Below are 144,179 nucleotides of genomic sequence, written 5' to 3' on the forward strand. Positions count from 1 at the left end.
TGTCCAGACAGTTAACCCAGTTTCAACATATATATACATGGTTTGCCACAATGGCTATGCAGTAGAGTAATTCTAGGCAGTTTCGGGAGTAGGTTACATGGTCGGCACAACATTGTGGGCTGAAGGGCCTGTAATGTGCTGTAGATTTCTATGTTTTATGGTCTATGTTAATATATTGTCCGTGTATTTTCATCAGTTGAAAAAACATATTCCACAATGGACGACTTTCTCATAATTCTGGTGATCTAGAAAGGGTAACAAGTAAAGGACAATTTAAAACCTGGTTGATGCATATATATCCAAACCAACAACCCTCTTCTAGCTAGCTTTGCTGGAAATTACATTGCTTAGAAGTGAATCTTTGGTCACCAGTGCCATGCACACTATATATTTCTTCCTTCAAATTGATTCCATTGACTACGTAGCACATTTAGTGTGAACAGCTGGGGATGAATTTCTTAGTACATTTCTCCACTGCTACTCCGGATTTGAATTTTATGCAAACTGTGCATTTTTTAACGTGTATGGGATCTGGGTGTTAACATACAGTACAAGGTTAACATTTCACGCTGATTCTTAGTTGCCATTGAACAGAATAGTTTTTTAGGCGATTTATGTGGATAGAAGGGTCAACCACATTGTTGTGAGTCGCATATCATCCCAGTGAGCAAGGATGGCAGATTTCTCTGCTCTTCATTGAAATTATGCCATGGGACTTTTATGTGCATCTGGAAGGAGAGATACTGCTTCGGTTTAACACCTTGCACAAGGATATCATTTAAACGATGCAATTTTCTTGACTGCTCAAATCATTATCTTTTGCTTTCGATGTAAAGTTTCTCTCACTGTGTCAAAGATTTAACCATTTATGTCAAAAACTGGTAGTTAAGGTAGCCTACCACTTGGGGAAAACCCTCAAACAAATTAATGCATTCATACTTTTAGTTCTTCAGAGTCAACCATTTGTAAATGTAATGAGATAGACCCCTTTTGTTAAACAAATTAAAAAGGCTGAATATGTATAAAGAATTGAGTATAAAATCTCTTAGCCCTTTTCCTGCATCTTTTGTTCAGGATTTAAAAATTAGACATTGCTTGAAGAGAAAATGTCTCCATAATTATCAGCCTTTTTCATTTGCTGGAACACTCGATTATAATTTCCTCTTTGGGGATGCAGTCCTTAATTATGTAGTTGTCTATTCATTTTGAATAACTGGTAGATGATGCTGGATGTAACAGTGAGGGAAGCAGTAGTACAATTGCTATTGCAGCTTGCTAATCACTTCAAATGGTTGCTTGGCCCAGATAGGAATAAAAATTAACCTGACTGCATAGGAAAGAAAACAGAATAAATTTTCCGATAGCAAAACAAATAGGCTGAAAGCGGCAAAGAGAAAGGCACAATCAGAGGCCTGTTTAGTCCCTGAAGGGAAACAGCAATGGGTTTTGTCATGTTGTTTTGAATATATTGAAGGAGGCAATATCAAATGCCATAATGTGCTCAAAGCAATTTGTTAGTAAAGTTCTTTGATGCATTGCCGCTGGTCAGGCCGAGTCCCATGCTGACATCACAAGGGCAGCTGTGTTAGGTTTCTAGAATTCAATGTTCTTGTAAAGAACAATATCTCAGCAGGTCGCCACTGTCAGAGGGACAGAATCAACTCATCAATTTTGGACTTCGAACCTGCAATGACTTCTAATCTAGCCCTAGTCTCCAATTTAGAGATTGAGGCCTATGGCTGTAGTCTCAAGGATAGATCAATGTCGATTTTAATAAAAAGTCAAGATAAAAAAAAAATAGACTGCTGGGGGGCAGTAAATATTCTGCCCCAGCTTCTCTGGTCCATGTGTCTCCATTTCATAAATTTTTCAAGCTACAAATTAAATTTTACTATATCAATCATAATCCTTTCATTAAATGATAGCTGAAAGCAAGACAATCTCTGGCCTGATCACGTTTGCTTTTTAGTAGATTTGACCTGAAGTGGTTGAAGTGAAGACCAACAGATTTCTGTTCTTGTTTACAGAAGGTTGCTGTGTCTCACCAAATGTAAAACTGGATTCGTTCGGGTAGCAGCCGCCCTTTTATCAGTGGTTTATGTATGACCATCGGGTTCTGACAATAGGGAGATTGACCTTTATTTTACTTTAATTCCAAACTCAGAATAACAAGTTTGCAACAAATTTTACAGGCTAAATTTTTTATATGCTATGTTTGTTTTGAAAGTGCCAGTGGCATTAAAATTAAATTCAACATCTATAGTATTGATTAAAATCATATGTTAGTGTAAGGACTCACAGTCTGTAGGCCTAGGTTTAAATGGATTGTTCTCCATAAAAGGAGAGAGGATGAAGGAGAAATTCTGCACCAGCATTCGAAATCATAAAAGATCGGAATAAAGTAAATAAGGTGAAACATATTCCATGGGCAGAATACACAAATTTAAAATAGTATGCAAAAGAACCAGATGTAGTATGCTTATAATTTTTTTCAGTGCTGTTCTTGCAGTGATTTGGAATGGACTGACTAAATGTGTGATGGAAATAAATTGATTAACAATTCTTGAAAGGGGTTTGGGTAAATTCTTGAAGGAATTAAATGTGCATGGCTATGGGGATCAGACTGTGAAATGAAACTAATTGAAGTACAGCCCAGACGTGGTGATTACAGCCAGATCCAGTAATGTATAACCGGTGCACCAATCGTGAGTTGGAGAGCTACGACAGAGGAGGTGGCGCACAAGTCCGGGAGCAAAGTTTAAAAGGGGAGAGCTTCATGGGAACTTGGCTACAACTGGCACGCCATTCGTGAGCTGTAGAGCAGGGAAGGTTCTAGCGGAGCTGTCATCATTGGAGTGGTAGGGCTTATTCGGGCTTTGGTGAGGTAAGTGGGTAAGTGGACTTTGTTTTTCCTTGCATTTTTTGAGGACTAGAGAGCATGTCTGTAGGGTTAGTACTTTGCTCTGGGTGTCAGATGTGAGATTCCTGGGAATCTTCCAGTCTCCCAGATGTACCAGGTGTACCGAGATGCAGCTCCTGAGAGACCGTGTTAGGGATCTGGAACTGAGGCTTGATGACCTATTAGGGAAAGTGAGCAGGAGATAGATAGGAGATACAGGGAGTTAGTCATCCCGAGACTGCCGGAGTTAGACAAGTGGGTGACTGTCAAGGAAGGGATGGGAAGAGATCAGATAGTAGAGAGCATCCCTGTGGCCATCTCCCTCAGTAATCGTTAGCTTGTTTTGGATGCTGTTGAGGAGGGTGACCTGACAGAGGACAACCATGGCGTTTGGATCTCTGGCACTGAGCCTGGTTCCGTGGTGCAGAAGGGAAGGAGGAAGATGAGGAATGCGGTAGTCTTAGGGGATTCCATAGTGAAGGGAACAGAAAGGAGCTGGTGACTAATATCAAAGAAGATACTAAAAGATTTTTTTAAGTATATAAAGCGAAAAAGAGAGTTGAGGGTAGATAGAGGGCCAATAGAAAATGATGCTGGAGATATTGTAATGAGAGACGCAGAGATGGCAGGGGAACTGAATGTGTATTTTGATATTAGTCACCAGCACCTTTCATAGTTCATTATTTCCTGCCTCATAACCTTCTTAGTTACCTTCTGCAAGTTTTTAAAAGATTCCCAATCCTCTATCTTCCCACTAGCTTTGGCTTCCTTGTGGAAGACCTGCCAAAGGTTCAAAGATTCAAAGGTCCAATTTAATGTCAGGGAAATGTATACAATATACATCCTGAAATGCTTTTTCTTCACAAACATCCACAAAAACAGAGAAGTGCCCCAAAGAATGAATGACAGATAAACGTAAGAACCCTAAATTCCAGCCCTCTAGCTCCCCTCCCTCCCACGTGTAAGCAGCAGCGAGCAACAATCCCCCCTCCCCCCACCAGCAAAAAAAAAGCAAGAATCAGTACCACCACCGAGCACTCAGCGTGAGCAAAGCAATAACAAAGACACAGACTTGTAGTTACCCCAAAGACTTTGCGTTTCATCCTGTATTCGACATACCACAGATTCTCTCTCTCCTTAATAAGGGAGAAAAAGGTGTCTCCATTTTTCACCAGCAAGTGGGGAGGCATAACAAGCAACTCGCTGGTTTACGATGTTAAAAGTCCGTTACATCGCTTTTTCCGAGCTCTGTGCCTGAAGATCGCAAAGATCTCAGGTCTTCAGCCCCACAGCAGATGTCCTGCATCTGCAGTATACCGCATATTTAAGAGTGTCAGGGAAGTCTGTGCAGTGAAAATTACAACTGAGAAGGTGCTCAGGAAGCTTAATGGTCTGAGGGTGGATAAATCTACTGGATCTGATGGAATATACCCTTAGGTTCTGAAGGAAGTAGTTGGAGAGATTGCGGTGGCATTAACAATGATCTTTCAAGAATCAATAGATTCTGACTGTACCAGATGACTGGAAAACTATAAATGTTACTCTGCTATTAGTCTAACATCAGTGGTTGGGAAGTTATTGAAATTGATTGTTAGGAATGAGATTACGGAGCACCTAGAGGCACATGACAAGATAGGTCAAAGCCAGCATGGACTTTATGATGTATGTCAATGATTTGGACTATGGGATTAATGGATTTGTGGCTAAATTTGCCGCTGATATAAAGATAGGAGGAGGAATGGGTAGTATTGAGGAAACAGAGAGCCTGCAGAGAGACTTAGATAGTTTAGGGCAAGTGGCAAATGAAATACAATGTTGGAAAGTGTATGGACATGAACTTTGGTGGAAGAAATAAATAGCTGACTATTATTTAGATGGGGAGAGAATACAAAATGCAGAGATGCAAAGCAACTTGGGAGCACTTGTGCAGGATACCTCAAGGGTTAACCTCCAGGTTGAGTCAGTGGTGAGGAAGGCGAATACAATGTTAGCATTCATTTCTAGAGTATAAAATATATGAGCAGGGATGTGATGTTGAGACTCTATAAGGCACTCGTGAGACCACACTTGGAGTATTGTGTGCTGTTTTGGGCTCCTTATTTTAGAAAGGATATACTGATATTAGAGAGGGTTCAGAGAAGATTCACGAGAATGATTCCAGGAATGAAAGGGTTACTGTATGAGGAATGTCTGGCTGCTCTTGGGCTGTGTTCCCTGGAGTTCAGGAGAATGAGGGGGGATCTCATAGAAACATTCCGAATGTTAAAAGGCCTGAACAGATTAGATATGGCAAGTTTATTTCTCATGGTAAGGGAGTCTAGGACAAGAGGGCATGACTTTAGGATTGAAGGACATCCATTTGACCAGAGATGCGGAGAGATTACTTTAGTCAGAGGGTGGTAAGTCTGTGGAATTTGTTGCCACAAGTGGCTGTCATTGGGTGCATCTGAGGCAGAGATAGACAGGTTCTCGATTAGCCAGGGCATCAAAGAGTATGGGGAGAAGTCAGGGGAGTGGGGATGACTGGAAGAATTGGATCAGCCCATGATTGAATAGTGGAGCGGACTCCATGGGCTGAATGACCTACTTCTGCTCCTATGTCCTATGATCTTATTGTCTTATAGACTGATTGGACAATTCTTTGCTGTGATGTTCTGGGAGGAATGGTGGGGGGAAGCATTGCTAAATTGAGTGACATTGGAACATGGGAAAGTGGAAAGCTGATAAACATCCATCTGATCCTGAATAACAATCATCTGGTCAACCTAGTCTTAGCTGCCTAAAAAGAACTTGTGTCACAAGGGGGTGTTGGAAGTGGACCCGAATGCAGGACACAGACACGGAGGTAATGATAACAGAAGTGTATTTTATTAATAGTTGCCAGGAAGGCCAGAGAGCAAGGATCAGACGCTTACATGGACTTAAACATTGGACAAGAAACAGGAGGAACCTAGACTTGGACTTGGCCATGGAGCCTGGACTCAGACACGGAACCTGGACTTGGACTTGGACTCGGATGCTGAGCCTGGACTCAGACTTGACTTGGATATGGAGCCTGGACTCGGACTTGACTTGAACACGGAGCTTGGACTTGGACTCGGACATGGGACGACAAAACTAAACAAAGGCAGACAATTCATATCTTGGCTTGGAGCAGCAGCAAACAGCCAGCAATCCTCAGCTGGACACGAGACGACAAAGCCCAACAAAAACAGACAATTCTTATCTTGACATGGGGTAGCACATGAAGCGGCAAACAACTGGCAATCACTTAGCTGAACACGAAGAGGCAACCATAGGCACCGAAACCACTTAGAATCCACCATTATCGGCAGCCCAGGATATGCATTGCCTCACTGGCCGAGGAGTCCATTCTTGGCGGCCCTGGAACACGCATCGCTGCACGGGCTGTGTGTGACAGTCCAGAACTGAGTAGATGTAAGCCGGGGTTTTTATGCTGCTGGTTTGGATGAGGATCAGGTGCCCTAATCAAGGAGCCCGGTAGAACACGGGGAAAAGGAAATTAATTGAAATGAGTAGTCAACAGACTGGACCGTGACAACTTGTGCAACCTGCTCGTGTTTATCATTTCCGCATCTAGGCACTGTTAACTTCTGAAAAGGGAAGGTACATTGTAGCTAAAGCAATAAAATACCTTTCCGATCATAAGAGAGAATGAACTGAAAGGACTGACTTGCAGTCTTGGTGGATAGGTGGAGGAGATATATGATGTCCTCTCTAATAAGGGGTCAGAAACAAATCTCTCCCACATTTACCAGCAAAGTCTGTACTCTGTAGAGATGTGTGCACATTATGGCATTCCAGGAATCCAAATATTAGAGTAAAAAGTTCAGATGTCTAGGTTTAACAGGTGGATCACTAGCCTTATCTTCCACACAGTGCACTGCAGCCAGTTCACTTGTGGCCATCAAGGTCTCTCAATTCAGATCAACAAACAGCCTGCAGAAGGAGATCAGCAGGTGGGGAAGAAGAGACAAAAACATTAATGGTCTAAATCGGAAGTTCCCAATCTTTTTTTTATGCCATGGACCAATAGAAATATGCAAGGGGTCTGTGGATCCAAGGTTGGGAACCCCTGGTCGAAAGCAAGAACGTTCCAGCTCGGAAAGATGGCAGTAGCTATTCATGATTGACTGCTACTGGCAAAGTTGTTCTGCCATGCTTTTTGTGGTTGTGATTGACGTGGGTGAAATGTTTCTGCTAGGACCTCCTAACTGAAGCAAAGTAACCCCATCTACTAAAGATATAGAGCTAGGGTCATTTACTTCCTCCTCTTCCATGGACCCATGAACACTACATCACTATTTTGCTGTCTTTGCAATATTCATTTATTCTTATATTCCTTATCATAACTTATTGTAATTTTTTTTGTACTACACTGTATGGCTGCTACTAAACAGCAAATTTCATGACATATTCCAGTGATAGTAAACAAGATTCTGATTTCAGACGACTTGTCCTGGGTCTAGCATGTAAGTGCAATTGCCAAGCATGTTGCCCATGCAGCTGGTTCCCCCTCTCCACGTCACTGATGTAGTCCAAGGGAAGGGCAAGCACTGATACAGCTTGGCACCAGTGTCATTGCAGAGGTTGCCAGAGTGAAGTTGTAAACAACGTCAAACTGCCTTAGGGACGCTGGCTCCAGATTTCTTCCTCGGGGTTTACTCCTGAAGCCTTTCCCATGGGTGGGTATGGCCTCAAGGCAGCGAAGGTTTGAAATCAGAGTTTTCCTTCTCCTGGACGGGCTGCCATCCAAGGTGGCCCACCTGCCCAAAATTTGCTGAGTATGCCCACAAGAAAATAAATCTTGGGGTTGTATATGGTGACCTATATGTACATTGACAATAAAATTTACTTTGAACTTTGACTCCCTTTTCTATATTGGCTGCCTGCTCAGTGATCTCTTTTGTTCCCTGGCATACTGCCCATCAAATAGATTGGCAACTAATTTACTCAAGGAAGGGAACAATGGGATCTCATTGTGACCCTTAAATAAAGATGACTTTTGGTTACCATTCCTCACATGCTTCAGAAACTGTAACACTGTCTGGTAACATCAGTACTCCAACCAATACGCTGATATTTAATGACCAAATTAACCAGTGCAGTAGTGCTGTCCTTTCTGCAGCAGAAACCTGTATCTTCTGTCTGTGAGAAGTTCACGACTGCATGCCTCAGATCTACTTTGGCAGTAGTATTAAGAATATAAGAATATGTCAAGGTCTGCCTACTCTTCATGTTCTTTGCTTATGAAAGTAACTCATGTGTTAGCACCCTTCCCCATATGGGGCTGGCCCAACTTGCACATTGCATCTCAAACTGCACATGATTCGTCACCCGATGCGTCTAAATAACTGGTGCTACACAGGTGGAAATGTGGCTTATGATTCTAGCAATCCACGTTCCAGGAATTCCTGGTGCAAAATTTATTTGGCACACTAGAACTGTATTGACAGTAAATCCATTGCCTCTCTTTTCCCATGATTTGTTGAAGATCTCAATGTACTAGTTTAAAGAAGAGTAAGGAAGTTATCCAGTTACCTATACCTGAACTTTTACCTTTGAATGAGCCTTCCATGATCAGGTTGCTGCTTGTGAGAGCTTGCTGTGATTAAATTAGTTGTTTGGTTTCTTAGCACACTTACATAATAAGTGGCAGCAGAGCAATAGAACTATCAAGCTGCCTGCTACCAGGTACAGAGACCCAGGGTCAATCCTGACCTCAAGTGTTGCCTGTGTGGAGTTTGCATGTTCTTCCCTTGACTGCCTGAACTTCCCCCAGTGTTTCAATTTCCTCCTACAAACCCGAAGCTTTTCTGGTACATCAATTGGCAAGATTCAATTACCCCTTGGTGAAGAAGTCAAAGGAATCAAAGGGGCGCTGATAGGCAGAGATAACAAATTGCTGGAGAAGAGAGTGTTCGGGTGTATTCTGGAGCTATGGTATGGAGTAAATATTAATTTCAAAAACAAACCGTCTTCAGATCTGAATGTGGACTGTTGATGGAATGTAAAATGCAGCTCTGAACAATGGTCTTCCTGGAGCTGCAGATTGGGGTTCATTGCAAACCAGGAAATACTCACTCACTTGAGATGTCTGCATATGCATGAATGCAGCTCAGGACACAATGGTAATTAAAATTCAATTTAGAGTATCTAGAGTGTTGGAGGGAAGATATAGGTGTTTGAAAATTAGATGTAACTTAAGAGCATTGCAACCCAAAGTATTGAAATGAAAGATGTCATTGTAACCATTGAAAATGTATTGAGCTGCCATTGGTCTTAAGGGTATAAAATTGTTATGTACTCTGAGTTAGGGGGCTTCTTCTTCCAAGAGTGTCTCGAGTCTGATGTTTGCTTGTGTGCTGAATAAAGACTTGGATATCACCAGCCTCAGTGTCTCCTGGTGACTTTGTTCAGAGTCACGACAGAAGGAAACAAAGATAAAGAGATTGAGACTGATGGGATTGCTCTGCTGGGAGCTGATATGGATTCCAAGGACCAAATGGCCTCTGTGCAGTTGAAAACATGTATAAGTATTTTGGGATACATTAATGCTGGAAAAGATGACTTATAAATGCAATCTTTCCTTTGCCTGTATCAGGAATTTTTAAGGAGTATCACTTCTCACATCAGGGTGCTCATGTTTACAACATTCATTGTTGTATGTCTGACAACATTGATCATCCACCAACCCTCTTTTAATGGGCAATAACATTGTCAGCTCCTGTCCCAGATTCTGCCTCTAGTAATCCAGTTAGCAGAATTTCTCCAACACCAAGATTACACGACATTGTTATCAAGAAATCTATTAAAACTCCAGCATAAAGCATTTTAAAATCGGAAACTGCACACTTGCAAACAAAACATTGGCCTATGTACCAGGATTTAATACATTCAGATGGTTCAGGTGAGCTCTGCTAACGGCCCAGATCTTGCCACTAAAAGTAGGTGACTGCAATGTGCTTGTCGCTGCTAACTGGAAAGATGCCAGAGTGGAACAATGCCTTGTGGATTGTGAATCTCTGCAGGTCTGCTACACCACCATCAGCCTCACAGAAATGGCAGCTTGCCCTTAATCTCCCTGCACACAACATGGAATTACTGCATTTGTGCAATCATGGCCCATTAAACTCACCATAGAAAGTTACGGAGGTACTTAACAGCATAAATGCCCTTTTAATGAGGAGATTTATGCTCTTCTGATGCCCATTTAATCCATGGAGTCGTACTCCTGTAGCTCTTTAAAGTAAATGTTTTATTTTTTTGAATTTTACTTTCTACCTAGTTTATCTCTTTTAATTTGATTTTTGTCGTCACTCTCTTGATGTCCCTTTTTGATTTGACTAATTCCCATCTACCTCTCCACACTGCATCTCAGCTCAGTTTCTCTCCCAATAGTGGGAAAAAAACAATAAAGTCTAAGGTAAACAAGAGAAAATCTGCAGATACTGGAAACCCAAGCAACACACACAAAGTGCTGGAGGAACTCAGCAGGCCAGGCAGTACCTATGGAAACACAAAATAATCTGCAGATGCTGGGGTCAAAGCAACATTCACAATGCGCTGGAGGAAATCAGCAGGTCAGGCAGCATCCGTGGAAAAGATCAGTTGACGTTTCGGGCCGGAACCCTTCGTCAGGACTGTAGAGGGAAGGGGCAGAGGCCCTGTAAAGAAGGTGGGGGGAAGGTGGGAAGGAGAAGGCTGGTAAGTTCCAGGTGAAAAACCAGTCAGGGGAAAAATAAAGGGGTGGGGGAGTGGAAGCAGGGAGGGGATAGGCAGGAAAGGTGAAGAAGGAATAGGGGAAAACACGATGGGTAGTAGAAGGAGGCGGAACCATGAGGGAGGTGATAGGCAGTTGGCGGAGGGGGCAGAGTGACATAGGGATAGAGGAAGGGAGGGGGAGGGAATTACCGGAAGTTGGAGAATTCTATGTTCATACCAAGGAGCTGGAGACTACCTAGACGGTATATGAGGTGCTGCTCCTCCAACCTGAGTTTAGCCTCATCATGGCAGTAGAGGAGGCCATGTATGGACATATCTTCTACTGCCATGATGAGGCTAAACTCAGGTTGGAGGAGCAACACCTCATATACCGTCTAGGTAGTCTCCAGCCCCTTGGTATGAACATCGAATTCTCCAACTTCTGGTACAATAATTCCCTCCCCCTCCCTTCCTCTATCCCTATGTCACTTTGCTCCCTCCCCCAGCTGCCTATCACTTCCCTCATGGTTCCGTCTCCTTCTAATACCCATTGTGTTTTCCCCTATTCCTTCTTCACCTTTCCTGCCTATCCCCTACCTGCTTCCCCTCCCCCACCCTTTTATTTTTCCCCTGACTGGTTTTTCACCTGGAACCTACCAGCCTTCTCCTTCCCACCCTCCCCCCACCTTCCTTATAGGGCCTCTGCCCCTTCCCTCTACAGTCCTGACGAAGGGTTCTGGACCGAAACGTCGACTGATCTTTTCCACGGATGCTGGCCGACCTGCTGAGTTCCTCCAGCGCGTTGTGAGTACCTATGGAAAAAAGTACAGCTGATATTTGAGGACCCTTCAGATCTCGGCCCGAAATGTCAGCTGAACTCTTTTCCATGGATCCTGCAAGATCTAAGGTATTTCAGGTAGTGCCTCATCTTTCATACTCAAGCAGTACCTTCCAGATTTGATTAGGTATCAGTTGGTCATGGCTTCAAGTCTTGCTGGAGGCAATAGTACTGACATTCTTACTGTCCTGTGAGAGTGGCTAACGTGAAGATGAGGCTTTAAACCAAGATTTGCTTCCATTTTCAGATGGTAATAAAAACATATGGCACTACTTCAGCAATGAGCAGGACACCCTGGCCAAACATTAGTGAAACATGTAGTCTGGTCTATATCATAGTCATTTATGGGACCGTGACTACATTGCCTATTCCAGTTCCTTTAATCTTCATGGCTTGGCTAAGGTAAGATATCAGAAGGTGTCACATGCAGATACCATCTTGAATGCTGTTAAAGCTAAGTTTAAGGCTTAATTAAATAGAACTGGATTTCTACACCTCTGATTGAGTGTAATAATGGAGCATCCCTTGACAAATTGCTATATAGATCATCGTTCTGACTCCAACTAAAACATTCAATGCTATTTTATTTTTCACCTTTTGACAAATATAATACAAAATTACATTTTTATGTAACATGAATGCTGTTGTTAATTGTTGGATTTTTAACGGAAAAACAATAAGTCATGTAGAATTTCCAAAGGCATTTTTTGAGGGGAAATGCTGGTCACATAATAAAACACCTTAAGTTCAACCCAGGATTAAGTGTTCCTCCACTCTCTAGCTTCTTCATTTTAATGTTGTAGAGTCATATGGTATCCCATATGGGTGGAAGACAGATCCCGATGATCCTCTCAACAGTCCTCACAACATTTTGAAGGATCTACAGTCAGATGCCTTGCCATTGCTGTACCAATCACTGGTGCTACTGGTCAGGACACTCTCAGTGGGGCTTTTGCAAAAATCGGTTAGAATGAGGGCAGGGGAGCCTTGTGCACTTCCATCTTCTCAGAGTCCATCAAGTCCATCCCCTTGGTTCACCAAGCCCATATTGGACACAAGCACACAATAATCACATTTTATTCATTCAATCAACAGCCCAATTATAACGGCCAAGTTATTTACCAGTCTCCAATTCTTTGGGATATGGGAGGAACCCAGAGCTGCTAGAGGAATATCACAGGGAGAACATAGAATCTCCACACAGACAATAGCAGAGGTCAGGATTTAACCCAGGTTATTGGCGCTATGAGAATACAGCTCCACATGTTGTGCAATCAGGATACCTGAGTCTCTTTAACATGTCAAAAGCAACAGAAGAAAGGGAATGATGTACCTTATTGGTGTAAAGTCTCTTTATCATGCTAGATTCCAACATTACAGTCACCTGGTATTAACCTGTAACCACAGCAGGCACATGAGAAGCAGCATCATGCCACGCCAGAAGATGCTGTCATATTGTGATCTGATCCTGCCTTAAACCCATCTGGAAGCTGTTGTCAGCTTAACTGCACGTTTATATGAAACGTGGTAATCTCACAGAGCTATTTGTGGGTGTTTAATTTGAAGCAGTCTTGACTGTGCTGATCTGCAAACCAGTTGGATAAATACAGCAGAGGCTCAAAGATCATATGGAACCATCACAAGCTAAAAAGTCCATTGGGCTTGCAGTGCATGAGACCCATGTAAGCTGCAGAACAGGATATACATGCCCATTGGGTCTTGCCTTTGTGCATGCTGTATTGTGGAGCATGCAGAGGATTACAGCAAGATCATGGCCTGGGTCAGAGTCAAAGCGAAGCTCTCAAGTATGAGAAGTCCACTGGAGATTGGGGTTGCAAGTGGAAGTGATTGGACCACGAGGGTTGGTTGGATTGTTGCAGGAGACCTCTGGGGTAAACTGAGGTTGTCTAGAAGTCACTGGGAAGGATTCAGCCCAGTAAGACTGATTGGGGGTGTGTTGGGTGGAAGTCTGGTTGGGGGAGGGTGGGTGTCAGTAGCATCAGACTGGGGATCATTGCATGGTGCAGTGGGGGGAAGGTGAGGATGTCAACATTGGGAGAGGAGAGGGAGAGCCACCACCTAACAGATAAAATAAACGATTTACACCCAGTCCCCAAAACCAGTCTGGGAACTGTTTGGTGATGCCCGTGATGTTCTCTATGAACCTCTTCCCATTCAGTTACCCAAAACTCTGGCAAACTGTGATGTTACTCCTTTGATTAAAATATGTTAAGGGATCCCTACAGGGACTTTTCAAAGTAATGACGGGTGCTTGCATTCATGGAAAAAATAGTATGCAGTGGAAATGTAAGATAATTGACAGATGGGACAACAGAGGGAATATATTTTATGTAGTAAGCTGTTATGATCTGTGAGGCAATTGTTATGAGGGTAGTGGAACCACTTTCATCTATCCACCTTCAATTGGAACTGGATAAGCCTAAAAGCAGATACTTACAAGGCCATGGAGATGGTGGAGAAGAATGGTTTAATTGTATAGCACTTTAAAGTGTCGGTGAACTAATCTTCTCTGATGCCTCGTATTTTTAGAGTTTCACGAGGTTTCTTTACAAAGTCTCTTTCCTGAGATGAAAAGTTTCCTTACCTTTGGTCTGGTTGTAGTACAGACAGAAAAATAGAAAGATAAAGTACATAAACACTCTCCATCAACTCATCTCGTGTGTGCTGATTGTGATACCTATCAACGCTAATTCCATTTGGCCACATTTGGACCACATCTGCCTCTTCCTCTCCTGTGTAAGGTTCAAAGGTTCAAAGGCACATTTATTATCAAAGTATGCATCCAAATACAACTCTGAGATTCGCCTTCTTCAGATAGCCACAAAACAAAGAAAGAACATGAGAATTGTTCGGAGAGAAACATCAAACCCACCATCCGCACAAAAAGAATGGCAAACCAATCAATCCCAAACCCTCTCCTCCTGCACAAACAGCAACAAGAACATCACCCCCAAACCCCCATCCCTAGCACAAAACACAACAAGAACATCAGCCACCCCAAACCCCCTTCTTGTACACAAAACAGGACAACATCGACAACCTTCCCAAAAGCTTCTTAAAAGTTGTATATATAGAATCATGGAACATTGTACACAGAAACAACCACTTTGGCCCATCTAGTCCCTGCCAAACTGTTAACTTGCCTAGTTTCATCAACCTGCACCCAGACAACAAATTTCCATACAACCCACATCCATGTGCCTATGCAAATTCCTCTTCAGTATTGAAATCAAATCTGCACCCGACACTTCCGCCGGCAGGTCGTCCCACACTCTCACTGCTTTTTGAGTGAAGAAATTGCCCCTCATGTTCCTCTTAAACATTTCATCTTTCACTCCTAAACCATGACCTCTAGTTCTAGTCTCAGACAACCTCAGCAGAAAAGGACTGCTTGCACTTACCCTATCCCTACCCTTTGTATACCTCTATCAAATATCCCCATTCTCCTCTGTGCTGTAGAGAATAAAGCCCTAGCATATTGAACCTTTCCTTATAACTCAGGTCCTCAAGTCCTGGCAACATCCTTGTAAATTTTCTCTGCATTCTTTCAATCTTATTGATTTCTTTCCTGTAGGTAGGTGATCAAAACTGCACACAATACTCCAAATTAGGGCTCATCATCATCTTATACAGCTTCAACATAACATTCAACGCCTACACTCAACACATTGATTTATGAAGGCCAATGTGACAAAAGCTTTCTTTATGACCCTATCCCCCTGTGACGCCACTTTCAAAGAATTATGGATCTGTATTCCCAGATCCCTCTGTTCCACCACACTCCTCAGCACCCGACCGCTCTCTGTGTAAGTCCTACCCTAATTTATCCTCCCAAAGTACTATGTCACACTTGGCATTAAATTTCACCTGCCATTTTGCAGCAGATTTTTCAGCTGGTCTAGATTATGGTGCAAGCTTTGATAGTACTCCTTGCTGTCCACTACATCTATATACAGTCTGAAAACTCTATGAAATGGCTAACAGGAAATACCTCCCCAATCAAAACAGGAACAGAGAAGGCTGGGAATACTCATCAGCTGAGATGACATGTTTGTGGAGAGAAAGAGAGTTGATGTTTCAAGTCTGAGTACTCAAGAACTGGAATACAGTCTGTCCCCAGGTTATGGATGACTGACTTACAGATGCCTATGACTGAGCTCCTATATCATTATTAAATTCAAAAGTCTAACATAAGTAAATACATTAATTCCAGTGAATGGCAAAACTAATTTCCTCTCTCTTTCTTTCCAGTTTTAGTAATTGTTCTTTCTTATCAGCCTTATCTGCTTTTGATGCCATTCATTACAATACTGTGGAGATGTGGTTACCATATTGAGTGATTTTAGTGTATTTTCTGCCTAATAGACAAAATGATCATAAAGACATCTGTAAAACTAAACCAAGGCATTATCCGGAGAAAGCCTGTAGTGAGAAAGTGCGTTTATAAGTTGTTAAAAAGGAAAAGGACTGGAGCAAACAAAAGTCTCTGACAGGGTGTAAACTTAAATTACCACAGATATCCCCACTGATCTCTCCCTCCTCTTCTTTGCAATTTTAAACACACATTTTTCATTTATTCGGTTCTAATGATGGGACCTTGACCTCAAACATTGGCTCTATTTCTCTCCCTGCTTGATTTGTTGTTTTGCAGTTTTATGCAATGTGCTTTTAGGCTTAACGAGAATGTAGTTGAATTAAATAAACCAAGAAACCCACAACTCCTCCCTCCCCCAAGTCTGATCTCCTGCCGTTGCAGAGTAAATTGCTGTGGTGGTGTAGTTGGCCTCAACCACATTAGAAATGGGGGGATGAAACTGGCTGGTGTTCCAGTGATGTGAGGGTGCTTGGAAAGCATGTGTATGGATGGGATAAGGTAAGGCTATAGTGATAAAGAATTGTCGGTATTTATTCTCAAGTTTACACCTGAACAACAGACAAATGAAAATACAACAAATGCATCAGGAGCAGTTCATGTCAACAAGAAACTCAACCTTTAAAAATAGCTAGAGAAAAATTAGTAATTTAGGAGGCGCAAAAGGAAGTAAAGACTGAATGATTATTTTTTGTGTACTGATGCATGTGGCAAAAGGAACGAATGCTGGTCCATCAAAGTCTGACTGTCCCATGGGGTGAGCTGACCCAGATCATGCTTGCAAGGAGCGTCAAGATTAGTCCAATAGAAACTTGAACTAAGCGTTGTCATAAGGTGGTGGCTAGGAACGGACCCAAGTGCAAGACACAGACACTGAAGTACTAGGGACAGGACTAGGATACAGGGTGAGGGCTAGGACATGGACACAAAAACCGGGAACCCGGAACAGGACTGGACAAGAGAGCTAGGAGCCCAGGCTTGGTCTCTGAGCCAGAGACTGGACAAGGACCTAGTACCTGGGTCTTGCCTCTGGCTCGGACCACAGAACTAGGCAAGGACGAGGCTTGGCTGGCAGGCAGAACGAGGCTGGACTCTTCAGGCTTGAGGTTAGAGACTTGAGGCAAGGCTTGACAGGAGGCAGGAGGCCGGAGTCTTCAGGCTTGAGGCTAGAGACTAGAGGCGAGACTTGGCAGGAAGCAGGAGGCTGGAGTCTTTAGGCTTGAGGCTAGAGACTAGAGGCGAGACTTGGCAGGAGGCTGGAGGCAGGTGACTTGACTGGAGGCCGGAGGCTAGAGGCTCCTCCTGGGCAGGGCGCTGATCACCACCCGACAGAGGCAAGGGACAGGAAGGGACAGGAAGGGACAGGACCAACCGTAGGTAACGGCAAGACAGCTTGGCTTACCCGACGGAGGCAAGGGACAGAACCAACCGCAGGTAACAGCAAGACGGCCTGGCTTACCTGATGGAGGCAAGGGACAGGAAGGGACAGAACCAACCGCAGGTAATGGCAAGACTGCCTGGCTTACCTGGGTGGAGGCAAGGGACAGGAAGGGAGCTAGGTACAGGGTGGCTCCAGGACAAGACTGCAGGCGAGATGAGGTGAGAGTTACCAGCAAGACAAGGCAAGGCTTCAGGCAATGCAAGGCGAGACGAGAACTTCAGACGAGGTGAGAGTTACTGGCAAGACAAGACAGGGCTTCAGGCGAGGAAACAGAAGGCAGAGGAAGGGATACAAGGAGTAAGGACAAGAACAATCCAGCAGCCACGCCCTGGTCTCTGGAGGTATTTATGCAGCCAGCCCCAACGAGCATCAGCTGCCTCAATAAGAGCTCAACAAGAACAGAAACAGGGTAGACAGGAAAACAAGGAGCAAGGATCGATGGACCGGACCGTGAACCAGAATACGGACTTCATGGACGGGACCATGACAACCGTCTTCATTAGGCATCAATGCAAATTTATTTTGGAACTAAAGTAAGCCGTGGGGATCAGGGCAAGTATAATGTGACAAGATGGTGTTGCTGTAGTTCACTGCTTTTTACACCTTCCTACTCTCCACTGTAAAGAAGAATATGTATCTATGGTCATAGAGTAACAGTGTGAGATTATTGCCTGCTAATATGATTGGCTGATACTGAGGCTTGGGTTTTTCCCGGCTGCTCTGGGGTTCAGCCCTAAGGACTCATTTTGGTTTGGAATGTTGTCGCTCGCTTCTAGTGTTTGCATGATTTGGGCTTTTCCTCCCTTTCTCTGCGCATTGGGTGTTGGTCTTTATTTCATTTTTTTCAATTGGGTTATGTCAGGTTTCTTGCTTATGGCTGCCTGCACACAAACAAATCTCAAAGTTGTATAACATGCATTCTTTGATAAAAAAGGCACTTCAAAATATTGAATTATTTGTTTTTCATAGTATTTGCCCCTCTAAAGAATATGAGGCATTCTGGATACAACATACCTTTTACAATATGCTGTTAAAATGGGACTTACAATATCTATTTAGTTCCGTATCCACGATCAATCTGAAAATGTGTTTTTTTCCCTTTCTCTTAAAATGCAGAGTAGAAAAAGCAGGAAAGAAAAAAAAAATCAGGGAATCTGTCATCTATCTGTATTAGAAATACAGCTGGCAGTAAAATTAGGATCACATAATTTTTGCCAGGCCACTAAACAACTTGCATTAGTCTAGATAAAGAAGGCTTGTATTTCTACAGCAGCTTTTATCAGTGCAGTACACTCCTAAGTGAAGTAATTAACTGTAGCCAATGAAGTAACTTTTTAATGTTGCTCTAATGTCCAAACTTGGGCTGATAATTTCAGCACAGTCAACTTCCACAAACAGGTTTAAGCATTTTATCTATGTTGATAATGTTAGCTGAGCTATAAATATCGGTTAGGAGAATGGTTGCCATGTAATATCAATTTGCTACCTAGATTACTTTTATAAAGCACAAAAAAGATATTTACAAGCAATATAAAACTGACAAAAAGGCATGGCATTTTAATTGCTACATTCAATAAATAAAGAACATGTCACGATAAGGACTGTTACTTCTCCATAAACCCCTTTCTTTCTGTCAGCTGACCCATTACATTGTGGGCAAACATTGTAAATGTGTGAAAGATCCACTTATTAAGTCATCTGCCATACGTTGTAACTTTCAGAAGAGAATGGAAGATGTAAGGTTCATTGATGAAACTAATGTTTGACTTGTTTGAAGAACGTTCAAAGCCAGCCACACTTCCAAGGTTTGGAAGATGGAATTAACAGCTTAGACATCCTGACAGCTTGGTCCTCTTAAGTGCATTGCTCTGCAGATCATTTCTTTAAAAATATATGTACTCCACTGAACCCTAAATGACCCTTTCAGAAAGTGTGATTTGGCATTTAATTCTTACCCACTTTCATCTAGATGAAAAGAGAACAAGAATAAAATAATGTGGTCTGAGTTTCTTGATAACTCACTATATACTTCCACTCATTGCTCCTTTGTAAGGCTGGTTGATACATTCTCACTGCTGTAATAACACTGTAGCAACAGTATTATAATGACAGATGGATCCATCAGCTAACTGGTGACCATGTTCAAACTGTATCATCATGTTAAGTACGTATTAAATAGCTGACATTTTAATGGTATACACTAGTAGGTTCTCAGGAAAGACTGTCTTTGTGAACTATATTATCATCACACATAGTTAAGAATTGTAAACAATGTTAATTTCCATTAATGACTGAAAAAGAAATAGAATCTGTTGGAGATAAAGAAAAAGGAATGATAAAGGGGAAGATGCATCTAATTCTACTGGAGACAATAATTGGTAATATGAAAATGATAGATTTGTGAAGCAGGTATGTTATGTAATAGAGAGAGGACTAAGTAAAATCAGAAAATGCTGGGCATCTGTAGAGAGTGATATAGAACTAATATTTCAGTACAATGATTTTTCATCAGACTCGAGAAAGTTAGAAATGGAGCAGATATTAAGCAAGTACATAAATGGGAAAGACCAGGATAGGCTAGAACAAAGGGAAGGTCTATGATAGAAAGTTACAAAGTGGGCAATGGTGCAAAGCCTAAGCTATTGACACAGATAAGAGAACAAGTGATTAGTCCTTAGGTGGAATAGGATGTAATAGCAGAGAATCAATGGCTGCACCCTGAAAAAAAGGAGTGAATGGGGTTTGATTCAACATTTTTGAACATAATGGTCATCCCAGAAGACTGGAGATGATGCAATATTCCTCGTGCTTCTATTCAAGCTCCTAGGAGTAATACATAAAGGTTGGAGTAGGTAAGGGAGAGGGAATAGTGACTGGTGACAGAGAGATGAGAGCTCCTCCCGCCACCGCGTACCCTCAGGGGCTGAACCAAGGCAGTCTGCTGACATAATGAGGGCACTTAATCTCCCCAGTGAACCGGAGACACCACTTCGTGAACAATGACTTCACTGTAATAAACGGAGGAAGTCAGTCCACTTCTGGAAGGAGTGTTCAGGGATCCAGGAGAAAGGAAGCAAGAGGATTAACTATCTTTTGAAAGGTTTTGGAACTCAATCATTACGTTAGTGTCTTGCCCCACAGCCACTCCTGATCTGCTGAGTTTCCAACTTTCTCATTTTGATTTCCTTAACCCAGCACATTTCACTTATATCTACAGGTAAAATACTAATTTTTGTCTCTATTGTTCGTGCAACCAGGTGCAGGAGGAGGAATCAGAATCAGGTTTATTATCACCGACATGAGTCTTGAGGTTTGCTCTCTTAGCAGCAGCAGTTCAATGCAAGACATAATATAGAAGAAGAATAAATAAATCAATCAATTACAGTATATGTATAATGAATAGATTAAAAATCATGCAAAAGCAGAAATAATATATATTTAAAAAGTGAGATAATGTTCAGAAGATCAATGTCCATTTCGGAATCGGATGGCAGAAGGGAAAGGACATTGAATGTGGAAGTCATGGAACCCTATAGCATTGGAAGCAGGCCTTTGTCCATCCCTGACTTCAGTACCTGTCTATCCTATTCCACTTACCAGCACTTCATTTGTAGCCTTCTATGACTTGGCAATTAAAGTGTTCCTCCAGGTCCTTTTTCAATGTTGTGAGAATACTCACTCCCACCCACTTCCCAGATAGCAAATTTCAGATTGTAACCACCCTCTGAATGAAACAAGGCAAACTTTCTTAATGTCTGCTCTGCCTTTGTCCCTCATAATTTTGCATTTTTGGTTTCAGGTAGATCTGTTCTTGTAATGAGCTGGGTTGGTGAGACCCAAACCAATGTGAGAGTTCAGAAAATATGGTAATAAGCTTACAAGTACAACAAAGCCTAATGTATTACCATAAAACAGAAAACACAAATAAACCACACCAAATACTATGTATTAATTTACAAAGATTTTCACAAAGATTCCACAAACGATTCCTAGTCTCGACTTGATTGTTGCTATTGTCAGGGGAACTCCGAATTCCGACTCGTGAAATCACCCTGGGTCAGTCCTAGGCACCGATCGATCGCAATTCCTCAGTCCAGGTGAAGTCCCAAGAACTGAGCAAAAGGTACCTCAGTAAATAGCGGTTCAATCCACAAGCATCAGGAGACAAGCAGAGACAGATAAATTCTTTGGTCTTCTGTTCTCATGCCACTAGTGCCTGAGGCCAAGAAAGAATCCAGTCACCATTAGCAAACATAGAACAAACCTGAGGAAATCTGCAGATGCTGGAAATTCAAGCCACACACATCAAAGTTGCTGGTGAACACAGCAGGTCAGGCAGCATCTCTAGGAGGAGGTGCAGTCGACGTTTCGGACCGTGACCCTTCGTCAGGATGGTCTCGGCCCGAAACGTCGACTGTACCTCTTCCTAGAGATGCTGCCTGGCCTGCTGCATTCACCAGCAACTTTGATGTGTGTGGATAGAACAAATCTGCAGTGTTTAACTTGTACAGACACCTTACATGCTGTGAGCTCACAAAGACTTAAAGTGTCACCACGAATTGTTCAGACTGTCATATAACATTTTTACAAAATTTAATATCCCACAACACAGTTCGTCAATTCTCCTTGGGACTCTCCCATTCTAGGTATACAATATGACATATCCATATTTGACCACCCAAAATGTATTAGCTCACAGTTATTAGCATTAAATTTACCAGCTGATCAATTTCATTTTGTAACCTAGAGCAATTCTCATTATCGACGCTATCAATCTTCGTGTCAGTTGTAAACTGTTTAATCATACCTCCTGTATTCATACTAATCCTGTTTACTCACATTATTTATATAGCCCTCTGTGTCTTGGTGATTCAAGTGCTCATCTAGACATCTTTTAAGTCAAAGTTCAAAGTAAATTTACTATCAAAGTACATAAGCTGTATATCACCATATACAACCCTAAGGTTGTTTTTCTAATGGATATTCACAGTAAATACAAGACACATGAAAGAATCAATGAAAGACCATGCCCAGCAGGACAGACTACCAATGTGCTAGAGACAACAAACTGTGCAAATACTGAAAAAAGATAATAGTAAATAAATAAGCAATAAATATCAAGAACATGAGGTGAAAAGTCATTAACAGTGAGTCTGTAGGTTGTTGGAACAGTTTGGTGATGGGGCAAGTGAAGTTAAGTAAAGTTATCCTCTCTGGTTCAAGAGCCTGATGCTTGAGGGATAATAACTATTCCTGAACCTGGCAGTGTGAGTCCTGAGGCCTATTTACCTTCTTCCTGATGGCAACAGTGAGAAGGGGGCATGGCCTGGATGGTGGGGGTCCTTGATGATAGATGCTGCTTTCCTGCTTTAGTGCTCCATGTAGATGTGCTCACTGGAGAGGAGGACTTTACCCATAATGGACTGGGTCATATCGTTACTTTTTGTAGGTTTTTGTGTTCAAGGTTTTCAAAGAATTGGTGTTTCCACATCAGGCTATGATGTAACCAGTCAACATACATCTATATCATATATCACCGCACATCTATAAAAGGCTGTCAAAGTTTTAGATTACATGTCCAATCTTCGCAAGCTTCTAGGAAAGTAGAGGTGTTGCCGTGCTTTCTTCGTAATGGCTCTTGCATGCTGGACCCAGGACAGATCCTTTGAAATAATAACACTGAGGAATTTAAACTTGTTGACCCTCTCAGCCTCTGGTCCTTTGACGAAGACTGGCTCATAGGCCTTCAGTTTCCTCCTCCTGAAGTCAATAATCAGTTCCTTGGCCTTGCTGACATTGAGTGAGTGGTCGTTGGTATGGCACCCCTCAGCAAGAGTTTTCAAAGTATTATGAGAGCATCTGCTTCCACCATCTCCTCAGGCAATACATTCCAGATTGCAGCTACACGTTGTGAAGAAACAGATCACCCTCAGCAGGTAGCATTTCCTCAAACCTGCTAACCCAGTCATTTTAAGTGATTGAGGTGGCTGATTTGTAGTAGTGGACTTAAGCCAATTCATCAGAGGCACATCCCTTCCCATAAGACCATAAGACATTGGAGCAGAATTAGGCTATTTGGCCCATCGAAGCTGCTTTGTCATTCCATCATGGCTGATCCTGAATCCCACTCAACCCCATACACCTGCCTTTTCACCATATCCTTTGATACCCTGATTGATCAGGAAACGATCGACTTCCGTCTTAAATATACCCACAGACCTGGCCCCCATAGTAGTCTGTGGTCCAGCATTCCACACAGATTCACTACTCTCTGGCTAAAATAATTCCTCCTTTCCTCTGTTGTAAAAGATCACCTCTCAGTTCTGAGGCTGTGCCCTATAGATCTGGATTCCACCCTCCTGCCCCCCCCCCCCCCCCCACCACCATAAGAATCATCCTCTCCACATTCACCCTATCTAGTCCTTTCAATATTTGGTAGATTTCAAAGAGATCCCCACACATTCTTCAAAATTCCAGTGAGTACAGGTCCAAAGCTGCCAAACACTCCTCATATGTTAATCCCTTCATTACCGGAATCATCCTTGTGAACCTCCTCTGGACTCTTTCCCGACAACACATCCTTTATGAGATTTGGGGCCCAAAACTGTTGACAATACTCCAAGTGTGGCCTGACTAGTGTCTTATAAAGCCCCAGCATTATTTCTTTGCTTTTATATCCTATTCCCCTTGAAATAAATGCCAACATTGCATTTGGCTTCCTTATCGCAGACTCAATCTGTAAATCTGCACCTCTGTATTTTCTACGTCAACTCAGGAAGTACAACCTGCCTCAGGAGCTGCTGATTCAATTCTATTCAGGAATAATCCAGTCTGCTTTCTGTTCGTCCATCACTGTCTGGTTTGGATCAGCTACCAAACAAGGCAAGAATAGACTCCAAAGAACCATCAGGGCTGCGGAAAGGATTATTGGTGTGAAGCTGCCCTCGATCCAGGACTTATATGCATCTAGAGTCAGGAAGCGAGCAAGCAGCATCATTGTAGACCCATCACACCCTGGACATCACCTGTTCCAACTCCTTCCTTCTGGTCGGTGCTTTAGATCGGTGTATGCCAGGACAAATAGGTACAAGAACAGTTTCTTTCCGTATGCCATCAGTCTTATGAACACTTGAATTTTAGTCTATTATAAACCAAGTCTACCTGTACGTACACAGGTTTACCTCATTGTATATAGTCCACGATTATTTGCTCTATTGTTTTGTTTGCTTTTTGATTCTGTACAGCGAGCGCTCAGGGAAACCGGCATCAAATTCCCTGTATGTGTCCACATACTTGGCGATAATAAAGGATTCTGATTCTGATGTTTGAACCTTCTCCCCATTTAGGTAATAATCCGCACGATTGTTCCTTTTACCAAAATGCATCATCATACATTTCCCAACACTGTACTCCATCTGCCACTTGTTTGCTCATTCTTCCAATTCGTCTATGTTCTGCTGCATTGGTAGCATCTAACAGGAGGTGCTGCCTCAGGAAGGCAACCTCTATCATCAAAGGTCCCCACCATCTGCTCCATGCCATCTGCTCACAGCTACCATCAGCCTGGAGATGCAGATACTAGGAGTCCCGCACCACTAGCTTCGACAGCACAGCACCATGGCAGTGTAGTGGTTAGCACAGTGCTATTACAGCTTGGGGTGTTCTGGAGTTTTGAGCTCAATTCTGGTGTCATTTTGTAAGGAGTCTCTGTCCATCCTCCCTGCGGAATGCGGGGGGTGGCGGGGGGGTTTCTCCGGTTTCCTCCCACAGTCCAAAGACGCACTGGGTGAGTTAATTGGTCATTGTAAATTGTCCGGTGATTAAATTAGGGTTAATTGGGATTGTCGGGGCTGCTGGGCCAGTAGGGCCTACTCCACATGGTATCACTTACAAAAATAAATTGCTATTTTCTTTCAGTCATTCAGTTCTTGAACCAACCTGCACAACTCTTATCACTACTTCAGTACAGCAACACTAGACTAATAATCTCACACTATCATTTTGTACTACAATGAACTTAGATTTTTTTCTTGTTTCATATTCTTCCTTGTAATAAAATTGTATAATTTATGACAATTTATATTTTCTTCGGAATGCTGCTTACTTGATACGACATGTCTGTGAAGCTGTAATGAGTAGGTTTTCCATTGCACCCCTACTTGTACATAAGATAGTAATGTTAACTCTGACTTTACTTGGTCTGGTGGTAGAGAAAGTAATGTTTAAGATGGACTTCCCATGATGAACAAGTGGACTGGCATTTATAAATGTTCCACTCCTAATGTCATTTATAATTAATTACTTTTGAATTGAATTGTTTTTAAGATTCAAGATTTAAGATTGTTTACTGTCATTTTCAGTACACTGGAGTAAAGGAGATTGAAATAATTGTTACTCTGGATCTGCCGCAGCACAAAAAAACCACAGAAGATAAAGACAGTAATAATAATTTAAAAACACACATTTAATATAGATACAGAAGATAGCTTACATGCATAAGGCAACAGAGTGGTGAATACTGCCATGATTTACATGTAAACGCTGGCAGTCTTCATATTTAGTGCAGGCCCTTTAATCATCGATCACTTTAGTAGGTTTCCCACAACAACCACTTTGAACAAACTGGAAATATCTGTGTAATACTTATCCCGGTGGAGTCAGTTAGTCAGTAGTTGCCCATGGTACTCTTTAATTGTCTTCTAGGATATACATTGTTGCATTCCATTTTCCCACTGAAATCCCTCGATATGCGAAGGAAATTGGCAAGCTAAATTAAGGAGATGAGCAAATAGTCTCGGAATTACATGAAAAGCAAATGCATTGTTTCCATGATGGAACAAATTGAGAAGAGACAGAGCAATTTATCTTTTCCTGAGTTAAACCCAGGGGCATTGTGAACCCAACTGCAGCCTCTGGCTGATGGCTTCTGTTAATCTTTCGCCCAGGCTGCAGCTTTCATCCAGTCACAGAAGGAGAGATACTGCATCCATTTTAAGTGGCAGTCAGCAAACAGCTCTTTGTTTTCAAATAAAGCAAGGCAAGAGTTTTGGCAGAAGTGCAAACAGAGTGGTGTTGTGCTAAATCTAAAAGCCATGTTGTGGTTAGGTTTAAAACGATATACTGCTGGGAAACGTCAGCTAAAAAAAGAGGACTGTGCATCGGTGGCAGGTTGCACTTAAAAGGAATGGTTGTTTGAATTTCATTTTCAGAACTGGTGGCAGGAAAACTTGATGATAGATTGAAGCAACCTGGGAGCCATTAGACTGAATGAACCCAGAGTTGGGCCTGACAACTCATCTAAATGTAGTGTGACAGTCTTGGATGCATTTCAGAATATTTTTCCAAGAGGGCTCAGAGGAATAATATAATTTTACTTTAAATATACTGGAGATACAAAAGTGTATATTGAGACTGGAGGGAGTTATTCCTTTAAATGTAGATACTAAGATGTATTTTGGAGCTAGGGGATTCATTGCTCACCGTTTTGAACATTTATTCTCATAGACTCATTAGAGTAGTCATTATACTGAAAATTGCAATTATGATGTATAGCCTCAAACTGGTTAACCTTCCATAGCATTGCATTGGGTCAACATTTGAAATGAGAACCAGACTTAATGTAATATGAATCAGCCCATTGTTATCATAGAATTATACATTTCAGAATAAAGCCATTTGACCCATTGTATCTGCTCTGACTTTTAATGAGTGATCCAATTAGTTCTATTGTACTGCTCCTTCATTAAAAGCCCTAAAAATGCTTAGTGTAATTATTCAATCCAATGTTACTATTGAACTTATTTCTAAAACCCTTTTACTCTGTGTTTTCTGGACTACTTTATATGTTATAGTCCAGAAAACTCTTCCCTCTGTTTTTCCTAGTCATCTTTAACCTTTGTCCCTTGGTTCCAAAACTATTTAGAAAGGATTCTCCCCTGTTAGCTCATAAGTGCCCTTCATAAATTTGAACTCATCTTTGATGCTCCCTTTAAAAGAACTCTGCTCTAGGAGAAAAAACATCCCAGACTTTCTAAGCTCTTCTGGTAACAGAAGCCTCTTATTTCTGGTGAATACCAAAATGTTTCTTTGGAGGAGCAAAGTTAAAGGTTATGGGATAATTAGTCTAAAATGTACAGTTTTCATTTCAAAGTTAAGCATTTCTTCCTGTTGAACACTCAAAGTTCACAGCTGCTTTCTACCTGCCCAAGGGAAAGAAGCTTTTCAGAGTGCTTCTGATGAGAGATTGTCTCGTTGTTTCTTCAGTCCCGACATACTGGTTCATGTGCCTGAGTGGACTTCAGAGGAGGACCAATATAACCAGGAGCAGCAACTCAAGCAACAGCTCTTGTGCAGTACAACAGAGAGGGCAAGAGCAAGACAAGGCTTCAAAGAAGGCGAAAGAGAGAGAGTGTGGAAGGCACCCATCTCTGATGCTTCCATTTGAATTCAAATGAGGAGGCTAATCAATAAAGCTCAAGGGCGTTTCAATGAATGTCATATTTCACCTATTGTGTAAAGCACAGAACTGCTGAAGTGTTTGGACCAGTGGAGAAATAATTTCAGCTAGAATGATCATAGTGAACTGTACTGTGCAGAGCTGCTGAGGATGGAGGACTGAAGAGAAACAGGGAGATTAGCTTAGGTCTGAGTGACTTCAGGAAGAAAGATGAAAAGAATGAAGGTGAAGTGAGGGAGATGGTAAAACCCATACAGTGGCCTGTATAATATACCGAGGATGTCCCAATTAGTGGAAGCTTTACTTACGTTTCAACAACAGCTGCCAAAGTAAATAATGGCCAGTGTTCCTGCTCTAGCAATGTAGTGTCACCAAAGGAAAGCAGCTCTCCAAGACACCCGATATTTCTCCCACTGGCCACTGTTAATTAATTTCTTTCAGTTGTTCTTACAACTTAGAAGGAGGCAACCCAGCCCACCAGACTCTGTTCTAACTTATTACATTTGCAGACTATGCCACTCTACTGAGCCATATCTCAAACAACAATGAGTTGGAGTAGAGGAAGGAGATAGATAGACATGGAGTCATGACAGTTAATGTCAGCAAATCAAAGGCCATTGACTTCAGGAAGAGGGGAGGTGCACATGTGCCCGTTAGCATCAGTAGTGCTGCGGTCGAGCGGGTTTCGAGCTTCCGTTTCCCAGGACTGAACACCACCAATAGCCTGCTCTAGAGCAACCGTGTTGATGCTACGGCCAGGGAAGGTCGACAGTTCTTCCACTTCCTCAAGAGATTAAACAAATTTGTCACGTTCCATTTGACCCTCACCAACTTTTACTGATGCACCACAGAAACCATCCTGCCTGGATGCATCATAGCTTGGTATGACAACTGCTCTGTCCATAACGGCAAGAGATGGTAGAGTTCTGTAAACAGCTCAGTAATCATGGAAAGCAGTCTCCTGTCCAAGGACTAGGTGTATAACCCTTCGCTGCCCTCAGTAAAGCATCAGCATAATCAAAGTCCCCACCCACCCCAGACATTCGGCCCCCCCCTCCCCAATCTCCTCAGGCAGAAAATACAAAAGCCTGACATACCACCAGATTCAAGACTAGCTCCTATACTGCTGTTATAAGACTATTAGACCATTCTCCAGAGCAATAAGTCAGACTCTTGAACTCACAATCTACCTTGTCATGACTTTGTACCTTATTGTATTTTCTCTGCAATTGTAACAGCTCATTCTGCCTTCTGTTATTGTTTTACTTTGTACTATCTTGATGCACTGTTGATCTATATACATAATATACAAGACAGGCTTTTCACTGTACCTTGGTACGTGAGACAAGAATAAACCAATTTACGGGTACGTGCTAGCTCTCAGTGCAATCCTATTGATCCCATTCACCATGATTATCATTTCCTTGTAATCTATCCTGTTTTAAATTTATCGTCAACCTACTAAGAAGATGATTTGGCACATGGCACTCAAGGAGACGCAAGAGGGGAGAGTGGAACAAAAGAAACATAAAGAACCAGATAAAAGAACAGAACTTTAACAGATCATATTTTAGTTTATGCTAAATACGTTGTCTTTCCTGTTCCACCCTCCTGCAAATGTATAACTGGGAGATGATCAGATCTCTGCTCAGATGCCCTTGCCTGAGAATCTTTCACTATAGATCCTTTGGGGATCCCATCAAAAACTGATCCAGCTGCACGAGAGTCAGGAAATGAGGCAGGACACAGGACATTGCCTCAATTATCCACTTGAGAAGGCAAGCGCTTTGAGAGGAACAACTTTCTTCATAGAATATGGAATATCACGCCACAATACAGGCCTTTGCTAGCAAAGTTGCACCAGCTTTTTAACCTACTCTAACATCAGTCTAACCTTTCTCTCTGACATAACCCTCCATTTTTCTATCATCCATGTGCTATCTGAGTTTCTCAAATGCCTCTAATACATCAACCTTTACCAACACCTTGGCAGGGCGCTCCATGCACTCACCACTCTTTGTAAACAATCTACCTCTGATATTCTCCCTATACAGTACCTCATGTAGTGATTCATAGGCCAATACACTTCACCATTACCAATCTGACGGAAAGCAGCTTTGCACTGGTTTGTAACATGTGGAATATCCAACTGCATGATTTCAAAGAATGCTAGAGATATCCCTGATGTTTAGTCAACATCACTGAAAAAAGAAAATTATGTGGTTGATATCTCATTTGTGTAATTGTGAAATTGCTGCTATCAAGCAGACATGTTCACAACAGTGAACATACAATTAAATATGAAATTCCCTCCACCTTCCATATCTATCTAGGAGAGATTTCATTTCTTGTCCTTGACTTAAGAATAGACCACATATTGCATCCCTTCCAGTACAAGACCTCACCTGTCAGAAGATTGGGGATAGACTCCCTATGGCTTTCTATCTTTTTCCAATCTGCCTACTCAGAGGACAAGAATAGACACCACACTGACATATCAATCTAACTTATTTCAAATTCTTAGGTGAGCTGAGGCCATAAACTTGTGATTGAGAGGTGAGAGATCCATTGGTATGTCAAGCTGCCATATTGTCCTGTTGGGCAATCCACACCAGGGGTGTGTGAAAAGAGCTACTTTTTGGTCAGAGAGGCGATCGAGATTTTGAAGGCAGAGTTTTGCAGCAGTTTTTTCTGATTTGAGGAGCAACCAATCAGCAAGCGGCAGTGCATGAAAAGAGCTACTTTTCAGTCAGGTCCCTGGTCGGGATTTAAAAAACAGACGTTCGAGCCACTTTTCTCTGAGGTGGACAATCCATACCAGGGGTACGTGAAAAGAGTTACTTTTTGATCAGAGTGGTGATCAAGATTTTGAAGGCAGTTTTTCCTGATTTGAGGAATGACCAATCAGCAAGAGGGATTCATTGTGAAGAGCCAATAAGAATAATTTACTGCAAGTGGAGTGGCCATTCTTTGAGCAGTAATTCTTGTGAGTTGGCGAGTTTTTAGAGTGGCTTTGGCTCAGCAGGCTTATGTGAGGTGGATTGTCTTGTAAGTTATTCTCTCTATGTTCTTATTTATTCATTCCTCATCCATTAGTGCATAGTATAGTAAAAAATGACTCTAGGGCAGTGTTTTGTACTGTGTGTGGGATGTGGGAATCCTGGGAGACGTCCAATCGCCCGGATTAACGCTCTGCACCAGGTTTACCGAGCTGCAGCTCCAGAGATAACGTATTAAGAAATTGGAGCTGCAGCTCGATGACCTTCAACTCATACAGGAGAATGAGGAGGTAAGAGACAGGAGCTATAGGGCGGTAGTTACCCCAGCTTGCAGGAGACAGGTAACTGGGTGACTGTAAGGGGTAAGAGGGGAAATGCACAGCCAGTGCAGAGTACAGCTGTGGGCATCCCCCTCAATAATAAATATATAACGATAGATACTATTGAGGAGAATAACCTACTGTAGGGGAGCCACAGTGACCCGGTCTCTCGCACTGAGTTTGATGCTGTGACTCAGAAGAACAGAGAGGTGAAGAGGACTGCAGTGTTGATAGGAGACTCCTTAGTCAGAGGAACAAATATGAAGTTCTGTTCGTGCAACAGAGACACACGGATGGTATGTTGCCTCCCTGGTGCTAGGATCAGGAATGTCTGGGATCGTGCCCATGGCATTCTCAAGGGCAAGCATGAGCAATCAAAAGTCTTGGTGCATATTGGCACCAATGACTTAGGTAGACAAAGTGAGGAGGTCCTGAAGAGAGATTTTAGGGAGCTAGGTAGAAAGGTGGGAAACAGGACTTCCAGGGTTGTAATCTCCAGATTGCTGCCTGTGCCATGTGCCAATGTTGGTAAGAATAGGATGAATTGGTGGATGAATGTGTGGCTGAGGAACTGGTGCAGGGGGCAGGGGTACAGATTTATAGATCAGTGGGATCTGTTCCGGGGAAGGTATGACCATTACCAAAGGGATGGGTTACACCTGAACCTGTGGGGGTCCAAAATCCTTGCGGGCAGTTTGCCTAGAATTGTTCGGGTGGATTTAAACTAATTTGGCAGGGGAATGGGAACTGGAGTGATAATGCTGAAGATGAGATAGTTGGTTTACAAACAGAGGCAATGTGCAGTGAGACTCCTAGCAAGGAGAGGTTGTTGATAGGGCAAAATTGCAATCAACAGGATGAGTTGCAATGTAAAAGGCAGACAAAATCGAAAAAGGTGAATACAGGTCTAAAGATGTGTGCAGTATTCGGAATAAGGTCGATAAACTTGTAGCACAGTTACAGATTGGCAAGTATGATGTTGTAGGTAGCACTGAATCCTGGCTGAAAGAGGATTACAGCTGGGAACAATGTCCAAGGATACACATTGTATCGGATGGATAGGCAGGAAGGTGGGGGGTGGTGTGGCTCTGTTGGTAAAAAATGAAATCAAATCATTAGAAAGAGGTGACATAGGGTTGGAAGGCATTAAATCATTGTGTATAGACCTAAGGAATTGCAAGGGTAAAAAGATCCTGATGGGAGTTATATACAGACCCCAAAACAATAGTAAGGATGTGGTCCACAAGTTACAAAGGGAGATGGAAAATGCATGTCAAAAGGGCAATGTTACAATAGTCATGGGGGATTTCAATATGCAGATAGATTGGGAAAATCAGGTTGCTGTGGGAATCCTTGGGTGTTATGGAATGATCTATCATTGATTAGAGAGCTTAAGGTATAAGAATCCTAAGGGAAAAGTAATCGTAATATCATTGAATTCACCTTAAATTTTGAGAAGGAGAAGCTAAAGTCAGATGTATCAGTATTTCAGTGGAGTAAAGGAAATTACAAAAGGCATGAGAGAGGAGTTGGCCAGAATCGTTTGGAAAAGACACTGGCAGGGATGACGGCAGAGCAGCAATGGCTGGAATTTCTGGAAGCAATCAGAAGGCACAAGATATATACATCCTAAAGAGGAAGAAGTATTCCAAAGGTGAGATGACACGACCATTGCCAACAAGGGAAATCAAACCTAATATAAAAGCCAAAGAGAGTGCACATAATAGAGCAAAAATTAATGGGAAGTTAGGGGATTGGGAAGCTTTTAAATACCAACAGAAGGCAACTAAAAAATCATTACGAAGGTAAAGATGGAATATAAAAGTAAGTTAGCCAATAATATTAAAGCAGATACCAAAAGTTTCTTCAGATACATAAAGAGTGAAAGAGAGACAAGAGTGGATATTGGACCGCTAGAGGATGATGTTCTGGAGAGGTAGTGATGGGGGACAAGGAAATTACAGATGAACTAAATAAATATTTTCCATCATTCTTCACTGTGAAAGACACTAGCAGTATGAAAGAAGTTCCAGATGTCAGGGATCATGAAGTGTGTGAAGTTGCCATTTCGAGACAGAAGGTTCTTGGGAAACTGAAAGGTCTCAAGGTAGATAAATCACCTGGACCGAATTGTGTACATCCAGGGTTCTGAAAGAGGTGGCTGAAGAGATTGTGGAGGCATTAGTAATGATCATTCAGGAAACTCTAGATTCTGGAAGGTTCTGGAAGATTGGAAAATTGCCAATGTCGCTGCACTCTTCAAGAGGGGAGAGAGGCAGAGGAAAGGAAATTATAGGCCAGTTAGTCTGATATCAATGGTTGGGAATATTTTGGAATCGATTGTTAAGGAAGTGGTTTTGATTGTTAAGGATGTAGTCAACACAGATTCCTCAAGGGAAAATCGTGACTGACAAATCTGTTGGAATTATTTGAAGAAATAACAATCAGGATAGACAAAGGAGAATTGGTTGATGTGTACTTGGAACTTCAGAAGGCCTTTGACAAGGTGCCACACATGAGGCTGCTTAACAAGTTACGAGGCCATGGTATTACAGGAAAGATTCTAGCACTGATAAAGCAGTGGCTGATTGGCAGGAGACAAAGAGTGGGAATAAAGGGAACCTTTTCTGGTTGGTTGCCAGTGACTAATGGTGTTCCACAGGGGTCTGTGTTGGGGCTGAATCTTTTTAAATTATGTGTCAGTGACTTGGATGATGGAATTGATAGTTTTCTTCTAAATTTTGCAGATGATACAAAGATAGGTGGAGGGGCAGGTAGTTTTGAAGAAATAGGGACACTAGAGAAGGACTTAAAACAGATTAGGAGAATGGGCAGACTGGCAGATGGAAGAAAGTGTCAGGAAGTGTATAGTCATTCACTTTGGTAGAAGAAATGAAAGAGTTGTTTATTTTCTAAATGGAGAAAAATATCAAAATCTGAGGTGCAAAGGGATTTAGGAGTCCTTGTGCAGAATTCCCTGAAGGTTAATTTGCAGGTTGAGTCTATAATGAGGCAGGCAACTGTGATGTTAGCATTCATTTTAAGAGGACCAGATATAAAAGCGAGGACGTAATGTTGACACTTTATAAAGCACTGGTGAGGCCACTCTTGGAATATTGTGTGCAGTTTTGGGCCCCTTATCTTAGAAAGGATGTGTTGAAACTGGAGACAGTTGAAAGGAGGTTCACGAAAGTGATTCCAGGATTAAAGAGCTTGTCAGATGAAGAGTGTTTGATGGCTTTGGTCCTGTATTCACTGGAATTTAGAAGAATGAGGGATGACCTAATTGAAACCTATCTAATGGTGAAAGGCCTTAATAGAGTGGATGTGGAGAGGATGGCTCCTATGGTGAGAGTGTCTAAGACCAGAGGACACAGCCTCAAAATAGAGGGCGTTCTTTTATAACGGAGATGAGGTGGAATTTCTTTAGCTGGAGAGTGGTGAATCTGTGGAATTCAGTGCCACAGGCAGCTGTGGAGACTAAGTCTTTATGTATATTTAAGGCAGAGGTTGATAGATTCTTGATACAGGGGATGGTAGGATATTGGGGCTGAGAGGAAAAATGGGTCAGTCAAGATGAAAAGGTGGAGCAGACTCAATGCGCCAAATGGCCTAATTCTGGTACTATATCTTATGGTACTATGGACTTATTTCATAGGAGAAGGTTTGACACATTATACCAAAGATACAGTGCTGTTGAGGGAGGCTTCATTACTGAAAGATATTCAGGCCAAGCATTCTTGCAAGCAATGATACCGTGAGAGGTCCAATAAACAGATGTTGCTATCACTTGTCATTAGTGATTGTAATTGATAGAAACAAGGCCACTTGGCAATGAAGACATTTGCTGAGTGTACCTCCTGTGGAGGGCAGACTAAACAAAATGCCTGTTGTACATTAGTTGATCTGTTTTGGTGGATCAGCTCAAACCCTTGGCTCATTCAAAATGTCTCAAGAAGCCCACAGGAAACACCAATTTTGACCCTTTGCTTTCTCCCCATGCTGTACTATAAAACATTGCCAAACTTGTGTTATTGGCTTATAAACTGAGTTGAAGTAGGAACAAAAAAGTTTTTGTGTGACTTGATAAAATATTAACAATGAGCAAAACAAAACTAGAATAGCTATACGAATGTGAAAGACCTCATTTGGATAACAGTTTCTTCCACAAAATATACAGGAAGTGAGTCTCCTCTCAGATGAAAGTTCTCCATGACCAGAGATTTCTACTTCTAACTTCAGTTTATTTTTCCTTTCAAACTACAGCTGTGTCTACATTTGCTGCATTATGTTGTAATTTCATTTGCCCATTGGCAACAGGAAATACTAACTTGATTGTCCTTAATATGTTTATTGAGAGTTGTCCTTAATATATAACAATATCCTCTTAAGTATTTCCAGGTTCAGTTTAGAGAATATCTGCTCACCAATTCCACTGATATGTTTCATGAGGTAGAACTCCTGGAAATCTTTCTTTTTCCCATCCCTCCACTTTCACCAACGATAACATAAATCTAAGGCTTTACTCTAGTTTCCAGCATCTGAAGTATCTTATGTTACAGATTCTCAATGTGGTTCATATAGAGCACATTGGACTTAGATTTCAGTATGGAAACATTTCCCCAATGTTTTCTGTGGCTGAGTACCTAATGCAGATCACCAGTGCAATAATAATGTGCTCTGTACAAAGCATGAAGGCTGAGTTAGTTTGTAGCTTGGACAGATCCCTAGAGCAGTTCATGCAGAGCACCAGGACCATGCGAGCTGTAATTCTACTTAGTCCTATCGACCCGCACCTGGACCATTGCGCACCATACCCCTCATGTCCACGTGCTTATCCAAACTTCTCTTAAATGCTGAAATTCTCCTGGCACCCATAACTAGTTCCACACTCACACCATCCTTTGAGTGAAGAAGTTCCCCCTCAAGTTCCCTTTAAATATGTCATCCTTCACCCTTAACCTATGACCTCTAGTTCTAGATACACCCAACCTCAGTGGGGAAAAAACCTACTTGCATTAATCCTATCTCTGCCCGTCATCATTTTCTATATGTTTATTAAGTTTCCCTTCATGCTCCAGGGAATAAAATCCTAACCTTTTCAACCTTTCCCTATAACTCAGGTCCTCAAGTCCCTGGCATCATTCCTGTATATATTCTCTGTTCTCTTTCAATCTTATTGATATCTCTCCTGTAGGTAGGTAACCAGAACTGCACACAATACTCCAATTTAGGCCTCACAACTTAGGTCTTATATACTGTAACTTCAAAATAACATCTCAATTCTTGGACTCAGTAGTTTGATTTATGAAGGGCAATGTGCCAAAAGTGCTCTTTATGACCCTACTGTATCTACCTGCAATGCCACTTCCAGTGCCAAATGTATAAGTCATACCATCGTTTGTCCACCCAATATACAACACCTTACTGTATTAAAGTCATTCGCCACTTTTCAGCACATCTTTTCAGCTGGTCTAGCTCATTCTGTAGGCCCTAATAGCCTTCTTCTTTGTCCACTACAACCCTAATATTGGTGATATCTGCAAATTTACTGATCCTGTTTACCACATTATGATCCAGATCTCAAACAACCCAGCACCAATCCCTGTGACACACCACACACAGGCCCCAATCAGAGAGGGAACCATCCATTACCACTCTTTTGTTTCTCCTGTGAAAACAATGTTGAATTCAATCAAATACCTCATCCTGAATGCCAAGTGACTGAATCTTCTTGACCAATCTCTCTTGCGGCACCCTGTCACAGGCCCTGCTAAAATCAATGTAGATAATATCCATTGCCTTTCCTTCACCAACTTTCCTGGTATCTTTGAAATACTTGATCTGCCACATACAAAGATATGTTGACCATCCTTAATCATGCCCTATCTAACCAAATACTATATATCCGGTGCCCTGGAATACTTAACAATAATTTACCCACTACTAACGTCAGACTCGCTGGCCTATAATCTCCCTGCTTATTTTTGGAGCCTTTCCTGAACAATAAAGCAACATTAACTATCCTTCAGTCCACTGGCCCCTCACCCCCGCTTAAGGACATTTTAAATGAATTTGCCAGTGTCCCTGAAATTTCTGAACTTACCTCCTAAAAGGTCTGATGGGGGACATTTGTCAGGACCTGGGACTTATCTACCCTAATTTGCCTTAAGAGAGCAAGCACCTCCTCTTCTGTGATCAGCGTATGGTCCATGAACTCACCTTTGTTTTGCCTCAGTTCTATAGACTTTTTGTTCACCTCCCAAGTAAATAGAGATGCAAAAAAAAATCCACTTAAGATCTTTCCCACCTTGTTTGGTTCCATGCTGATCCGCAAGTGGCCAATCTTTTCTCTTGCTATGATTTTTCTTTTAATATATCTATTGAAGCCCTTGGGATTCTCCTTCACCTTGTCTGCCAGAGCAAACTTATGCCACCTTTAAGACCTCCTGATTTCCCTCATAAGTGTTCACTTGCATTTCTTATACTCCACAATCACCTCATTAGTTCCTTGCTGTCTATACATGCTATGCAGCTCCTTCTTCTTCGAGATTCAAAGTTCAAAGTGCATTTATTATCAAAGTAGTTATGCTATACATAACCTTGAAATTAGTCTCCTTATAGGTAGCCACAAAACAAAAAAAACAATAGAAACCATTAAACTAAAGACTGTTAAACAGCCAATGTGCAGAAACAGAAACAAATCACACAAACAATAAAAATAAGCAAATAACATTCAGAACTGAAGTTCATGAAAGTGAGTCTATAGCCATGATGCCAGTCACAGCCGATCCAAGAGCCCATTAGTTACAGGCAACAACCTCAGTGTCAGTGCAGAGACAAGTAAACATCACGAGCAGTGAGCTGAATACTGGCCCATTCCTTACTTCCAGCCCTCCCACTTGCCCTTTTTGATCTGACCCAGCACTTAAATTGGCAGAACGGTGGGTTGTTCCTCACTCTCAGATCTGGGCCATGCCGTTTTGAAATGCACTCGAGTCCAGGACCCGCTCCCACGACTTGGCCTATATCTGACCTTTCCAATTTAGTCTGGTGCTTAAATTGGTCAAACCTTGGTTTGTTCCTCGCTCTCAGGATCGAGTCCCGGCACCTCGACTCTGCCTCGCCTCTGTTCTACCACTTTGAATCACCTTCAAATCCAGTCCAGCAGCCAGACGTTGGCTTGCTCCCCGCTCTCAAGCCCAGCCCCCGAAGCCTCGATTTGGTCTGTACACGGCATGCTACAACTGGCCTGCACCTTCGGGACTTCAGTTCATACCACAAGAATGCCAGGTCGTACAAAAGCTCGACTCGGAAAGGGAAGTCACACGGTATTGACTGCAGCAATCATTTTCAGTTCCCTAAACCTGTTATCCTTGTCTTTTATTCTGACAGGAGCATACAAACTCTATACTCTCAAATTTCACTTTTGAAGACCTCCCACTTACCAAACATCCCTTTACCAGAAGACATCCACACTTCCAAATCCTTTGTGCCGCCATCGAATTGGCCTTTCTTCAATGTAGGATCTCAACCCGAGGACCAGTCCCATCCTTCTCCATGAATATTGTGAAAATAATGGAATTATGATCACAAGGTCCAAAGTATTCCCCTACAGACTCTTCTAACACCTGCCTTGTCTCGTTCCCTGTGAGACCCTAAAGCGACTTCATAAGGAAATTCAAGGATAATTTATGACCAGAGAACTTGGATCTGCAATACGTGGGAAATCAGGGGTCTTCCAGTGTCCTTGCCGACTGTGTCTGTCTAGCTCCAGCTAGAGCTGCAGATGGACTCTCTATAGAGCATCTATGATGCTGAGGACATTATGGAAAAGCACATTTACCAAGCAGGTCATCTCAAATGTAATGACTGCAGAGAAGTGCAGGAAAAGAAGGAGACAATGTCCCCTGTGGCCGTCCCTCTTTCAAATAGATACACTATGCTGGATTCTGTTCATTGTGCTGACCTCAGGGAAAAATAGCAGATGCCTAGGTTTGTGAAACTATGGTTGGCTCTGATGTATAACACAAAAGGAGAAAAATTTGAAAGCAATAGGTACAGGGGACTTGACCATAAAGGGAGCAGACAAGTGAATCTTTGGACATGAATGAGACTCTAAAATGATATGTTGCCAGGTCATGGATGTCTCAGGGTGGCTGCAGAACATTCTGAAGGGAGAGAGTAAACAGGTAGTTAATACCAACAAGATAGCAAAAATAAAAATGGGATGAGGTTCTGTAAAATAAATTCAGAAAGTGTGGTAGGAGATTAAAATCGAGGGTCTGGTATGTCACCAGAGACTTGTACATTTCTACAGATGTATAGTGGAGAGCATTGTGACAGGTTGCATAATAGTCTAGTGTGGAGATTCCAAAGCACTGGATCACAAGAGGCTGCTGGCTGTCATAGACTCAACTGATTCCATCACAGCCACAACCTTCCCCACCACTGAGGACATCGTCAAGAGGCAGTGTCTTAAGAAGGCAGCATCCGTCATTAAAGCTGTTCACCGTCCAGGACATATGGTCTTGCATTGCCACCACTAGAGAGAGATGCATCAAGGAGGTAAGCATGCCTTTGCTACATTGTAGGTCGTGCCTCTTCAGGCAAAGGCTGCACCCAACGAGGACTTCGGCAGCAGGGCGTCTGATGGTGTCTGTGGCAGATGAATCCAAAAGAGTCAATGGTACAGCCACCCTGGTGGCGTGTGGAGGCACCAGAGTGCTGGTCAACGGGTGGAATCACTGGACTGGTTAGTTGTCACTGCGGGGCAGCTTCCTTATCCGCGAAGTCTGTTACACTCCTGTGTACCACTTAGCATCAGAATTGGAAGCCCAGGGAGACTGTATGGTGGGGGCAGGACACTGTCTGTCTTATTACTGTGCAAGGCATGCAGTCAACATCGAAATTGATGGACAGCTGAAGAAGAAAGAGACTGGATAGAAGGTACGGGAGCTTAAAGCCTACACTCAATGGCTCTGAAACAGCTTCTATCCCTTTGCCATCAGGTTTCTGAATGGTCTATGAAGATTATGCCATTATTCATCTTTTGCACTATTTATTTATTTTGTAATTTACAATAGTTTTTTTTTAATGTCTTGCACTGTACTGCGGCCACAAAACAACAAATTTCCTGGCACGTATCCGTGTGGGGAGGTTTGCTTGTGCTGGTGGGGAGGTTTTCAACAGATCTGACAGGGACTGGGATGCAGATCAGATGTACAACTGGGCAGAAGGCACAGTCAAACAGGAAAGAAAAACTAAATCAGTCCAATACCCAGAGCAGATATGATATCTGGGAAGATGGGTGAGTTAAGTTATGTTGATTTAAATGGAAGAAGTTTGACTAGTAAGACAGATGAAGTTAGAGTGCCAAATCTCCCACCAATAATGCCATGTTGACTCTGGCCAATGCCTGCCATTGTAAGTGCATATTGACCTTGTTCCTCAGTATATTTTTCATCAGCTTTCCTACCACTGATGAAACATTCACTGGCCTGTAACGACATTGCTTATCAATGCTACATTTCTTGAATGCAATGGTTAACATATGAGGAGAATTTGATGGCTCTGGGCCTGTACTTGGTGCAGTTTAGAAGAATGAGGGGGGATTTCATTGAAACTTACAGAATATTGCGAGGTCTAGATAGAGTGGATGGAGTCTATATCTATAGTGGTGGAGTCTAGGACCAGATAGCAGAACCTCAGAACAGAAAGATGTTCCTTCAGAACAGAGATGAGGCGGAATCTCTTTAGTCAGAGGGTGGTGAATCTGTGGAATTAATTGCCATAGATAGCCGTAGAGGCTTAGTCATTGGGTATATTTAAGGCAGAGTTGATAGCTTATTAGTAAGGGGGAGGGGTCAAAGGTTATGGAGAGAAGGCAGGAGAATCAGGTTCAGAGGCCATGATGGAATGGCAGAGCAGACTCAATGGGCCAAGTGGCCTAATTCTGCTCCTATGTTTTATGGTCTTATAACCATGTCTTCTCTCCTTTAGTCTCCTGATTCTTTACCTGTGGTTTAGAACTTTCTGTCAAGGCTGCAGCTATCTCCACATCTGCCTCTCAGAGCATCCTGGCATATATTACATCAGGCCATAAGACCATAAGACCATAAGACAAAGGAGCAGAAGTAGGCCATTCGGCCCATCGAGTCTGCTCCGCCATTTTATCATAGCTGATCCATTTTATCCTATTTAGTCCCACTGCCCTGGCTTCTCACCATAACCTTTGATGCCCTGGCTACTCAGATACCTATCAATCTCTGCCTTAACTACACCCAATGACTTGGCCTCCACTGCTGCCCGTGGCAACAAATTCCATAGATTCACCACCCTCTGACTAAAAAAAATTTTTCGCATTTCTGTTCTGAAAGGGCGCCCTTCAATTCTGAAGTCATGCTCTCTCGTACTAGACTCCCCCATCATGGGAAACAACTTTGCCACATCCACTCTGTCCATGCCTTTTAACATTCGAAATGTTTCTATGAGGTCTCCCCTCATTCTTCTAAACTCCAAGGAATACAGTCCAAGAGCGGACAAACGTTCCTCATATGTTAACCCTCTCATTCCCGGAATCATTCTAGTGAATTTTCTCTGTACCCTCTCCAACGTCAGCACATCCTTTCTTAAATAAGGAGACCAAAACTCCCACAGTACTCCAAGTGAGGTCTCACCAGCGCCTTATAGAGCCTCAACATCACATCCCTGCTCCTATACTCTATTCCTCTAGAAATGAATGCCAACATTGCATTCGCCTTCTTCACTACCGACTCAACCTGGAGGTTAACTTTAAGGGAATCCTGTACGAGGACTCCCAAGTCCCATTGCATCTCAGAACTTTGAATTCTTTCCCCATTTAAATAATAGTCTGCCTGTTTATTTTTTCTGCCAAAGTGCATAACCATACACTTTCCAACATTGTACTTCATTTGCCACTTCTCTGCCCATTCTTCCAATCTATCCAAGTCTCTCTGCAGACTCTCCGTTTCCTCAGCACTACCGGCCCCTCCACCTATCTTCGTATTGTCAGCAAACTTAGCCACAAAGCCATCCATTCCATAATCCAAATCGTTGATGTACAATGTAAAAAGAAGCGGCCCCAACACTGATCCCTGTGGAACACCACTGGTAACCGGCAGCCAACCAGAATAGGATCCCTTTATTCCCACTCTCTGTTTCCTGCCAATCAGCCAACGCTCTATCCACGTATGTAACTTTCCTGTAATTCCATGGGCTCTTATCTTGTTAAGCAGCCTCATGTGTGGCACCTTGTCAAAAGCCTTCTGAAAATCCAAATATACAACATCCACTGCATCTCCCTTGTCTAGCCTACTGGTAATTTCCTCAAAAAATTGTGATAGGTTTGTCAGGCAGGATTTTCCTTTAAGGAATCCATGCTGAGTTTTGCCTATCTTGTCATATGCCTCCAGGTACTCTGTAACCTCATCCTTGACAATCGACTCCAACAACTTCCCAACCACCGACGTCAAGCTAACAGGTCTATAATTTCCTTTTTGCTTCCTTGCCCCCTTCTTAAATAGCGGAGTGACATTTGCAATCTTCCAGTCTTCCGGAACCATGCCAGAATCTATCGACTTTTAAAAGATCATCGCTAATGCCTCCGCAATCTCCACAGCTACTTCCTTCAGAACACGAGGGTGCATTCTATCTGGTCCAGGAGATTTATCGACCTTTAGCCTATTCAGCTTCCTGAGTACTTTCTCTGTCGTAATTGTGACTGCGCACACTTCTCTTCCCTGCCACCCTTGAGTGTCTGGTATCCTGCTGTCTTTCTCAGTGAAGACTGATGTAAAATACTTGTTCAGTTCCTCTGCCATCTCTTCATCTCCCATTACAATTTCTCCAGTATCATTTTCTATCGGTCCTATATCCACTCTCACCTGTCTTTTACTCTTTATATACTTGAAAAAGCTTTTAGTATCCTCTTTGATATTATTTGCTAGTTTCCTTTCATAGTTAATCTTTTCTCTCTTAATGACCTTCTTGGTTTCCTTTTGTAAGGTTTTAAAGACTTCCCAATCCTCTGTCTTCCCACTAATTTTTGCTTCCTTGTATGCCCTCTCCTTAGCTTTAACTTTGGCTTTGACTTCTCTTGTCAACCACAGTTGCATCCTTTTTCCACTCGAAAATTTCTTCTTTTTTGGAATATACCTGTCTTGCACATTCCTCATTTCTCACATAAACTCCAGCCACTGCTGCTCTGCCGTCCTTCCCGCCAGCGTCTCTTTCCAGTCAACTTTGGCCAGTTCCTCTCTCATGCCACTGTAGTTTCCTTTACTCCACTGAAACACCGACACATCAGATTTCGGCTTCTCTTTTTCTAATTTCACAGTGAACTCAATCATGTTATGATCACTGCCTCCTAAGGGTTCCTTCACCTCAATCTCTCCAATCACCTCTGGTTCATTACACAATACCCAATCCAGTACAGCCGATCCCCTAGTGGGCTCAACAACAAGCTGTTCTAAAAAGCCATCTCGCAGACATTCTACAAATTCTCTCTCTTGAGATTCAGTGCCGACCTGATTTTTCCAATCTACTCGCATGTTAAAATCCCCCACAATTATCATAACACTGCCCTTCTGACAAGCCTTTTCTATTTCCAGTTGTAATTTGTAGTCCACATCCCTGCAGCTGTTTGGAGGCCTATAAATAACTGCCATCAGGGTCCTTTTACCCCTGCTATTCCTTAGCTCAACCCATAAAGATTCTGCACCTTCCGATCCTATACCACCTCTTTCTAATGATTTAATATCATTTCTTACCAATAAAGCCACGCCTCCCCCTCTGCCTACCTTCCTATCCTTCCGATACACCGTATATCCTTGGACATTCAGCTCCCAGAGACATGCATCCTTTAGCCAGGTCTCAGTGATGGCCACAATATCATACCTGCCAATCTGTAGCTGTACAACAAGATCATCCACCTTATTTCTTATGCCCCAGAGATTTATCTGCGTAACTTTATGTTTGCTAAGAAATCTAATACATGTTCCTGTTTAATGACAATGTGCTCTAGAAGATCACCATCTCCCTATCCAAAATTACTAGGTACGATGTTTTCCTCTAGTGAATACAGAGGGAAGCATTCATTTAGGAATTTGCCCACTTTCTGAGGTTCTGCACACAGATTGCCTCTTGGGTTCCACTCTGCCCCAGATTACCCGCTTGCTCCTCAAAGTTCAAAGTAAATTTATTATCAAAATACATATAAGTCACCATATACAACCCTGAGATTCATTTTCTGAGGGGAAAACTCAGTAAATCCACAATGGAATAATAACCATAATAGAAGACCACACCAACTTGGGCATTCAACCAGTGTGCAAATACAATGAACATTACAGATACAAAAGGAAAGTAGTAATAATAATAATAAATAAGTAATAGGTACCGCAAACATGAGATGAAGAGCTATAGATTTAATGAGCCCGGAGAAGTCCTTGTTTATATAGTAATCCGTGGACAGCACTTTACACTGAAGTATCCTGCCTGGGTCAGCTGGAAGATGCCTTCTGTGCTCCATATTCTTCATTTTTGGAGCCCGTAATATTGGCTCTTGCTCTAGGTCATTACCCGCACTGGGTACAAAGCTCATTCTGCTGCTAGAGAGGGAGTACAAAAAGTGCTGGCGGATTATTTACACAATTCCTAAGCATAGCTGCAGATCATATTCCTTTCAGCATAAGATACACAGCTGATTGATTCTATTTCTACCAACAATATGTTTTCCTAACTAAAGATCTACAGCTCGAGACCAATGCTTACATGTCGAAGTTTCATTCATTCTATTGAGGGGGCAACTGATTAAGGTTTAAGAACTCTCCTCCTGAAGACATTCATTACATGTTAGTGTGAATAATTGTCTCGAAATTGCATTACAGTAACCAATCCTGGCTAGCACCATAGTTTCACCTGGCATATGGAGCCAGGAAATGAGCTCTTATATTCCCAGATCCAATCTAGCCATCTTGACATTGTTAGCTTGAAACAATAAAGTATTATATCACACCAAACTATGGATTCAGAACTAAACTGCTGCAGGTGCCGGAAATCTGAAATAAAGTGAGAGAATTCTGGAAACACTCAGCAGGTCAGGCAGCATCTGCAGGAAGAGATGCTGAGCTAATGCTTCATCTTGAAGATTCTTCAACAGAAATAATGAGAGATTATTAATCTGAAATTTTCACTGTTTCTCGTTCTACTGAGTATCTCCAGCATGCTCCATTCTTAAATCAGCTTTGAGCTTGAATGTGTGATATTCTGTGAGTGAAGCTTGTAGGCAAATAAAGCCTTCCTTTTGGGAAAGCTTATCAGGACAGTTAGCAGACAAGTCTGACATTGTAATATTTGGAGGAGAGAGAGGAGGAGAGACAGAGGACTTTAGTGAGGGATTTCCAAAGGTTATGACTTCATCAGCTAACGGCCTAATCATTGTGATAGGGTGAAGATATTTGGCATTGCACTAAAGATGATAACTGAGGTATTACAAAGCTCTTACACAGGGTTTTGGGGCTGAAGATGTGAAAGGGGTCAGGGTCAAGAACATGTGTGCTCAGAATTTTCAATTTGTTCAGTAGCCAGAGTATATATCATTGCAAGTTCTGGGGTAACTGGTGATCTGTGATGCCAAGGATAAGGCGATTGAAGTTTCTGATGTGTTTATGCCTAGGGAAAGTTGGGATTGAGAGAAATCCCAGTGGTAAACTGGAATAGGTAATAAAAGTCAGATTGTAGACAGGAATTGTGACAAACGGACTAAGTGATTGTGTTTCTTTTTCCACAGGTGCCGTCTGAGCTGCTAAGTGTTCAAGTATTTTATCTTTTTATAGTTAAGTTAGGAAGAAATCAAAATGTACACAATGGCTTTAGAGGCAAGAGGGGTAATTGGTGACATCAGGACGAACAAAGTAAGAGGAGAATCACCTACTCCCTTCAAACCTGCTCAAAATAGTCTACAGCACTTACATAAGTGACGAAACCATGATGGAGATCATCCCTGTTTTTAACAGCAGCTCATAGACTTCTGTTTCCTCTTACAACATAGTGTTTACCCCTTTAGATTCCCAAGGATGTTATCATCTGCAAATGATTTCAAAGTCAGAGAAATACCAACTGTTCATGTGTAAGAATCATGGCAACTGTTAACAAGCCCTTAACAAGTTTTTATTTCCTCTTTACTTTAATGATTCAGACAGCAACACTTGAAAAACTAGAGGAAATCAGCTTTGGGTGATAATAGCACCATTTTAAGAGGAAATAATGTGATTGCATGCCAGTTTATACACGGTACCTTGTTCCCCCAATGGCTCAGAACATGAAAGAAGTGTAAGTCATGTGTGCTTTGTTCTAACATACTCCTGAATCACAGAGTGACAGTGTTACATTTCCAAAGGTTTTGAAAAGACACACGACATTGCCAAAACCTAAATGGGTGTAAAAACAGTAGATGTTGACATTCTGAGGGAAGATACTTGGATAGTGATTTTTTTCCATGGGACTGCATACCAGGCTGAAACACTCTTCTGTACCAGGTGACAGAGCCATATGGCTCCATTTTTAATAAATGGAAAATGCAGGATGGCGTGGAAAGAATTATGTTTGCAGAGGATGAAACAACTCTCTGAAAACACAGTGGCTTTCAGGAGCTCTCTCTATAATTGCAGCATTTCGGCTCTCAATTAGCTCACCGTTTTTGCTCTCTGTAATCTGCTTGCAATTCTATTGCAGCCAGGTGGGATTGATTTAAAGGGGTATAATGTGGGATGCAGTGGGTAGTTTGCTTACCTACTGGGCATTGATCCCAGAGCAGGGAGAAACAAAGCTAACATTTCAGGTCAATGATGTATCTCTAAAACTGGCAGAGGACACAAGAGGAAACAAGTGGTGTTGTGAATACTTATATTGTGTAAGCCTTTTGACAGCTCAGCAAGCTGGGCGTCACATCTTCCGCATCTTTAATAACTTTGGTGCCAGAGATCTCAAGAATCAGAATCGGCTTCAGGTTTATTGTCACTGCAATAGGTCATGAAATTTGTTGTTTTGTGGCAGCAGTACAGTACAGACATTACAAGTTACTATAAGTTACAATAAAAATGAACAAATTAAAACTGCAAATGGGGAATGACAGAGGGGAAGACGCTGTTCTTAAAACATTGCATGTGCATCTTCAGGCTCCTGTACCTCATCCCTGATGGTAGTAATGAGAACGGGGCATGTTCTCAAGGTGGAAGTCTGTAATGATGGATGTCACCTACTTGAGTCAGCATCTTTGGAAGATGTCCTTGATGGTGGAGAGGCTTGTGCCTGTGGCTGAGTCTACAACACTCTGAAGCCTCATATGATCCTACGCATTCGTGCCTCTGTGCCAGATGGTGATGCAATCTTTCTGAGTGCTCTCCATGGTATATCTGTGGAAATTTGCTAGACGTACCAAATCTCCTTCATACCACACAGGTAAATGTTCATCCACCTTGACGGCATCCTCATTTTATCCAAGGACCCCCAGGACTACGTCTGTCACATCCATTCAGTCTTCCCACATCTCCTCAAAAACCAGCTGTACTGTGTTAGAAAAACACAAGTAACTCAGCAGGTCAGGCAGCATCCATGGAAATGAACAAACAATTAACATTTCAGGCCGAGACCTTTCTTCAGGAAAGGAAAGGAAGAGGAAGACATCAGGATTAAAACATGGGGGGGGGGGCTAGGGAGGGAGGATAGCTAGAAGGTGATAAATGAAGCAGGCATATTGGAAGGTAAAGGACTGGAGAGGAAAGTGGACCACAGGAGAAAGGGAAGGAGGAGGAGAACAAGGGGAAGGTGATAGACAGTTGAGAAGAGGTAAGAGGCCAGAGTAAGTAATAAAAAAGAGGGGAAGGAGAGGAAAGGAAATGGTTGGGGTGTGGAACTGTCATTTTTCTAACTTACAGTCCTTTCATCTCAAGGCATAACCATGGACCCAGGGAAAGTACGTGCCACTGTTGAATGGATTCAACCATTTAACATGTATGGATCTGAATCCTTCCAGACATTTTGTGTATTGGTGGACACATCTGATGTGCTCACCCGAGCCATCTGAGGACCGGAAGGGAAGACACAATTTTGTGCCTTCTACTCACACAATTTCAGCTCTACATAGTGCTGTTATGGAGTAGCAGGCAGGGAGCAACTCGCCATCAAATGGGCCTGGAAGAATGGGGACAATGGCTTATGGGAACCTCTGAGCTCTTCCTGACCACCAAAACCTCATATCTATTCAACAGACCCATCAACTCAGCCCACGTCAGGGACCTCTTCTTCGAGCAATTCAATTTCACCATCTCCTACTGACTTGGCTCCCAGAACACAAAGGTAGCTGCTCTGTCGTGACAGTTTGACCCAGCTGAAAGAAAAATTGGTCCTCAGCTTCTGATGGGGCCACAGCGATCATGACAATGGTGGATCAGTTCTCTAAGGTGGCCCACTTCATTACCAGGTTCAATTTCAATTGTCATTCAATCATACATGAATACAGCCAAGCAAGACATTGTTACTCTGGGACCAAGGTGCAAAACACAATACCAACAGCCATACACGGCACAAAGCACATATAGCACCTATGAGATAGCAAGCACGTATAAAATATCAGTAAAATATAGTCACACAAAATACATAGTCCAAGACCTGAATCCATGAATGTTGCCACAGTCTGCAGTTGAACGCAATACAGCTTCTATTCTGCTGAGTGAACTCTGACAGGCAGCACCAACTCCAGCCTGGATGCCACGTCACACCAGTGGAGTGTACTGACTCCAAAGCCTATTTCCTGGTTGGCTGTAAACAAGTGACAACACGGCTTGAGGCTTACTCTTCACTACGACCAAGGCCACGCAGCTCCTCAGCCGTCCACCCTGCTGTCCTCCAGTAAATCAGTGACAACTGTCAGCCGTTGAGGCGCCGGACCTGGTTCTATGATATAGAGTTTACCTCCCTGGTTTCCTTCAGGACTTTGTGCTGGACCGGAGCCCACAATGCGTCTCCTGTTTCTGGTGAACCTTCAGGTCCGTTCTCCGCACCTCAGTGAGTTTCTCCTCTGGCTATCATCTGCAGACCAACTGAATGAGACAATTAGCAATTGGAAAAGTCTCTGTGCTGCTTCGGCACACGGAAGAGTTACCTGCTCTGGACCGACCGCTCCCACAATCTACACACCTCTTCTGCCAGAGGCATGTCACCCTATGAGGTGCCTCATGGCTACCAAACCCCCCATTGCTCTCCACGGAGGAGCCAATGCCGGAGGTTCCAGCCATTTCCCTGGTTCACCAATGCCAGAATGCCTGAAAGAGGGCATGGAGGGCCATTCTAGCTGCTGACCATTCCCACTGCTGCCAAGTTAACCACGGTTGGAGCCTAGCCAGACTCACTTGAGCCTGGGGACTGTGTCTGGATAGCCACCCAAAATCTGTCTCTGCGCACCAACTTCTGCAAGCTCTTGCCCCAGTTCATGGGTTCCTTTAAGACGGCCCATTGCAGAACCCAGTCACTTACTTTCTCCAGCTGCCACTGTCCCTCAGGATCACACCTACCTCTACCATCCACCTGGCCACCCTCAGACCTTTGTCCATGGATTACTCAACTCTCCAGTCCCTGCACCTCTGGAATCAAGGATGACAGAAGGTGGCCCTGTGTATAGTGTTGGCTAGTTTATGGATTCACGTCATCGTGCCTGGTCTACTAGGAAGGCTACGGCTTGGACGACAGGTGTTGGATGTCGTCAAGTTTCATCTTGGACCTCTCGCTATTCAAGAACTTCTACTGGATCATCCTGGGATGTCAGGTTCTGGCTGTAGAGGGAGGTGCACAGGCAGGCACTCCCATTCTCTACTCAGCTACAACTAGTTTCCACCTTATCACCTGTAGCCTATTTAACCCAGTTCCCATCCAGAGTCCCTGTTCACTCATCGAACCAGCCAGCCTCAACAGCCTTCAGTTACCTTGTTTTGTTCTTTGCTGCACCGGGCTTGATTATATACACCATGGTGTCAAAATAAATTATGTCTGCCCCTGTCATATTCACAGCAGGTAAAAAGAAATGGTAATCATGCCAGTTCATTTTTGGCCTGATAATGTTAATTTTCATCATGATATCGCAGCAATATTTCTCTTTAAGGATTGCACAAAATCTTGAGAAATGCTGTGAATAAAGAGACATTAATTATGAATGTGCTTATTTGACAGATCTGAGGCCTCTGTCAGTCAGAGATAACCATGGATATTGCGTCCTAGCTGTCTAGATATGCCAGCCTGGGCAGTCCGATATGGAGAGCAAGCTGTTGGCCATATAGTAGGCGCCCCCTTTCCATGCTTCTGATGAGCACTAATGAACAGCAGAGTCTGATACAGTCTGGTACTAGCAGTGTCACAGGAGTTGCCAGTCAGCACTGAACTCAACATAGGACTGTCTTCGGGATTCCAGCTCTGGATTTTTCCATCAGGGTTTACTCCCGGATCCTTCTCCATGAGTGGGTATAGCTGCAAGGCAGCAGAGGTTTGAGATCAGAGTTTTCCTTCTAGATGAGCTGCCAACCATAGCTGATGAACCCCATCTGCCCAAAATAGCTGGTTTTAAGGCACCAGTAACCCACCTTCGCCCCTTCTCCTGTCAGTAGAAACAGTTCTGCTGGGCTTAGTAGCTAAGCCACACATGAAAGCCAGGTTGGACTTGGTTGTCAGAGGACCATCAGAAGTTTCTTTAGGGGTTGACTTCTCAAGTAAGATAATCAAATTCCTTAGGACAGATAATGAAAGTCTTAACTAACTTTGTTTTATTTAAAAACGCAAGCACGAGGAATTCTGCAGATGCTGGAAATTCAAGCAACACACATCAAAGTTGCTGGTGAACGCAGCAGGCCAGGCAGCATCTCTAGTAAGAGGTACAGTCGACGTTTCAGGCCGAGACCCAGCCTGGCCTGCTGCGTTCACCAGCAACTTTGATGTGTGTTGTTTGTTTTATTTAAACTTATTTCAGTATCCAAATCCCATGCCCATCATGCTGCATCTTCCCTTTCTGGCCTCTTCTGCCTCCTCCGGTTCTCACTTCTGTCATTGGTGGTTACTCCTTCAAGTCTGTAATCTCTGGAGATCTCTACCTGAGCATCCCCATTATTCATGCTCCTTTAAAATCTAACTCCACTCGCTCAACTTCTGTTCACTTGTCCCAAATCTTAAGGGGTTTATAGTCTGCTTACATTTGATTTTTTTTTAGTAAGAATAAAAGAGTTCCTATAATCATGGAACTAAAGAAGCTATATGATAAATCATTTGAAGCAATGGAGAATGAAACTTGCAGCCCAGGAAAACAAGACACTGCTGAACCACAGCATTTCAGTGGTGTTACTGAATTTTCAATAGGCTTCTGAAAGAGTAGGTTGAGAAATGGGAAGTACTGTTGGCCTCAATATTTAGACTAGTAGAGGGGGCCGATTTTCCCGTTATAACCAACACAGAGAGGCCGGAATTGCAGAAAGTCAGGTCAGTGACGTTGATGAATTTCTTTCCAAGGATTATAAACATCCGTTGAACTGCTCAGCCAGTTTGCTCAGTCCTGGATACTCACTGCATTGAGGCTTGAAATAAGCAAGAGCCTTGAACTCAGCTGACCTGGGTTCTTCGGGAACTATAAATAAACTTCAGTGAACTTCACAAAGTGGCTGCCTGATTATGTAAATAGAAACAATGAACAAGGAGGTGGGCTTTCAATATACTGTGTTCTACAAATCCCACAGCACTGTATACTAAATTGGTAAGCAAGAAAGTTGAGGACAATGAAATCGTTGATTTTCACAACCCTAAAATGATTTTTAATCATCAAGCAACTGCAACTGTTATGGATATGTAGCTGATATATAAACTTCTCTCAGTTGTGCTTTCCGTTGTCTATGTCAAGCTGCTGTTTATTGATAAACAAGAGAAAATCTGCAGATGCTGGAAATCCAAGTAACACACACAAAATGCTGGAGGAATTCAGCAGGTTAGACAGCACCTGTGGAAAAAAAACCAGTAGATATTTCGGGTCGAGGCCTTTCAGTAGGACTGGAGAGAAAAAGATGAGGAGTAGAGTTAAAAGGTGGGGGGAGGGGAGGGAGAAATGCAAGGTGAGGGAGGGGGAGGGGTGAAGTAAAGAGCTGGGAGGTTAATTAGTGAAAGAGAAACAGAACTGAAGGGGGAACCTCATAGGAGAGGACAGAAGGCCGTGGAAGGAAGAAGAGAGGAGAAGCACCAGAGGAGGCGATGGGCAGCCAAGGAGATGAGGTGAAAGAGGGAAAAGGGGATGGAGAATGGTGAAGGGGGAGCATGACCAGAAGTTTGAGAAACCAATGTTCATGCCATCAGGTTGGAGGCTATCCAGATGGAATGTAAGGTATTGTTTTTCCAACCTGAGTGTGGCCCCATCGTGATAGAGGAGGAGGTCATGGATTGACATATTGGAATGGGAATAGGAGGTGAAAGTGGAATTAAAATGGGTGGCCACCGGGAGATCTCGCTTCTTCTGCGGTTCCCAGGTTGATTCTGGAGATGAGGGGGTTAGACTATGAGGAGAGATTGTATTGCCTGGGACTGTACTCGCCGGAATTCAGAGGAATGAGAGGAGATCTTATAGAAACATATACAATTATGAAAGGGATAGGTAAGATAGAGGCAGGGAAGTTGTTTCCACTGGTAGGCTAGACTAGAACTAGGGAAAATAGCCTCAAGATTCGGGGGAGTAGATTTAGGATGGAGGTGAGGAGGACCTGCCTTTCCCAGAGAGTGGTGAATCTTTGGAAATCTCTGCCCAATGAAGCAGTGGAGGCTACCTCAGTAAATATATTTAAGACAGGATTGGATAGATTTTTGCATAGTAGGGGAATTAAGAGTTATGGGGAAAAGGCAGGAAGGTGGAGATGAGTCCATGGCCAGATCAGCCATGATCTTATTGAATGGTGGAGCAGACTCGATGGACCAGATGGCCTACTCCTGCTCCTGTTTCTTATGTTCTGGTGGATGGAGTGTAAGGGCTCGGTGAAGTGGTATTCCAATCTAAGTCAGGTTTCACCGATATACAGGAGGCCACATTGGGAGCACTGGACACAGTTTATGACCCCAACAGACTACAGGTGAAGTTTCACTTCACCTGGAATGACTGTTTGGGGCACTGAATGGTAGTGAGGGAGGTGGTGTAGGGGCAGGTGTGGCACCTGTTCCACTTGAAAGGATAAATGACAGGAGGGGGATCAGTGGGAAGGGATGAATGGAGAAGGGAATCACATAGGGAATGATCCCTGCGGAAAGCAGAAAGTGGGGGGGGAAGGGGTGAGAAAGGGAAAGATGTGCTTGGTGGTAGCATCCCATTGGAGATGGCGGACATACCAGAGAATTGAGTGCTGGACATGGAGGTTGGTGGGGCAGTAGGTGAGGACAAGAGGAACCCTATTCTTGGTGGGGTGGTGGGAGAAAGGGGTGAGAGCAAACATGCATAAAATGGAAGAGATACAGATGAGGGCAGATTGATGGTGGAGGAAGGGAAGCCCCTTTCTTTGAAAAAGGAGTAAATTTTCTTTGTTTTGGAATGAAAAGCCTTCATTTCCAGACCTAGTCCATTTCCAACACCTTCTTCCCCTTTCTTGATCTCTCTCTCTCTATCTTTGGAGACAGCTTATCCACTGATGTCTATTATAAACCCACAGACTCTCACAGCTACCTGGACTCTACCTCTTCCCACATTGTTACTTGTAAAAACGCCATCCCCTTCTCTCAACTCCTCTGGCTTCACCTCATTTGCTCATAGGATGAGGCTTTTCATTCCAGAATGAAGGAGATGTCCTCCTTCTTCAAAGAAAGAGGCTTCCCTTCCTCCACCATCATTGCTGCTCTCAACCGCATCTCTTCAGTTTCACACACGTTTGCTCTCACACCAACCTCCCACCACCCTACCAGGGATAGCAGTCCTCTTGTCCTCACCTACCACACCACCAGCCTCTGCATACAGCACATAATTCTCCAATATTTCTGCCATCTCCAATGGGATCCTATCACCAAGCACATTTTTCCCTCCCCCCACTTTCTGCTTTCTACAGGGATCGCTCCCTATGCGACTCCCTTGTAAATTCATTCCTCCCCAATGACCTCCCTCCTGGCACTTTTCCTTGCAAGCGGAACAAGTGCTACACCTACACCTCCTCCCTCTCTACCATTCAGGGCCCCAAACAGTCTTTCCAGGTGAGGTGACACTTCACCTGTGAGTCTGTTGGGGTCATACACCGTGTCCAGATCTCCCAGTGTGGCCGCCTGTATATCGGTGGGACCGCTTTGCTGATCACCTTCACTCTGTCTACCAGAGGAAGCAGGATTTCCCAGTGACCACCTATTTTAATTCCACTTCCCATTCCCATTCTGACATGCCAGTCCATGGCCTCCTCTACTGTTGCAAAGAGACCACACACAGCTTGGAGGAATTCCGTCTCGGTAGCCTCCAACCAGATGGCATGAACATCAATTTCTTGACCTTCCAGACGTGTTGCCCCCACCTTCCCCATTCCCCATCCCATTTTCCCTCTCTCACTTTATCTCCTTGCCTGTCCATCCTTCTGGTGCCCCTTACCCCTTTTCTTTCTTCCATGCCTTCTGACCTCTTGTACTAGATTCCCCTTCTCCAGCCCTGTATCTCTTTCACCAATCAACTTCCCAGATCTTCACTTCATCCCCTCCCTCTCCCAGTTTCACCTATCACTTGTTTCTCCCTCCTCTCCCCCCCCCCGCACCTTTCAACTCTACTCCTCTTTTTCTCTCTAGTCCTGCTGAAGGATCTCAGCCCAGAATGTCAACTGTTTACTCTTTTCCGCAGATGCTGCCTGGCCTGATGAGTTCTCCACCGTTTTGTGTGTGTTGTTGTTTATTGATTACAGCTTCCTACCTTTAACACCTTCATACCCTTCGTACTAATCAACAAACTTCAAAATCTGGCCTCTGTTCCTTCCTCGGCAACTGGATCGGGAAACCACAATCAGTGCAGATTAGAAATACATCTCCTCGCTGACAATCAGCAGCAGCATTCATCAAGGGTGTGTTCTTAGTTCATTGCTCTATTCTCTCTACACCCATGACTGTGTGGTCAGGAACAACTCAAATAACATCCATAAACTTGTCAATGACATATCTGTTGTTGGCAGTATCTCAGATGGTGATGAGGAGGAGTACAGAAGTGAGATAGATCAACTTGTTGAGTGGCATTGCAACAACAACCCTGCACTCAATGTTAGTAAGACCAAGGAATTGATTATGGTCTTGAGGAAGGGGGTATCGAAGGAACACACACCAGTCCTCATTGAGGGACTAGCAGTCGAAAGAGTGAGGAGTTTCAAATTCAGCATCCCTGATGATCTATCCTGGGTCCAACGTACTGATACAATTACAAAGAAGGCATGTCAGTGGCTATATTTCATTAGGAGCTTGAGCAGATTTGGTATGTCACCAAAGACCGTAGAAAATTAACTACAGATGTACTGTGGAGAGCATTCTCACTGTCTGATGTGCAGGGGGGGCACTAACCAGGGTTGGAAAAAGCCGCTGAAGGTTTCCGACTCAGCCAGCTCCATCGTGGGCACCAGCCTCCCCAGCACTGACGACACCTTCAGAAAGTGATGCCTCTAAACGGTGACATCCATCATTAAGGAACCCATCACCCAGGGCATGTCTTCCCCTCATTGCTACCATCAGAGAGGAGGTACGGGAGATGAAAGACACACAATGCTTTAGGGACAGCTTCTTCCTCTCTGCCATCAGATTTCGGAATGGGCAATGAACCAACCCATGAATACGACCTCACTATTTTTGTCTCTTTGCACTGCTTATATTAATATAATTAAAATTTTTAAATGTATAGTAATTTGTAGTTTTTAAATATCGCACTGTACTGCTGCCACAATATAAGAAATTTCACAACATATGCCAGTGATATTACACTTGACTTTGATTTTGATTCTGAGAGACCAGACAAAAGAGCCTATTTTTTTTATCAGCCACCGAGCCATGAGAATATTAAAGTCATTGATAAAAAGAACCGGTAGAAGATGTTTTGTTGTATTTTTTTTCCATTCAGCAGAGTGCTTTAATCTCAAATTCACTGCCTGGAGGGCTAAGGAAAACAAATTGAATATCTTCAAAGGAACTCCGAGTTCTAGGGATGCTTGCAGGACTAAAGTGAAAGGATCTAAATAGATACCTGGCACAAGGGCAATGAACTGAATGGGTTTCTTCTGGGCTGTATTGTTTCTTGAATTAACTCAGTACTCTTCTGATCTCTAGCGTTGTGTTACATGGATCAATAACGGTACCTTGGACATTCTGCAGCAATGTGCCATCAAAGGATATGAGCAATTTCGAAGATGAAATTCTAGTGCAGGTTGCTGAGCATCAGAATCTCAGCTGGTATGTGATGATTCTAAGTTCCAGGGAGCTGTCTATCATCTCAGCTTGCTTCTTGTGATGGGTTTCATCAGCACTCAGTTGGGGTGTTAGAGGGAATGCTGTGATCCATCTGGAGATGAAGGGACTGGCACTGATTGTCTCTTGGTTAAATTTCACAACCTGATGTCTAATGAAGCAGCATACACATCCATGAAAGGAAAAGGAAGGGAAAAGACTTGTATTTATAAAACATAGTTCACAACTTCAGCATTTCCCAAAGAAATGATGTGATTTTTCACCATCCTATTGTGGGAGTGATAGCCCATCATCCTATATTTCTCAGTATATAACTGGAAACCATATGACAACCTATCTGATCTGCAGATGGTCTCAATGTGGATAATGATCTTAGACGGTTGATCATAACATTAAAAAATCACTTCTTGTGTTAGGCTTTAGGCATTGAAAGCAGATGGTTCCAAATAATACAATTTTAGAGTAAAACAACACAGAAACAGTCCATTCAGCCTGACTTAGCCATTCTGATCAAAACGCTTATCTATCTAACCCCATTCTCTTTCCTTTGGCCCACATCTGTCTATTCCATAGTTGTCCAAACTCTTTTTACATGTTGTGATTGTACCTATGCCTACCACCACCTCTACCAGCTTATTCCATAAACCCAGCATCTTTTGTGTGAAAAACTTGCCCCTCAGATCTCCTGTAAATATTTCCCATCACACCCTAAGCCTGTGTCATCTGATTTTAGACTCCCCTAGTTAATATGATTAATTATGTCACAAGTTATCCAAGCATAATTCCAGAGAAACCTTAACAAGTTGTGAGGCTTATTGTATTTTCAGTGAATACAATAAATTATCGTCAAAAGTCATGTTGAATGGGATAGATCTGTGCTTGCATGAGAATCTACTCAATAGTAGCCTTCAGCACCATTTGCCATTGTTGTGTCTCAAGCAAAGAGATTTCTAGATTGATCTCAGTGAGAATGGATATCCACACAAGTTCGAATCCCTTCATTGCTTCTTTTCATTGAAGTATTGGGATTTCCTGCTCTGAGATTCTTTGGGATTCACTATTAAATCTGGTATTCTATATATTTCCTGCTTCCATTGCTCCCCCACAAGAAATAAAAGCAAAAGTACGAGGGGTGATTGATAAGTTCGTGGCCTAAGGTAGAAGGAGTCAATTTTAGAAAACCTAGCACATTTATTTTTCCTACATGTACACACCTAGTTCAGCAGTCGTGGAGCATACGGATCCCTTCTTTGTAGAAGTTGGCGTCTTGGACCTCCAGAAAGTGGTCCACAGCAGGGGTGATTGATAAGTTTGTGGCCTAAGGTAGAAAGAGATTAGTTATTAACTTTGAACTTTCTGAATAATCACTCAAAGAGTTGAACTGCACATGCATGTAACGAGAGCTGTATAGCTCATCTCCTTCTACCTTGGGCCATGAACCTATCAATCACCCCTGCTGTGGATCACTTTCTGGAGGTCCAAGACGCTGACTTCTACAAAGAAGGGATCCGTATGCTCCACGACCGCTGGACTAAGTGTCTAAATGTAGGAGGGGAACATGTTGAAAAATAAATGTGCTAGGTTTTCTAAGATTGACTCCTTCTGCCTTAGGCCACAAACTTATCAATCACCCCTCGTAGGTCTTTGAGTTCCTTGTGCCTGTCCTGTCATTCAATAAGACCTTTTCTCATCCCTTTATTCCTTAATATCCAAAAATCCATATGTCTCTTTCTTTAAACTACTCAGTGATTGAGGCTGTACTCTTTTGGATGGAGAATTCACACTTCGTTGTGTGAAAAAGTTTTTTTTGTCTTTGCTGTGAATATCAGACCCCTTATTTAGAGATTGTGATCTCATCCCAGCAAAAGGAATCCTCATTCCAGCGTCTTTTTTCACAAACTTCCTAAGAATTTTGCACATTTCAGATCACCGCTCATTGTTCTGAACTCTAGTCTGCTTTTCTTCTCCATATGTGGTAAACTTGCCATCCTAGGATTTAACCTTCAGAGCACTTCTACATCTGCAAGTCTCTCCAGACCTATACACAGTATAAACACGAGAGATTCTGCAGATACGGAAAGCTAAAGCAGCACACACAAAATGCTGGAGGAACTCAGCAGGTCAGGAAGCATCTATGGAAGTGAATGTTTTGGGCCAAGACCCCTCTTCAGAAGGGGGCAGATGACAGAATAAAAAGATAGAGGGAGGGGAAGAAGGATAGCTAGAAAGTAATAGGTGTAGCCATGTGGGTAGGAAAGATAAAAGGCTGGAGAAGAAGGAATCTGATAGGAGAGGCGAGTGGATCACAGGAGAAAGGGAAGGAGGAGGGGCACCAGAGGGAGGTGATAGGCAGATGGGAAGAGGTAAGGGACTATAGGGGAAAGGAAAGGAGGAGAAGACATATGGGAAGGTGATAGAGAGCTGAGAGGAGGTAACGGCCTCTTCGTTGAGCTTGAATCTGGTCTATACACAAAGGTCCAGATGCAAACTCAACAAAGCAAGGTATCTCTACTCTTGTACTTAGATCCTTTTGCAATTCAGGTCAACATATCATTTGTCTTACAAACTTCTTGCTGAACATGCAAATTAACTTTCATTGAATCATGTACAAGAACATTAGAGGATCTCTGGACATTAGTAACTTTCAACCTCCCATCATGCAAGTAAGTTGGTGGATTTCACTTTTCACAGTAGCCTTGTGTTCAGTTGCTTAAATTCTGGAATTCTTTTCCTAAATTTCAATCATCTCTTTATATCTCTCAGCTACTTTGGTCACTTATCCAAATATCTCCTTATGTTACAATAGTAAATTTTAGCTAATAATGCTCCCAAAAGCTGCCTTGTGACATTTTTCCACATTCATTACAACATATGGACAGAAATTGTTGGTGTTGTCATGGAGAAACAGACCTTAACATTTCCTGAGACCTGTTATACTTAATTAAGAAACCACAATTACTTGGTACACTGCTGATACCGTCAATGTTTGTGAAGTCAACCGTTTTAAAATTCTCATACAAGGAAGGCAGCAGATAATGGAAATCTGGAGCAACTCATAAACTACTGGAACACAACAAGTCAGGCAGCATCTATTGAGTGAGTTGAGCAGTCGATATTTTGGGTCGAGAATCTTTATCAGGATTGGAAAGAAAGAGGGGGGAAGGTAATATGAAAGTGTAGTGTTAGGGTTGGAGGGGGAGCTAAAGCTTGCTGGTGATAGGGGATGGTGAGAAAGATATAAGAAGTTGGGATGTGATAGGTAGAAGTGACAAAGCATTGAAGAAGATGGAATCTGCTCGGAGAGGACAGTGGATAATGGAACGAAAAGGAGATGAGGACAAGAACAGAGGGAGGAATTTGTGGGCGATAGGCAGATTGAGAGGGTGGGGGTGGCAAAAGAGAACAGATGATGATGCTTTGGGATAAGGGTAAGTAGAGAGGGAAGAGCTGGAGAAATTATGCAGTCAAATTGGAGACTATCAAACCAGAATAAGACAGAATACAAGGTGCTGTTCCAAGAAATTCAGGAAAGTTACTTTAATGGATAGAACATTGACTAACTGGCAGAAAGCAATAAAGACTGCCTTTTCTGGTTGGCTGCAGTTCCTAGTGGTTTTCCGCAAGCATCTGTGTTGGGACCACTTCTCCTCATGTTTTAGATCAATGATTTGGATGATGGAATTGACGGCTTTGTGTCCAAGTGTGCAAATGATATGAAGATAGTTGGAGTGGCAGATAACGTTGAGGAAGCAGAAAGTCTGCTGAAGGACTTAGACATATTAGAGGAATGGGCAAAGTGGCAGATGAAACATAGTATAGGGAAGTGTCTGGTCATGCACTTTGGTAGAAGGATTAAAGGGATAGAGTATTTTTTAAACATGGAAAAAATTCAAAAATCATATGTGCAAAGGGACCTGGGAGTCTTCGTGCAAGATTCCCTAAAAGTTAACTCGAAGGCTCATTCGGTGGTAAGGAAGTCAAATGTAATGTTAGCATTCATTTCGAGAGGACTAGAATATAAAATCAAGGATGTAATGCTGAGACGTTATAAGGCATTGGTCAGACCACACTTGGAGTATGTGAGCAGCTTTGGGTCCCTTGTCTAAGAAATGATGCGCTGGCATTGGAAAGAGTCTGGAGGAGGTTCACGAGAATTACTTCAGGAAAGAAAGGGTTAACGTATAAAGAGCTCTTGGCCTGTACTCACTGGAGTTTAGAATGAGGGGTATTCTCATTGAAACCACTTGAATACTGAAAGTCTTAGATAGAGTGGACATGTAGAGGACACTTCCTATACTGAGAGAGTTTAGGACTATAGGGCACAGCCTCATAATAGAGGGACGTAGATTTAGTACGGTAATGAGGAGGAATTTCTTTAGCCAGACTAGTGCAAATCTATGGAATTCATTGCCACAGACAGCTGTGGAGGCCAAGTCTTTGAGTATATTTAAAGCGGAGGATGATAGGTTCTTGATTTAGTCAGGATGTCAAAGGTTATGGGGAAAAGGTAGGAGAATGTGGCTGAGAAGGACAATTATTCAGCCATGATGGAACTGTGTTGTAAACTCAATGGGCTGTATGGTCTATTTCTGCTCCTATGGTTCTTGGTCTTACACATAGCATATAGTTGGGATATATGAGACGTCCATCCATTACCATTTAGGGTGTTTGTAAGATTCTTACCTCTTTCCTTAATGCTGATGTTCTTCGGCCATTCTGACCACCCAATCACATCCCTGATCTCTGCCCACTTTATTACTTCATTGACTATGGCTTTATCTTTGTTTTCCCTTATCTCATCAACCTCATCACCTTCCTTTTCATCTCCCACCCCCTCAATTTATCCATCACCCATATCCTTCTCACTCCGCTTCCTCACCTCAGCTCCTTCCCTTCAGTCTATGGTCTACTGTGCTCTCCTATTAGATTTCTGCTTCTTCATTCCTTTGTCACTTCTATGTCTTACCTCCTAGCTTCTTATTTCATCCTCACTCTCACCAACGTGACTATCTTCCCCTTCTCACCTGGATTCACCTATACTTGGAGGTTTCACCAAAATGACTAACCCTTGCCTTTGTTATACGGGAGAAAGGAATTCAGCCCCCAATAGCTGATCAGTCCTAAACCCTAGGCTGCTCATATTTGAACGAGGGAGTGAGTCTGCTGCTGGAATACAAATTTCCTTCTGTGTGGCGTAGTCAAGGTACACTAACATCTCAGTTGCTGAAAGAGGAAAGCTGCAGTGTTAAAAGAGGTTGCCGTGGCCTTGTTGTGTCCTGCATGACATTGCTGAGGTCCAGGTCATAGCACAGGAAAATTTGATTAAGTCTGTTGTTGAAAAAAAGGGAACAGTGCGCGTGTGTGTGTGTGTGTGTGTGTGTGTGTGTGTGTGTGTGTGTGTGTTTGTGTGTGTGTGTGTGTGTGTGTGTGTGTGTGTGTGTCTGGGCATGTGTGTATGTACGCACACCCTGACTGCGTCCATATGAATTGTAGTGTGAAAGTCCCATGTCCAGGACCTCAAAAGAATTCTGATTGGGTTCATGTTTGTATATTATGGACCAGAAAGCATTAAGTATGTTGAGAAGTTATCGTATGGGTGGAATGGATGAAGTGAGTGTCTGCAAAATTGTTGTTAGAGAATGGAAGATATGAGAAAATTGTAGGGTGGCCTGTGATGGGTCAGTACAGATATAAAATGCAAAAACAGTGAGATGAATCCTGTAAAAAAAGTAGAGAGTTAAAGAAGGAAAAGACACAGACAGAACACGCAAAGGATAATAGTGTCTACCTCATGTTTGAAAAGAAACAATTCATACCAGAGTCTGAGGATGAACTAGACACTGTACCCCTGCCTTCCCCAGGCACAGTTTCACAAAGCCCTTGCCAAGTGATGCCTCTAGAGTACTTGGTGAGGCCAATGCCAGCCAGGCCCTGCCACAGGCAATGGTTCCCAACAGCACTACAGGAGACAAGAGGCAGAGCAGTGCAGAGGAGATAAACAAAATTTTGATTCAAATGTATCTTGAACTGGTCTAGTAGGAATGTTGTGTCTGTACACAACTATGTATAAATTAAATAAAAGCACACACATGGAAAACGGCTTTAACTGGTGTATTAACATTGCAGCGAGAGAGGGAGAAAGAGAGAGAACAATGCACATGAGTAGACAACGAATCAATACGTAGTGCTACGGTGTGAGTGAGGGTCATCGTTCTAAAAGAAATAGATCCATACATTATACCTCCTCCCCCTTTAATGCAACACAAAACTGTGTATGTACAAAGCATTCAATTTTCCTTTTATAAACCCATATTCCAAATAAACATGTTTTCACAATAACAGTCTATAATTAACTTCCCAATTCTAAAAGTTCAGTCTTTTGGAGTGGTGCTCTGTTTCATTCTGGATAGTGCCTCTGGACCTATGGAGTGGCATCCAGATTAGTAGGTGTCTAGTCTAAGACAATGTTCTCAGTATCTGGTGTCACATTGCTGTCAGTGACATCATCACTGAGAGGTAAGTCTTGTGACTGTAACGTGTCCATCCTGTTGGATGCAATCGACTCAGGTGTGTTCTTCGGTTGAGCATCCAGTGCAGACACATAACATCGCCTATCTGATCTGCAACATCCACTGTGTACATCAGTGATTCAGTTCTTGTGGCTATCCTACCAGGTGTCAACTTGTCTTCTCAGTAATCACGCGTTAGGACTTCCTGTCCAACCTCGAAGCTGCTTCACTTGGCTGAAGTGTTTATTCTGCACTTCCCTTTGTAGAACTGCTTTCAGGAGGTCCTATATGAGATCTCAGATTTCTGTTCATGAACAGCATTGCAGGTGTTTAATTTGTCATCATATGAACAGAGTTCCAATACACAAAAAGGTAGTTGAACACCTTGTGCTGTAGAGGAATGTCCTCCTTGCCCATCGCTTTAATGGACTTCTTGATGGTTTGGATAAACCTTTCAGCTAACCTATTCCTTACTGGGTGGTGAAGAGCTGACTTGAAATGTCAGATGCCATATTCCTTAGTGAACAGTTGGAATTCTTCTGATGTGTATTGTGGTCGGTTGTCACTCACAATTTGTTCTGGTAAGATGTTTCTGGTGAAGATAGTCCTCAGGGCAGAGACAGTCTTTGCTGAGGTGGTTGACTTCATTGGTATAACCTCCGGCCACTTCGAATGAGCTGTCACAGCGATCAGAAACATGGAGTCCATGAGTGGCTCAGCAAAGTCAATATGTACTCTTTACCATGGTGATGATGGTCACTTCCACGGGTGTAACAGTGCCTGTGGGAGTGCATTATGAACTTTTTGGCATCCTGAATAGCGTTTGACCATGTCTTCAATTTGTTTATCTATTCCCGGCCACCACACATAGCTCTGGGCAAGACTCTTCATCTTGACTGTACCCAGGTGTCCTTCATGCAGATTCTCTAACACGCTGGTGTGCAGTTCAGAGGGAACTACAACACCAGATCCACACATCAGCATTCTTTGACATACCAACAGTTGGTCTCATTCTACTGAGAACTCTGTACACGTAGGATTACCATGAGCTGACCATCCTTGCATGGTGATTTCGTAGACTTTTGACAATGTTGGTTCATTCCTTGTTTCCCTCTGTATTTCAGAATTTGTTACTGGCAGCCGGTCCACCAATGTGGTGCGGAACACTGCTGCTGGGTCACAGTATGAAGACTTTTCTTCTTCAGTTGCTAATAGTGGAAGATGTGACAAGCCATCAGTGTTGCTGTGTCGTTTGGTACCCTTGAACTCTATGTCATAAGAGTGGGCTCCTCGGAATAGTACCCAACATTGTAACCGGGTACCAATCATTAGCGGAATTCCCTTCCTAGGACTGAAAATGGACACAAGAGGCTGGTGATCTATCATTAGAGTAAACTTTTGTCCATAGAAATAGTGGTGGAACTTCTTTATTCCCCATACTAGACGAAAGGCCTCTTGGTTGATCTGAACGTAGTTGCATTCTGCGCTCATCAGTGATCTTGTAGCAAACGCAATGAGACGTTCAGCTCCACCTTTCATTATATGTGACAAAACGGCTCTAATGCAATAAGGGAACACACCACACACAGTCTGATGAGCAGGGATGGTCATACTGGGTGAGCAGTTCCTCAGATGTTATTAGTCTCTTTGTTTCCTTGAATGTTTTTTCACATTTTTCTGACTATTCCCACTTTGCTCTTGTCTGTAACAGTGCATTCAATGTTGCAGCACTGTAGCAAGATTTGGGAGAAACCAGTGATAGTAGTTTACAAGGCCCAAGTATGACCTGAATTGTGTCACATTTTCAGGTTTGGGTGCCTGTAGTACTGTTTCAATCTTCCTTTTCAACTTATGTAAGCCATGCTTGTCAATGACATGTCCACATTATGAGATTTCATTTTTGAAAAACTCACATTTCTCTCCATTTTTGTGTGCAGACCATACTCACTCAGCCTGGTAAGCACTTTACCAAGGTTGTGGAGGTGCTCGTCATCATTCTTGCCAGTCACGATGATGTCATCAAGATGACATCGTGTTCCTGGGATACCTTGGAGCACTAGGTCCATTGCTCTTTGCCAAATTGCTGGAGCTGAAGCAACGCCAAAGACGGGACGATTATACTAGAACAGTCCCTTGTGAGAAACTTCCTGCTTGACTCCTCAATCTTCATTTGTAGGTAGGCTTTGAAAACCTCTCCCCACTTGCCAAAGATGCAAAAATGTCTTCTATTTGTGGCAGGAAATACTGCACAGTACGCAGCACCGGGTTGATGCTCACTTTGAAATGCCCACATATACGAATGGCTCCGGCCTTCCCTTTATTGATCACCGGGACAATGGGCATGGCCCAATCACTCCACTCAACCTTGGAGAGAATTCCAGGCCTCTCCAAGCTCTGGAGTTCAGCATCCACTTTAGGACATAGTGTGTAAGGCACTGGACATACTTTATGAAATCTTGTTGTCTCTGTTTCATCTGGTTCAATTCTGCCCTTCATGCCTTTGAGTTTACCAATCCCCTTCTCAACCACCTTCTCATTAGCATTAAGCAGCCATACCAGTCTTTGGTTAGTGCTACCATTTGGGCTGCTGTTGCCTGTTGATGTCACACTGAGAGCTTTGATTGAGTGCCAGTCTAGTTTGATTTTTCTCAACCGTTCACATCCGAAAAGTGCTGGTCCTCTACTTTTCAATACATAAAGCTCTAACTGTTGCATTTGGCTTCCATACGTCACATTTACTTTCAGTTTGCCTTTGGGAGATACTTTTTCACTTGTGTAAGTCTTTAGCATCACTGAGGTCCTCTCTAATTGGATCTTAGAAAACAGTCTGTTGTAGCCAGCCTCTGGAATTATGGACAAAGCAGACACTGTATTCAGCTCCATTTTCAGTTTTACACCAGACACATCAATTGTGATCCAGATGATTTTGTGATCTGCTTTAGTTATACTATGCACTGCTAGACATGACAGTTCACCTTTCTCGGACTCTATGTTGTCTGATTCTGTTTTAAATTCGGTAACTTTATGCATTTGCTTAGTTTTGTGTTTGAGACTTTTCACTCAGTTATGCTTTTTGTCTGCCTTGCACACTCTCTCTATGTGACCTTGTCAGTGACACTTCTGCAGACTTTTTCTTTGAACCAACAGTTATTTGCATCATGGGAGGATTTATCACAACAATAACATTTTTGGCTTTTTGCACTATTCAGGGACATCTTGTACATTTCATATTCTAACCTCCTTTTCTGTAGTTCTGCAGCATCCTTTGTTGCAGTCTTTAATGATATTGCAATGGTAATGTCTAGTCTAAGATTAAGTCTCTGTTTGCCTGTAGCCTTGTCTGAGTGCTTTGACTATACATGCCACATCCATGCCTGTTCCTTGCCGCATCAGAAACTCCATCTCTAAAGTCATGGTACTGGGAAAGTTTGAGCGGTTCTACAATGTATTCAGAAAGGTTTTCATCTTTTGACTGGTTCCTTTTGTAAAATCTAAATCTCTCAGCTACTGCCAGCAGTTTAGGGCTCAAGTGGTTTTGTAAAGTTGTAACAATTTTGTCAAACGTTTTCTTGCTGGCTTTTCAGGGGTTACTAGGTTGTGTAAGAGACTGTATGTACTTGGGCCCATTAAGCTCAAAAAAGTGCAGGGGCTTTCTTTTGCTCCTCCACATTGTTTGTGTTATAATACAGTTCAACCCTCTTGATATATGACTCCTAGCCTTCATTAGCACTACCAAATTCATCATCTTTCCCAACTGAAACCACCGCCACGTTATTTTCACTTCAAATTCAATGCATCTTTCTCCGTTACTCATGCGTTCCTTCAGCTTTCTTGTGCTGTTTAACTCTTGCTTTTTTGTCCCATAACTGTCAGTGCAGTTCGTGATATTTTCTGACACTTAGGTTTGTACTCATTGCCAATTTGTTGTGTTTGTGCACAACTACATATCAATTAAATGAAAGCACACATATGGGAGATGGCTTTAATTGGTATATCAAGACAGAGAACAATGTTCATGTGCAAACAACGGAACAAAACATAGTGCTTGGGGGTGGGGGGGGGAGTACTTGCTCTTAAAGAAATAGACCCATACATTACAAGGAGCCCTAAGACAATGATTCCCACACTCTGTAGATTGGCTTTAAAAAACTGTCGGACAGGAGACAATGACGTTAATGAATATGTAGAACATGTGTGTAAATGTTTTCAAAAGTATCTTTAGATTAACTCTACAACAGGAGATTTCTATCTTAATAAATGCTATCCCTTTCTCCTCCTTCGCTTCTTGCTTCTTTTCCTCCATCTTCCTCCTTCTCCGTAGCTGCTGTCCACATTGAGATGGTAACATTGAGCACTGTTGGTGGAGCGGTTGCAAACATATAGTGAACCATGTGAATTTTATGACACCCCCTCCACAGGCACATACCTCCACCCCCAGTGCTCCAAACAGCAGGATTATTGTTTGAACTCATCAGTCATCTGCTTTGATATTTTCTGTGGACTCGGTACTTATACCATGGAGTGTGTACTTGTGATCTCCACTCCCCATGCACAAGAAATATGTCATCCTGGATCATCTTCGTTGGTGAGTAGCAATCCTTCAATTTGTCGGTGACTTTGTTGTAGATGAGACTGCTCTCTGCTGCAAAAAAAAAGGGATATTGACTATGGTTGAATGTCAAGCATTTTTTTGCATAGCTCACCCTCTATGTTCGCATACCATCCAGGCGTGGAATCCCTTCCTTTTGTGATACATTTGCAAGATGATATGTGGAGCCCATAAATCATCCTGTGATGGTCAACACTGCACCGCAACATAGGAACATCTACCATCATCACTAAGCCGTGTACTCACTCCAGCTGCTAGCATCTAGTAGGGGAGAATGAAAAATGCTTAATTCTCTTGGAAGGGAAAGGAGATACAATTGTTCTCAAAGCAGCAGTGGGCAACTGTATGGAATGTAATGATAACGTCTGTAGAGAATTTAGAGTTATTAAATGGTTTATTGTAAATAATTTTCTTGTGAGTAATGTTTATTTTGATAATAAAAGAAACAGTGGGCAGCAACTGTGAGATACGATCAACATTTCCAGCTCCATTCCGCACGAAATTGGATCTTTAAAGAAGTTCAAAATTCTAACCACCATTAGCAAAGTGCTTTGTGCCTTGATCTGAGTATGGAATTGCTCTTGCGGCTCATAGCAGTGAGTTCAACCTGCTGGATGACAAGCTTTTGCCTTCTTAAGAAACTACTTCACATGCTACATTTGGGTGGCATGGTAGCGTAACGGTGAAGGTAATGCTTTACAGTGCCAGAGACCGGGGTTCAGTTCTACCCCTGTCAGTAAGGAGTTTGCACTTTCTCTCTCTGATTGCGTGGGCTTCCTTCACGTGCTCCAGTTTCCTCCCACATTTCAAGATGTTCAGGATAGCAGGTTAATTGCTCACGTGGTTGTATTTGGATGGCATGTTCTCATGGGGCCGGAAGAGCCTGTTATTGAGCTGTATCTCTGAGTAAGATAAATATCACTGTTAATTTGCAATCATATACTTTATTAAATCAAGGCAATCTTTAGAATGGCTTATTTCATCACTCAGAATGAAAATAAAGATAATAATGATAATAATAATAATAATAATGGCTCCGTCTGTCTATGTAGACAATGGATGTGCCTGGCTTAGGACTCAGTTAGTCAGGTGCTGTGCACAATACTGATTTGATGGAGACAGACGTGTGAGAACGGAGGAACATCTGGAGAAACTTCTGAAATGCCTTTTTCGCTGCCGCTGTTACTGTGTGATCCAGAATCTCCAGAGGAGAAGGCCCCGAGTTCTCGGCTTTGCTTTTTGCTTGGCGGCCGGGACGGGGTCGAAGTGCTCGGCAGAGATGGTGCTCAGTGCTCGGTGTCGAAAGGCTGGTCAGAGGCTCGAGGTTTATGGACGGACTCAGAGTCGGCTGTGGTCGGGTGCTTCCAATGCATCGACAGTTGTCGGTGCCTGAAGGTTTATGGCAGAGAGAGTTTCTCCCTTCTGCCGCCTGCTATCGGGGACTTTCGGGAGTCGATTGGAACTTTGAGACTTCTTTTTTTTACCATTTCCATGGTCTGCTCTTTATCAAATTATGGTATTGCTTTGCACTGCTGTAACTATATGTTATAATTATGTGGTCTTTGTCAGTGTTAGTCTTTGGTTTGTCCTTTTTTTTGTGATATCACTCTGGAGGAACATTGTATCGTTTCTTAATGCATGCATGCATTTCTAAATGACAATAAACGAGGACTGAGTGTTTCCATAATCTAAAAAAAAATTGGGTCCAGGGCGCAAACCTGGGCGATGAATATGGAGATCCTGGGCTGCCCAGACATCAAGATCCCCCTCTCGGCCTCGCAGATGTGGTCCAAAGGAATGCAAAGCAGTACATTTGGCATCAGCTTGGCGGCAGGAGCTGCCGGGAGGTGACGTGATAGGGTCTCCACTCCGGATTTGTGTAGGGTTTACTCCTTAGCCTTCTCTTCTCCTGAAGATACCCACAAGGCAGTGGGATCCGTAGCCCTGAATAGGGGCCCATACCGGGTACTGTCAGCCGGAGCCAGCTGAGCCCGGGACTCGTGTAAGGCAGAGTCGTCACACCCTGTAGTAGTGACATATGGAGCCACTACCCACTGAAGATAATGCCAATAAAGATAATGCACTATTGAATTTTACTTCCTGACATACATACACACACCTACCTCCTTTTCTAGAGCAGTCTTTACCTTTCTCTCTTCTCACCTCACTGAGATTGTAGTAGGAGAATTGCTCTGAGTGAATGGCGGCACCTGATGACTATCTTCCTGCTGCCCGTGCTGCTCTCTCTATCCACTGCCCTTTCTCCAGCTACACTACTCTCTAGTGCACCAGGACCTGGGACAAAATGATTTGTGGCGGCAGCTTAGCTTGAATTCAGCACCGTGTTCTTCAATGCCCACAGGCACTGACTCCATGGCCAAGGATCTTGGCCACTTCAAAGTATTATAAAACACTTACCATGTTACAGGATCTTTCAGAGATTTGGCATGGTCTCAGTTAACTATCCCATCTCACCTGAAAAACAGGCCTGCATAAACATAGCACTCCCTCAGTACTACAATCTGTTGGCAGCTTGGCTTTTTCTGTTCATCCTACACTGGAGCAGGATTTTAATTCGAGGTCCCTGACTCCGAGTCAAGAGTGTTGTCATCTGACCTGTAATCTGACATTACAATCAGTACTTGATAATCCTTAGAAACAACACTAGTTTAGAATAGGATGGGCAGAAGTCACTACCTGCCACTCTAGAGGTGTTAGGTTACGTAAGGTGACACTCCATTTCTGCAGTGCTGGGATCCATCACTGTGGGCTCCTCATCTGCTTCTCTGCACATTTCTGGTTGGATTTACAATTGCACCTACCAACCACTTGTGAAGACAGCAGCCGGTCCAACTCACACTTCAAGTATGCATGTAGTCAGGTTGGAGCCTGAAGATCTGTCACTACGAAAACAATATTTAGCAGTCTACATCACTTTGCTTTAGTGTGTAGCATGCTTTGCCTTGAGTGTAACAGGACTGATGTACTGGTATTCTAGCACTGCACAGGCTTCTGTTGTGTGACAAGTGTTCTTGGTACATTTGTGCTTTGGTCAGGTTTACGCTACTTCCATATGTAAAATATTTGTATATATAGAGAAGTGTATAGAATGTTAGAGAGAGGGGAGGTTAAAAAGAAACAAATGTTCTAGATGGAGAGGTACTCTCATAGTGCGAGATGGATCAGAGAAATTTAGATTAAGAAAGATACGGATAGTTTTGTGAAAATCATGGAGACAAATAGCTCAATAGAGGGGGGAAAGTATAGGAAGAGATGAGAAGATGCGTTTACTTATTTATCACATGTACATGGAAACATACAGTGAAATGTGTCACTTGCATTCATAGTCAACACAAGTGGAGGGTGTGCCGGGGACAGTCTGCAAGTGTTGCCACACATTCTGCGTCGACATAGAATATCCACAATGTTCAGCAGAACAACAGCATTAAAACACAACAGCAAAACAAGCCCTCTATACCTTCTCCTATACACCCATCCACCCGCTCACACACAGAGGCAGACTTCCAAACCCCAGGACAGACTGCCTCTGGGAGGGCTGTCAACTTACCTAAACCTGCCCATCCAGCAACCCGAGATGAGCAGGAAGCCACCCTGCCCATCCCACTCCAAATTAGTGCTGTTTCCAAGGAAACACTATTTGTAGTGTCAGATTATGGATCAGATGACAGCACTCATGCTTTTAAATCAGAGAGCATGGAGTAAAATCCTGTTCCTGTATGGGATGAAGACTGCTTTAGGAACTGAGGTGTTTTGTGTGTGTGTGTGTGTGTGTTGGCAAGTGAAATTCAATAGTGCATTCTTTTACCTTCACTCTGAGTGATGAAATGAGCCAGTCTACTGATCCTACATCATTTAGTAGGGTATACTGTATGATTGCAAACTGACAGAAATACAGTACATATGTGAAATAGGTTTACCAGAACACAGAAGCTTAGATATTGTCTTGCAATATTTTATTTAGTGAAACAACTTTGAATGAAAATACTTCTTTAAAGAGTGTGTTCCTCTTGACCATGCACTTCCCAATGCCTCCTCTATGCTACAGCAAAAACAGAAAATGCTGGTAGTAGTCAGCAGAGTGGTCCAGTTATAAAAGTGCCCAACAGAGTGAATGGCATGAAATTGTTGCAGAATCTTCAACCATGCGTGCACAAACCATAGACGGCTCAGCCCATTGATTCAGTAAGTGAAGCATGCTATAGCAGAGTATAAAGGAGAACTGCCTGTGCAGGTCCAAAGCGCCTGATAGATCCTCTCTAACTTAAAACATTAACCCCTCACAATGACTCTCCCACAGCCTTAACTTCATTTCTGCAGTTCGAGCATCGGCTCTCTCTTCATTCCTCAGATCCTTCACAAACCCAACCTCAAATCTGCAACAAGCAGCCAGTTACGAGTCCCTCACACCATGCTCGAGATCTCAGCTGCTGCCTCCACCCCTCAGCTGGCGCTCTCTACTCTGTCTGTATCTGCACCTTCCATGATGTCCCCCACCCTCATCAGTTTACAAAGCATGAACCTTAAGCTCACTTTCTTTTGCATGCTCCAATAAAGAAGACCCATCAGCACACCAGCTGTACTAATTCCTGGGTATTGCCATTTCACAGGACCCGTCCTGGACACAGCCTGTAAATCCAACTCCAAAGAAAGCACCGCCACTTCCTGAGGAGTCTGCGGAGATTCTGCATGACAACAAAGAAGTTGACAGACTTCTATAGGTGTGTAGTGGAGAGTGTATTGACTGGCAATATCACAGGCTGGGTTGGAAACACCGATGCCTTTGAATGGAAAATCCTACAAAAGGTAGTGGATCCACCCCAGTACATTACAGGTAAAGCATTCTCCAATATTGAGCACACCCACATGAAATGCTGTCATAGGAAAGCAGCATCCGTCATCAGAGATCCTCACCACCCAGGTCATGCTGTCTTCTCACTGCAGCCATAGGGTAGAAGATGCTAGAGCCTTAGGACACCACCAGGTTCAAGAACAGTTACTACCCCTCAACCATCAGGCTCTTGAACAAAGGAGATAACTTTGCTTGCCTATCGATTGAGATGTTCCAATAACCAATGATCTCACTTTAAGAACTTCTTATCTCGTTATTTCACGTTCTCGTTATTTATTTAGATTTGCACGTGTCCAGTTTGTTGTCTTCACTACTCCGCTTGATCTTTCATTGATCCTGTTGTGGTTACAACTCTATAAATTTGTTGAGTATGCCCACAGGAAAATGAATTTCTGGGTTGTGCAGTATGTGTTGACATATATGTACTCAGATAATAAAAGTGACTTGAACTTTGATCTACTTTGAACTTTGTACTAATTATAAATACTTCAGGTCTCATGTATCACATAGTATTTTGCAGCAGCATGTCCTCACAAGATAAGCAAATGCTTTTCCACAGATCATTGCCAATGCATCAAGCATTACAGATACTAAAGCGTTAGTCCACTGAGTATATATGAGTATATGTTCAGAGCACAAAGTTTACAAGGGAAGTCTAGGCTCCTATCGGAATATCTGAACTTTCCCCACACGTATGTGTGTGTGTGTGTGTGCGTCTACTCCCACTTCTGCAGGAATAATTACTTCCAGTCAACACATCAGTACCATCCTAAAATGAAAAGGAAAAAGATTTTCTTCAGTCAATAGTTTACAATAACTCAAAATTGTTTTTCATACACGGCTCATTTCACACAAAGTATCAACCAAGAGAAATGATTTTGCACTGTTTCCATCCATTGATTTACATCCACAATATATTGGGTTGAATATGATATTCTAAAACCATCTACATGGCATGATTTGTATCATGGTTGTACTCATTTTCAGAAAATGTGTAACAAAATTGAATGTGTTGGAAAATGAAAGAAAAATAATTTCTAGCGACTGGAAATCGTACACAAGCTCACGTTTTGATCAGGAATTCTGCAGAGATATGCCCGATTTTGGCCATGTGTGTTCGCAGAGGGAATTCTAACGTATTGAATTTCTGAATTGCTTTCTGCAGACTGTCTGGATTTGATGTGATTAGTGCTGACATCACAATTTAACCTAACTGCAGGGATTTGGCTGTATTTATTGCAATTCTTAACTAAATGAAATGTTGACATCCTTTCACACACATTTTATTGTAGAAACAGTTTTGCACTCCTTATAAATGAGGAAACTTGCAGACTGTTCTATTTTAAAAATGCCTTGGGCACATGGATTTTGAAATCAAACCAAGGTGATGGATTTCAGGTAAACTTATTGCATTCTATGCAAAAGCCCATTCCCTTTGGTATAGGAAGTAATTTCAGTTCAAAATTGATTGGGTTCAAACCTGTAAGATATAATATATTGGGTAAATGTCACCTGCAACCTGTGTGAAGCAGTATGGATAAACAATCCCATATTCACACTTCACACTTTGATTGCTGAAAGCAGCACCTGATGTCATTCATGCCGAACACATACTGTGACAAACACAAATAATGCGCAGCAAGATTCACACCTCGCTTCCTGCATCAAGGCACTGGACCCTTTGTATGCCAGCAGTGCATTCTAGGCAACCACCATCAATAACTTCTGCTTCTCTCGACAGGGCAGAAAATGGGGTTTAACATTCCATCTCTCACTGTGCTGTTCAGCACTAATTTTATGATCCATGAGCAGCAGTGATATTTAGCTCCCCTCTTCCAAATGTTTCTTGCCATAGTTTATGATTTCCAAATTATCATCCTCATATTCAAATCCCTTCTCGTTCTCACATGTCCCTCTTCCAGCCTTGCAAAACTCTAAAAATTCCATGTACCCTTGCATTAGCGTTTATTACATCTTCACCTTCTTAGCCACATCCCTGCCAGCCATGACTTGGTCCTTGATTAAGGAATGTCCCTTTCTGGTGTTCTTTAAGATGTATTTTAGAAATTACCCGATTAATCACATCCTCATCTAATCTAACATCTCTTCTATCAATGTTATCAATTTTTGCCTGATTACCCTCTTGTGAAGCATGCTGGGACATTTTTTCTGCATTTTCTGCATTAAGTTATTTCTGCAGTCGACTTTCAGTCATTTAGAGTGCTGACAGAGGACTCAAGTGAGCAATGAAGATTGCAGCATTAATTTGAAACACATCTTTCATGCCATGTTTTTAGGGGATTTGACTTCTTTGCTGATTTCATCATTACTTAAATAAGTGAATGGAAAATAAGACAGCAGCATTTGAAAGATGAAATGTCCCCTGCTTCACTGGAATGTGTTTTATCCAACACGCATTCCATTTTTTAATCAGAGCCCATTTCAGAATCAGAGTCAGGTTTATTGTCACTGATATAAGTCATGAAATTTATTGTTTTGTGGCGGCAGTGCAGTTATAACAAGTTACTGCAAGTTAGAAAAAAATTAAGTCAATGAATAACACAAAAGGGTATGAGGTAGTGTCAATGAGTTCATAAACTGTTGCAAAAATCTGATGGTAGAGGGGAAGAAACTGTTCCTAAAACACAGAGGGTGGGTCTTCAGGCTCCTGCACCTCACCCCTGATGGTAGTAATGAGAAGAGGCCATGTTCCTCTACAGATGTCAACTGCTTAAAAGAATGTTACTCAACATATAGTGCAAAGTCTGCACGTACGTTAACTATTGTAATGTTATTGTAATGGAGGCTTGGTCACATTGTATGTGTGCATGCAAAAGTAAAGCTGTACAATGCCATTATTTCATCCACACCCAATCACTGGCACCATCTCAGGTGCTGTAAATCTTCATTAACACAGCAAATAAATTCTAATGACTTCAGAATCAGAATCAGGTTTATTATCACCGGCATGTGACGTGAAATCTGTTAACTTAGCAGCAGCAGTTCAATGCAATACATAATCTAGCAGAGAAAAAAATGAATAAAATAAAATAATAATAATAAATGAACAAGGAAATCAATTACGTATATTGAATAGATTTAAAAAACGTGCAAAAACAGAAATGCTGTATATTGAAAAAAACAGTGAGGTAGTGTCCAAAGATTCAAAGTCCATTTTGGAATCGGATGGCAGAGGGAAAGAAGTTGTTCCTCCTACCGGATGGTAACAGTGAGAAAAGGACATGCTCTGGGTGCTGGAGGTCTTTAGTAATGGACGCTGCCTTTCTGAGAAACTGCTCCCTAAAGATGTCCTGGGTAATTTGTAGGCTAGTACTCAAGATGGAACTGACTAGATTTACATCCTCCTGCAGCTTCTTTCGGTCCTGTGCAGTAGCCCCTCCATACCAGACAGTGATGCAGCCTGTCAGAATGCTGTCCATGGTACGACTATAGAAGTTTTTGAGAGTATTTGTTGACATGCCAAATCTCTTCAAACTCCTAATGAAGTATAGTCGCTGTCTTGCCTTCTTTATAACTACATCGATATGTTGGGACCAGGTTAGATCCTCAGAGATCTTGACACACAGGAACTTGAAGCTGCTCACTCTCTCCACTTCTGATCCCTCTGAGGATTGGTATATGTTCCTTCGTCTTACCCTTCCTGGAGTCCATAATCAGCTTTTTCGTCTTATTGATGTTGAGTACCAGGTTGTTGCTGCGGCACCACTCCACTAGTCATATCTCACTCTTGTACGCCCTCTCGTCACCACCTGAGTCTCTACCAACAATGGTCTGCATCCCAGAGTGCTTAAGGAAGTAGCCCAAGAAATAGTGGATGCATTAGTGATAATTTTTCAAAACTCGTTAGATTCTGGACTAGTTCCTGAGGATTGGAGGGTGGCTAATGTAACCCCACTTTTTAAAAAAGGAGGGAGAGAGGAACCAGGAAATTACAGACCGGTTAGCCTAACGTCGGTGGTGGGGAAACTGCTGGAGTCAGTTATCAAGGATGTGATAACAGCGCATTTGGAAAGCGGTGAAATCATCGGACAAAGTCAACATGGATTTGTGAAAGGAAAATCATGTCTGACGAATCTCATAGAATTTTTTGAGGATGTAACTAGTAGAGTGGATAGGGGAGAACCAGTGGATGTGGTATATTTGGATTTTCAAAAGGCTTTTGACAAGATCCCACACAGGAGATTAGTGTGCAAACTTAAAGCACACGGTATTGGGGGTAAGGTATTGATGTGGATAGAGAATTGGTTAGCAGACAGGAAGCAAAGAGTGGGAATAAACGGGACCTTTTCAGAATAGCAGGCGGTGACTAGTGGGGTACCGCAAGGCTCAGTGCTGGGACCCCAGTTGCTTACAATATATATTAATGACTTGGATGAGGGAAGTAAATGCAGCATCTCCAAGTTTGCGGATGACACGAAGCTGGGCGGCAGTGTTAGCTGTGAGGAGGATGCTAAGAGGATGCAGGGTGACTTGGATAGGTTAGGTGAGTGGGCAAATTCATGGCAGATACAATTTAATGTGAATAAATGTGAAGTTATCCACTTTGGTGGCAAAAACAGGAAAACAGATTATTATCTGAATGGTGGCCGATTAGGAAAAGGGGAGGTGCAACGAGACTTGGGTGTCATTATACACCAGTCATTGAAAGTGGGCATGCAGGTACAGCAGGTGGTGAAAAAGGTGAATGGTATGCTGGCATTTATAGCAAGAGGATTCGAGTACAGGAGCAGGGAGGTACTACTGTAGTTGTACAAGGCCTTGGTGAGACCACACCTGGAGTATTGTGTGCAGTTTTGGTCCCCTAATCTGAGGAAAGACATCCTTGCCATAGAGGGAGTACAAAGAAGGTTCAACAGATTGATTCCTGGGATGGCAGGACTTTCATATGATGAAAGACTGGATGAACTAGGCTTATACTCGTTGGAATTTAGAAGATTGAGGGGGGATCAGATTGAAACGTATAAAATCCTAAAGGGATTGGACAGGCTAGATACAGGAAGATTGTTCTCGATGTTGGGGAAGTCCAGAACAAGGGGTCGCAGTTTGAGGATAAAGGGGAAGCCTTTTAGGACCAAGATTAGGAAAAACTTCTTCATACAGAGAGTGGTGAATCTGTGGAATTCTCCGCCACAGGAAACAGTTGAGGCCAGTTCATTGGCTATATTTAAGAGGGAGTTAGATATGGCCCGTGTGGCTAAAAGGATCGGGGGTATGGAGGGAAGGCTGGTACAGGGTTCTGAGTTGGATGATCAGCCATGATCATACTGAATGGCGGTGCAGGCTCGAAGGGCCGAATGGCCTATTCCTGCACCTATTTTCTATGTTTCTATGTTTCTATGTTGTATCGTCAGCGAATTTATAGATGGTACTTGAGCTATGCCTAGCCACACAGTCATGAGTATATAGAGAGTAGAGCAGTGGACTAAACACACACCCCTGAGGCGCGCCAGTGTTGATCGCCAGTGAGGAGGAGATATTATCACCAATCCGCACAGATTGTGGTCTTCTGGTTAGGAAGTCAAGGATCCAGTTGCAGAGGGAGGTACAGAGGCCCAGTTTCTACAACTTCTCAATCAGGATCCCTGATTGTCCTGATCTCTGTCCTCCAGGGCTCGTGTGGCAGCATTTTTAATCATTCCCCAGGTCTTTAACTCTTCATTGAGTATTTCGTTTGAAAATGGTTTGAGACAGCCCTGGAATTGGTAGGAATTTAAGAGCTAACATGCCCAGCAATATTGTCCTTTAGTGTAAAGAAAATGTGAAAAACAGTACAATCATGCAGCGCAGGAACTGATTTTTTCATCCACACTTCCCTTGTTGACCATCTCCACTAATCCTTTTTACCAGCATTTGATAGGTAGCCTTCAATTCCTTGGTGATTCAATGGCTTGTTTAGATATTTCTTAAATGTTGTAAGAGTCTGTCCCCACCAGCTTCTCATGTAGTGCATTCCAAATTCCAGACACATTCTGGGTGGAAAAATTGTCTTTCTTAGATCACGATAAACATTTCACCCCTGTTCTTAAACTTATGCCCTGTAGTTTTAGATGCTTATTGTACGAAGAAATGTTTTACACTATTCTACCTATCTATGCCGATAATGAACCCCCCTTCTTCCCTATTCCCCATCCCCTTTTCCCTCTCTTACCTTGCCTGCCCATTTTTGATGCTCCTTCCCCTTTTTCTTTCTTCCAGAGCCTTCTGGTCTCTCCTATTAGTTTTCCCCTTCTTCAGCCCTGTATCTCTTTCACCAATCAACCTCCCAGTTCTTTACGTCACCCCTCCCCCTCCCTGTTTCACCTTGTGTTTCTCCCTCCCCTCCCCCCACCTTTTAATCCTACTCCTCAGCATTTTTTCTCCAGCCCTGCCGAAGGGTTTCAGACCAAAACGTCGACTGTACTCTTTTCCGTAGATGCTGCCTGGGCTGCTGAGCTCCTCCAGCATTTTGTGTGTGTTGCTTGGAATTCCAGCATCTGCAGATTTTCTCTTGTTTATGCTTGTCATAGTTTTGTTTACCTTACCAGGTCCTCCTTCATTTTCTCTATTTGCTCTATACCTTCATGTACATTGAAATACATTTGGCAATTCTTCAGTTTAAATGTTTTCATTCATCTTTTCTAAACCCTCCCTCGTCTGAAACCTCCTCCAGCAATCCCCCTTGCAAAATCTCAGGGTTCCCCTGAACGTGGTCTCTTCCAGAAACAAATTTTAATTATTCACCATTGGTAGCCATGACTTCTGCTGATTTTGGTTCCCCAAATCTCTCCACCCTTCCTCTCTTCTTTGTGATCATTCTTAAAATCTTCCTCTTCAAACAAACATTTGGTCAGATACCATGATTTTTATTGATATTACTCAGGGACAAATTATGCTTAATGATGCACCTATAAAAATGTCTTGGTATATTTTATTTACTATATGTATTCATTAGCTACTGGACCTAGTATATGTATCCATATACCGTATTGAGTTAGTGTGATTATAGAAGCTATTTAATGAAATGAAAAAACTATAGGAAGTAAAGGCTGAACGATATGATCAAGGTAGCTGTAGAAAACAGAGAACAACATGAGAAAAAACTGAGAGAAAATGAAGTGGTACATCAGGAAGTTGTGGTGCAACTATTTTTGGCAATGCGTTTTTATCTTGATTTTGAGAGAAATTGTTTATTTCGGACTTAATGGGAAAAAATTGGTTTACAAATAGTTCTCAGGAACAGAACTCTTACATAGGCCAAAGACTCCTGTGCCTTGTTGTAATAAACTAAGGGGTTCGTAGAAAATGAATAACAATGCTTCATTTAGCTGCTTCTATATTTCTCCCAGATTGATCATATGGATAGTCAGAGGCTTTTTCCCTGGGCTGAAATGGCTAACACAAGAGGGCACAGTTTTAAGGAGCTTGGAAGCAGGTGCAGAGGAGATGTCAGGGTTAAGTTTTTTACGCAGAGAGTGATAAGTGTGTGGATTGGCTGCCGGCGACTGTGATGGAGGTGGATACGATAGGGTCTTTTAAGAGGCTCTTGGATAGGTACATGGACTTAGAAAAATAGAGGGCTATGGGTAACCCTAAGTAATTTCTAAAGTACATGTTTGGCACAGCATTGTGGGCCGAGGAGCCTGTATTGTGTTGTAGGTTTTCTATGTTTCTATGTTTCTATTTTTTGCAGGAGTGTTCTGGTATTTATCTTTAGCTCCTAGAAATGAGAATTATCCTGGAGCATACAGATTTACAAATATAAATCTTGTTTATAAATGTGATGACCCTCTAAAATCCTGCTTTTGAGCAATCTCACACAATATTTTGTGTAATGCATCATCTACATATATAAAAATAAATTTCACATTGCCTTTCGGAATAAATGACCATGAATAATATATAAGTAGTGCGTTTGGGTGTAATGCAATTCTCAGCTGATCATAAGAAGAGAATTAAACCCATTCAGCATGTTAAGATTGTGTCACAATTCAATTGAATTACAATGCTATTTCACCACGTAAAAATAAAAAGCATTAGAAGATCAAAGTAGATCAGACACCTTGGGAAAGGAAAAATATTTTAATATTTTCATCATACAAATGTCTATAGAAAGCTAAAACCCCCACCAACGAAAAGATGTGGATACGAGTCTTTTGAGAATTTATGACAAGTATTAACCAATTAATGTTAGTTCACGGCATCAGGGAATCAGGTTCAAAGACAAGTAACATAGGGGTTGATTCAGATAGGTTGAAATTCACCTGCATGGTGGAATGGTCTCTATACATTGAATGGGACTTAGTTCTCTCCCTGTGTTCAGCTGAGCATTACATTATACCCAAGCTTGCCATTTATGCATTCAGGATCATTCATTTTAAATGGCAATGCTAAATTTATTTTCATATATGTAGGTGATGCATAACATAAAACTATTTCACATCTTCATTTATTGATAATAAGTTTATTAAGTTTGGAGAGAAGAAGAATTAATGAACTGACAAAGTACCTCAGAATACATATTTGACTTCTGGATTGTTTAGTGTGATTGTTATTTCCCATTATTTTTGTAAGCTATTTTGTTTTATGGAAATTTTACTGCACCTTCCTTTTACCCTTCTTTTTGTAAGTGCAAATATATATATGCAAAGGAGGGCAGGGCTCTTATCATCAACCATACCAAAGCATTTTCTGGTAAAGAATGGAAGAAAGAACTTTTCTTCCTGTTGTTCCATTCTCATTCTGAGAATAAGCAAAGTGCCTGTAATTTACATTTTATGTAAACTCATTGAAACGTGAAAACCAAATAACAAATGTTCCCACAGCAACATGGCAATAAGCAACTAAGAAACCTGTTTCATTGATGTCAATTGAGGGGAAAATGTTGGTCTGGCAAAGAGAGAACTCCCCTACGCTTTCCAGATGTACTGGTGTTAACACGTAGCAGAAAGAGTAGATAGGTTGAAAGCTGCACTGAGCATGGCACAGCAGAAGCTCCTTACTTCAAATGAGATCATCAGTGGAATTTTAAATCAGCACACAAAGTACTGGAGGAACTCAATGAACCAGGCAGCATCTATGGAGGGACACGGATAGTTGATATTTTGGGTTGGGAGCCTTCCTCAGGATTGCAATAAAAGAGGGGAGAAGAAAGTATAAAAGGGTGGGGAAGGGGTGAAGCAAGAGCTGGTGGATGATAGCGTTGTCGCTGATAATGGAATAAAATAGCTAAAATAATTAGGCCCAGAACACACACACTATTATGACTCAAACATATTTTATTTACTTGTGCACAAGGAAAACAACATGGCCTCTGTAACCCACACGGTTCTGAAGACAAGACAGACAACTGCTATTTTTATATAGAATTGGCTTATTAGTTATGGATATTGACCACTTGGTAGAACATAGAAATTTACAGCACATTACAGGCCCTTCGGCCCACAATGTCGTGCCAACCATGTAACCTACTCTAGAGACTGCCTCGAATTTCCCTAGCACATAGCCCTCTATTTTTCTAAGCTCCATATACTTATCTAAGAGGCTCTTAAAAGACACTATTGTATCCATTTCCACTGCTGCCACTGGCAGTGCATTTCACGCACCCACCACTCTCTATGTGAAAAGCTTACCCCTGACATCCCCTCGGTACCTGTTTCCAAGCACCTTAAAACTATGCCCTCTCGTGTTAGCCATTTCAGCCCTGGGGAAAAACCCCTCTGGCTATCCACACGATCAATGTCCCTTATCATCTTATACACCTCTATCAGGTCACCCCTCATCCTCTGTCACTCCAAGGAGAAAAGATCAAGTACACTCAACCTATTCTCATAAGGTACACCCTCCAATCCAGGCAACATCTCCTCTCCTCTTGTAAATCTCCTCTGCACTCTCTCTATAGTATCCACATCCTTCCTGTAGTGAGGTGACCAGAACTGAACACTACTCTAAGTGGGGTCTAACCAAGGTCTTATATAGCTGTAACATTACCTCACGGCTCTTGAACTCAATCCCACGGTTGATGGATGCCAACACGCCTTCTTAATAACACTCAACCTACAAAGCAGCTTTGAGTGTCCTATCGACACAGACCCCAAAATCTCTCAGATCCTCCACACTGCAAGAGTCTTACCATTTATATTATATTCTGTCTTCAGTTTGGACCTACCAAAATGAACACTTCACACTTATCTGGGTTAAAGTCCATCTGCCAGTTCTCTGCTCAGTTCTGCATCCAATCGATGTCCCGCTGTAACCTCTGACAACCCTCCAGACTATTCACAATACCCTCAACCTTTGTGTCATTAGCAAACTTACTAATCCACTCTTCTACTTCTTCATCCAGGTCATTTATAAAGATCACAAAGAGGAGGGATCCCAGAACAGATCTCTACGGAACATCATTGGTCACCGACCTCCATGCAGAATACGAACCATATATGTTTGAATTCCTTACTTGTAAGATTAATCAATATTTAAAATAGACAATGGAAACTTCTGGTTGACACCTGATGATATTTAGAGGTTCATAAAGGAATTGTCCCTTAGTTGTTGGGTGTATTTCACATCCTTCCATTATTCCTATCTCATCTGTCCCCAGCACCTCCTACTGTTTAAAGGGAAGCTATGCGCTTCTAGGTTGATTACACATTGCGACAGTCATTCTCACCTATCTGTGCAATGGTCAGGGTTGGTTCTGGTGATCTCACTTCAAATGTTTCCCTTGTTTTGTTTTGAGTACACACCACCACAGCCATTCTCACCTGGATGTTGCCTTTAAATCTTGCCTTACCACACATCCACACTCCCTCCTCTTTGTCCTGTAGAGGATAACACAAATGTTACTGAATTTCATAGGGCAGTGTCTCTGAAACTCTGTGACAGTTTCATTTGGGGCAGTTGGCTGTTGACATCAGGGATATTTATAAAACACTCCTGTAGCACAATTATCACCTTTCTTGGACAACAGAAAGTCCAGTGCTAGTTGATTTTGAAGGGCCACAGTGTGGATTGCCAGCATTTTAGCAGTAATATCATTGATGACCTGGCTCATACTATGTAGCACTAAGGTTGTAACATTAGCCAATTTCTCCAGCAGTGTTTAGGCCATGTTACTGCTTTCATGAGAAAGAACGGGAACACAACAATCCAGAGTCCTTTGATGGCAGTCCATGTAGAGTGGACAGGTGGTACAGTATATCTATGGTACGATGTAGGCCAGATTAAAAAAAAACAACTCCTCCATGGTTTTGGTACAGGCAAAAGATCAAATTTTAGAAGAGGCATCCTTGGCAGACTATGATAGACCTGTCAGCCACATACCCAGAGAGTACTATTAATGGGATTTGGATCACCACCAATAGTATAGACATTATACATGCTGTAACCTAATTCTAGACCCTATCCTCATAAAACAGAACATGGGGGTTAGGAGTGTTAGTGTTGTGAGATACTTCTGCAATTAGGCAGAGAATAGATCTTCAGATTACTCAAAACTTATAATCCTTAGTGATTACTTAAGGTGGCAAATAGCAAAGATAAGAGTTCTGCCCATCAGTCCCTATCATGAAAGTTCTTCTGACCACCTGTTCTCTGGTCTAGCTGCACCGATGGCTTAGCTAGCAAGATGCATATCCATGCCAGCTTTCCTTGGACTTTAAAGCAGTATATATGGTCAGCAACACTTGGAATTGACATTTCCAGTGGAGCTCAAGGCAGCTGCATTGTCGTAGGCTCTCACCAGTACCCAAACTGCTGGCTGGTAGGTATGGCGCACTTCAACCAGCTCAGTCTTCTGGGCTTCAAATACCTGTTGATGGGAATATTTAAGAGGTTATGTTAACGCTATATGATAGTGCAACATGCTTTCATTTAAAATATGGAGGTCCACTTGTTTAATTAAAAAGGAAGAGGTGATTGGCATGCGCATGGGATGTCCCAAAACTATCTCATGTTGAGATAGACCTGTTATGTGGTTCGGAGTGCAGTGCATCATCATGTGGGCCAGTGGAAACACCTCTAGCCTGTTTAGCTTGGACTTTTTGCACAATTTAGCTAACCAACATTTCAGGATCCTGTTCTGAATTTCATCTGCCCCATAAGATTGAGGGTGATAAGGGCAGGTGGAATGATTCTTCCACTGCAAACCTTTGGTTAAGTCTTCCATAACTGTACCCATAAAGTGAGGACCATTATCACTTGACAATTTCTCAGGGCTCCCAAACCGAGCAATAAATTCTCATAACAAAAGTTAGCAACAGTTGCTATAATTCCTCTGTGTTGGATGAGCAAACAAATACCCATGGAGATACAAACAAATTACTAACTGCATAATCACAACCTGCATATTTCAGTAACAGGATAAAATCCATTTGGAGATGTACAAATAACCTCCTGGGGGAGGGCCCAGCAGCGGCAAATGCCTGCAAATCAGACAGTTGCAGCCGCTTTTGATTCTATTGCTGAGAATCTCTCAAATTTGAGTGTACCCATTATCCTTTGTTGCTTTGCATATAGTGTGCTTTTGTCCATAAGGTCTTTTTCAGCCACTGATGCACCATGCTGTAATTATATTAGTTCATCCATAGAATTTGGGAAGTCTTGGCAGCCTGATCACGCTCGAATGCTAGTTGGTCATAAAGATCCGCTATTGCTACCTTAGCAATGGAGTCAGCTCATTTGTTCCTTCTAGTTATTTCATCCCTCCCGTTAGTATGAGCCACGAAGTTTATAACAACATTTGTAGTAAGTAATGGAAAAGCAGGAAAGAGATTCATCGTGTTTTATTGGAGTTCCAGAAAGGTGAGAAACTCATAGTTTTCATAATTGTCCATTGTCATGTGCTACTCCTAAGGCATAATGAGATTTAGTGTAACTGTTTACAACAACACCTGCTGCAAGGATGCAGTCTTTAGTTAGGTAAAAAATGTTTTGCTACTTGAACGGAATAAGAGAAAATTAAAATTATACAAGTTCTTAAGTACAGTTTGGGAATGGACTACTTCAAGTAAACTGCTTAGAATATGGTGCTGATGGTGATGGGAAAGGGAACTTTATTGAAGAGCCCAGGCTTTGAATATCACCTTCATGGCATGAGCATGAATCGCCTGGGTTCACTGTCAGGCCAAGTGTCGATTATGGGAACAAGGATATTGATAGGATTAGAGAAGGCAACAGGTTTGTGCTTCATGAAGTCACTACTATTCCTTTGGATTAGTGTCTTAGCTGCCCTTAAACACTGGCAGAGGCCAGTTTGCTAGCCAAACTGATTGCCTCTCCTCACTGGCAGCAGGTTAGGTCTGCAGGAAGAAGGTTGTACTTCCTCCACAGCAGCCATCTTGGTGTCAGATGCTGATAAATCAGTGTTTGATAGCTTCCTGGGCAAGTACACTAATTTACATTGATTAGCAAGGGTGACTCCAACCTCTGAAAAGCCTTGTGTGAGCTTAGTACTATAGCTACAGAGGCTCACTAAAGCATCTTTGAACTCATCTCCACCATCTTCTATAGGTTGCTCCATCCACGTATTTATCCAAAACTTCCACGACAGAATTGATGTGTAACGTTACTCTTCAGGGAGTTGCTAAGTGTACCCGCCAGTCTGCTGAAAGTGATGAACAGTGCAGCTAATGCTGCCTGCACACCATCATCATTAGATTGAAAAAAAACACGAATTGTGTGTGCTAGCTCGATCAGAAGGATTAATTGAGTTTTTTGTTCCATGTTTCCATTTGCAGTGCTGTTCAATTCAGCCCCCTTAATTTTTGAATGCAATAAGCCTTCAGATTCTAAACCCCAAAGCTAATCGGTTATACAAGGAATAAAAATTGCCTACTAAAACGTTTTAGTTCCAGCATCATCAGATTAAAGAAAGCTCAAGTCAGCTTCTTTTGATATCTTTGCTGAACCTAGCATGATCTTAATAGACAACAAATGTGAGTGGTTTGTCCTGACAAGAATCATGGAAAGGAAGTCTCCAGTATGTTTCTACCAGAATCAGCTGCTGATTTTGTATGTGAGAGAACCGGCTACTGGACTTCACTTGAATCAGCCTAGGACCAGGGTCTTAATAAAGGGACTGCAGATAAGGCATCAGGTGAATGCACAAGGTCATAGAGCAATGAGGAGAAATGAATGATCATAACCAGAATATGTTGTAAATGTGCTTCCAGTTAGAAATATGCCATGGAAATGTGGTGAAAGACAAAACTTTAGGCTCGTTATTGATTCCCCTACCTGAACCCCTACTGTCTGCCTGTGTTTGATCCGTCTCCCTCACTTCTCACTGCTATAATCAGACAGGATGTGCAGGAGTCTTGGGTCTCACATCGCCAGGTTCTTGGACCAGCTTCACTTACCTCAGTGCTGAACTGACTCCGCAGCCTGAGGATTCATCTTTAAGGACTCTGCAGCTCATGCTTTCAATATCACTTGCTTAGTTTTTCTATCCTTTCCATGATTTGTCCTCTTTTGAACATTGGATGCTTGTCATTTTGTTATCTGTCTGTTTTCTGTGGGTTCTATTCTATTTCTTTGTTTTCCTGTGGGCGCCTGCAAGAAAATGAATCTCAAAGCTGTGTATGGTATACATTGAAAAGAGTAAACAGTGGACGTTTTGGGCCGAGACCCTTCTTCGTGTTCATGGATATGGTATACATACTTTGATAATAAATTTACTTTGAACTTTCACAAACATGAGAGAATCTGCAGATGCTGGAAATCTAAAGCAACACACACACAAAATGCTGGAGGAATTCCCTAGGTCAGGCAGCATCTATGGAAAAGAGTAAACAGTCGACATTTCCGGCCGAGACCCTTCACCAGTCCTGATGAAGTGTCTCGGCCTGATACGTCAACTGTTCACCCTTTTCCATATACGCTGCCTGGCCTGTTGAGTTCCTCCAGCCTTTCCTGTGTGTTACTTTGAACTTTGATGTATACAGCTTTTGTAGTGATGTAAGTGAATTAATTACACAAATAGAAATCAATACGTACATTTCAGAACATATATTTTTAAGAAGATCTTATGTCTTAAGATAGTAATGAATCACAATAAAATTAGTTCTTTGGAAGGTGCTATATTGGAGAAGGGAAAATCATGACAGGATAAGACAGGACCTGATTGGAAACAGTTGCTTTAGGAATAGTCCACATATAAGATGTGGTAGTTATTTAAAGACCAGCTGATTAGAGTTCAGGATCAGCATGTCCCATTAAGGAGTAGGGGCAAGGATGTTATGTAAAGGGGACCTTGGATAATCCGACAGGTCCAAAATGTGGTCAGGGTGTAATGGAGGTGTATGTCCAGTTTTGAAACAAAAAAATAAACTGGGCTCTTGTAAAATATCAAGCTAGCATGGAAGTTCTGAAGCAGGTAATTCAGAAGGTCAAAAATGACAAGATATCCACAGCAAGTTGGGTCAAGGAGTACCCCAAGACGTTTTATACTTATATTAAAGAAAAGAAGATAACTAAATGGAGGGTAGGTCCACTCAAGGTTAAATGAGGGAATTTGTGCTTGGAGTCAGAGCAAATGGTTGAGAGACTAAATAAGTGTTTTTTGTTGGTATTTACAGAGGAGAAGAACTTGGAGGAAGGTGAAGGAAGAATGAGTCATGCTACTCTGCTGGGGCATTTTGAGAGTAGGGAGGAGGTAGTTCTGGGTCTTCTAAAATCAGTAAGGTTGGTAAGTCCCCAGAACCTGATGGCATAGAAACAAAACATATTGAAAGAAACAAGTAAGGAGATTGCTGGAATTTTGGCAAAGATCTTTGTGTGCTCACTAGCAACAAGTGAAGTCCCAAATTTGGTGCCTTTGTTCAAAAAGGGAAATAGGGATAATTCGGGTAAATATAAGACTGATATAAGTGGTAGGAATTCTGTGGAAGAGGATACTAATGGATAAGATTTATGTTCATTTGAAAGGCATGGCCTGCTTAGGGATAGTCATCACTTGTGGGGCAGGTCACACCTTACAAACCTGATCAAGTTTTTTAGGAGATGACAGAAGTGCTTGAGAGTAAGGCAGGGATTATTATTTACATGGACTTCAGTAAGGTATTTGATAAGGTTGATTCAGAAGATAAAGATGCATAGATCTAGGAAGTATTACAAGTTTGAGTTCAGAAATGGCTTGCCCATAGAAGGCAGAGTATGGCTGGAAGATTGTTATTTTGGCTGGATGTCCGTGACCAGTGTTGTTTCACGAGCTTCATTCCTGGGCCTCCTATTGTTTGTAATACATACCAATGATCTAGATGAAAATGTACATGAGTGGATTAGAAAGTTTGCAGATGACACAAACATTGGTGGCGATGTGGACGATGTAAAGGACTATTGAAAAATATAGTGAAATATAGATCAGTTACAGATATGGGCAGAGAAGTGGCAGAGGGAGTTTAATCTAGGAAAGTGTGAGATGTTGCACTTTGGGAAGCCAAATGAAAGAAAAACATATACAATTAATGGTAGACCTCTTAACAACATTGATGTACAGAAGAAATGAGGTCTAGGTGATAGTTCATTGAAAATGGCCATGCAAGTGCATAAAACATTAAAGAAGGCATATGGCGTGCTTGCCTTCATTGGTAGGGGTGTTGCGTATAAGAGTGAGGAAGTCATGCTGCTGCCAAATAAAACGAGTTAGACCACACTTGGAGTCTTGTGTGCAGTTCTGGTTGACCCGTTAGGTTCAACAGGTACATTTAATGTCAGAGAAACTTATGCAACATCCATCCTGAAATTCTTTTTTTTTAGCAAACAACCAAGAACGAAGAGGAGTGCCCCAAAGAATGAATGACAGTTAAACATTAGAACCCCAAACCCCCCTCCCCCACCAGTAAAAAAGCAACGGTGCCCTCCACTGAGCACTCAAGCTTGCAGCAAAGCATCAATAAAGACACAAACTTGCAGTACCCCAAAGACTACTTGTTCACCCGGTAATTCGACATACCACAGGCTCGCTCTCTCTCTCTCTAATAAGGGAAAAAGAAGTGTCCCCATTTCACAGCAAGAGGGGAGACATAACAAACTACTGGCTGATGTATGATGCTAAAAGTCTGCGTCACTTTTTTGGAGCTCTGGACACAAAGCTCCTGATGTTCCGTGTTCTCCCGTGATGCCTCAGTCGGGGGCATCGGCCTTGAATCAGCCTGTCTCCAGAGCCATGAAAACCTGGCACCCTGAAGGTGTGTTAGTCTTTCAGGCTGCGTCCTTGGCATATCAAAAAGCAGCCGGTCCTGAGGCCCTGAGAGCGGGTCCCATTCCCGCAAAGAACCAAAGTCAGAGTTAAACTCCAGGTCAGAGTCTTCAAAAGAAAAGGAAAAAATAGATATCAAAGATAGAAATAAAGCTGTTTCCGAAGATGCAACAAGGGAGTTGCAGTTTAGCGCCATCTTAACTTTGAACCACCCTCCATTATAGGAAAGATTTCAAGACTGTGGAAAGAATGCAGAAGCAGTTATCAGGTTGCTGACTGGATTATAGAGCTAAGGAAAGGTTGGATAAACTTGGGTTGTCCTCCCGAGAATGTTGGAGGCAAAGAGAGGGCTGGTAGAGATTTCTTTTAAATTATGGGAGGCATAGAGGTCAATAGTCACAATCTTCTCTCCATGGGAGAAATGTTAAGCACCAGAGGACTTATTTTTAATGTTGGAAGGGTTATGTTTGAAGGCAACATGAGTTTTGGTGTTCATAGGGACGTGGGTTTCCTCGTCCAGGAATCAGGTGGAGCATATGTGGTAATGGATCTTTCTTGCCAGAGTAATTAAGTATAAGAGTAAATATACCTTGCTCCAATTATAGAGGGCTCTGGTGAAATCATATCTTGAATATTATGTAAAAGTCTGGTCTTCCTACCTAAGGAAGGACTTGTCCGTGTAAAGGGAGTGCAAAGAATTGATTCTGAGTATGGTGAATTTGTTGAATGAGGAGAGATTAGGAAGATTGGATTCATACTTTCTTGACTCTAGAAGAACGTGTGGTGACCTCACTCAAGTGTACTTACAGTTGATAGATTAGATTGGGAATTGATGTTTCTGCTGGGTCAGTTGTCTGAAGAACAAGGGTCATAGCCTCTAAATAAGGGACTGGTAATCCAGTGCAGAGATAAAAACACATCTCCATTCAAAGGGGAATGAACTATTGGAATTTGTTAGGCAGCAGGGTGGTGCAAGCTTGGACACTCAGCATATTCAAGGCACTGGCAATCCAGTGCACTTAAACATAGAAACATAGATATCTATGTTGTGCCGACCATGTAACCTACTCTAGAAACTGCCTAGAGTTACCCTGCATCCTTCCTGTAGTGAGGTGACCAGAACTGAACACAATACTCAAAATGGGGTCTAACTAAAGTCTTATATAGCTTTATCATTACCTCACGGCTCTTGAACTCAATCCCACGGTTGATGAAGGCCAACCCACCATACACCTTTTGAACAACACTGTCAACCTGTGCAGCAGCTTTGAGTGTCCTCTGGACATGGACCCCAAAATCTCGCTGATCTTCAACACTGCCAAGAGTCTTACCATTAATATTATAGTCTGTCTTCAACTATGACCTACCGAAATGAATCACTTTACACTCATCTGGGTTGAACTCCATCTGCCACTTCTCAGCCCAGTTCTGCATCCATTTGATGTCTCACTGTAACCTCTGACAACCCTCCACAACACCCCCAACTTTTGTGTAATTAGCAAACTTACTAACCCACCCTTCTGCTTCCTCATCCAGGTCAAGGGGAAACATAAAAAACTAACTGCAAGGGTCGAAAACAAATCTCGGTTTAAAGGGGAAAACTGTTGGAGTTCTTTTGGTAGGCAGGTGGTGTAAACTTGGACACAGCATATTTTAGAGATCAAAAGATTTTAAAAGAATCAAGGGACGCTGTGTTAGTACATGCAAGTGGTGCTGAGGTACCACTGTCTGGCAGAACAAGCACAAGAGACAGAAAAACTTGCTTCTGCTTTTATTTGCTTCTATCCATGTATAAAACTTGAAAATAGGAGTGAGGCTTGAAAGAGGACAGGTAGATTGAAAGGATCATGAAAGAGATTTATACAAGAGGATGTTAGTACAAAGACTACATGATATTAAAGTCATGAAAAATAAAATGTTCTGCTACTGCATTAGAAGAATGGTGCTCTCTTAAACCAATTAAAGAACTTAAACTGAGGTTTTTATGGTGCAGATCGATCTCACTCTTCTCAGTTTCCTGGTATCATGTGAGCCATTGTGCATTAATACTTGATCAGCTGACAGGTAATTGAATCCAAACTGGTATATTGATTGGCAAGATTGGCTTTAATGTGAAGTGAAAGCCTACTTTTTTACAATCAGTGTAGCTGGACAGTTCAGCAATATTGATAATGTCATTAAAATTCATCCTTCGTTAATTAGATATCGTAAAAGCTTAAACACTGTGTGTGATAACATAACAACCTGAATGACAGTAAAATAGAAACAATTTCGTTCAAATGATTTTGAAGGATAATCTTATAATGCAAACATACAGCTCACTCTTTGTTAGTATTTATCTGATATCTTACTGTAGGTGGGTTACCATTACCACCAGAGGCCATCAGAGGAAAAGAAGAGGTAGGACATACAAGAGCTTTAATAATGAATCAGGATCTATTTGTAAGCACTTCCAATATTGCTGTAAAACAGCATCATCAATCCTGTCATGCAATACTGTATATCCTTGACCATCAATGTGTCCATTTGTGACTATATTGCCTTCTCTTGACTCTAATGGGCTACTTACCAGATAACTTACAATAGCCAACATGTAAGAACGAATAAGCAACCATTAAAGAAAAATGGCCTCTGCAAAATATGTTTCCTTTTTATTATTCCATAGTGTTTAAATGGTTCAAGTAATAACTTAAAACTCTCTCCTTGAAGTACTGGGAATAATTTAAAATGCTTTCTAAATAAAATAAGATGTTTGAAAGGCCATGCCCGACTGAAAGTGGAGTGGATGAATCCCTTTGCAATATCAATGATTCAGCCATTTCTGCGATGAAGAGTTGCACTGTAAGTACATGGAAAGAATCTGGGTTGTTAACTTACCCGAGGTTCCGTTTTCCTTCAGATTTGAAGAAGTGGAACTTGGGGAAGATGGGAGGGAAGCTGAGCTGACGGGCTGGTACCCATGCTAACTCAACAAAACTGGACACCAAGCTCATCTTCCTCTATCCTCTGCCACAAGAAGTAATTTAGAAAATAAAAACTTTCTCAACCATTTGCTCACAGATGTCTCACAGTCGTGATGAAGGGTCTTGGCCTGAAAAGTTGGTTGTTTATTTTCCTGATCTGCTGAGTTCTTCTAGTATTTTGTGTGAGTTGTCCTGAATTTTCAACATCTGGAGAATCTCTTGTGTTTATAAGACCCTGTGAAGCTGCAAGGGAGATGGAGATTGCATTAGCACATTCTAGTCAACTTCCATGAATTCTGAACCACTCCTGTCAGGTGAGCTGTGCTGTTTTGACATATTAGGGTCTTGTTAAGCTCCGTTCTTACATTTCCCTTGCATATTTCCTCCTTAAGGCTTTGTATAATTATGAGCATGCCTAGCTTGAGTGTAGCAAAAAGGAAAGCAACCTTTATTTTCCCAGTAGTGGCTCTGTATAATCAATCAGATAAGTAAGAGCTAAAGCAGTTAGAGACAAGGATGGAGTTATGCAAATGGAAATCAGAAGTTTTAATCTCTTTGTCTAGTAATGTGATATTGTTATCGTATTCTTGGAGCTGAAATGCTCCAGTGCACAATGGCACCAGGTAAATTGCTGCTAGCATTGTTAAACAGACCAACATGTGATGTTTAGTCAGTCACAGTGTCAAACTTGTTACTGTATGGGTGCATGTGAAAAGATGTAAAAAGATGTAAAATACCAATAGTGGTCTACCTTGTTTTAGAACATAGAACATAGAACGTAGAATAGTACAGCACAATACAGGCCCTTCAGCCCACAATGTTGTGCCGACCCTCAAACCCTGCCTCCCATATAAGCCCCCACCTTAAATTCCTCCATATACCTGTCTAGTAGTCTCTTAAACTTCACTAGTGTATCTGCCTCCACCACTGACTCAGGCAGTGCATTCCACGCACCAAACATTCTCTGAGTCAAAAACCTTCCTCTAACATCCCCCTTGAACTTCCCACCCCTTACCTTAAAGCCATGTCCTCTTGTATTGAGCAGTGGTGCCCTGGGGAAGAGGCGCTGGCTATCCACTCTATCTATTCCTCTTATTATCTTGTACACCTCTATCATGTCTCCTCTCATCCTCCTCTCCAAAGAGTAAAGCCCTAGCTCCCTTAATCTCTGATCATAATGCATACTCTCTAAACCAGGCAGCATCCTGGTAAATCTCCTCTGTACCCTTTCCAATGCTTCTACATCCTTCCTATAGTGAGGTGACCAGAACTGGACACAGTACTCCAAGTGTGGCCTAACCAGAGTTTTATAGAGCTGCATCATTACATCGCGACTCTTAACCTCTATCCCTCGACTTATGAAAGCTAACACCCCACAAGCTTTCTGAACTACCCTATCCACCTGTGAGGCAACTTTCAGGGATCTGTGGACATGTACCCCCAGATCCCTCTGCTCCTCCACACTACCAAGTATCCTGCCATTTACTTTGTACTCTGCCTTGGAGTTTGTCCTTCCAAAGTGTATCACCTCACACTTCTCTGGGTTGAACTCCATCTGCCACTTCTCAATCCACTTCTGCATCCTATCAATGTCTCTCTGCAATCTTCGACAATCCTCTACACTATCTACAACACCACCAACCGTTGTGTCGTCTGCAAACTTGCCAACCCACCCTTCTACCCCCACATCCAGGTCGTTAATAAAAATCATGAAAAGTAGAGGTCTCAGAACAGATCCTTGTGGGACACCGCTAGTCACAATCCTCCAATCTGAATGTACTCCCTCCACCATGACCCTCTGCCTTCTGCAGGCAAGCCAATTCTGAATCCACCTGGCCAAACTTCCCTGGAACCCATGCCTTCTGACTTTCTGATTAAGCCTACTGTGTGGAACCTTGTCAAATGCCTTACTAAAATTCATATAGATCACATTCACTGCACTACCCTCATCTATATGCCTGGTCACCACCTCAAAGAACTCTATCAGGCTTGTTAGACATGATCTGCCCTTCACAAAGCCATGTTGACTCTTCCTGATCAGACCATGATTCTCTAAATGCCCAGAGATTCTATCTCTAAGAATCTTTTCCAAAAGCTTTCCCACCACAGACAGAAGGCTCACTGGTCTATAATTACCCGGACTATCCCTACTACCTTTTTTGAACAAGTGGACAACATTCGCCTCGCTCCAATCCTCCGGTAGCATTCCCATAGACAACAAAAACATAAAGATCCTAGCCAGAGGCTTAGCAATCTCTTCCCTCGCCTCGTGGAGCAGCCTGGGGAATATTCCATCAGGCCCCGGGGACTTATCCATCCTAATGTATTTTAACAACTGCACCGTCTCCTCTCCCTTAATATCAACATGCTCCAGAACATCAACCTCACTCATATTGTCCTCACCATCATCAAGCTCCCTCTCATTGGTGAATACCGAAGAGAAGTATTCATTAAGGACCTCGCTCACTTCCACAGCCTCCAGGCACATCTTCCCACCTTTATCTCTAATCGGTCCTACCTTCACTCCTGTCATCCTTTTTTTCTTCACATAATTGAAGAATGCCTTGGGGTTTTCCTTTACCCTACTGGCCAAGGCCTTCTTATGCCCCCTTCTTGCTCTTCTCAACCCCTTCTTCAGCTCCTTTCTTGCTTCCCTATATTCCTTAATAGACCCATCCGATCCCTGCTTCCTAAACCTCATGTATGCTGCCTTCTTCCACCTGACTAGATTTTCCACCTCACTTGTCACCCATGGTTCCTTCACCCTACCATTCTTTATCTTCCTCACCGGGACAAATTTATCCCTAACATCCTGCAAGAGATCCCTAAACATCAACCACATGTCCATAGTACATTTCCCTGCAAAAACATCATCCCAATTCACACCCGCAAGTTCTAGCCTTATAGCCTCATAATTTGCCCTTCCCCAATTAAACATTTTCCTGTCCTCTCTGATTCAGTTTTGGACTGAAACCCTTCAGCAGGACTGGAGAAAAAAAGCTGAGGAGTAGATTTAAAAGGTGGGGGGATGGAGAGGAAACACAAGGTGATAGGTGAAACCTGAAGGGGGAGGGATGAAATAAAGATCTGTGAAGTAAATTGGTAAAAGAGAAAGAAGACCATGGAGGAAAGAAGAGGGAGGAGGAGCACTAGAGGGAGGCAATGGGCTGGCAAGGAAATAAAGTGAGAGAGGGAAAGGGGGATGGGTTCAATTGTTTGCCATTTCATTCATTTATGGATCAATGATGCAGTGGAGTAGTGCAGCTGATAACATAACCGAACAGGGTATCAATTGGCTGCATTGTGCCCAAGCAAACAACCATACCATCCAAATATACATTATAAGGGGTTTGTAGCACCTGAGCTTTTTTTGGACTAAGTGAATCATCAGTAAAGTATCACCAGAGGATTAGATGCAATTCTCATTGTCTCAGACCATGTCTAGCTGTGGAGGGAAATATGGAGACAGTGAAGATTTTCCCCCTGCTTTGTTATCACTGGGTCATCTGTTTTACTAAACTACCGTCAGGGGACAAGATCCATCATCTTCATCTGGTCTGTATGGGTGCATGTGGTCTTTACCTACAAGTGACTTCAAACTCGCCATGATAATTAATTGGCCTTGCAGGTCAATCAGTTAAAGACAGTAGTTGAAAAAGAAACTCTCTTGATCTTCAGAAAGGACTTTCCGATGAAATGCCATCAACTTGAAATGAATCCTTCTTTGAGCGTTGCTGACCTGAAATGATTTAGGAGGTGCTAAATCAGATCCTTCTTTCCACAGATGCTCCTGACAGCTTTGGTTTTTGTTTCAGATTTGCAGCATACTCTTCTGCCAGTTTAAAAAAGCACATTGAGATTTTATTTATGCCCTTTCATGAGATAGATAGAGATTTATGCCTCATTCAAAAGATAGTTTTACTTGTAGCTTTCTGACAATAATAGACTTGAGTGAAGATCTAACTAGTTGTGTTCAGCTTCCTGGAGCAGGAATTAAACCCTCAGCCTTACAAACATTAAATGCTACTATTTGACAAAGTAGGAACATTCTGGAATGAATGGAGTGGGCAATTTAGTAAGTTATAATTGTGGAAAATGCAAAGCTTTAATGGTTGAAAAAGTGGTTGAAACCAATAGCTTGAAGTGGGCTGGTGACAAATCAATAGCATGCTGCATTTTCTTCTCTAGTGACTTCAACTATAAATTATGTTGTGGTAAAATTGCTTTTTATTTGCAATAGACATATTGCTTGCAACTACCGTTACGTACCCCATAACTGGGTTGCCAAACCAGCAGAAATGGACCACTTAGTTGGAGTCTGGATTACTGGAACTAAGAAAGTTTTATTAAAGAAATAAGTAACACAGTACTCTAAACGTAAGGATATAAATGCAACGGGTTAGCAATGATAAAACACACATGTACACAGAACTAGGATAATAGGAATCAATCAAGCTCTATCGCAGTCTAGGGGTAAAATGATCAGTCTCTAGTGACGCAGAGTTCAGTTCAGCTTAGTACAGTTCGCAGTAATCGCAGTTGTGTCGTTGGAGAGAGAGAGAGCGAATATGCAAATTTCCTGATTCAAAACAGACCTTTGATGTTCCTCGCAGTTAGCTTTTGGGCGAGTCCTTTTACTGTCTCCTGAGGTCACCGACTGTGACCCCTCCATTCCGGATACGATTGCCCTTCCGCGGTGAACCCGACACCCAGGCAAGGGCGGACACACACACCAGGTTCCCGCCGATCGTACTTTTTCACCCTGTGCATCTATGGTCGGTCCCGCAACCAGACCTCCAAAACACCCACCAATTTATGGGGGCACACCGCACTTCCAGGGTCTCGTTATCTCGTGATCTCGTGGTGTCTGTTTTGCCTTAGCGAACCTGTTCCTTTTGTCCTCCTGCTGGGGTATCACCTGTCCATCAAACTTCAAACAGTTCAGGTTCAAAGCAACTGGTCTGTCAATACTCGGAACTGTGTCTCTTTTCGTTAATCTCTCTCATCTCTCATTAACATTTGGAATGTTTCTCTCTTTGTCTCTCTTATCAGCATCAATCTTCTGATAACTTGGTCTTTTGTCACACTACTGAAGGCAAATTACATCTAACGTAAATAGTGTTTATTTTGTCCAACTTTGAGATAATGTTTTGACTTTAGTAAATGTGTAGATAACGTGGACAGAGTTGGCATGGTGCAAGGCAGAGCAATTGGCGTTAACTGCATTTAGTTTGCTCGACAGGAACCCCATAATGGGATTGCTGACAAGGTAACTTACACTGAGAAGGCATTCAACAGATAGTTCAGCCTAGTGTAGCTCTCAAACCAGAAATGTTGCATGAGCAACCCAAATACTCTAAAAAGATAAGATTTGTAAGCGATGCAGGTTTTATTAGGGCCTTGGGTACAGTTCTGTGGTGTTTAACACAATAAACCTGACTTCTGTGTTTAACATTCTTTTGGGAATCTAGCAACTAATCATTTCATGTAAAGTGCTACAGTAAAGTCTCATGCAACACCGACTTGGAGGGCCATTAACAATGACATTGAAATCCCTGGGTTATGTTGACCATCTAGGAACTCGTTGCATTAGGATCCAATAATGGACGAAGGAGATAGAGAAAATAAATCTTATTCAAACTGTAAGTGTGTAGTCTCTGAATTTGAAAAATTTAAAACTCTTTGTTTTAGCATGAGAACAAATAAAGATCATGCTAAACAGCAAAATCAATTGTTGAATATTACGTCAAAGAGAAATTGCAAAATTAATGATAAATTACAGTACCTCCTCATTTCTATGATGCCTAGATTGATGCCTAGAGCGTTACTGTGTAGGCAGGAAAATAGTGGTGTAAATCCCCAGAAAGTCTGGAAATGTGCAGTCCAGGTGAGGAGGCACTGGAAGTGGTGCTGCGTGGTATCTGTGCTCGGTTGGAGATGGCCTCTCCCATCAGTGCTGCCCTCCAGTGTTCGACTGATGGAATGACAGGAGGGATTGCTGGGAACTGTACCATCAATTTGTGGGACATGTCGCTCAGGATCTTGAAGTATACATGTGTTTTTTTGCATGGTTATGCTTTATTTTTGCACATTATTTTGAACGTACTGTGTACCTTTTGCACCTTGACCCCAGAGGAACACTGTTTTGTCTGTCTCTATCCATGTATGGTTGAACGATAATGAAATGATTTAATTTGATTTGATTCTCCCACTGTTCTGAGCTATCTACACATATCGGGCACCAGTAGCAATTGCAGCTTGCTTCAATAAAGTGCTTTTAAAGAGATAGAATACCATAAGGTACGTTATTAATGCTATAAAAATCTGCCATTGAGGCAAATACAAAGGTATCAGGGCAGCTGATGGTGGGTGCTGTGGTCAACTTAAAAGAAGCCCATATGGAGTTCTATCAGGAGAAATTACCTAAGGAACAAATGAAAACATGATGGACATGTTGCAGTCTCCCAACCTTTTCTATCAGAACTGATCATTTCTGCTGGATATGATGCATCCATGATATTGACATCTCCATTAGTACTGTCTAAGTTGATGGGCATGTGTCACCTGCTCTGTTATTAACAACACACAACACAGACCAAGAAGTGCAATCATTATCAGACGGCTCTCATTTGACCTGGCCTACATTACACTGAGCGTCACAAACTCTTGTTCCATTAAGATCCAACATTAGACTGAGGGAAATGAAAATGTTAGACCTGTGCCATTTGTGTGACCTTAAGAACATAGTCTCCCTTTGCCCTATCCATCTCACTTCCTCTGCAAATTAAAACTAATTTGTTTTTCTCCCTTGGAGACAAATACAAGCTACTGCAGATTCTGGAATTTGGAGCAACAAATAAGATGCTGGAGGAGTTCAATGGGTCAGGCAGCATCTGTGGAGGGGAGATAAACAGTTGGAATTTTGTGTTGGGACTCTTCACCTGGACTACCTTAGAAGGCAGATGAAGGGTCTTGGCCTAAAAGATCAACTGTCCATTACCCTACACATTGCTGCTTGACCCATTGTATTCCTTCAACACCTTGAGTGCTTTGTTCTCTTTCTCAGGTCTTTGACCTGAAATGTTAACTCCATTTCTTATTCCATGGATGTGGCCTGACCTTAACAACATTGATTTCCTTTAACTTGAGGTAACCACTCTCCTCTGTTTCCCAAGCCCCTCTTTGATTTCCCTTATCCTCAAGGTCTCTTTACCCCTTCTCTTTCCTTTTTCCTTGAAGGAGAGAAACAAGGAAAGATGGCACCAGCAGTTTTTGTAGACATTGGAGACTTCTTCCAGTTCATCCATGAAACAGCTTATTCCACTTGTCTTATGTTATTCTTTTCTTTTCAAGATGGCTGGGGTTCTGTCAGAGTCCATGATCAACAGTTCAAACTACGGTTCTTCGCAAGTGGAGGGTCTTCGGACCGGCTGTATGGCCTGGCGCTTCGCTATCTCCAGGAATGGCCTGGAAGACGTGCACTTTCATGGAGTGGAGCCTTGGATGACCTGGTTCCTCGCTGTTTCATCGACTGATGGTGTCACGGGAGACTGAACCATCGGGACGCTGCTGCCGGAAGAAACCCTCGGTACCTGAGCGATCCCTCTCTCTCTCTTTTGATGGTGAGTGAGATCTTATCGGTCCTTGGGACGGAGAGCTTAGAGAAGTGGCGCTGAAGATTATGACACTAGAATAGCGAGTTTCTGGTCTCCGCAGTTATTGTTGCAGGAGTCATCTTTCTCTCCCTCACTGGAGAGAGAGAGCCTGTCTGAGGTATCGAAGTGCTTGGTTCTGGAATATAGTTTTTGATGGACTCTAGATCACGATCTCTTTGGAGAGCTTATGCTATTGCTTGCATGGTGGTGGTGGTGGTGGGGGGTGAGGTTGTGGTCAGTGCTTCTGCTGGTGCAAATGGGGGCAGGGTTGATGTTTCTGCAGCTGCTTGTGTGTGGGAGAGGCTTTGGGGTTCTGATGTTCTATCATTCACTTTCTGGGGCTTCTTGTTTTGTGGATGCCTGTGAAGAGTATGAATTTCAGGTTGTACACTCCATCCGTTCTCTGATATTAAATTGAACCATTTGAAGTGCAGCAACCCCTCTGACTCATGGCAATCTCTGCCGCAATACTGTTTAAAATGCAGATGAAGTGCTTGGATGGTTCATGCACTGGGATTACACAGAGTCTCAATATAATTGGAGGAAGGAGCTGCCACCATTCAAACCACATATTTCCTTACCTGCCCTGTCAGCCGCCTTCTGCTCCATCTGTGGATGTGTTTGCAATTCACAAACTGATCTCACCAACAAACCCAAAACCAGAGAGGAAATACATCATCTTTGATACCAAAGGAATGCTTAAGAAACATGAGAGTAGAGAATGAAAAAGGAAAGTGAAGAGAATTAGAAGAAATGATCCAGAGCCTAATTCCATGGCAACTTTAAGGAAGAGCCATTAACAGTGGAGCAAATGTCATCAGTGACACAAAACAAAGATCCCTGACCCAATGCACATGCTCAAACAGAGGAGGCCTTACGCTCTAAAAATAGCTTTCATTCTGCTTTCTTAAGCTTCGGCCAGACTCTTGCTGAAGGTTAATCAGTTTCCGCAGCATTAATTCTCTTTTTCAATGACATATTGGAGCTCTCTGGAAGGGAAGAGTTCTCAGGGTAGCATCTGAACTCCACTAAATATTCTCTTTTAATGTTAGAGGATGTGTAGAAAAAAACATCCAAAGGTTTGCCCATGTGTATGTTCCACCTTTCTGGAAAATAGCATACAGGAAGTTAGACACATGCCTATGTAATCTAAAGACCTGCCATTCACCTCACATCAGTCAGTGTCAGTGGAGAGGAGAGAAGTACAATTGGGATGACGTCCAGTTTTTCTATGGCAACTTATGTCACCATTTGTTACCATATCATAAAATTGCCTGAAATAACCACGTTAGAACTTACTTGGAGCATAGTACACACTCTGTGTGGCAGAACAGGTCATGATTTGCTGAAGCAGGCTTTCTAATGATCTTATCAGGGCTAAAAGGTTATAACCATCTCAAAGGAGAGAACAGGTTGGACTCTTCCCTCCAGAAATAAAGCTAGGAGCTGACCTATGTGAAAGTCATGAAAGGTTTTTGGTGGGGGTAGTTGTGAAAATTCTTTGTCAGTGAATTCAAGTCTTGTGGCATAAGCACAGGATGGTCACTTATAAATCAAATCAGGTGAGATTACTTTATCATGGAAGCGGTTAGCATGTGAAAATCGCTACCATATGGGGTTGTTAAAGGAAATCTGGAGAATAGTTTAAGAGAAAGACAGGGAGAGGAATACAAAGACTTACTGTTTGAGGGAGAAGTAGAGGTGGAAGGGGGACTGCAAGTGTGGAAGTGCTTAGCTGGACCAAATAGCATATACTGTGCTGTAAATTCTGAGTTAAAAAAATTCAAGATTATGGGTTCACTCAAATATGCTTTTGAAATGTTTGTAGATTTAATCAATCATGCTTACATAAGATATGATGAGACAAACTTGGCATTACAATACTCATCAGTCACAAGGTGAGAAGGGCTCCCTTGGACCCAGTGGGAGGCCAGTGCAGAAATTGCCAGGGCCCTAGCAGAGATATTTAAATCATCCTTAGTGACAGGTGAGGTGCTGGAGGATTGGAGGATAGCGAATGTTGTTCTGCTGTTTAAGAAAAGCCACAAAAATAAACTGGAAAATTATAGGCCGGTGAGCCTGACATTAATTGTGGGAGTTATTTCAAGGTATTCTAAGGAACCGGATCTCTGAGTATTTGGATAGACATGGACTGATTAAGGATAGTCAGCATGGTTTGTGTATGGTAAGTCACATCTCACCAATCTTATGAAGTTTTTCAAAGAAGTTGATAAAGGCAAGGCAGTCGATGTTGTCTACATGGACCTTAGCAAGGCTTTTGACAAAGTCCTGCATGGGAAGTTGGTCAAGAAGGTTCAGTTACTCAGCATTCAAGATGAAGTAGTAAATTGGATCAGACGTTGGCTTTGTTGGATAAGCCAGAGAGTGGTAGTAGATGGTTGCCTCTCTGACTGGAGGCCTGTGACTAGTGGAGTGCCGCAGGGATCGGTGCTCGGTCAGCTGATTTTTGTCATCTATATCAACGATCTGGATCATAATGTTGTTAACTGGATCAACAAAATTGCTGATGATACCAAGATTGGGGGTTTGCTGGACAGCGAGGAGAACTACCATTGCTTGCAGAGGGATCTGCATCATCTGGAAAAATGGGCTGAAAATTGGCAGATGGAATTTAATACAGGCAAGTGTGAGGTGTTGCTCTTCAGTGGGAGCAACCAGGGTAGGCCTTACACAGTGAGAGGTAGGGCACCAAGGAGAGCAGTAGAACAAAGGGATCAGAAAATACAGGTTCATAATTAATTGAAAGTGGTGTCATAGATTGATGGGGTCATAAAGAAAGCTTTTGGCACTTTGGCCTTCATAAATCAACGTATTAGTACAGGAGATGGGATTTTATGTTGAAATTGTACAAGGCATTGGTGAGGCCTAATTTGGAGAATTGTGTTCAGTTTTAGTCACCTACCTGCAGGAAAGATGTAAATAAGGTTGAAAGACTAAAGAGAAAACTTACAAGGATGTTGCTGGGTCTGGAGGACCTGAGTTGTATGGAAAGATTGAATAGGTTAGGACTTTATTGAAGGTTGAGAGGAGATTTGATCGAGGTGCACAAAATTATGAGGAGTATAGATAGGGTAAACACAAGCAAGCAGGCTGTTTCCACTGAGGTTGAGTGGGACTACAACTGGAGGTCATGGGTTAAGGGTGAAAGGTGAAAATTTTAAGGGGAACATGAGGGAAAACTTCTTCACTCAGAGTGTTGTAGGAGTGTGGAATGAGCTGCCAGCACAAGTGGTGCATACAAGCTCTATTTCAACATTTAAGAGACGTTTGGATAGGTACATGGATGGTAGGGCTATGGAGGGCTATGGTTCCTGTGCAGGTTGATGGGAGTAGACCGGAGCACCCTCCTGCTGCTGCTTACCAATTACTAATCTTCTCGGCTGTGCATCATCGTCTGAACCATGACATCACCTGAATTATACAAATGGTCTCTATGAGGTGAGAGAACTCTGCTATGGTAGTGTGGTAAACCATGTATATAGGTTGTAACTGGGTTATCTGTCTGGACATGCCTGGACACGCCCTGCGGCTGACTGCTTCTGTGGCTCCTCCCACAGACCCCTGAATAAAGGTGATTGTGTCACTGCTTCTCCTTTCAGTCCAGGGCAGACACAGCATGGATGTGGATCCATTTTACTGTTAATAAAAGCCTTTCAGTATTTACTCTACTTCTAGTCTTTTGGAGTAACTGATGGTGCATCAGGTAGTGCAGTGGTTAGCAGGATGCTATTACAGCTCAGGGTGCTAGAGATCAGAGTTTAATCCTCTGTAAAGAGTCTCTGTACATCCTCCCCGTGGAACGTGTGGGTTTCCTCTGGGTCCTCCAGTTTCCTCCCACAGTCAAAAGACGTACTGAATAGGTTAACTGGTCGTCGTAAATTGTCCTGTGATTAGGTTGGGGTTGTCGGGGTTGCAGCGTGATGCGGCTCGTAGGGCCAGAAGGGACTATTTTGCACTGTACGGCTAATGAAATAAATAATAAACACAAGAGATTGCGCAGATGCGGAAATCCAGAGCAACACACACAAAATTCTGCAGCAGCACAGCAGGTCATGCAGCAACAATGGAAGTGAATAAACAGTCGATATTGTGGGCCAAGACCTGTCACGAAGTCTGTGCTCCTGTGAATCTGTATTCGTTCATTGCTGCTGTATCTACAACCGTTAAGTCAAGTCAAATCAAGTCAAGTCACTTTTTATTGTCATTTCAACCATAACTGCTGGCACAGAACATATTAAAAATGAGACAACATTTTCCAGGACTATGGTGCTACATGAAACAATACAAAAACTACACCGAACTACGTAAAAAACCCCCCACAAAAACTACACTAGGCTACAGACCTATCCAGGACTGCATAAAGTGCACAGAACAGTGCAGGCACTACAATAAATAATAAACAAGACAATAGGCACAGTAGAGGGCAGTAGGTTGGTGTCAGTCCAGGCTCTGGGTATTGAGGAGTCTGATAGCTCGGGGGAAGAAACTGTTACATAGTCTGGTCGGGAGAGTCCAAATGCTTCGGTGCCTTTTTCCAGATGGCAAGAGGGAGAAGAGTTTACATGAGGGGTGCGTGGGGTCCTTCATAATGCTGTTTGCTTTGCGGATGCAGTGTGCGGTGTAAATGTCTGTGATTGCGGGAAGAGAGACCCTGATGATCTTCTCAGCTGACCTCACTATCCACTACAGGGTCTTGCGATCTGAGACGGTGCAATTTCCGAACCAGGCCATTATGCAGCTACTCAGGATGCTCTCAATACAACCTCTGTAGAATGTGGTGAAGATGGGAGGGTGGTGGGAGATGGACCTTTCTCAGCCTTCGCAGAAAGTAGAACAATGCTGCTGGGCTTTTAACCTTGTCAAGTTTATTCTGACTGGCTCGAGTTTTCTATGTACTGTTATTACCTAAAGCAGACTCCTAATTAGCACAGATTGCGGGGTCAATGTGAAGGATTTGTCTTGGCGTGTTGCTCGGTCAAGCCACCGACATTCATTTGAAATTCCTGTGTCTAATCTCTTGCTCCTGTCTTAACATGGGAATCTGTCATTCCTCAGCGTCTGCGTTCAGTCATGACAGAAGGATCCTAGTGGAGGTTCTACAGCCGCTTGGTTATTGGTCAGCTGGAGATGAGGATGCCTTCTATTCTCAGTGCTTGTCCTAAGGCTATGTTCTGAGTCCACATCTGAGATTCTCTACTCTATGTTCAAGGTTGCCAAGGTTTCCTGAGTCTCCCATGGCCTTCAAGGCTTCCAAGGATAATTCCAGGCTTCTGAGAACTATTCCACATTTCTGAGGACTATTCCTCGTTCCTGAGTTTGATGCCATGTTTCCAAGTTATATGATATGTTTCTGGTTTTGTGCAATGTTTCTGAAGTTATATGCAATATTTCTGAGTTTTCCAGGTCTGTCTTGAGAGCATCATGTCTATCTTGAATTTACCAGCCCTGTCTCAAGAGCATCAGTTCTACCTCGAATTTACCAGCCCATGCCTCGAGAGGATCAAGTCTGTCTTGAATTTACCAGCTTTGTCTCGAGAGCATCAGGTTTGCTTCAAATTTATCAGCCCTGTCATTAGTTCCCCAGGACTCCCTGGTCTGTCAAGTACCAACCTTAGGGAGGAAGGGTGTTGTCATGTGCCCTGTGGGCCGTGCACCTGCATTTCTTAATTGTTGTCTTATCTAGTGTTGTTAAGCCCTTGTGCTTTTTGTTTAATCTTGTCAAGTTTATTTTGACTGGTGCGGGTTTTCAGCGTACTGTGCTTATTTAAAGCGGACACCCAATTGGCGCAGATAGTGGGGTCCCTGTGTGTTTCAGGAAGGATTCGTGTCACTCAGTCAAGCCATTGATGTTCAGTTGGAATTCTTATGAATGAACTCTTTTTTCTGTCTCAACATGAAAGTCTGTTGTGCCTTTGCACCTGGGTTCAGTCTGTCTTTGCACACCATGACAAAGACCCTTCTGCAGGAAAGGAAGAAGGAGGATGCCAGAATTAAAGGTTGGGGGAAGGGGAAAGAGGATTAGTTAGAAGGTGATAGGTGCAGCCAGGTTGGTAGGAAAGGTAAAGGGCTGGGGGGAAGGAACTTGATAGGAAAGGAGAGTAGTCTGTGAGAGAAGGAGAGGAAGGAAGGGAACCCATGGGAGGTGATAGGCAGGTAAGGAAAAGATGTAAGAGGCCAGAGGGAGGAATAGAAGAAGAGGGAAGAGGAGGAACAAAAAATACTGGAAGGAGAAATTGAAGTTCGTAGCATCAAGTTGGAGGCTACATAGAATATGAAGTGTTGCTCCTTCACACTTAGAGCAGTCTCATCATGACAAAAGAGGAGGTCATGGACTGACGTGTCTCAGAGGGAAATGGGATAAGAATTAAAATGGTTAGCAAATGGACGGTTCTGCTTTTGGTGGATGGAGGTGTTCAACAAAGTGGTCCCCCAATTAAGATCAGGTATCACCAATGTAGAGGAGACTGCTTTAGGAGCACCCGGATACAGTAGACACAGCCCCAACAGATTCTCGGGTGTAATGTTGTCTCACCTGGATTACCTGGGACCCCATATGGAGGCAAGGGATGAAGTGAAAAGACAAGCGAAGCATTCCCGGTCACTTTCAGGGATATGTGCCAAGAGGGACAAATCGACAAGGGAATCACAGGGAGAGTGATTTCCCCCTGAATTATAGTGGAGAGTGGAGGGGGAAGTAAAGATGTGTTTCATGGTAGGATCCCACTGAAGATGGTGGATACACGAGGAAATCTGCAGATGCTGGAAATTCAAGCAAAACACACAAAATGCTGGTGGAACGCAGCAGGCCAGGCAGCATCCATGGGAAGAAGCCCAGTCGATGTTTCAGGCTGAGAAGGGTCGACTGTGCTTCTTCCTATGGATGCTGCCTGGCCTGCTGCATTCCACCAGCATTTTGAAGATGGTGGATGTTGCAGAGAATGATGTATTTGTTGCGGTGGCTCATTGGGTTGTAGGTGAGGACAAAAGGAGCTCTGGCCCTGTTAAGGTGGTGGGAAGTGGGGGGAGCACGAATGTCCAGGAAATGGAAGAGAATATAAATGATATCTGTAACCTACAGTCTTCATTTTTCATGAGCTCGTCCCTTTTTACTTCAGCAAACTTCTTTTGCCCTGCAGCCTCTGACCTCGTTGTACTCCTCCTATAATGGCCTCCTGAACACCCACGATTCCCTTGGCCAAGCCACTGTCTGCCTTACATCCAGCTCTTTCATCTAAAGTTCTCTGTCCCTCCACATCGCTCTCATCCTAGGAGACCTAAGAGACCGCCTATCAGCAAACATTCATCTATATCTGGTTTCAGATTCTGATTGATTGCACCCCTTAGAATTTTGTGCTTACATTAAAAGCCTTTCATAAATGAAGGCTGTTGTTCAAACAAGGCCTTATGAACAAAATCAAAGAAAATGCCCTGATGGTTAGGCCTAGCAGAGGAACCTGAATAGAGATTGCTGTAAAAATAGCAGTTGATCATAATAGATTGTTGTGCCCCAGTGTAATCGAATCCTGCTGATGGGACGTTGTAAAATTTGGATGAATTACCCTAATATTAAAGACAGCAGCATGGCCTCCATTTATGGTCCCCTAATTGCCAAGCCAGATGGAGCCTGATAAAATTTACTATCTCCAGGAAAAGCTGGGAACAGGAGGACATAGAGCAATGCATTTACATTATATTTGCATTAATTATCATACCACTGCAGGCAAGCGCATATCATGCTGTGCTTCTAATATTTCAATGAGTGGCAGCACGTGCTGCTGGTTTATTGACCTAAGATCACTATTTTGTGGCAAAACTAAAAAGAGTAACAGCACAAATGAGGCTGAAGGAGACCTTTTCAATGCCAGCATAGTGCAGGTGGCAGTGAGAGTGTAGAGGAGAGTGGAAGAGTTAACTGAACACAGAAGGTTAAGCAATAGCCCTTTCACACAAGACTCTGCTGGGTAAAGTAGCATTTAGTGCTGATTTTATCGAATTAAACATGTTTCATTAGCAAAGCGAATCATGTTACAATGAGCACATTGCTTCATTTAAATCTGTATTGCTCAGCAGAAATAATATGCAACATTAATGTAACTGCATGTGTTGAATTCCTTTTAGCGCCGAGAACAGCGGGCAGCTAGATTACACACTCTGCCCTCTTTGTTGCAATTCCTCGACTCCCTTAACAAGTGGTGGGCTGTCGTTGAGAGGAGCTTGTCTTAGAAATCATTATTTCACAAAATATATTAGTTTTTTTAAGAAAATAATCTTGTTTTGGGTCACTTCAACATAAAGCATTTGCTCCAGAAATGTGTTAGTTAAAGGATACAGCTTCTACTGGGACTTCGGACAAGGCAAAAATTTGTACAATATGTCCTTTCTCATTTGAAAATCAATTTCAATACCTCCAAGGTTGTTATTACCCAGAAGACCTGTAAAATTTTATTAAGGAGTACAATATTCTTTTTACTTGTCCTAATCTGAAGTCCTAAAATTCCCTAGATGTTATGTAGTTGTTTTTGAAAAGCTATTTGCTTTCTCTTCCCTTCCTAATTTTAATTCTGCTATTCATTCCAATGAAGTTAGAGATCCACAGGCAGCCCTTTATTCCACTTTGTATAACTGTCTGTTATTCATTTGTGAAGCTGGACAGAAATTCTCAGCAGGTTCTTTGACCACAATGGAATCACATTGCAGGCTGATTTCCCAGCACATGAATACTGCTTCCAAGTCACCAGAGGATATTCGAGCACGGAATTCTTTATATACTTTACTGCTCATGAATCCTTCCATGAAGAGAACTGAAGGGAAATTATTACTCTGCTTGGAAACTACCTGATCAGTGGAAAAAGCAGGGATTAAGTGCAGGTACTCTGAATGGCAGGAAGTGGCTATTGGTACCTCATGGGTATTTATGCTAGGATCTCAACAATTTGTCTTTTCTAACATAGAATAGTACAGAACAGGAACAGGCCCTTCAGCCCATAAGGGACAACATTCCAGGCACCCACCAAACTCTGTAAAAACTTACCTCACACATCTCCTTTGAATTTACTTCCTCTCAAGCATGGCCTCTGCACTTTGACTTTTCAACCCTAGTATAAAGATACTGGTTACCTAATCCATCTATGCCTTTTATAAATTTATAATCCACCATCAGATTTCTCCTCAGCTTCAACTGCTCCAGAGAAAACAACCCTAGTTTGTCTGACCTCTCTTTTAGCCCATGCTTTCTAGCCCTGGCATCCTGGTAAACATCTTCTGCACCCTCTCCAAAACCTCGACATCTTTCCCATATTGAGAAGACCAGAACTGACCGCGATACTCCAGATGAGGCTAAACTAAAGTTTTATAAGCAGCAGACTTCCCATCTTTTGAATTTAGCTCTTTGACCACTTTCAGGGAGCTACGGACTTGGGTCCCAAGATCCCTCTGCACATCTACAGTGCTAAGGGTTTTGACATTATTGACGTATTGCCTCTTTATATTTGTCTCATGTACAAAATGTCAGCTTTGACATAGTTACTAGCATTCCTGCAAACTCAGATACTTCAACACAAAAATCTAGGCAAAGTAATGGAAAATACTCCATGTCTTTTGGAAAAGATACTGGTGGATCCACTGGCATAAAGAACTCTTTAATCCTGTGATAAAAAGTAGATAAAGTACTTCTCCCACCTTTGCTGATGTGTTGTCAAACAGCCTGCTGAGACTCACTCCCTGGAGAAAGCAAGGTTTGTTTGTTTTATGGTTTGGGGTTGGATAGAAGGTGCAATATAATGAGATAGTGTTGAGAGTAAAATAGTAATCCTTATGGCAAGGTTGTGAAAGACCAAGTGCATAAGTTTAAGGTTCGAAGTAAGAGTTTTCGAGAGAATCTAAGAACAATTTTAGATCTAGTTTACCTGAATGATTGCTGGGGAGATTATGGAACCTAATGTTAAATTTCCCAGATCTTCCTTTATTATTTTATTGAACTTCTCAAAATACTAATGGAAACTAAAGGAATAACTTATTTCCATTGGCCTTGTACTAGGGAACATAACCCTACGATCTGTGGAGACACAAGAAACCACACAAGCTGAAATATGGAGCAAAATAGAACAATGACTGGAGGAAATCAGCAGGTCAGACAGCAACTGTGGAAGGAAATAGACAGCTGATATTACAGGTTGAAGTCCTTCATCGAGATCCCTGAATCTACTCCATACCTAATTCAAGACCAACACATCCTTCCCTGAAGAAGGGATTTTGCCCAAAATGTTAATTCCTGAACTCTTATTCTGCTGGCAAGTTCACCATTCCCCATTCTCCAATCCTTTTTCCCTCTCTCACCTTATCACCATGCCTGCCCATCACCTCCCTCTGGTTCTCCTCCTTACTTTCTTCCATGGCCTTCTGTTCTCTCCTATTGGACTCTCCATTCTCCAGCCCTGTAACTCTTTCACCAATCAACTTCCCAGCTCTTTACTTCATCCCTCCCCCTTCAGGTTTTACCTACCACCTTGTGTTTCTCTCCCCCCTTCCCCTACCATTTAAATCTGATCATTTTCTTCTCCAGTCTTGCCGAAGGGAGTTGGCCCAAAACGTCGTCTGTACTTTTTTACATAGATGCTGTCTGGCCTGCTGAGTTCCTCCAGCATTTTGTGTGTGCTGCATGGAGAATTGTTTATTGGCTTATTACCCATTTTGAAAAAAAAGAATAACTTTTTTCATCCCCTGATCTTCTGATACTACTTCCGTGGCCAGTGAGGATACAAAGATCATTGCCTATGGTGCAGCAATCTCTTCCCTCATTTCCCATAATAACCTAGGCTATCCCAACCAACCCTTGGGATCTATCTATCCTATTTTTCAAAAGTTCCAACACATCTTCTTTTTTAATGAGATCATGTTGCATCATGTTAGCCTGTTCTACACTGACCTCACATTTATCCACGCCCTTCCCTCTGGCAAATACTGAAGCAAGAATATGTATAGGACATGTAACATCTCACACAATGTCACAAGAGCACAAACAAATAAAATTTGACGCTGATATGCATGAGGATGGATCAGCAAAAGCATAGTCAAAAAGTTAGGTTTTAGAAGAGACTAAGTAAGTAGGATTTGGGGAAAATGTTCCATAACTAGAGCTGGGATAATATGAATCACATTTATGTTGTGCCTTTTACAGTATCAAACTATAGTAAGGTGGTTTAAAAAGTTTTAGCAATAATAAAGATCCTTTGGCATTTTGTTAATGGTAATTTTGACATTGTGAAATATTTTGTCCAATTTTCCAATTTTAAGGAAAAACTATTGATCACCAGCCCTAATCTCTCCTTATGTGACATAGTGTTAAATATTTCAGCAGTATTCTACAGAATACAAAGGTGAGAATTCCTGAGTTCATTCACTATGACCTGTGTACATACATCTATTGATGCTTCTGGACATATCTTCAGTGATGTTCCTGGAATCATCAGGTGTTTCGGGTCTTTCAACATCATACAACCTCCTCCAGGTGACCCAGCCGGGGCTGATCAGACCCCAGCTTGTGTCCAGATGGCTAGCTACTTATGACTCCATGGCTCCCCTCTTTTGAGCCACAGCCATCTTGAGGCCCTCTCTGCCGCATCGGTGGTACTGCGGATGGCTCTCCTCTTCCTCTCTCCCTCGATGCCCAAAATGCTGAAGGCTCTAACTAAAGAATGGGCTACGAATCCATTACAACCAACCTCCACTGGGAGACACCTCGCTCTCCATCCAGCCTGCTGACAGTTGCTAACCAGTCCTGCGTACTTGGAGAGCTTCCTTTCAAGGGCCTCTTCCAAGCTGTCTTCCCATGGGACTGTCAGCTTTGGAAACACAAGTGCTAGAAATGTTGGGTAACACATCTGGAGAAGACTCTAGGAATAGGAAAGGTGAAGTACGTGGCAGTCAAAGAGTGAAGAATCTGTGAAATAATCTTTTACAGACAGTAGGAACAACAGCTGGTGAAACCAACAGTGAGCACTTACTGAAAAGAATCCATATCCAAGGAGCAGAGCAGGCAAATGGAAAAGGATCAATAGGATGAGGGTTGAAAATATGAACATAAAACTAATCACCTTACCTTATTCGTGCATTTTAAGATAGCTCAATGCCTTGGAATTTTCAATAGATTTCATTAATATATGGAGAAAATTAGGGTAATGAAAATAATAGATAAGATTGTAACTTTTATGCAAATGTTGTCATCTTTTTTCAAATGTACATAATCCAAAGCATGTGTACAAGATTCTCTTCATGGCTGTTTTTCAATTAGGGTTTAAATCAATTGTGTGGTGAGCAGCATTCCAATTCTTGCTGTACTTTCAAAATCAGCGTAAGGTTAAATCATCTGTGGTGTGGATTCTAACAAATTAGGAAAAGGGAATGTGTAACAGTGTTTCAAACTGTCCTGACAGCAACAATTACAATCATCCACTTATATACAGTCTCTTCAGCTATTGCACTGTACATTGTTTTCCAATTTGTCCTTTGTCAATGTTCTGCTTTGCTGGTCAGTGTATTAATGGTAGTTTGAGTACTGTGGGTGGAGATATCAGTTTAGGAATAATGCAATCAAATGCAAACTCTGACCTAGAACTTGTAGACCATCTAAGAAAAAGGTACATTAAAGTGACAAGTCAATAGAAACCTGCATTTATTTGCTACAAACACTCTCAGCAGTAAAACTCTCTCACCCATGAGGTCCAACATATGCACAAGACATGTCTTCATTCTTTGTGCGCCCCAGGGTCCCCCTCCTACTAGCATGGCCTTTGCTAGGGGAGGGCATGAGAAGGTTGGGTCAGGTAAGGGGGGGGGTGCGGAAACAGAGTTACGGGTTGGTATAGTTGTCCCGCTGAAGGGTCTCGGTCCGAAACATCAACTGTACTTTTTTCCACAGGTGCTGCCTGGCCTGCTGAGTTCCTCCAGCAATTTTGTGTGTGTTGCTTGGATTTCCAGCATCTGCAGATTTTCTCTTGTTTAGGATAGTTGGTCTGTCAGGAAATAGGTGATTGGGACTCATGAATGGAGATCCTAGTACTCTGGGCTGGAATGTTGAAGGCTGCGGGGGAGGGAGTATCTGACCAGGTTTGCAGTGAGGCTGGTAACACTCTGAAAAGAGGTTACCCCAGAGCACAAGGGCACAGAGTGCAACAGTTGGGCAATGGTACTGTTATTTGTGGATCCTGTAGACAATAAAATGGGATTGGAAAAAATAATTGATATAATCATCTCAAAGAAGAACTCTTGAAAGTTGTCTGGATGCCTCAGATTTCCTGGTATTTGACAAGGAAAAGTTGGGCTTTCCTTAAGTAACCTTGAGGCAAACCTTGCTTCATCAGTTAAGGTGCTTGTCGCTCATGGACATTGTCTGAGCACAAGAATTTTTGATGACAGCCACGAATGCATGCCATTTAACAACACTGCATGCATCTGAAGTCGCCAGTTCTCATGCACTTAAACTAAACAGAATCATGTCGCACTCAGAAAGTTTGGACTATGTGGGGAAATTTCAAGGCTGTATTTGCTAAGTATCTTAATTATTATTGCTGTCTTTACAAATAATCTGTTCACTCATCAGCAAATAGTTACAGAACTGCAGACTGCAGCAGAAGTAAGAAAGAACTGAGGCCCAATATTCACTTGCATAAAGCTGCAAATGGCTTTCAAGCAGACATTCAAATTAGGATGTCTAGGATTTGTTCAGCTGCAAGATTAAGTATTTGGCTGATAAATTAATATCTGACACTATGATTTTGGCACTAATTTCATAGCTTTAACTTCATCTTGAGAGAATCAGTGAGCAATTATCAACTCTTAGCACAAACCATGCAGCTTATCAGGCTAAGAGCATAGATCACAAGTACAGGTAAAACAAACAATCTGATTCATTACATCGCATGGCCTCTGTGAGCAATTGCTATGGAATTTAAGGGACAGTGTGATTGGCTGTTGCAGACTTCCGTCTGGAACAGGGGTTCCAAACCTTTTTATGCCATGGACCACTACCAGTAACCGAGGGGTCCGTAGACCCCAGGTTGGTAACCCCTAGCCTAGAAGGACGTTGCATTTAGAGATAGGGCTAAGCAATAATTGCAGCTGACCAAAAGAAGGGAAAATACAGATTCTGGATTTAGTGTGTATCTGACATATTTACATCTGGATATACAAACTTCAGTGATTTTGAACAACAGTCACAACTTGATCAAGGACTTTGTCTCCATATCTTCCTTAATCAGTCTTTATAGCGCCAGAAAGTATCAGTAATTTAAATAATTAAGAAAAATGTATTATTTATGAAACTGCTGGCTATCATACTTGAGTTGCTTTCAGTTCCCATTACCCTCCCCTGGGACTTTTCTAACCAAACTCTGGCAAAACAGTTGGTGGCTTCCTCAAAGGAATGTCAGGATTAACATAAATCCAGACTGGAAATCCCTGATGCCAGGTTCAATGACATCACAGAATTTCTACTGGGCGTTCTAAAGGGATGGGTAACCAAATGGATGTTGTGATCTCTGTTGGTACTAAAGACATAGATAAAAGGAGAGATGAAGCCCTGCCATGTGAAGTTTGAGAACTGGGTCGTAGGTTGGAGTGAAGAATGACTAACTTTGTAGATTCTGCATTGTTCCTGGTGCATGTGCTAGTGAACATAAGAATGAGAAAATAGGTCAGATGAACGTGTGGCTGAAGGGATGGTTTGTGAGGAGGGACTTTAGACCTCTGGATTATTCAGAGAGTTTTTGGGAAAGTGTGTCCTGTGCAACCTGAGCAAGTTGCAGCAGAACTGGAACAGGTCCAACGTCCTGGCAGGGAGGTCGAGCAGTGATGCTGGGAAGTCTTCAAACCAATTCGGCAGGGGGTCGTATACAGAGTAGAGGTAGTGTTGGGTGGGTGGCAAGGATCAGGGAGGGTGGCAGGTTGGGTTCACGGTGCAGAAGTGCAGTCAAATGTAGAAGGCGATCCAGCACTGAGAGCAGACTGGGTGTGTCCGGCACATGGGAGGAATGCAAAGCTAGCTTGCATCTGTCTTAATGCAAAGGGCCTGACTAGTTGGGCAGATGAACTTTGAATGTTTTAAACTTCTGGAAGTGCACATTACACACAACCTCTCATGGTCCCAGAACACAATCTGCACTGTCAGGAAAGCTCACCAATGCCTCTACTTTGTGAGGAGGTTAGCTGGACTTCACACATCCATACTCACATCTTTCTATAGATAACAATAGAGAGCATCCTAACAAGCTGCATCGCTGCTTGGTATAGAAACTGCTCTGTGGTGGTTAAAACTGCCCAGTGAATTACTGGCAACAGCCAACCTGCCTTCAAGGACATACATACAGAAGGATGCTGCAAAAGGGCCAATAACATCAGGAAGGATCCCACCCACCCTGCTCAGGGACTGTTTGTCCTACTTCCATCAGGGAGGAGGCTACGTAGCACCACGTCAGGACTGCCAGGCTCAAAAACAGTTACTTTCCCCAAGCAGTAAGGCTGATCAAAACCTCTACCCACTAACCCACCCATTCATGCCCCCAACCCACTCTACTTAATTATTTCCTGTCAGTCACCTTATCTACAGCCTAGCGTCACTCTATGGACATACAATCACTCTATGTATATAAGCTGTCTTATGTATTTATATTTATTGTATATATTTATTATGGTATTTTATCTTGTGTCATTTTTATGCTGCGTTGGATCCAGAGTAACAATGATTTCATCGTTGTTAGAAAAGAGAGAGACAGAGACAGAGACCTGGATTGGGGGATTCTGATTTCAATATCACAGGACAGGTAGACTGGGATTTTTAGGTCTGTGTCAGTCTCATAGCGACATTCAGAAGAGAAATAATGAAATTTCCGTTAATAGAGAAAAGCTCCAAGAATCATTGGTATTAAGGAAAACTATGGGCTGGATAAAAAAGGGAGGCATTTGGCAGGTGTAGAGAGCTTAAAACAGGGAAGGTCCTTCGGAAGTACAGGAAGAGTAGAAAGGCAGTTACTACAGAATTAGGAGTACAAGGAGAGGACATGAACAAATGGGACAAAGGACCTGTTCTGCTATTGTAGGATTTAATGAAGTTAATTATTCTCCCTGGGCTGATATTGCCTATGACACATTTGTTACATCCTTCCTTCAGTAATGAAAGACAAGAGAGAAAAAAGCTGATAACCTGTCATAAAAACTTCAGATAATTCCCCAGGATCTAAATGTTAGAATCCTTGAGATAACAGCTCAAGTGCTAAAGTAATTATTATTGTCCACACACCAATATTAAATATGACATCTGTGTTACATTCCCCGTCTTAAGAATGTCACACATACTTGATGAATGATCAGACTATTTTCTTTGAATCAGGACATAATGTCCGAGAATCTAGCTGATATGCTAATGAACTTACTAGAATCTGTGACAAGTAGATTGAGAGAAGTCTTCAGAACTCAACAGAGTTTGAAAGACATACTTGAAGAACGTTTATTTTTTGATCATACTACAATATGATGGTAGGAGAAGATGGCGGCACGACGCAGCTCTCAGCGGCCACTCCACTCTGTTATCTGTCAAGTAGGGTGCCGTGCACAATCCTGATTTGATGGAGACAGACATGAGAGCACGGAGGAACATCTGGTGAAACTTCTGAAATGCCTGCTTCACGGCTGCTGCTACTGTGTGGTCCAGAATCTCCGGAGGGGAAGGCCCCGAGTCCTCGGCTTTGCTTGTTGCTCAGCGGCCGGGGCGGGGTCGAAGTGTTCAGCAGAAGATGGTGCTTGGAGAGGCTGTATCGGAGGCTCGAAGTTTTCGGACGGACTCAGAGTCCGCTGTGGTCAGGTGCTTCCAATGATGCTGCATCGGCAAGTTTGCGGCGCTGAAGGTTCATGGCAGGGAGAGTTTCTTCCTTCTGCCGCCTGCGTGCAGTGATGAGGCTATTGGGACTTTGGGACTTTTTTTTAACCGTGCCCATGGTCTGCTCTTTATCAAATTACGGTATTGCTTTGCACTGTTGTAACTATATGTTATAATTTGTGGTTTTGTCAGTTTTAGTCTTGGTTTGTCCCGTGTTTTCTTGTGATATCATTCTGGAGGAACATTGTATCATTTTTTAATGCATGCATTTCTAAATGACAATAAATGATAACTGAGTATCCTCATAATCTAATATGCCTTCCTCCAATCCTCTGAAGAGTGAAAGGTGGGAAGGATACTTGGAGAATGGGGTCTTGAGTAGAGAGTGGTGGCCAGAGATATAAGGCTTTAGGGTTGGGAGGGGTATCTGGGCATCAGAACCATGATTTGGGTTAGTGTGGGATGAGATCCTGAGATACGAGATTGGTCCTGGAATAGATTGTCATGAGGTTTGGATGGTGGAAGCTGATACACTGTGGAGAGTGACAAGGAATGCATGTTCAGTAAGCTGAGCTGGGCTTGGACCTTTTCCGGGAGGCCCCACTCTAAGTAGAGCCGCTGCAGATGTATATCCAGGGGCTACACTCTGACAGATGCAGCTCAAAACAATATGGCATAATTTCCCAGATAATACACTGCAGAAGCATTGCACAGGGAAGGAAGCCATTCTAGGTGTGGCACTCGATGCACAATGGTGAACTGTCATCACATTGCCTGGTCATATAATTCACACAGGATATGGCTGGAAATAAATGGTCATTTTCAGACATGTAGCCTTACAATAACTGAATTTTTAGACCTTCATGCTGCCATGCCACGACCATTGTACACTGATTGTCAGTGGAGTAGTCTCACTTACCTTGAAAACAGATCGATAGATAATTGGTACAATGACACAGTAGCATTACAAGTACACAGATGTACAAATATTGGAAGAAGTAAGAAAGAAGAAAAAATAAGATATCTCAAACAGTCTAACAGGAGGCAGTCATCTCTTCCCTGGCTATAGGTTGACTCATTATACAGCCTAATGGCCGAGGGTATGAATGACCTCAGATAGCACTCTTTGGAGTAGCACAGTTGACTTAGTCTATTCCTAAAAGTGCTGTCCTGTTCAGCCAAGGTGGCATGCAGAGGGTGAGAAACATTGCCCAGAATTGCCAGGATTTTCTGTAGGGTCCTTTGTTCTGCCACAGCTGCAACTGTGTCCAGTTTGACTCCTATAACAGAGCCAGCCTTTCTATTGAGACTGTTAGCATCACCTGTGTTGATGCCATTGCCCCAGCACACTGCTGCACGGAAGATCGTACTGGTGACAACAGACTGGTAGAACATGTGAAGGAGTGATCGGCATACTCCAAAGGACTTCAGTCTCTGCAGGAAGTAGAAGTGACTCTGGCCCTTCTTGTACACAGCCTCTGTGTTGGTGCTTCACTGCTCTGTCATCCAGGTGCACCCCCCTTGTAGGTCCTCACTGCATCCATGTCCTCACCACCAATAGTAACAGGAGCAAATAAAGAGAAAATCTGTAGATACTGGAAATCCAAGCAACGTACACAAAACACTGGAGAACTCAGCAGGCCAGGCAGCATCTATGGAAAAGAGTACAGCTGATGTTTCGGGCTGAGACCCTTCAGCAGGACTGGAGAAAAAAGACGAGGAATCAGAGTTAGAAGGTGGGAGGAGGAGAGGGAGAAAAACAAGGGGATATGTGATACTAGGGCGGCGGGGAGAGAGGGATGAAGTAAAGAGTTGGGAAGCTGATTGGTGAAAGAGTTACAGAGCTGGAGAAGGAAGAATCTATAAGGAGAGGACAGAAGGCCATGGAAGCAAGAAAAGGGGGAGGAGCACCAGAGGGAGGCGATGGGCTGGCAAGGAGATAAGGTGAGAGAAGGAACGTGGGATGGGGAATGGTGAAGGGGAGGGCATTACTGGAAGTTCGAGAATGGTAGTGAGGGAGGAGGTGTAGGGGCAGGTGTAGCACTTGTTCTGCTTGCAAGGATAAATGCCAGGAGGGAGATCAGTGGAGAGGGATGAATGGACAAGGGAGTTGTCTGTCCCTGCAGAAAGTGGGCGGAGGGAAAAATGTGCATGGTGGTGGGATCTCGCTGGAGTTGGTGGAACTTCTGGAGAATTATATGCTGAATGTAGTGGCTGATGGGATGGTAGGTGAGGACAAGAGGAACCCCGTCCCTGGTGGGGTGATGGGAGGATGGGTTGAGGGCAGACATGTGTGAAATGGAAGAGATGCAGTTGAGGGCAGCATTAATGGTGGAGGAAGGGAAAATCCCTTTTTTTGAAGATGGAGGATACCTCCATTCTGGAATGAAAAGCCTCATCCTGAGAGCAGATGCGGCAGGGATGGAGGAATTGAGAGAAGGGGATGGCATTTTTACAAGTAATAGGGTGGGAAGAGGTATAGTTCAGGTAGCTGTGAGAGTCACTGGGTTTATAATAGACTTTAGTGAATAAGCTGTCTTCAGAGATAGAGACAGAGAGATCAAGAAAGGGGAGGGAGGTGTTGGAAATGAACCAGGTAAATTTTAGTGCAGGGTGGAAGTTGGAAGCAAAGATGATGAAGTCAATGAGCTTTGCATTGGAACAGGAAGCAGCACCAATGCAGTCGATGTAGCAGAGGAAAAGTTGGGGAGTGATACCAGTGTGGGGTTGGACATAGACTGCTTCACGTAGCTGACAAAAAGGCAGGCATAGCCGGGACCCATGTGAGTACCCATAGCTACACCTTTTGTTTGAAATATGTGGGAGGAGCCAAGGGAGAAATGATTGAGAGTGAGGACAAGTTCTGCTAGACGGCGGAGAGCGGTGATGGAGGGGAACTGGTTGGGTCTGATGCCCAGAAAGGCCTTCCTGGTGGGGGATGGAGGTGTAGAGGGGCTGGACATCCATGGTGAATTATGATGCTTGGGGCTATGGAACTTGAAATCATTGAAAAGATCAAGAGCGTGTGAAGAGTCATGGATGTAGGTAGGAAGAGACTGAACCAGGGGATAAAACTGAGTCAAAGTACGCAGATATGAGTTCAGTGGGGCAGGAACAAGCTGAAACAATATGTCTACCTGGACAGGCAGGTTTGTGGATCTTGGGTAGGAGGTAGAAATGGGAGTGCAGGGGGAGGAAACTATGAGGTTGGTGGCAGTGGATGGGAAATCCCCAGAGTTAATAAGGTCGGTGATGGTGTGGGAGACAATGGTCTGGTGCTCCTTATTTGGATCCTGTTCCAGGGGTAAGTAAGAGGAGGTGTCTGATAGTTGTCGCTGGGCCTGAGCTAGGTAGAAATCAGCCCGCCACACTACTAAAGCACACCCCTTATCTGTGGGTTTGATGGTGAGGTTAGGCTTGGTGTGGAGGGAGTGAAGAGCTGAGTGTTCGGAAGGAGTGAGGCTGGAATCGGAGAGAGGATAGTTGAAATCTAGACGGTTAATGTCCCGTCGGCAGTTTGCAATGAAAAGGTCCAGAGCAGGCAGAAGACCAGGGTGGGGTGTCCAGGAAAAGGAGGAGGGTTGAAGATGGGAGAAGAGGTCATCGGTGCGGGGTGGAGGGTCCTTGCCAAAGAAATATGCTCAGAGATGGAGACAGAGGATGAAGAGCTCAGTGTCGTGGCAGGTGCGGAACTCACGGAGCTGTCGGTGCAAGGGCACAAAGGTGTGGCCGTTACTGAGGACAGAACATTCTGCCTCACAGAAATGAAGGTCAGAGGGGATGGTGAAGACCTGGCATGGATGAGGGCTGGGATCGGAGGGTTGGAAGTGTCAGAGGAGAGAGGAGGGAAGGGTTGGGGTGCTCAGGGAAGGTGTGGTGAGAGGAAGATGGAGACTCCGAGGACCCAAGAGCTGGCGGTGAGACCTGAGAGATTTGGGATTGCAGAATGGTGGTGGGCTGTTCCAAGGGCAGCAGGTGAAGACCTGACCTGGAAGTGCTGTTGGACAAGTTTGGGGTCAGCGGCAGCTGGGGTTGCAGTCCGGATACATCTGTGCCTGCTGATGTTGGAGATGGCAGTTTCTGTGGTCTGTAAGTGGGCAACCTTCCAATCCTTTCAGGAGTCAAAGAACTGTTGATTGAAAGTGTGGATCCGCGGCAGATGAAGTATCAGACAGGTCCATTCCAGGTGGTGGAGAGAGAATCCCGGAGTTGTGGAAGTGACTGGGATAGGGACTCCAGGTACCTCCTCACAGCGGAAAGCACGGTGCATAGAACACAGTGGGAGAAGCAGTCCATTGAATGTGAGTACCTGCGGTCCTCAGAGGGTCCGAATTGAGAAGTTTGAAAATGGATCTGGAAGCCGTGCGGTACAAGATGGCAGCAGAAACTTTTTCCCAGGAAAGATACGTGGGTGTGGTAGTGGATCTGGGTGAACCCATGAACCCTGGAAGAGAGTTTGCAGTGTAGTAATCCAATCACAAACAAGAGAAAATCTCTTGTCAGCAATGCAGGCTTAGTCTTCATAAGTCCATCACCATCTCCTTTGTCTTGCTGATATCGAGCTGCAGATGATTCAGCTTGCACCATTTGACAAAGTCCTCCACCAGGGCCCTTTATTCATCCTCCCAACACACTGGAGGAACTCAGCAGGTCGGGCAGCATCTGTGGAAATGATGAGTCGAAGTTTCGGGCCAGAACCCTTCATCAGGACTGAAGAGGGAGGGGGCAGGGCCCCTATAAAGAAGGTGGGGGGATGGTGGGAAGGAGAAGGCTGGTAGGTTCCAGTTGAAAAACCAGTAAGGGGAAAGATCAAGGGGTGGTGGAGGGGAAGCGGGGGGGGGGGGGATAGGCAGGAAAGGTGAAGAAGGAATAGGGGAAAGCACAATGTGTAGTAGAGGAGGCGGAACCGTGAAGGAAGTGATAGGTAGCTGGGGGAGGGGGCAGAGTGAAACTGGGATGGGGGAAGGGAAAGGAGGTAATTACCGGAAGGTGGAGAATTCAATGTTCATCCTCCCGTCCTCTCTTTATACACCTATCTATTGCTGAGTCATCAGAGAATTTCTGCAGATGACATGACTCGGTGTTGTACCTCACAAATTTATAATAAAGTACAAGTTTATACAATCAAGTTCAATGTTGGCTTGCACTATTTTACAGGATAGAGGGGAAAAGATTAAGTAAATCCAAATCAACAAGTTGGCTTTGAAAATCCCTCCGGCAGATAAGCACAATGAAACAAAATATAGCTTGCCTCAGTTGGAAAGGCTGCAGAAAATTGTGAACAATTTTGCAGTTTCAGCAGGGAACTAACCAATCTTGGGCTTTGCCAGAGAACATTAAACAACAATGTAAAAAAAGGATGAGTTTTGGTAATATGTTTCATAAGACAAGATTTAATTTTATCTTGCTGGTTACAAGAGTATACAGGTAGACCAATTAAGTGCAGAAGACACACAGAAACATAGTGACCATCTCAGAAATGAAGGGACAGGAATAATTTATTACTGCTAGAGGCATGAGATAGTTTTTTGGAATCAACTGTTCTGTAACATGCATTGTGATCTGCAGTAATAACTAAAACACTAGAAGAGTTTGCCAATGTTGAACATGCAGTGGCCAGTGCTAAAATAATTAAAAAGATGAAGAACCAAATAATACTATATTAGAATATTGAACAAAAAGGAGCACCCAACAGCAAATGTCCCTTCAGCCCATCGTGTTTGTGCAGACCACGATACTAATCCAACTAATCTCATCTGACTACGCATGGTCCATTCCTATTTACCTCCTGCCTGTTCATGCGCCAGCCTAAATAACTTTTAAATGTTGCTATTGCTTCTGTTTCTACTAGCTCCCAGTATCATGTTCCAAGCATCTAACACTATATGTGTAAAATACTTGCCTGGTCCATTTCCCTTAAGCTTACTTCCCATTCACCTTAAATATATGCCCTCGAGTATTTGACAACATGACCTGTTGTCATGACTATTCACCCTGACAATGCCTCTCATAACTTTATATACTTCTAACAGATAGATAATTTTATATTTTAAGACACTTCTCACTACTTCCACTGCACATGTCACAAAAAAATTTACATCTGGCAAAGAATATTCTGAGGAAACTTTGTTAGGCTAGAAGACAAAGCAGCTACTGTCCTCATAGGAAGATCCAACAAAAAGAAACAGAAATATTATAGTGGCCAGAAATTGAAAAATTTTCCAGGTAGAGGTAAAACACGCATGGTTATATTTCAAAGAATAGCTGGATTAAACTGATTAACGTTTATTCTCAACTTTGGTCCACAATATTTTGTTCATCTTTTAACCTATTCCAAGATCAATCTAACCAACCCTCACACATAGCCCTCCATTTTTTCTTTCATCCATATGCCCGTCAAAGTGTCTCTTAAATGTTCTGAGTGTATCTGCCTCTCCCACCACCGCTGGCCCTGTGTTCCTTGCACTCACCACTCTCTGTGTTAAAAAACCTGCCTCTGACATACCCCCGCACTTTTGTCAAATCACCTTAAAAGTTTGTCATTTACTATTAGCCATTGCCACCCTATGTAAAAGGTTCTGGCTGTCCACTCTGTCCATGACTCTTATCATGTTATACACCTCTGTCAAGTTGCCTCTCATCCTTCTTCACTTTAAAGAGAAAGGCGGAGCTCACTTTCAGCCTTTCTCATAAGAATGTTCCCTAATCCAGGCAGCATCTTGGTAAATCTCCTCTGTACCCTCTCTATAGCTTCCACATCCTTCTTATAATTCCTTCTTATAATGTGGCGACCAGAATAGAATACAATCGAAGTGTGGTCTAATCAGAGTTTTAGAGAGTTGCAACATTATCTTATTGCCTTTGGACTCAGTTCCCCCAACTAATGAAGGCCAACACACCGCATGCTTTGCTAACTACCCTATGATCTTGTGTGGCAACTTTGAGTGATCTTTGGGCTTGGACCCAAAGAGTCCTCTGTTCCTCCATAGAGCTAGGAATCCTGCCGTTAACCTTGAACTCTGCCTTCAAGTTCGACTGTCCAAAATGGATCACCACACATTCTTCTAGACTGAACTCCATCCGCCACTTCTCAGCCTAGCTCTGCACCCTGTCAATATCCCCTTGCAACCTACAACAACTTTCTACGCTATCCACACTACTAACCTACTGCAGACTAATGATTATTAAGTGGGAGGCCTTCAGAAATGAAATATTGAGAGTACAGTATTTGAATGTTACTGTTACAATGAAAGGCAAGGATAACAGGTTACAGAAATTTGGTTATCGACAGATATTGTGGTCCTGGTAATGAAAAAGAAGGAGGAGCATATCAAGTATAGGCAGTTGGGATCAAATAAAACTATAAAAAGAGCAAAATGAGGTGCCTGAGGAGTATAAGAAATGTTAGAAAGAGAGAAATCAAGAGGGCTAAAAGAGGACATGAGCATGTTCTGGCAGACAAGATGAAAGAGAACAAGAAGGGCTTCTATAGCTATAGTAGAAGACAGACCATAGTATATTAGAGTAAGGGAACAGGCCAGTTAGCCCACAATGTTGTGCCAAGCCAGCTAAAAAGCAAATCAAAAGCAGGCAAACTCCAACCCCTCCACCTACACCATGTCCATATCCCATCATCTTCCTTACATCCATGTGTCTACCCAAATGTCTCTTAAGAGCCACTAATGTATTTGCCTCTACCACCATACCAGGCAGTGCACTCCAGGTATCCAGGACTCTGAGTCAAAAAACTTACCCCTCACTTCTGCCTTGAACCTACCACCTCTCACCTTGAATGCATGCCCTCTATTATTAGACAATTCAACCCTGGGAAACAGATGCTCTCTGTTCACTCTATCCATGCCTCTCATAATCTTGTAAACCTCTATCAGATCTCCCCTCGGCCTCCACCACTCCAAACCACCTAGATTTGTCCAGCTTCTCATGATAGCATGTGCCCTCAACACCAGGCAGCAAGAGGCAAAAGCTGGTCCTCTAGAAGCTTAGCATGGTTATCTATGCATGGAGACAAAAGAAAAAGGGGAATCATAAATGAACTGTTTGCATCTATATTTAATCAGAAACAGACAAAGAGACAATAGAACTAAAGCAAAGCCGTCATGAGGTCGTGGGCCGTATCCAGATTACAGAAGAGGAGGTGCTTGCTGTCTTGAGTCAAATTAGGGTGGGTAAATTATCAGGGACTGACAAGACGTCTCTTTGGACTTAGCGGGAGGCTAGTGCAGAAACTGCAGGAGTCCTGGCAGAAATACTTAAAACATCGTTAACCATGGGTGAGATGCTGGAGGACTGGAAGATAGCAAATGTTGTTCTGTTGCTTAAGAAAGGCTCCAAGAATAAGATAAGAAATAATAGCCTGGTGAGTCTGACGTGTAACCCATTGAGTTACGGTGGTTCATCTGTGTGCCAAGCCTGTGCAGACAGGCACCTCCCAGTTCCCACAGAGCTAATAGGAATCACCTGCCACACATTTCAAACTCACCCACTGCAGCTCATTTAACCCCTGCTCTCGTCAAACCAGCCACCCTCAACCAGTTTCTCTTAGCCTTCAGCAGTTGTTGCCTTGTCGTGTTAAGTTCTCTCTTGTTTTATGGCCCCTCATGGCTTGTTATTTTGCAGTTTATTATTAAAGTTATCACTCGCTGCTAAATTGTCTCTGCTGCTCTGCTTTTGGGTCAAGCCTTGTCTGCATTGCCTGACAGGATGAATGAACCATTACTTGACCCAGCAGGGTATGCTCACCTAAAGGAAATCATCCATTAACATGAGCACATGATCCAGATGCAGCAGAAAACCATTGCCCATCTGCTAGCCATCCTCAATCAACTCTCTGTCTCAATACAGCAACCCAGTGACAGTCAACCTCCTCCGACTGAGCTCCAAATTCCAGTGCCCAAATGCTTCGATGGATTCCTCAGCCTGATGTCGCAGTTTTCTGTCCCAGTGTGCCTCACGCTTTGAGCTCCAGAAATCTCTGTACTCTAACAATTGAGCCAAGGTTGCCTTTCATCTCTCTCTTGACCGGTCGAGCTCTGACAATAAAACCCTCATTTGAATAAACATACCCCTGCTCACTGATCCTTTAAGATTACCCATCGCATCAACCCAGTCAGTTACCATTTCCAGGTGCCATCGTCCCTCAACATTACACCTACCTTCCACGTGTTCTGCCTCAAGTCCATTGTCCATGGACCACTCAATCCACCTGAGCCTGCACCTCCAGAGCCTGGGATGATGCAAGGTGGTGTAGTGTACACAGTTCGCTGGTTGATCGCTTCACATCATTGTTGATGGGGTGTGAATTACCTGGTTGACTGAGAGTAAACAGCCCAGAGGAGAGTTGTTGGGTTCCTTCCAGTTTCATCTGGGATCCATTGCTTGTCGAGGAGTTTCACCGGACCCATTTGAATTGACTTGGCTGTTGGATGCTGGCAGTAGGAAGGGGTATCCTGTCAGGACTGCACAGGTAGGCACCTCCCAATTTCCACCCAGCTCATTTCAAACTCATCGCCTGCAGCCCACTTAAACCCAGCTCTCATCTCTAGCCCTTGATCACTTATTGAACCAGCCTGTCTCAACCAGTGGCTCTTATCCTTCAGTAGTTGTTGCTTGTTATTTAGCAATTTATTACTAAAGTTGTCAATCAGCACTGCTTTGTGTTTGGGTCAAGTCTCCTCTACATTTCCTGACACTGTGCCAAAGAAATGATCGATTGGATTTTTCAGCACTTGACTAAACACCTATTTTCTAGGCGTCCAAGGAAGACCACTCTGTCCTCTAATAGGTGATACTTACCACTAAACTATTGTGAATCCAGTGTATATGATCATGTTGGTAGTGTGCAGGAGAATATTTAAACTCATATTTTAATCAGATTCCCAGCAAGATCATACAGACTGTGCAAAGTAAGGTGTGGTTCAGGCATTTTTATAAGACCATAATGCATAGCAGAATTAGGCCATTCAGCTCATTGAGTCTGTTTTCCCTTTCCATCATGTTTGATTTATTATCCCTTTCAACCCTGTTCTCCTGCCTTCACCCCGTAACCTTTAATGTAGCCAGCAATGGAGGTTTGTAGCGATGGAGCACTTCAAAGTGCGACATACCTGTGGCAGAGGAGGTGTGTAAATGCTGCGTCACCTCTGACTTCAACATACCTAATGACATGGCCTGCGTAACTGTCTGTGGCAAGGAATTCCACAGATTCACCACCTTAAAGAAAGTTTTCCTCGTCTCTCTTCTAAATGGATGGCTTTCTATCCTAAAGCTGTGCCCCCTAGTCCTAGGCTTTCCCACTGTAGGAAGCATCCTCTCCACAACTACTTCGCTTTCGTGGGGTGAGGGAGTAGGTAAGCTCTCTGTCACTCTAAAGTGTGAGGTAGGGAAGAGGTTACTGCTCAAAGCTTATTTACGTAGGTCTAGCCATCAATCAGCCCAAAGCCTGCAGGAAATCCCAGAGATTTTGGAGTGTTACTGGCAGCCAAGTAAGTGGTTAGCAAGAAATTCTCGTGGTCAGATACAAGGGAGTCATATGTTTGCTTATGGGGTTTGGAGGTGTGGTGTTTCTCATAAGGCAATGGCACACAAGGCCAGTTTACCTTTCTTGGTTCTGGCAACTCATGATAGCTGAAATAATAATTGTGTCTCCCTCTCCATAAATGATGTCTGATTTTTAAGTATCTCTAGCACAATCTGTTTATATTATCCTTCTGGGTCTATGCTTAAGCTCATCTTGAGCTCAGCTGGTGAACGCTCAAGATTCCCTGGAGATAATTACTGTGATGCAATGAGGTCTTGGAGGGTGAGTGAGAAGGGGATCACAGTCTAGTGTTGAGGGGTGGCTCTCAGCATAAAGCAGACATATATATCTGGCTATTACAACCAACCCTCCATCCCAGTGTAAGGGGTTTATTCTTTTATGTTACTGCGTAGGCTAATTAAAATGGCTTCTTTGTTATGTTATAATTGAAATGGCTTCTTTGTTATGTTAACTGCTGAGAAAGTCCTCCTGCTAGCAGTTTGTTTGGATTATGTTATTGATAAGAGGATGAAAGAATCAATTGGGATAGATGTTATTTTTTCTGTGTGTCTGTAAGTTATTGTGATGCACGGGTTTTTGGGCAGAAGGCGGGAGAGAGAGACAGAGGATGGACGAGGTGCTGTGAGTCCGCTAACGGGGTCGGACCCCCATCAGGAGTCCGAGGTCCAGGGTGTTCGGCGAGGAGAGGAGACGGAGACGGACTTGTGTGGAGTGTCTGGTCGACCACCATTGTTGGTCCCAGGTGGCAGGTCAAGGTGGACCGAGGGGATCGCAGGGTGATGATGGAGGGTCCTGAGCTCCAACTGTTTGTGCATGAAGAGATTGAACTTTGATAAGTGTGGTGCCTTTTATTTTCCTTTTATATTTTATTCTCTATTAATTATATAGTTCCAGTAATATCTATAAACTGTAATTCATTTAATCGTATCTGGACTATTGTCTGTTATTTGGGCGGGGTGGGGTACATCACACAGCATCCACACAAACTAATTACCCAGTTAGGTGGGGCCGAGGGCTGTTTCCCTAGACGACAGCGAGCTGAGCAACCCTGAGGCTTGCCTGGGGGGCTACACCAGAAATCAACAGGTTCAAATAGATCCTTTCCAAGTTTGTTTTCAGAATTCTTCTTACTCATATTTCTCAACATCTATGCGATGGAAGTGAAGAATGAATGAATATCTGGATTTGTCCCTTTTGCCCTTATTTTCTATCTGAGGAAGCCAGTTTTGAAGTGCATTCTTTGAAGTTTCTCTGTGACTTCTGTCAAACCTAATCGTGAACTGTTTTTAGTAGTGACCACGGTGGTCGGTTATGAGCCTGGCCTTTAGTTTCTATCATCAGTTCTTGGTAAATCACAGGTTCAGGTCAGCAAAAATGATTAGACTAAGCCAAGTCTGAGCACGATTATCTCAACTGATCATGAAACAAAATCGGTTAACACGAAACATAAGACTGGCACACAATCATAGGGCTTATATTTCTTACTGAAGCACTAATATTTGATTTCCATTTCTAATTACCAGTTCTGAATCGATTATGTACATCCACTTAGGTTTATAGATTGAGAAACGAAACACATAGACTTCCTGACTGGACAGTGATATGTCTCTATTCCATGCCCAACTCTCTTTATGATATAATCATTGACAGGGTTGTACTGAACCTTTACCTTTATGACACCCACGGTAAGAATTTTATAGTCTATTATGCATGGACAGACCAACTGTTTCTTTCCACATAAAAATAGCACTTCCCAGTGTAAATGTAAGAGAAAAATTTCAAATGAAAGCATCGCAAGGTGTGGTACCCCTTTAACTGTGGTCAGGTCTTTTGATGTGAATTCCTTTGAAGTTTTGTTCTTGGGGAAGGGGAAGCCAAATCATCTTTCTTCAAACTCCTGCATCTGCTATTTTCTTTAACCAGGTAGTGGAGCTTGTGGTCTTGTTTTGTTTTGATTTTCTCTGCATTTTTTCACCGAAGGATGACTAAAATTCGCATGAAGAAATAGAAAGATCTAATGCAGATTAAAGAAACACAGCTCGCGTTTTGGTTTGACAGAAATCACACGGAAGCTTCAAAGAATGCACTTCAAAAGGGGATTCCTCTGAAGGGAAAAAAGGGCAAAAGGGACAAATCCAAATATTCATTCGTCCTTCACTTCCATCTCATAAATGTTGGGAAATATAATAAAGTAGAATCGTGAAAACATACACTGGGAAAGGATTTATTTGAACCTGTTGATTTCTGGGATAGAGGATTGGTTAAATGAAGAAAGACTAAGCAGACAGGGGCCTTTGTTTTCTTGAGTTTGTAAAAATAATACATAAAGCATATATATATAACTTTTGGGCTTAATAGCACAGGTACAAAGGTAATGCTTCCTCCTGCATGAAAAGCTTAAAATCAGAATTCATGGACTCAAGGTAAGGAATTGCCATTTGGGACAGAGATGAGGAGAGTGGATTTTTGAATCATTGATTTGTCCAACTTCTGGTAATTTTCCCCCTGCCTCCTCTTCAATTCCCTACTCTAGCCCCACTCTTACCTCTTTTCCTTCCCTGCCTGTCACCCCTCCCTGGTGCCCCTCCTCCTTTTTACCTTTCTCCCACTAAGTATCAAATTTCATGACATTTGCCACTGATTTTAAACCTGATGCCGATCCACATTCCTCTTCTATCAAATTCTTTCTTCTCCACCCCTTTACCTTTTCCACCTATCACCTCCCAGTTTCTTACTTCATCCATCCCCCCACCCCCACCCGCGACCCACGACCCACCTAGCTACAGCTATCACCTTCGAGCTTGTACCCCTTCCCCTCTTCCCACCTTCTTATTCTGGCATCTTCCCCCTTCCTTTTCAGTCCTGATGCAGGGTCTTGGCCCAAAATATCGATTGTCTATTCCTCTCCGTAGATGTTAGTCATAGTCATAGTCATACTTTATTGATCCCGGGGGAAATTGGTTTTCGTTACAGTTGCACCATAAATAATAATAGTAATAAAACCATAAATAGTTAAATAGTAATATGTAAATATGTAAATTGTGCCAGGAAATAAGTCCAGGACCAGCCTATTGGCTCAGGGTGTCTGACCCTCCAAGAGAGGAGTTGTAAAGTTTGATGACCACAGGCAGGAATGACTTCCTATGACGCTCTGTGTTGCATCTCGGTGGAATGAGTCTCTGGTGAATGTACTCCTGTGCCCACCCAGTACATTATGTAGTGGATGGGAGACAGACATTGTCCAAGATGGCATGCAACTTGGACAGCATCCTCTTTTCAGACACCACCGTCAGAGAGTCCAGTTCCATCCCCACAACATCACTGGCCTTACGAATGAGTTTGTTGATTCTGTTGGTGTCTGCTACCCTCAGCCTGCTGCCCCAGCACACAACAGCAAACATGATAGCACTGGCCACCACAGACTCCTAGAACATCCTCAGCATCGTCCGGCAGATGTTAAAGGACCTCAGTCTCCTCAGGAAATAGAAACGGCTCTGACCCTTCTTGTAGGCAGCCTCAGTGTTCTTTGACCAGTCCAGTTTATTGTCAATTCGTATCCCCAGGTATTTGTAATCCTCCACCATGTCCACACTGATCCCCTGGACGGAAACAGGGGTCACCAGTACCTTAGCTCTCCTCAGGTCTACCACCAGCTCCTTCGTCTTTTTCACATTAAGCTGCAGATAATTCTGCTCGCACCATGTGACAAAGTTTCCTACCATTGCCTGACCTGCTGAGTTCCTTCAGCATTTTGTGAATGTTGCTCTGGATTTCCAATATCTGCAGAATCTTTTGTGCAAAGGACTTTTCTTATCTTAGCTGTGGTTGTACCAAATATAAATTTTCCAGCTAAACAATTAAGTTTTACTATGTGACAATTTGACACCACAGCCAGTTTGAAAATAAGACAGGTAAATTTTGACCATTTCTTCAGCAGCCTAAACTGCTGCTTTCTTCCTGACAATCTTCCTTTGTTTTAAACAGCCATGTGGTCCTGCTGGGGTCAGGGATTTAGGGAGTGACAATGGTGGGGAATACACCTCAGGGGCTTGGACCAAGCTGAACAAATCTGGCTGTGTTCATCAAAGCCAGATTGGCTTTGGGCATGCATTCCAGACAGCAGACATTCCAGACCAAGGCTTAACGGGCTGGTGACTATCACTGCACACTGAAGATTTATCTTTGTTAATTGCACTTGTGAAGGGACTTCATGCGTGCATTCTTGTCTGATAACAAGCTCACAAAGACACCAGCAAGATGATGTCACTTGGGCTTTGTGCCAAATACAGATGATGGGCTTGTGGAGACACAGCTCTGGTCATCAGGACTTGCAGTATGTGAGTCCGACTGAGCCAATCCCAAACCACTTTGCTAATTGTAAGATGATTAAGTGGCAAGCAAAAAAGGAAGATATATCTAGTCCTGGCGAAGGGTCTCGGCCCAAAACGTCAACTGTACTTCTTCCTATAGATGCTGCCTGGCCTGCTGCGTTCCACCAGTATTTTGTGTGCGTTGCTTGAATTTCCAGCATCTGCAGATTTCTTTGTGTTTGCGAAGATATAAAGGTTGCGGTTTTGCCCTTGGTTGAGAGCACTGTAGGTTCAATGTCCACTCAAGGGACAACTGGGTCAACAACACATTACAGGAGTGAAAAGGGCAGCATTGTGCAAGAAGCTCTCGTTATCATGAGATGTTAAACCCATGGTCTTATTTACTTCATGTGTGGACACAAGAGATCCCAGGGCATGATTCTAAGGAGGAAGAGCTTGGTTTTCCCGGGTCAGTGCCTATCCATCGGACAACAACTGGGAAACAAAAAAATGCTAGATGACCTTGTTATTATTCAGGTCAAGTTGATTTTATTGTCATATGCACAAGTACTGTATGTGAGCAATAGGTAGAAAGAAAAACATACAGCAGTGTCACAGGCATTTAGATTCAAACAACACACAGAACATAAAATATACATACATTATATAAGATAGGGAATTGAAGAAATGATACTTTATGCATTCTGCCTTTAGGACAACCTTTATGAGAAGACCAGAGGAACAAAGGTCAGCATATTAGCTGTAGTGTTTCCAACACTGTAATGGGACTATACTTGAAAAACAGTTAATTAGCTGTATTTTCATACATATTAATGGTGTTGCAATTATATAATTTGTATCCAAAAAGTGACTCTAAATCAGCCACATGGACAACAATAAATATCAACAACTTGTGCAGCTTGAGTGGTGTTTCAGGAAGTGAATGCCTACCGAGGAATAGCTCAAGAAGAAGCGAGGATCACACACCAGCGGTCGATTGGGTGTGTCAACCTGTGGTCATTCATTGCAAGGAGAAGTAGATCATGTTACTCATGAAAGGACTCACTGGAAGAGATGAGTTGGTACTCTTTCTTCTTAGGAAATCAAATAAACACAGCGCAGTGAGGGGTTGACTTTTGATTCTATCCACTGGTATTAATGATATCCAACAGAATCACCCATGGCCCTTTGCTGCACTGTCAGTTCCAAAGAAAGTCATTGATGCAGATTAGGATGGAACAGGATGGATTGTGTTTTTCTACAATAAGTTAGTGTCCCAGAACCTACTTGCTATCTTAGGTTGCAGCTGGCTGGAACAAAGTAAGCAAAATAAAATAAGTGTAAACTTAGTGGATGGTTGCTTATCAGACTGGAGGCTTGTGACGAGTGATGTGCCTCAAGGATCTGTGCTGGGACCATTGTTGTTTGTTGTCTATATCAATGATCTAGATAATAATGTGGTAAATTGGATCAGCAAGTTTGCAGATGACACTAAGATTGGAGGCGTTATGGACAGTGAGGAAGGCTTTCAAAGCTTGCAGAGGGATCTGGACCAACTGGAAAAATGGGCCAGAAAATGGCAGATGGAATTTAATGCAGACAAGTGTGAGGTGATGCATTTTGAAAGGGCAAATCAAGGTAGGACATTCACAGTAAATGGTAGGGCACTGAGGAGTGCGGAGGAACAAAGAGATCTGGAAGTTCAGACACATTATTCCCTGAAAGTGGCATCACAGGTAGACAGGGTTGTAAAGAAGGCTTTTGGCATCCTGGCAATCATAAATCAAAATATTGAGTATAGGAGTTGGGATGTTATGGGGAGGTTGTATAAGATATTGGTGAGGCCAAATTTGGAGTATTGTGTACAGTTCTGGTCACCTATCTATAGGAAGGACATCAGTAAGATTGAAAGAGTGCAGAGCAGATTTACTAGGATGTTGCCGGGTCTTCAGGAGTTGAGTTACAGGGAAAGATTGAACAGGTTAGGACTTCATTCCTTGGAGCGTAGAAGAATGAGGGGAGATTTGAGAGAAGTTTACAAAATTATGAGGGGTATAGACAGAGTAAATGTAAATAGGCTCTTTCCACTTAGATTAGGAGAGATAAATACGAGTGGACATGGCTTTAGGGTGAAAGGGGAAAGGTTTAGTGGAAACATTAGGGGGAACTTCTTCACTCAGAGAGTGGTGGGAGTGTGGAACGAGCTGCCATCTGATGTGGTAAATGCGGACTCACTCTTAAGTGTTAAGAATAAATTGGATAGTACATGGATGGGAGAGGTCCGGAGGGTTATGGACTGGACGCAGGTCAATGGGACTAGTGGAATAATGTTTCAGCACAGACGAGAATGGCCTGTTTTCCATGCTGTAGTGTTCTGTGGTTCTATGGTTAAAGGCTACAGAGCAATAAACATAGTTCACTTAATTGCAAAATTAAAAAGTGCTTAAATAGTCAGACTGCTTAACTACAGTGGGGTTTCTGTTCCAACATTGTTCATCAAACCTGAGGTCCTTTCAAAACATGTTACCTAAACAAAGTTGCAACGCAATGAGCTCGAGCGTTTCATAAAGGAGTTTCACTTTTGCAACTATCACGCCCTAAATTAGTAACTTTCAATTAATTTATTTTTAACTGTAGTAATGTAGCTATTCAGTATTGCATTAGACCACTAATGGATTGCATGCTCAAATCCCTGGAGTGGGAGTTGAATTCACAGCCGTCAGAAGCACTTGCAAACATTTTTTTTTCAAGTGAGCCTCTTCTAAAACCCATGTGGTTCACCACTGTGCAAGGGCAGTTCAGTGGAAAATGGGTCATAGTCATGTTCTTCAGGTTCTATAATCCTATCAACTACTGTATTTCACCGTAAAAAGTTCAAAATAAATTTTATTATCCAAGTGAAAGATGGCAGATGGAGTTTAATGCTGATAAATGTGAAGTGCTACACTTTGGCAGGACTAATCAAAATAGGACATACATGGTACATGGTAGGGCATTGAAGAATGCCTTAGAACAGAGGGATCTAAGAATAATGGTGCATAGTTCCCTGAAGATGGAATCTCATGTGGATAGGGTGGTGAAGAAAGCTTTTGGTATGCTGGCCTTTATAAATCAGAGCATTGAGTATAGGAGTTGGGATGTAATGTTGAAATTGTACAAGGCATTGGTGAGGCCAAATTTGGAGTATTGTGTACAGTTTTGGTCACCAAATTATAGGGAAGATGTCAACAAAATAGAGAGAGTACAGAGAAGATTTACTAGAATGTTACCTGGGTTTCAGCACCTAAGTTACAGAGAAAGGTTGAACAAGTTGGGTCTTTATTCTTTGGAACATAGAAGGTTGAGGGGGGACTTGACAGAGGTATTTAAGATTATGAGAAGGATCGAAAGAGTTGACGTGGATAGGCTTTTTCCATTGAGAGTGGGGGAGATTCAAACAAGAGGACATGAGTTGAGAGTTAAAGGGCAAAAGTTTAGGGGTACCATGAGGGGGAACTTCTTTACTCAGAGAGTGGTAGCTGTGTGGAACGAGCTTCCAGCAGAAGTGGTTGAGGCAGGTTTGATGTTGTCGTTTAAAGTTAAACTGGACAGCTATATGGACAGGAAAGGAATGGAGGGTTACGGGCTGAGTGCAGGTCGGTGGGACTAGGTGAGAGTAAGAGTTCGGCATGGACTAGAAGGGCCGAGATGGCCTGTTTCCGTGCTGTAATTGTTATATGGTTATATGGTTATAGATATGTCACTATGTATAACCCTGACATTCATCTTCTTCTAAAATGAAGGGTTTTAGATCAGGATCCAAAAAGAACACTTTCCTAGTATATTTTACATGTTAAAATTCTGGATCAATACACCTAATGACATTAGTAGGAGTTAAAATAATCATATTTTAACTATTTTATTTATTCTTGGGATGTAAGCATTGCTGATAAAGCCATTTCTAGACAGTCTAAGAAGGTAGTGCTGGGCCTTGTACTTCTTCTGAAACAGCTGACTGTAGCTAAGAGCCAATCATGTCAAGCTTCATATGGAATGAGTCAAGGCAATAGATTGCTATCCCATTGGTGAAGCTGTTGGAATATTTCAGTTTGTTAGCTTCAGTGTCACTGTGACTGACATTAGCTTTTACTTTGAAAGTGAACTCAAATTCTGAATTCTCTCTGATGCAACTTGAACCAATGACAATTTCAGAAGGTCAAAGAAAATTGTAGAGGTTTCTCAGGTGTAGGTTATTAATACACCTTGGTCCTCTGATTAGCCAAGGTGAACACTCCTAATCCAGTTCTGGGCTCCTTCCACATCTACCATAGACAATGAGGAAAGTAGCAGCTTGTTTACCCTTAGTGTTATGGAAGCAATTGGGTTCTGATAAGGTTTGATTAGCATATCAATGTTGGTAATTTTCAGTCAATTCTTCTCAGTGTATCTCAACATTGTTTCAGCATGAAGCAATCAAAACTGAAACACGGTGTTATTGGTAAGAGATACCTTTAGTGGTGGCAGTGCAGTGGTGCTTGAACTTTTCAGTTGTCCTGGTCAATGCTGTAGTTTCCATGAATAAGAAGTTAGTCTCCTAGGGAAAGCCGAACAGAGTTCTGGTCTCATTATACAAGGGAGATGGAGCTACTGGAGAAGGTGAAATGATCAACAATGTTAAAAATCTTTATGTTAGTTCAAAGGCCGGTAAGTCTGGACCAACATGCCCGTTAGGATGACATAATTCAAGTTCTGTAGTCGAGGTTGAGGTCCCAGTTGTTAACTTAAGATGTAGGATTTCCACCTCTTGTTGAGGTTGGTACATGGAATCTGGTACTTAGAAATTCATTGGCATAAAATACAAGATAAGAGATTCATATATCTAGCATTTTAAAGAAGATAAAGCAGCTCAAAAGATTTGACAAGAAAACCATCAGATAAAATTTGATAAATGATAATATCTAATAAAAGGTTGGTTATGTAGGAAGGAATTTAAATAGGACTGAAGGAAAGCCAAGAGGAAGAGAGATTTCAGAATGGAATTCCAATATAAAATCAAGAAGAAGAGATGGCTACCTACGGTGGAGTTAAGATCGATCACAGGAGGATGGAAACAGAAGAGTTTGTGTCCCCAGAAAGTTTCTGTACTGAAGCTTTCAGAGAAACAGAAGGTGAGGACAAAAATGAAGTTGAACATAAGTATGAGAGCTTCAAATACTAGAAACATTTTCCAATCTTGTAGAACATTTCTGGTGTTTTCACTGAACTTTATTTTTTTCCATGTTCTGTCCATTTGCCATATAGCTGTGCAATGCTTTGTCTATATTTCTTAAGGCTTTTTGTACCGGCATCACTACCTGTATCTGTACGCAGGTTTATGCCATCAGTGAACTTCCTGAGCCAACTTTTTGATAATAAATTGCGTGGCATTAGGGATCGAGCACAGATCCCTACTGTGCCTCAATAGTCACTCTGCCAGCCAGAGAAGAACTCATTTATTCCTATATGTTGTATTCTATGTTTGAACTGACTTGCAATTCACCAATTCCATGGACTTTAAATCTTGTTCACCAACATCCTGTATGAGTTCTTCATGAATATCTGCTGAAAATCTAACACATCACATCCATCGGGGCTGCTTCATCTTGTCTAAGGTGTACTTTAAAAAAATAGAAGAGCCAAACATGATATCACTTTCAAAAATCTTAGCTGGCACTGCTCAAACATATTAATATTTCCTAAGTGTCTGGCTATTATATCCTTTATTATAAAATGCAGTACTTCCTCTACTATCAGTGTTAGGCTTGCAGATTTTCTCCCTCCTGCTTTGCTTCGTCAAACAATTGAATGGTGTGTGACAGTGTTGTAAGACCACACAGTTCTGATCAGTCATTTGAACTGCTGTCCATCTGGATCCTTCAAGTTATAAAGGCGATGAAGCTTCTGGCCCGCTGCCAGGAATATACTGTCAGTGTCTGCAGTGTTTGTGGGTGATGTACACAGAACGTAAGAAAGAAAGAAATAGAAGGGGGGGGGGGGGGGGAATGATATACGAGACCTTGAGCCTGTTCAGCAATTCAACAAGATGAGATGGCTGATCTTGTGGCTCCAGTTCTCCTTCCCGTGCAATCCCCAAGTATCTAAAGATCCATTTGTTCCAGCTGAGAAAACACTTCAAGCATCCACAGTCCTCTGAAATAGGGAGTTTCACTTTTTTATTTCAAGACACCAGGCAGAACTATACACATTTCTGGTGAAACTCTACAGTCTGACTGATTCTGAAATGACTCCTGAGAAAGATGTGGTGATATAAACTCAGTAAGTGGGATTTCCAGCTAAATTTAATAGAAAATCCCCATTGTTGTAACATAAACAAAGTCACTGGAGAGACACCAAAGCCAATGGATAGAAAAGTGCATTATTCAGCAAAAAGGAGCAATGTGCGTCATATTGAGACACTCTTGGAAGAAGAGGCCAGCTCGATCCCATATAACATGACATTTTTATAAGCTAAAGATCAAAGGTAGCAGCAGGACAATTCTATTGTTACAATGTATCTACAATGCTTCCTTTGAATTACATAGAGTTTTCAAACTCTTCCTTCTTCTTGTCCACACTCCAGTCACCCAAAATGCATGTTAATTCCCACCAACTCCAGGCTGCATTCATGCATATGCAGGCTTCTGCAGTCAAAGACTATTGTTCAGAGCTGCATTTTATATTCAATTCAATTCAATTTTAAATTCAATCTACAATTCACGTTCATGTATGGAGACTGGCTGCTGCTAAAATTAGTTTTTGCTATATACCATAATCCCAGAATACACCCTCTTGTTCCAGAAAAGGCCAAACTTTAAGGAGGATTTAATCAAATAGGACAGTAAAAATACCTTGTACTTTGGACTCCCATCCCCAGTTACCTATCATATCTCTATGTGCATCTATGCTATCATCCCTAATGGCTATCTACAAGACTCTAAGCAGAGATTCTTCCAGAAATTTGACCACCAGTCTTTAAAATGCAGTATTATCATTCGTATGCCTGTTGCCTCCTTCCTTGCTGGCCGATTGCAGTTTAATCACATTCTTTATCTTCACCCCATCATTCTCTGATAGCTAATACTCAGCAGTGGCTATCAGTGGTTGCTCCGACAAGGTAAATGTACCAGGCTCACAGGCAACAGTTCACACTCCGTGTCATGACAAATGGTTGTCAAAATTTTGCTGTCTGGTCTCTCAGACACTCTCATTGATGTACAGGAGGGGTTGGGGTCCTCTGTATTTGAATGACTGGCACCCCCTTCCAAACTGACCTTTCGATTGCTGGCCCAACTATTGCACGGGCCTGCAAGACTGGGATCTCCAGGTAAATTTAATACAGAGTCCTAATTATTGTCTTCTATTCATTGACTCATCCACTAACTGATGAGGTGGAAATGTTCGTTAGTAGCCAGGCAGCAAAATCATGGGAACCTGGACCCAGAATGCCTCCTCATTAGTCAAGAAGGCTCAGCAGTATCTGTACTTTCTGAGGAGACTGAAGTGTGTAAGGCTCCCTGCCCCCATTCTAACAACTTTCCACTGGAGTATCATTGAGAGTGTTCTGTCTGGTTGTGTCATTGTCTGGTATGGAGCCTACAAGGCACTGAAAGACCCTACAGAGGATAGTAAAACTGCTGAGAGGATCACCAGCACCTCCCTCCCTGTTATTTATGACATTTACCAGAAGCATTGAATACTGAGGGCCCAAAGCTTTATTAAGCATCCCTACCAGCAATCCCACAATCTCTTTGACCCAATACCATCAGGAAAGAAGTACAGAAGCATCAGAACTGGGACTGCAAGACTGGGTAACAGCTTCTAGGCTGTGAGACTAATGAATACCATGCCATCACTGACATCTCATTATTAGGACAGCGAGCTGTTTAATGTTTACTATGCTACTGTCTACCTGTGCTGTGCACTTCACATGCATTTTGAGTTACATTTTAGTAACTTATTTGTGTGTGGTAATATTTTGTTTTATGTACTGTGTGCAATATATGTATTGTGGGTGCACTGTGGTCTGGAGAAACATGGTTTTATAACAATTTTATACTGTATGGTGGGCTTGATATTAACTATTTATCTCGCAACATTAAATTGAGAGAGTAGAGGAGGTTAGTTAATGTTTTAAGATGGGCCCCACACCCTTAGTCTGCTGTATCTGCACTTACTGTTACGTTAACAATGACAAGCCAGCATGCCCTGTCTGCAGATCAGACCCACAGTGGAGCTGGGAGAAAAATTTCAATTTAATGGTTGCCGCCTGCATTTCTCAATACTTCATGAACCGAACAGTGAAATGAAAGAGTGAGGTGCCAGTTTAAGGAGATGTGCTTTCATCAGCACTTCCTGAAGGTCATCATGAGATTTTCTAAACCCCGCCCCCACACAGTCAGATGACAATAAACTTGAACCTGAACTTGAAGAGGGTGGCAGAATATGACTCCTGTATCCATCGCTGGGATGAGGGACACAGATCAAGGGCTGGTTCAGGATAAAAGTGAGGGCTTGGAGGACAGGAGTTCCAGAGAGGTGAGAGGAACAGTAGCAAGGAGGCCTGAGGCTTTATTGGGGGGTGGGTGTGGGGAGTTAGAAAATCTCATGATGACCTTCAGGAAGTGCTCATGAAAGCATGGCAAATACTAAATTGAAATTTTCTCCCAGCTGCACTGTGGGTCTGATCTCCAGATAGGACATACTAGCTTGTCATTGTTAACATGACAATGAGTGCAAATACAGCAGGCTAAGGGTGTGGGGCCCATCTTAAAACATTAACTAGCCCCCTCTACTCTCTCAATTTAATGCTGGGAGATAAATAGTTAATATCAAGCCCACCATACAGTATAAAATTGCTATAAACTTTAATATTTATTTTTAAAGCCCTTCAGTGCCTAGAAGCATGAGGCTTATTTTTAGAATCTGTTTTTTCAACCATTCATGCTCGCCTGATTATCCCCACATGAATCTATCTTGTCCAGTGCCTATATTTGGTTCTGGCTTAGGCAAATGGCACAGATGACAATCATTTTGTCAAAAACTTGGAATTGTGTGTGTTATGTACTCATTCCATTTTAGTAAAATCTCTGGTGGGCTTATGGAGGCAACAAGAGACTGCAGATAATGGAATCTGGAGCAACAGAGAATCTGCTAGAGGAACTGTACCTGTGGGAAGAAAGGAATTGTCCATGTTTCGGGTCAAAACCCTGCATCACAGTTTTGACCTGAAATGGTGCTAATTCCCTTCCTTCTCACAGATGTTTCCTCTAGCAGGTTGCTCTGGTGAGCTATTACTTGACATGTGGTTTAATGTGCAAGTGTACACTTTCCCAAGCACTGAAGTGAGAAGCTTTACGGCATCTGCAGAGAAAACAGATCTCGAGTTTCCTGAACAAGCTCCTGAAGGAGCTTTCCAGTGAGAAGCCTGGTATTTCACCCACAGGACCCAGGGCTGAATTCTGCAACGTCAGTTACAATGTACCTTGCAGGCACGGGACTGAAGACCAAAATGAGGAACATAACCCTAATGTTTTTTTCCCTTCAAATACCAGCTAAAGGGGAACACAATCCAAGTCACTGATCAAATAAAATAGATAGATAGATACTTTATTGATCCCAAAGGAAATTACAGTGTCACAGTAGCATTACAAGTGCACAGATATACAAATATTAGAAGAGAAGTAAGAAACAAATAAAAAATAAGTTACCTCAGACCGTCTAACAAAAGAGGTTCATCACTTTCCCAACCATAGGTTGACACATTATAGAGCCTGATGGTTGAGGGTAAGAATGACCTCATATAGCGCTGTTTGGATCAGTGCAGTTGTCTTAATCTGTTACTAAAAGTACTCCTCTATTCAGCCAAGGTGACATGCAGATGGTGAGAAATATTGTTCAGAATTTCCAGGATTTTCCTTAGTCTCCTTTGTTCTACCACAGCCTCCAGTGTTTCTAGTTTGACTCTTATAACAGAGCCAGTCTTTCTAATTAGCTTATTGATTCTGGTGGTATCACCTGTGTTGTTGGATGAATGGTGCTCAAACTGTTCTACGAGCCCTTTCCAAATATCCAGGCTCAGTACAGTTCAAAAAGGATATTTGTGTTTGAAATTCCAGCACCTGGAGAACAGATTGTAAAAGATAATGGGTCCCTTAATCACAGATCACTAGGATTTAATGGTCTCTAAGCTCTTCCTAGCTTAACCTCTGCTTAAAAAAGGTACATCTATGGGAAGAAAGATTGAAATAACAACGAGGTATCGAGGATTTGGGAGCAATCAGTGTGGGGAATCACTGCAAGCTTCTGTAGACAAATCATTTCCCCCATTCTTCATTAAATTCCATTGTGTTGCTATTAAGCTTACAGAGCAATTACCAATCATTGGGTACTGCAGACTCAGCAAACAGGCCTTTCAAATGAGTGCAGCAAGATTGGGAAACTTTAACCAATGACGCAAATTCAAATTACAAGCTTCTAGGGCAATGATGCAACATGGAGTCATAGCAGACCACAGCACATAAACAGGGCCATTGACCCAGCTAGTCCATGCCAAATCACTTAAGCTGCCTAGCTCATCAATTTGCATCCAAACCATAGCCCTCCATACCCCTCCTGTCCACGTACATCTCCAAATTTCTCTTAAATGTTGAAATTGAAATTTTATCCACCATTTGAGCTGGCAGCTCATTCCACATTCTCACCACCCTCTGAGTGAAGAAGTTTCCTTCATATTCCTCTTAAACCTTTCACCTTTCACCCTTACTCCATGACCGCTAGTTGTGGTCTAACCTAATCTCAGTGGAAAAAGCCTGCTTGCATTTACCCTGTCTATATCCCTCATAATTTTGTATACCTCTATCAAATCTCCCTCAGTTTGTCCATTCTAGTCATGGTAGTCATAGTCATACTTTATTGATCCCAGTGGGAAATTGGTTTTCGTTACAGTTGCACCATAAATAATAAATAGTAATAGGACCAGAAATAGTTAAATAGTAATATGTAAATTATGCCAGTATATTATGAAATAAATCCAGGACCAGTCTATCGGCTCAGGGTGTCTGATCTCCAAGGGAGGAGTTGTAAAGTTTGATGGCCACAGGCAGGAATGACATCCTATGACGCTCTGTGCTGCATCTCGGTGGAATGAGTCTCTGGCTGAATGTACTCCTGTGCCCACCCAGTACATTATATAGTGGATGGGAGACATTGTCCAAGATGGCATGCAACTTAGGTAGCATCCTCTTTTCAGACACCACCGTGAGAGAGTCCAGTTCCATCCCCACAACAACGAATGAGTTTGTTGATTCTGTTGATGTCTGCTACCCTCAGCCTGCTGCCCCAGCACACAACAGCAAACATGATAGCACTGGCCACCACAGACTCATAGAACATCCTCAGCATCGTCCAGCAGATGTTAAAGGACCTCAGTCTCCTCAGGAAATAGAGATGGCTCTTGACCCTTCTTGTAGACAGACTCAGTGTTCTTAGACCAGTCCAGTTTATTGTCAATTCGTATCCCCAGGTATTTGTAATCCTCCACCATGTCCACACTGACGCTCTGGATGGAAACAGGAGTCACCGGTACTTTAGCTCTCCTCAGGTCTACCACCAGCTCCTTAGTCTTTTTCACATTAAGCTACAGATAATTCTGCTCACACAATGTGACAAAGTTTCCTACCATAGCCCTGTACTCAGCCTCATCTCCCTTGCTGATGCATCCAACTATGGCAGAGTCATCCGAAAACTTCTGAAGATGACAAGACTCTGTGCACTAGTTGAATAGAATAGAATAGTCAATAGAATCCTAACTTATTCAGTTCTTCCTTATTGCTCAGTCCCCCAGACCCGGCAACATCCTTGTAAAATGTCTCTGTGCTCTGTCAATCTTATTGACATCTTTCCTGTGAGTCGGAGACCAAAACTGCACACAATGCTCCAAATTAGGCCTCAGGAATGTCTTATACAACTTCAACATAGCATCCCAACACCTGTACTCAATACTTTGATCTATGAAGACCAATGTGTCAAAAGCTTTCTTTATGACCCT

The sequence above is a fragment of the Mobula birostris genome, chromosome 19 (assembly GCF_030028105.1).
Source record: "Mobula birostris isolate sMobBir1 chromosome 19, sMobBir1.hap1, whole genome shotgun sequence".
Lineage (NCBI taxonomy): Eukaryota > Metazoa > Chordata > Chondrichthyes > Myliobatiformes > Myliobatidae > Mobula > Mobula birostris.